The sequence below is a fragment of the Balaenoptera physalus genome (assembly GCF_965194825.1).
Source record: "Balaenoptera physalus genome assembly, chromosome: 11".
In the NCBI taxonomy this organism is placed as follows: domain Eukaryota; kingdom Metazoa; phylum Chordata; class Mammalia; order Artiodactyla; family Balaenopteridae; genus Balaenoptera; species Balaenoptera physalus.
In genome coordinates, this window is record NC_138896.1 from 34539437 (window position 1) to 34683615 (window position 144179).

The 144179-nt window shown below is 47.3% G+C and overlaps 2 long non-coding RNA genes across 2 annotated transcripts; both read right to left on the reverse strand.

Annotated features, from left to right (window-relative positions):
* Window positions 1–14046: 14046 nt before the first annotated feature.
* LOC309638334 lies at window positions 14047–116861 on the reverse strand. Its single transcript, XR_014251083.1, has 2 exons — window positions 113787–116861; window positions 14047–15301 (listed from the first exon to the last, which is right to left on the reverse strand). It is a non-coding gene; the product is annotated as an uncharacterized lncRNA (long non-coding RNA).
* A 20904-nt stretch (window positions 116862–137765) lies between these two features.
* LOC309638331 lies at window positions 137766–140505 on the reverse strand. The gene is made up of 2 exons (XR_014251080.1): window positions 139824–140505; window positions 137766–138108 (listed from the first exon to the last, which is right to left on the reverse strand). It is a non-coding gene; the product is annotated as an uncharacterized lncRNA (long non-coding RNA).
* Between the last annotated feature and the right edge of the window lie 3674 nt (window positions 140506–144179).

A 144179-nucleotide genomic window follows, 5' to 3' on the forward strand; every position in this document is an offset into this window, starting at 1 on the left:
CGAGACAGGCCACATTCTGGGCCACAGAAATGACCTCAAAATTTTTTAAAAAATTGAAATCATGCAGAGAGTGTTCTTGAAACTAAAAGTCAAAGCAGAAAGATGAAATGAAAATCTCTAAACACTTGGAGCAGCTAAGTAATCCATGGTTCAAAGAGGAAAACACAAGGCAAAGTATATACATATATATAAAAAATACATACGTTAAAAAATAATATGCTATAAAACATATATTATATTTATATCCACTAAAGCAGTATTGAAAAATAAATTTATAGAACTTCAAGTTTATATTAGAAAAGAGGAAAAGTCTCAAGTCAATAATCTAAGCTCTTACCCTTAAGAACCTAGAAAAAGAACAAAATAAACACAATGCCAGTAGAAATAATAAAGATAAGAGCAGAAAACAATGCAATTGGAAACAGAAAAGCAATAGAGAAAACCAGTAACGGAAAAGTTGTTGTTTTTAAAGATTAATAAAGTTGACAAACTTCTAGCAAAATTAACAAAGAAAAAAAAGAGAGAAAACTCAAATTTCTAACATCGGGAATGAAGCAGTAGCTATCACCACCGATCTCACAGACATCAAAAGGATAATATGAGGACACTGCAAACAATTCTACACACGTAAATTTGACAATTTAGGTGAAATGGACCAATTCCCCGCAAAGAACAAACTACCACAACTTACCCAATGTAAAAGAGATCATTTGAGTAGCCCTATCACTGTAAAGGAAATTAAAATTGTAAGTTAAACACTCCCGAAAAAAGAACTCTCCAGGCCCAGATGGTTTTAGTGGCGAATTCTACCGAACATTTAAAGGAGAATTAATACCAATTCTACAACAATCTTTTCCAGAAAATAGAAGAGAAGGGAACACTTTTTAATTCATTTTAGGAGTCAACGCAGGCAAACCTTGTTTTATTGAACTTCGTTTTATTGCTCTTTGCATATATTGCATTTTTCACAGATTGAAGGGTTTGTGGCAACCTGCGCTGAGCAAGTCTATCAGCACCATTTTTCCAAAAGCATTTGCTCACTCGCGTCTCTGTGTCACATTTTGGTAATTCTCGCAATATTTCAAACCCTCCGATAGCAAAAAGATTATAAGTCATTGAAGGCTCAAATGATGGTTAGCATTTTTTAGCAATAACGTATTTTAAAATTAAGGTATGCACATTGTATTTTTAAGGCATAATGCTATTGCACATTTAATAGTGTAAACATAACTTTTATATGCACCGGGAAACCAAAATAATTGTGTGACTCGCTTTATTGTGATATTTGCTTTGTTGCAGTGGTCTGGAACCGAACCCAGAATATCTCCAAAGTACACCTGTATTACCTTGATACTAACACCAGACGACGATAGTACAAAAAAAGAAAACTAAAGACCAGAATCCCTCATGAATGTAGATGCAAACATTCTTAACAAACTATCAGCAAATAGAATTCAGCAATATATAAAAAACCAACCTCAAAAGGTCACATACTATACGATTTCACTTATATAACATTTCCAGAATGACAAAATTATAGAGATGGAGAACAAATTAGTGGTTGCCAAGGGTTAGGGATGTGGTAATTGTGGTGTGTGAGGGGGTGTAACTATGGCATGGAGAGCATGGGGGAGAGTTTTGTGGCAGTGGAATAGTTCTATATCTTGACTGAGGTGAAGGTTACACAAATCTACACGTGTGATACAATGGCATACAACTATATCCACATTGTTCCAATGTTTCCTGGTTTTGATACTGTATTATAGTAACATTAAGATTTAACCATTAGGGGAAACTGGGAGAAGGGTACATGGTACTCTGTACTGTCTTCGCAACTTCTTATGGATCTATGATTATTTGAAAACAAAGAGTTTAAAAACCACTTTGTCCATATCTCAGACAACAGACTCAAGATGCTAGGCTTTGCTCTACCTCTGGCTAGGTCCCCACGCCCACACTACTGCTGTGTCAGTTTCCTAGGGAGCATCAGTTCCCACAACACGTTTCCTCAAGTCTTAATATTTGCAGCTATTCCTTCCAGTAAACAAATTATAACCCTGTACCAAGGTACCAGTGAAGCCATCATTTGGTCCTTAGCTTCTAAACTCAATGTCTTTTCTGTCTCTCTTTGGTCTCTGCTTCACCATTTGGGAAATCAGAAGCAGAAAGGTGGTAGAGAAGGTTCTCTTGGTAGCACCAGGTCTTGTTTGCTGGGCATCTTTGGTCCCTCTCCCAGAGACAGCCCTGATCTGAAGCCAGAGTTAAGAAGGCTGGGCTTGGAGTCTCAGCTGTGAGTTCGATGGTGAAGAAAAGCCAACATTGCTGGCTGGAGAGAACATACTGGGAGCGCAAAGTGCCAAAGCTGGACTGGGGATGGGCCTGAGGCAGACAGGAGCCCAGGAACACCAGGTGCAGATCAGAACCCAGTCACTTCTGGAATGAATCTTCTTATCAGGGCCTTACTTGGTCTAAAAATGGAACACTGAAAGTGGCAGCCTCCTACAAGGCAGTCTCATTTATTTCTAACAAATATCCTGGAAACTTTTACACGTATGCCATGTTATACAAGGTAACAGAATGCTTGCCTAGACCCATGTGCACTTGAGTCTTCCAACCCATGTGCACTAAGTAACCAGGGTAGAGTCAATAGTTTAATTAAGTGACCAAGGTCAAAATTGATCACACGAAGAAACTATTCATGAGGATTTGGGACAGTGTAGACAAAGGTTTCTTTCCACTTCAACCAATGCATTCACTCTGACCGTGTCAGAGTGTTCTTGGAGAGAAGGGAAAAACGAATTCACAGTGGGTCCACAAAGGCTGACCTTTGGAATCTTTATTCCACTGAAGGTTGATTCATGCCAGTACTCCATTTGAACCATCATGGCGTATTTCCACTAAAATAGCTTCTTAGAAGTCAAGCTCATCATATGCCAAGATACCTCTCTGATATCCTAATTCAGTCTAAGGCTTTTATTTTGTTTGTTTGTTTGTTTTTTGTTGTTTTTTTTTACTCTTATACCTCAAAGCTTGTCTGTGCACTGGAATTCTGTTGTCAATCACCCTCCAACCCTCAGAGCCTAGCACTGCACTCCTGGGCAGAGGCAGGAGGGACACATGTATGGCCAACTTTATTTTTGCCCAAACTGGGCAGTGGAGCAGCCCATCCAAGCCACCCCTGGGTGACTTGGTCTTCTTTTACCAGCAGGTGGACTCTTGTCCACAATCTCATTACAAGTTAGACTCAGCTCAGTAACTGGTATTCAAGATCTTCATTTCCTCACCTCAATAGAAGCTTAAGACTCAACTTGCGATGCTGAGTCCCTCCTCTCTCTAAGCACAGGAAATGAGCTTGCACTGAGCCTGGAGGACCAAACTTAAAAGTCTGCCAGCAGAGCACCAGGGCATTGAAGCCACGAGGCAGCCGAAGCCAGTTTGAAACAAGGCATTTTTCCAGGCTCAATAATGAAATTCCAACTCCCAAGAATAGGGTTAAAACACTAGCATCTTAGGAGTTCCCCCAGAAATATCCAGTATATTATTGGAGGCATCACAACTCTGAAACATCAACTCCTTTACAGCATTTTCAGCATGTCTACCCTTTCTGATCTCAAAATTTTGTGAGACTGGGCAAATTCAGCACTTGTACATGAAACACACTCCAGAGTTCATGAAGAATGCTCACACATGCCACACTCATTTGATTCCCAACCAATCCTGTGAGGTAGGCAGAACAGGGCTGTAAGTATAAGAACAATGCCCATTGCAGAATGCAAAACGTTACTGTCTTACAGCAAACACAGTTCTTTTCACCCCGTCCTCCAAGATTAAACCCCTTTATTTATTTCTTAAGGAGATATGCTTAAATGCTAAACCAAGAGCTATCCGTATTGATCCCAGATTCAAGGAGTTTTGTTTATATATTGTTCTCATTTAATGAGAGAATCATGAAAATCACTTATAAGTGGATTTATTTCTCATTATTTCTTTTCAATAAACATCACCAAATAACTTAATTCATCATTAAGACTTTCTAAGTGATCAAATTGTGCCCAGTAATTTGGGTTTCAAAAATATCTGGCTTCTTTTTTGTAGTTTTAGAGTCAATAGAAATCAGAAAAAAGTCGAAAGGAAAAATGCTTAAATACAAAATCCAGAGCCCAGTAGGTAGAAATAAACATAAGTAAAATCACTCCAGGCGACTGCTTAGTGCTCCTGGCACTTCTACTTAATCCCAGGAAGTACAAGGACACAGAACTTCTCCTACACTCAACACTTACTTTTCAGCAGTCTTCAGAATAGTCATAAAAGACACAGGGTGAAGGGGGGAGGCTGGTTAAAAAAATGTTCTTCAATTCCTTTGTTAACTTCTGAGTAGGAAAAAAATCTTTAATAGCCATAATGTTGTAAGCAGAAATGCCAAGTTCCTGTTCAATTGCACATGCAGGTAATTATCATTCAATGAAAAGTGTGCTAACTAGGTATTAGGTGCTGTTCTAGACATTTCAAAGTCTGACTTAAAATAGTTCCTTTGGAATGAATAATTCATGATTAAAATTTCAAAATTTCAAATGGACAATTCATGATTGAAAAATTGAAAGTGTACAGTGGAAAATCTTGCTGACATTGAGTTTCCCATCCCAGAGGACACTAGCATTAACAGGATCTTTTGTACAGATGTGGAAGGTTGGGAGCAAATATAAAACATATTCTTATCCACCCACCCCCTTTTTACAAAATAATAGTTATTTTACAGATGAAAGGTTAACTACCACTCTAACTTTTATCCTCTACTTACTGTATCTTCATGATTTCAAAGTGCTTAAAGGAATTCCTCCTTCTTTTATGACTGTATAGTATTTCACTGTATGGATGTACCACATTTTAACCAGTCCCCTATACATAGCATTGTTTTAATTTTTTTTTTTTTTTGCTATTATAAACAAAACTGTGATAAATTGCCTCTTACTTGCATCATTTTGGAACATACATGTCTTTAAGATAAATTTTCAGAAGTGGAATTGCATTTGCATGCTTGTAATTTTGATAGACATTGCCAACTTGCCTTCCTCACCAAGTGTGTTGATATCAAGTTGTCAATCTTTTGCTGATTGTTGGCATTCCAGAATGCTCTGGTATGGAGGAAGTCCATGACCAACTTTATCATACAGTCTAACACATGGTGGCACATTTCATCACACAGCTAAGAATTCTCACATCCTCGAGAGCAGTCCACAGAAAACTGAGCAGAATGACCAAACAGAAAGAATTAATGTAGGATGTGGCTCCCATCTTCAGAACAGAGACCCAGAAGGATGGCATGTGATATTCTGACTAGAAATTGTAGCTACGTCTCTGACTCAGTCCAACTGTCTATATATTTTAGTAATGCTTTAGCAGAGACATAAGTATGCCCCTTAAACATTGTCTGGAAATTGGTATTACATTTGCTTTCAAAGACCATTCATAAATGGCAGAGGACTTCGGCTCCTTCCTCTCAGTATGTAAATGTGCCTCACCTTTATTTTGTCTGCAGAAGATAACGGACTTGTTTAACCCAAATACTCAATTGGTATGCAGTTGCTCCAACATCAGGAGCAACTCTAAAGCTTCCATCCACATAGCAGTAAAATGCTCCTTAAATTGGGATGATGAACTTCAACATGCATGTCTTAAGGCCAAAAATCTTAAGCAGACTTTCCTGTCTTTCAATTCCTCTGTTTTCTTTTGAAACAAGGATGTCGTGGCAATATCTAGCAAAAACTATGTCAGCTTTTTCTTTCAGAGTAATATTGGTCTCTTTTTATTGAAAAGATCAGGAGCTCACATATAGCTGATTTGCTTCGTTGTGCAGCAGAAACTAACACAACATTGTAAAGCAATTATACTCCAATAAAGATGCAAAAAAAATAAAAAAGAAAGAAAAGATCGGGAGCTCTATAACAGATGCTGGACCATGTTCAACTATTGCAGAGGAATCCACATTTTCGGGTGTAAGAAAAGCTTAATGGTGAAACCACAAACAAATGCAATAGCATTCTCATTTAAGAAGTGACATCATTCAAGTTGTAGTTCTTGTATCTGCCTTCACTGCAGGGACACCTGGGTTCCAGACTCGGTTGGTACAGCTTGTGTATCTTCTACATCACTAATAAGTCATTTTTCTAAGAAGTCTGATTGTGGGGTATAGATGTGCTTTGAGAATCTTGTACTTTTCCATGTGTTATGGACATATTCCTGCAGCATTTTAGGGATGTGAGCACAGCTATTGTCTCCATGGTGAACCAAGGCTGGGAACAAAGAGTTTAAATGGTGTTGCTTGAGCTCTGACCTAATATACTGATTCATTCAGTTGAGTCTGTCAAATGATCTGTCTCTCCACTGCTAGCCAATGGGGCTAGGCATGCAATCTTGAATTAATCTGGTTTTAGGTTGACTGGCCAGGTCACTTTCACCTGGGACAGTTTCAGAGGTGGTAACAAATCTAATCTTTCTGGGACAATATAGTTTTGTTTATTCTTTAGTCACTTAAGTTTTAGTTTGTTTTTTAATGTATCCTCTCCATCCCTTTCCTCAAGGCACCTGGCTCCTCTGTCTAGAAGCAAACATCATCAATTTTTTAGTGAATCCTTCCAGAAACATTCTGTGCATATACAAGCAAGTACACCCCTAACCCAAAGCACATTCAACAGTATTTTAGTAATCTTTTATCAATTCCCTCAAATGTCTGTCATTAGTACACTCCTTTGGAGCATACTGGCAATAGCCAACTAGATTATAACATTTACTTTAAAAGCTATATGTTACATCAACAGTTTTCCTCTAAGGACACTTAGGCTCCTTCCTAGGATTTTGGCAGTTCCTATGTTATCAGGAGCCCACTTATAAAACATCTCCTAGGTGGTGTCTCCTGAGGATACTTAAAATATTTTTATTATGAAAACTCTTAATCATATACAAAAGTAGAAAGTTTTATTATTAACCTGTATCCAATCTTGTTTCTACTATCCTTCACTGGATTATTTAAAAGCAAATCCCATATCATAATGTATCTCAGGATGACCTTTTCAAAAATGAGTAAGAATACCCATTTCAGAGGGTACAATTTACTAATATCTTTCCCAAGGCTAAAATCTTACCATGGCCAGTCCCACGATAACTATGTCCCCTTTTCCATGTCACTATCACTATCACTCCATGGTCACTATCATAACCCTGTCCTGTTCAGCAGTTCATTGTTGAGATTTTTTCCCTAGAATACAGCCAGGAGGGACTCAGCAAAAGGGTTAGAAAGGATGAAGGTGGTACAGAGGACCAAGAACCAGCCCACACAAAGTGTTCATAGATGTCCTTTTCTCCATACAGACTTTTAGAGAGGGTCCCCTTCTTCCCCAGTTGCCAGACCTACAAGCTGGTCATATCAGGCCTCCTGACTAATCATGCTTTCCAACTCGTATAGCCACATAGGAGATCTTTGCTCTTTTAGATTTTTAAAAATGGACTATTAAAAACAGAAGCTGGCTCATAAGAGTCCCCGGGAATCTTTCCACTGAAGATACTAGGTAGGAAAGATAGGGAATAGTGAATACAGACAAGATCAAGACTAGAGATTTAAACACACACACGCAAAGGCTTGAGCTAGACAGGTTGGGAAAGGTGATGCTTAAATCTATGGCAGGAGTACAGAGATATGTGTTTGGCTAAATGTGAGCACGGGCAGAATGGGTCAGGGGCTGACCCTGAAGCCTGAACCAGCATGTTGCAACAATAGCACTAGAAACCAGCACACACTCATATAATGCCTAAGCACTCACACGGATATTTTAACAGAAGAGGTTTGTGCTGGTTGAGTGAGACTTGACAAACGAGATAGCTGTACAATTGAGTTCCTCGCTTTTTATTATTATTTCTGGGAAGGTATACCCCGGAATGGAAATTGGTTCTATCTGGAGGGCAAATGTTTCAAGAAATATATTAGGTAGGTTAACTCTTACAGATCTATCCAAAGCCTAAGAAGTCACCTTAGGGAAAAGAAGAGAGTATTCTAGACTCCAGGGCATAACTAAAAAAAAAAAATAAAGGAAATTAGTCTTGAAGAAAGAAATAGTCAGAAAGAAATAGTCTTGAAGACATTGTCTTGCACAAAAAAAAAGAATTTCTTTAAAAAAATTATTTATTTTTATACAATTTTTATTTTTTTCTAATTTATCTTTTTGGCCATGCCCTGTGGCTTGTGGGATCTTAGTTCCCCGACCAGGGATTGAACCCAGGCCCCCCAGCAGTGGAAGCACCAAGTCCTAACCACTGGACCGCCAGGGAATTCCTTATTTTATACTTTCTTTAAATTAAAAAAATTTTTTCCATTTACAATTATTATAAAATATTGGCTCTATTCTCTATGTTGTACGATACATCCTGAGCCTATCTTACACCCAGTAGTTTGTACCTCCCACTCCCCCACCCTTATATTGTCCCTCCTGCCAAGCTGGTAACCACTAGTTTGTTCTCTGTATCTGTGAGTCTGCTTCTTTTATGTTATATTTACTAGTTTGTTGTATTTTTTAGATTCCACATGTAAGTGATATCATACAGCATTTATCTTTCTCTGTCTGACTTATTTCACTTAGCATAATGTCCTCCAAGTCCATCCATGCTTCTGCAAATGGCAAGATTTCATTCCTTTTTTAAAATGGCTGAGTAGTATTACATTGTTTATATACACTACATCTTCCTTATCCAGTCATCTGTTGATGGACACAGATTGTTTTCATGTCTTGGCAACTGTAAATAATGCTGTTATGAACACTGGGGTGCATGTGCCTTTTTGAATTGGTGATTTGGTTTCTTCAGATATATACCCAGCAGTAGAATTGCTGGATTATATGGTAGTTCTGTTTTTAGTTTTTTGAGAAACCTCTATACTGTTTTGCACAGCAGATGCACCACTCTACATTCCCACCAACAGTGAACAAGAGTTCCTTTTTCTCCACATCCTTGCCAACATTTGTTATTTGTAGACTTCTTGATGGTGGCCATTGTGATAGATGTGAGGTGATATCTCACTGTGGTTTTGATATGAAGAAAGCATTTCTGAAAGGAAATCTGGAAGCCAGAATGGTCTAGGATTCAGAGCAGGAACCCATCCAAGGGAGCTGGGTCCAGCAAGACAGACGTCCAGGTGGAAGAAAATGGGAGTATCTGACTCACAGAGGGTCAGAGAAAGGTAGTCTGAAAAAACATGCTCTCCTTTTCTTAAAAACAGTGTGTTCACTAATAACTCTGTAATAATAACTGTAAGAATTACTATAATTTTGTAGATCTTAAACCAAAGGAGGTTGCTTCCAGGTATGGAAATGTAGAGTTGAATTAAATCCTCATTTATCTGCCACTTCTTGGAAAATGTCAGATTCTGCATTCTTGGTCATTGGAGCCTAGTAAACAACTTAAATTGGGGGGTGGATGGCTCAAGGGTAGGTTTAAAACAGAAATTAGAGCTTGTTGGTGATTCAGAGATCAATGTGTCTCCAACAGGGCTATAGTATTTACTGGTTGTACCAAGCACTGCCTAAAGTGGGAAGGCCAGACAAATATTTATTCATGGAAGAAATAATAATTATGAAAATGAATTATGATCTTGTTGGCACAGCACAAACCATTCTGGCCAAAGGTATTCTATGACCTTGGCTTCAATATTACATGAGCGAATTCTTCAACCTTGAAGTGTTTGAGAACTAAGTGTGAGTATTTGTGTAAATTACCCATTCTTCATCTTATTTGTTTAAATGTGTTGCTCTTTTTAGTTTTGAATTTTGATAGCAGGGACATCCCCAGCACCACAGCTGAATCAATCTGGAGTTTTTACCTGCCTCTTTCTCTAAGGAAAAACATCCTCCAACAGGCTCACATACAGTTCCAGTCTCAGGTCGTTTGATGTTTTAGAAGGTGGTTTTATGGGAGGTTCCAGGACTACTAGCTGATGCCCATCATCTTCAAAATAATAAGCATAGTTCTCCCACCTCCATGGTACTAGGTTCAAGGTTTGGGACATCTCTAGTTACTAGAGATCATTTTCATCAAGCTGTTTTCTGTTGACAGATACCTTAAAGTTCCTCCAAACCTTTCCCAAGAACAATCCTTAACTGCTTTAATCATCTATGTGGAGGCTGGTGACATTGGTGACACTGTCAGATTCCAGGGAGGAGGGGTAGTAAGTAGTCCTCTTACATATGTTTTTCTACCTGAGCTTGGGCAGTTTCTGTGGCAAATTTAACCTTCTTAGTTGAAAAGATGCACTTTGCATCAGCCTCATGAATACATCATGTTCCCTCATCAACCTCCCTAGTGAGATTGGGGGAAAGTGACCACAGCTGCCATATTCAGTTAACCAGGCAGACAGTGTTCCAAATTTTCAAATGTTCCAATTTTATCAACAATATATAGAGGTGACGACAGACACCAGGTCAGCTTCCTTCTCTTTAATCATTGTAGACAGAACCCATTTACACTGTAAACACACAAATGTAGATATTTCATTAGGTCAACATGGTTCTTTAGTTGCGGGCACTGACATTTTCTGAAGACTGGCATTTTTGAGAAATTTTTGTCTAATAATCCTAGTCTATTTCTTTAATAACACCTCTTGAGGTCACCCCAGTGGCCTTTGGTATATGATGTGGATTCAGAAATGACCACTGACTTGGGGGACCAGAAATAAATCTTGATCTTCCTCCATCAGGCCTCAAGATCTGGGTACACCCAGAGTCCAAACAAGATGTGACATCCTACCAATTGACACGGACATTATGATTTTCAGAATTTTCAATTTATGGTCACTCAGCCAGAGTTAACTGACTTAAACTTTGTGATGAAGCTTTGGTTGCACATAATAAAATATTTCAGCGTGGCAATATAGTTTCTCTTTGCTGCCCTGTCAACTGGCCTTTTAAAAAGTGTGAACCTTTGAAGAGTAATCTATAGATCAACCTAAGTGTCCTAAGGCGGTATTGAATTTTTGTAATCAAGCTCTCTACATTTTGGTTATTTTAAAAATCATTTCGGAAACATTAATCAATGTATTCAATAGGGTGCCAAAATACCTCAGTTTTCAGGGAAAAAAAGCAACAATTTAAAATAAGCCTTGTCACAAAGCACAGGGAGATCAGCTCGGTGCTTTATGACCACCTAGAGGGGTGGGATAGGGAGGGTGGGAGGGAGATGCAAGAGGGAGGAGATATGGGGATATATGTATATGTATAGCTGATTCACTTTGTTATAAAGCAGAAACTAACACACCATTGTAAAGCAATTATACTCCCATAAAGATGTTAAAAAAAACCTCAAAAATAATAAAATAAGGCTTGTAAACAGGAAGACATTGAAATTTATTCCTACAAAAGTGAGAGAAGAACTGAGCCTATCAGAATGGCTATAATAAAAAATAGTGACAGCACCAAATGCTGGTGAGGATGTGGAGAAACAGAATCAACGCATACATTGCTGGTGGGAATAAGAACTCAGTGCACAAGATTTAGTTCTTTAACTTTTTTATTTTGAAATGATTATAGAGTCACAGGAAGTTGCAACAAATGGGCAGAGATGTTCCATACACCTATCCTCCTTCAATGGTAGCAACTTTTTTTTTTACATTTAAAAAAATTTTATTTTATGTTGGAGTATAGTTGACTTACAATGTTGTGTTAGTTTCAGATGTACAGCAAAGTGCTTCAGTTATACATATATATATATCTATTCTTTTTCAGATTCTTTTTCCATATAGTTTATTACAGGATACTGAGTAGACTTTCCTGTGCTATACAGGAGGTCCTTGTTGGTTATCTATTTTATATATAGTAGTGTATATATGTTAATCAAAAAATTCCTAATTTATCCTCAGTGGTAACATCTTACATAACCACAGTACACCATCAAAACCAGGAAATTGACATTGGTACAGTCTACAGCGCTTATTCACATTTCTCTAGTTTTACATGTGTTCATTTAGGCACGTGTGTAGTTTTATGCAACTTTATTACATGCGTAGCTTCATGAAACAACCATCATAGTCAAGATACAGGACTATTCCATCACCACAAGGCTGCCTTGTGTCCCTTCTTTGTAACCACACCGGCTCTCTCACCCCCATTCTTAACCCCTAGTAAGCACTATAATTTTGTTATTTCAAGAATATTATTAACCATTTTACAATGTACAATCTTTTGAAATTGACTTTTCACTCAGTATAATTCCCTTGAGACTTATTTAAGTTCTTGAGTGTATCAATAGTTTGCTCCTTTTTTATTACTGAGTGCAGTCAGCCCTCTGTATCCAAAGGTTCTGCATACTGAAGTCAGAAATATTAGAAAAGAAAAAATTCCAGAAAGTTCCAGAGAGCAAAACTTGAATTTGCCACATGCCAACAACTATTTATATAGCATTTACTTTGCATTAAGCATTATAAATCATCTAGAGACGATTTAAAATATATGGGAGGATGTGCATAGGTTATAGGCAGATACTATATATGCCATGTTATATGAGACATTTTATATGAGACATCCTCTGATTTTGGTATTCCAAGCCGGGGGATGGTTCTAGAACCAATGCCTCTCGGATACCGAGGGACGACTCTAGTAGTACCAACTGTACTGCACTGACTCGTTACCCATTAAAGGACATCTGTATTGTTTTCAGTATTGGCAAATTTGAATAAAACTGCTACAAACATTTGTGAACAGGCTTTTGCGTGAACTTAATTTTCATTTCTTTGAGATAAATTCCCGAGATAACAATGATTGGGTGATACAGTAACTGCATTTTAGTTGTAAAAGACATTGTCCAGCTAATTTCTACAGTGGCTGTACCACTTTACAGCCCTTCCAGAAATATAGGAAAATCTAGTTTCTCTTCATCCAAATGCATCCAGCATTTAGTGGTATTACTATTTTTAATTTCAGTCATTCTGATAGGTGTGTAGTGATATCTCATTGTGGGTTTAATTTGTATGCATCTAAGGGCTGATGATGTTGTATGTCTCTTCATGTGCTTATTTACCATCTGTGTATCCTCTTCTGTGAAATGTCTGTTCATGAATGCTGCCCATTTTCTAACTGGACTGACGTTTTTCTTCTACTGTTGAGTACTGAGAGTTACTTATACATTTTACATACAACAACTTCGTTGAATATGTGGTTTGCACATATTTTCTCCTGGTCTGTAGCTCATCTTTTCATCCTCTAAAGAGGGTCTTTGGCAGAGTAAAGGTTTTAAATTTTGTTGTGGTACAGTTTATCATTTTTTTCCTTTTATGGTTCATGCTTTTGGTGTCAAGTCTGAGAACTTTTCATCTACCCCTAGGTCTCAAAGATTTCTCATTTTTTTTCTAAAAGTTTTATGGTTTTATGTTTTACATTTAAGGCCATGATACATTTTGAGTTAATTTCTGTATAAGGCATGAAGTTTAGATCAATGTTCATTTTATTTTTGCCTGTGAATGTCAGTTGCTCCAACACCATTTATTGAAAAGGGCATCCTCTTTTATTAAATTCCTTTTGCACCTTGTCAAAACTCAGTTGGGCATATTTGTGTGGACCTATTTCTAAGTTCTCTGTTCTGTTTCATTGGTCCATGTGTCTAGAAACCACCAAAACCACACTATCTTGATTACTGCAGCTGTATAGTAAGCCTTACCATCAGGTAGAGTGATTCCTCCCAATTATTTTGTTTTTTCAAAATTGTTTTAGGGCTTCCTGGCGGCTCAGTGGTTGAGAGTCTGCCTGCCAATGCAGGGGACACGGGTTCGAGCCCTGGTCTGGGAAGATCCCACATGCCGCGGAGCAAATGGGGCCGTGAGCCACAACTACTGAGCCTGCGCGTCTGGAGCCTGTGCTCCGCAACGAGAGGCCGCGATAGTGAGAGGCCCGCGCACCGCGATGAAGAGTGGCCCCCGCTTGCCGCAACTAGAGAAAGTCCTCGCACAAAAACGAAGACTCAACACAGCCAAAAAAAAAAAAAAAAAAAAAAAAAAAAAAAAATCAGGTACTTATTAAAAAAAAAAAAATTGTTTTAGCTATTCTAGGTCCTTTCCTTTCCATGTAAATTTTAGAATAATCTTGTGTATGTTTACAAAACACCTTGCTGGGAATTTGATAGGAATTGTATTAAACCTATAGATCCATTTGGAGAAAACTGACATCTTTACCATGTTGACTCTTCCAATCCACAAATAGAGTATCTCTCTCCATTTACTTAGGTCTTTGATTTTTATCATTTGCATTTTGTAATTTTTCAGCATACAAATCCTATACCTGTTTTGTTGGATTTATACCTAAATATTCAATTTTCTTTGGAGCAATTATATATGGCATTGTGTTTTTTAATTTTGGTTTCCACATGCTTGTTGTTTGTAAATAAAAATGCAATTGATTTTTGTGTGTCCTCCTTGTAACCTGCAACCTTGTCAAACTCAATTATTCTAGGAATTTTTTTAAACTTCCTTTGTATTGTCTATATAGACAATCATGTCACCTGCAGATAGGAATGATTTTATTTTTTCCATTCCAATGTCTATGTATTTCATTTCTTTTTCAAGATTTAATTTTAAAGTTCTACAATTGTCTCCAGTTATAAGATAAATAAATACTAAGGGTGTAATGTACAACATGATAAATATAATTAATACTGCTGTCTGTGATGAGAATAAATCCTAAGAGTTCTCATCACAAGACAAAAAAATTTTCTATTTCTTTAATTTTGTACCTATATGAGATTATGGATGTTCACTAAACTTATTGTGATAATCATTTCATGAGGTATATAACTCAAATCATTATGCTATACATCTTAAACTTATACAGTGCTGTATGTCAATTATGTCTCAATAAAATTGGGAGAAAAAAAAAAAGAGAGAGCCAGAGGTACTGCTAAACATTCTACAATTCATAGAGCAGTTCCCGCCCCACTCCAGCAAGGAAGTATCCAGTCTAAACTGTTATTAGTGGAGGATGAAAAATCCTGATTTAACCTCTAAAAATCATCAATATGACAGGGTATATATGAGAACTCTTGGTACTTTCTGCTCAGTTTTGCTGTGAACTTAAAACTGCTCTAAAATATAACATTTATTAATTAAAAAAAATAAGTTCTATAATTGTGACTGGGCATAGGTGAACTTGTTTGAAGAATCATTGGATGAAACTCCTGTTTTTTTTTTTTTAATAAATTTATTTACTTATTTATTTTTTGGCTGTGTTGGGTCTTCGTTTCTGTGCGAGGGCTTTCTCTAGTTGCGGCGAGCGGGGGGCCACTCTTCATCGCGGTGTGCGGGCCTCTCACTATCGCGGCCTCTCTTGTTGCGGAGCACAGGCTCCAGACGCGCAGGCTCAGTAGTTGTGGCTCACGGGCCCAGTTGCTCCGCGGCACGTGGGATCTTCCCAGACCAGGGCTCGAACCCGTGTCCCCTGAATTGGCAGGCGGACTCTCAACCACTGCACCACCAGGGAAGCCCGAAACTCCTGTTTTTAAATGGACACATTTATATCCTATATCAGGTACTGAAATTGGTAAGACCTACAGTTCTGAAGCATTTAAATTTAGTGAAACATTCAAAAGTATCAGAGACAATTTATTTAACCAATTTTGTCTTGGAGAAATATTTGTTGAAGACAGGTACTGGATAGAGGTAAAAATAATAGAGTACATTTTAAAATATTTGGGTTGGTATTTATGCATTTTAATTTCAAAAAATAAAATTTAGAATATCCTACATTTAGCAGGTGTGCTCTGACTTTACCTGGTACTTCAGCACCTATAAAAAGTTTATTTTCACAATTAAGACTATTATGACCAACAGAAGAGTCAATTGACCTATCCATTCCAAGTTTATTTTCATAATATGCAACTTTGGGTTGCAAGCTAACTATTGGAAATAATATCATATTGAAATAAATAAAAATTTCAGAAAAATACAGTGACAGAAAATGGTTAAGAAGTTGGTTAATAACTGAATATATACCAATGACAATGATTCTCCTTGTTATTTTAAAATGTTTAATTGTCAATATAAAGTTTTATTCTGCTTTCACATAAGAGGATTTTTTTTTTAAGAAAAAATATCATTAAAAAATGTTTAAATAGAACCAGATTAGGGCTACCAAAGGTCAACATTGGTCAATACATGTTTCAAAAAGTTATAGAATTTTAACTATTTTTAACATGTCCTTTTACTCCAAAAATAGTGTCCTGGTTTGGATATTAAATTACAATGGTTATGTTCGGTATAACTTAACTGAACGCACAGATATAGTCAGCATTATGATATTCTAAGATAGAACTTCTGATATAGGTACAAGGATAAGGAATTATCTGGTAAGAGGCCCCTAGAACACTAAAAGTGGGATGGATAACCAGAGTAACCATAATTAGGGCAAAGTAGGGGGCACACCTAAGAGGGGGCAGGACTGGGGACGGTGCTCTTTGAAAGTTAAAAGCACCTCTGCACTTACATCAGAGAGAGGTATGCTATAGTAACACTATAACTCTGCCTGCTATGGAATATAGCATGCTTGTGGAGAATTGAAACACAAGATCGTAAATCCAAAGGGACTGGGAAACAAGCTTATTGGATTGGGTGAAGATGCTGGGCGTTCCATCAATTTGCTTCTGGGCTTCGATCTCTAATAGCAGCACTGTGTATGAACAACGTCCCCAGTGCAACACCAGTGAAGAAAAATCCGATGCCGCACCAGCTCCCAGGATGCCCCACGATTATCAGCAGGTGTATGTGAAGATATGGACCACAAGCATCAACCCGGAGTGTTCTTTGAGGATTTAATCTAAGACTCCTCTGCCCCTGTGTCCAGCCCAAGCAAAGACAGGAAAGATCCCACACTCACACTGAAGGTGCTAATTTAGAAAAAACAGAGGCAGGGCTGTTGAAACGAAGTAAAGAAACCTGTTTCCCTATTGTTATTCTAGTTGGTAGACTGGGGAGGTGCATTAGATTCCTAGGGCTGCTGTAACGAAACACCCCAAACTAGGTGGCTTAAAACAAGAGAAATATATCCTCTCACAGTTCTGGAGGCCAGAAGTCCAAAGTCAAGGTGCTGACAGGGCTGTGCTCTCTCTGAAGCCTCCGGGGGAGGAAGGTCCCTTTCTTGCCTCTTCCAGCTTCTGGAAGCCCCTGCCATTCCTTAGCTTGTAGCCAATCTCTGCCTCTGACTTTACATGGCTTTCCTCCCTCTGTGTCTCTTTTCTTCTTCTTGTAAGGACACCAGTCATATTGGATTAAGGGCCCACCCTGCTCCAGTATAACCTATTCTTAACTTACATCTTAGTTATATCTACAAAGACACTATTTCCAAATAAGGTCACATTCACAGGCATCAGTGGTTAGAACTTCAGCATAACTTTTGGGGACATAATTCAATCAAAATTTTTGACTGGAGGTTTAACAATTCCAGTCAAGATTCTTGAAGAAACTCCTTGTCAGTGAAGGAAAAATGTGTTATATTCAGGTTATGGGTACCTTTAGGAATCTTAGAGAAATGGGCATGTAAACTCAAGACAAAGAGAAATTTGAAATATCAAAAAAGTTCGGTGATTTGTGCTAGCCAGAAAAATTGCAGTAAATGATATCTTCAGATTTCTTAGAGAACACTTCCATAAAATAGAGTTTCTTATTTTGAGAAGCGATTTTGATTTATATGATTACTGTCAGGAATGGATATGATCAAAGCCCAGTTAAGATAAAATGACACTATGTACTCACATATGTCATTTGCAATGCTTAATTCTATTACTGACCCCAAAGAAAATTTAAATGCAAGCCCAGTCATATCTGGTCTATACTGGTCTTCAGGAATTTTCCCTAGCAAACATGAAGTAGTTCACATAAATATGCTGACATCTTTCAACAGCTGGAAAGACTCACTCTGGATGTTAACACAGCAGGGAACAATCGGAACTGGGAGAAGAGTAAGTGATTGACATGCTGACACACGGCGGTAAGAATTGCAGTGGGGAACAATTACATTGCTTAAAGAACACTTCACAATTGGATAGGAAGAGAATTATGTCAGCGCTGAAAGATTTCACAGCTGTACTCCAAAACAAACCTGGAAATGCACATTATAGGTACAGGAAACAGAAGAGCCTATTATTTTGTCTTCTTTTAGATAAGCGGTAAAGTGCTGGGAGGTGGCAGAAAAGATAATTCTAAAGGGCTAAATTGCTAAATTCCTGTCAGTACCTGGGTCCTGCTAGCTGTCATTTCCAAATGTAGGACTACCTATCCAAAAAAACAAGGTTAGGCTTTGTGTAGAATGTTAGAATGAACCCAGTCTGAGAATTCTTTCCCTACACCCAGAACAATTATTTTACTGTATTGATTTAAGGCTCAGAAAGTTTCAATTTGTAGTAAGACTTTTGGCATATGACTGAAGGAACAATAAAAAAAAATCTGACATTGGAACACTCGGTGCGCAAAACAAATTTAATCCCTTGATTTAAGAGCGCTCCTAGGGTAAGTAATGGTGGTAAGCAGAACAGAGTAACCTAACGTACTACTTCACTTCTCTCCCCTGCATTTAGACGGAGCATAAGGTGCAAGCACATCTTGTTTGGGTTCTTAAGCTCTGGTTCAACTTCCTGACCAACCTTCCCACACCCTGCTGTGTGATACTGCGCTGGGAACGCTGCAAATCGCATTTCTCCTTTGCCAGCTGGTTCTTTCTTAGGTTCTGCCACTAGGGGGCACTAGAGGGAGACCGGAAGGCTGGCACTGTGCCAGGGGCTTGTTCAATATTTTGGGTCTGGTTCCTATGACTGTCATTCCAGCCACTGTTGTTCATCCCAACCGGCAGTCCTTGGTTCCAGTTCTTTCTATACCCCCAGAACCAGCCTCGCCATAGTCTCTCGGAACTCCCTAGTATCTGTTAACCAATTCTTTATATTAAATTCTTTCTGTTAACAAACTGCTGCTGAGTCTCTTTTCCCGACTAGACCTTGACTGAAGGGCGTCTATATCTTAACACAATTTCGCTATATACTGTTTCCTTAACCATTGTATTTGATGTGTCTGTAGTGTAGCTATAGCTTACTGCCAAGTGTAGCTATAAAACTTTGATGTATGCATATGTGTATGGAGCTTACAGGCAACATCACGTGAGCTACTTAGCCTGTGCCTCAGACCCCTCACAGTAAATAATGCTCTAGAGTGCTCAAATTCTGCCTGACCTGAAAAATTCGTCATTAGCTGAATCATTACATTATTACATTCCCTGCATTGATGGCACAGCAACTTTAGATCATGGTTTTGAAGAACGTTTAGACTATCTTCGATTACTTGGGTATCCATTCCAAAGCTTAATGAATTACTATCTTGGGATAGCTGAAGTTAAATATTTGAGACACAGGGGAAATGGACACATTAATCTGTACTGGAGAAAAGCCTCCAAGATAAAAGAAAATGCACTTTATTAACCAACAACCAGGGCGGATCGTTCCTTGGAGGAGCATGGTGCTGTGGGAGATTTGCTCTTCATTTTGCTGCAGCCAGACCGTTCTGTGATTTAACCCAGAAAGGAAAACCAGATACTCACAATATAGGAAGTTTTGAACCAAGAACATCTTAGGAGCCTCTTGTAATGGCTGTAAGATGCAGATTTAACAGCAGTACTTTTTCACATGCATAAATGTGAAATAGCCAGTGATCCCTCTGGGTAGAAAGTTTTTACTCACAGAAGGAACTCATGCTATCTCTGAGAGCTTTAATAAAAACAAACTTATAAACTTGGACAATAAATCACAAACAAACTTTGATGGAGTACATATGACAACCATGAACAGATTCTTAGAGATTGCATGGCTTCCAAATTGAAGAGGCAACAGTCCTGAAAAAAGCAGTGGGAACCCAGATGTTAAGGAGGTCTTATACACAAAGCAGATGCTGCACTCAAAAAATTTCATGTTTAAAAAAGAAAAAGGGTAATTGTGGCCATCAGCTGTGAGAATTTCATGTTGTTTGAAGCAGTAGGTTTCGTGCCATTAGTGTTCCAAAGGAGTTCAAGTGCACAGAAAGGTTTGTCTACAGCAACCTGAAACCACTGGGTATTTTACCCCAAACCTAGAGATGCATGTAGGGGTACCAGACTTTGCAGTACTTAAAGAAATATATCTACATAGTATAATTAATCCTTATTTCCTCCTCTTTGACTTCTGGCCCAATAATTTCTACTCAGCAACAATAGATGCATCCATGACCTTGGGCCCCATTTTCCACCATGGGACCCAGGCCACCTCTCTGATTAATATTTCCACGGTCAAGGGTAAGAGAGCAGGTGTGACTAGCAAGGATTAAGCGAAAGGACTCCTGCACTCTTATAAACTCTCTTGATGCCGGACTCCCTTGCTCACCAAGGCTTTTCTAGATCACACCCATCATCACCTCACATACCAGAAACCTCCCTCGTCTTTCCATTCCCTCCTCTGTCTCCTCCACAGGGAGAACGGAAAATCGCTCCACACAATCCTATGTGTCCAATGCATACTTCACAGCCCTTGTTGCCAGCTTCCATGCATTACCGTCACCTGTATGCTTTGAAAGAAGCTCTCATCTTGCAAAAAGCTTAGAACCTGTCCTGGAATCTCTCCATCCTGCCAGGGAGACGTCCATAATCACTTCCATATCCTTGTTGATGACTTTTCCAGTATCCTGGCTTCCTGGTGCCCTGGCTCTTCAACGGCCCTCCTTGCTGCCACATTGCAGGCCATAATGACTTGGACATTGACAGGTTCCCTCTACACCTCCAAGACTGCAAACCCCGAGCTCCTCCTCTGACCCCCAATCCTTCTCCTTCTACTGAATCTCAACTCCAAACTGAGCCACTCCCGGCCTCTGATTTACCCTCACTGCAACTCAGCCCTTTCCAAAGTATCCTTCCAGCTGCAGGAGGTCCTTCCTCCTCTTGTACCTACCACTCACCTCCCTCAGCCATTTCACTTTTGACACCATGGCAATTCTCTCACCCTTTTAGAGATTTGGCCCCTCATTTGCCAAACCTGACCATCAAGGACAACCATCAACCTCTGGATACCTCCCTGGCTGGGGACCCCAACATCTAACGTTTCTGAGCATTACACATTCATCTTCTTTTAGCCTGAGGACCGCAATTTTAATGCTAGTGTCTGATCTTTTTAAACCCTCTGTCACGAGGCTCCAGCCATTATGTTGAGCTACAAATTTGCTTTGGGCACTTATGGTTGGCCTACTAACCTATTCCTTGCCCTTCTTTCCCCACACCTGCATCAACTGTCTTCAAGCCCAGAATCTCCCCACCCACATTTCCCTGCCCTCAATTCAACCCAACTCTGCAGACAGAGCTAGTTCAAATAAACTCAGATCTCTCCAAGGCAGTGGTTTTAAGTTTCCCAGTTAACAGCCTTAATTTCCTGGCCCTCCAACTTAGAGGTCTGTGAACTCCCCTTCACCCTCCTCCTTGTCTACAAGAAGAAGAGCCCTTCTTTCATGCCAACTTTGGTCCCAGGCTCCTCTTTAGAACACACATCCATGGCTTCCCTCTATCTCAGAACAATGTGACAAGGGCAGGGGCTACTCTGCTGTCCTCCACTCACTGACTTTACAGACAAATACAACATGGGTAATAATATGACTCCACACCTACGTGGCTATGGTCAGTGTGGGCCCCTTATGCACACATGTTATTTTACGATGACCAGAGAATGAAATCATCCCGCCTGCCCTACCCCACTCACCTTCTGGAAACAACCAGGAGAAGGAGGCTGCCCTCGGGAAGGGTCCTTCCTTGCCCTTCAGTGGCAGATCATCAGGAGCTACATTGTCACCTGGGGCTGAGATCACTTCCCCCCACGTCCCCCTCCCCTCCCCCGCCTCATCCTGTGCATCAAATGTTGGCAGGAAAGCAAGCTTCTACTGCCAGCCCCAGAAAGCATTAGAGGTCGTCACATGCTGTCTTGGTTCCTCTTAGCGTGTTGGCTGCCTGGTCTCCTCTTCTCATATCACAGGAGCTGCCCTGGAGCCTGGGTCCCTGGCAGGGACCTTGACCTCTGGACAACTCCTGACCCCTGAAAGTCATTGGATAGAGCGGGGCTTGGCAAACATTTTAGGCTTCGAGGACCAGAGGCAAAATAGAGGAAATTTTGTAGGAATTCACATAACAAGGAAAAATGACCACCTCACCCTGCCTTGTCTGCCTGGGGTGGGCCATCGTGTAGGTGGGCGTGCTCTGTGCCCGGTTGTCATCCACTGGAGACCTTCTCAGGAGGAGACACACAGGTCCAAGCGGGAGGGGCCTGGTGGTTCTGGTGGGAGGGGCTCTGGGTGTCACTGGGCAGAGAGTGGAATTGACCACAGCAGCTGCCCGGTTCCACCCACCAGACCACATCGCCTTGGATTTACTTCTTAGAGCGAATTGCTGCCCACTTGTCCCCTTTCTTCATGTCACATGGGCAACACCAATGTCTAAGACCCTTGGCAGGAGGCCTGCATCTCTGGTGCCAGCCCCAGACCTCACCATGTGCCTTGGTTCTTCTCAGACCATAGGGGTTGGATGGCTACCACTCCCTACATCACCAGGACACATCAGGGCCTCAGCTCTGTGGCCCGGAGTCTAATTTCTGGGGCACCCACTGAAGCCTTTAAAGAATAGTTACTGCATTACTTGGCTTTTGTCACAGATATTATTTGACTGCCCAGGCCCCATTCCCAACTCCACCATCTCAGACCCTTGGCAGGGGGCCTGAGCCTGTGGTGAAAGCCTGGGAGCTGTAAGAAAGTGGTCCCCACATTGCCTTGGTTCTTTTTAGAATGGACTGGCTGCCTGACCCCCTGCTCACCCCACCTCCCTCACATCACAGAATCACACCAATGCCTAGGACTCTTGGCAAGGGACCCAGATGGCTGCTGCCAGCCCCCAAAGCCATTGGAGCATCACTGCAGTGTAAGTGGCTATTGAGCACTTGAAGGGAGCCTGGTTCAGATTGAGAAGGACTGTTAATTTACACACCAGCTTTCACAGCCTTAGTCCTAAAAGGAGAATGTAAAACACCTCATTAATATTGTTATATTGATTACATGTTGACAGGACAATATTTTGGATATACTGGGCTAAATAAAACATATTACAATTAATTTCCCCTGTTTCTTTTTGCTTTTTAAAATTCAGCCGCCAGACAATGTAAAACCCACATGTGCCTCATTCGGGCAAGGCTGCAGGAGAGGACCGTCCCTGTGTTGCCTTGATACTTTTCCCACATCGCCGTGGCCACACCTGGGGATTCCAGCTTGGCAGGGCTTCTGGTGCCAGCCCCACAGTGTCTGTGCTGCTAGGATCTAGATTGCCAGGTTTAGCAGATAAAAGCGCAGGATGCTCAGTTTAATTTGCATTTCAGATAAACACCAAATAATCTTTTATTATAAGTATGTTCTACGTCGTTCTTCGTTGCTTATCTCAAATTCAGATTTGGCATCTTGTATTCTATCTGTCAACTCTGAGTCGGGCTCCACATTTCCTCCATGTCCGTCTCCGGGCCACACAAATGACAGCCCTCAGCCAGGGGCCAGGACTGCTGGTGTCAGACACAAATGCCCTTACGAAGTAGTCACTGCATTGCCTCTGAAAATCTCAGAGTATCCTGGCTGCCCTGGCCCCAGTGCCCACAGGCCCCTGGGGCCACACCAGTACCTGGGACCCTTCGCATGGCCTGAGCCTCCAGGGCCTACCCCAGAAGCTATTAAAATGTTTTTGCGCTGCCTTGGTTTACTTAAAGTGTATTGTCTGGTTTGACAGACCTCACTTCGCTGGGTCAACACTAAAGCATTAGACGTTGGCAGTGGTAGTCAGTACACTGACTTGGTTCTTCTAGGAGAGCATGGCCTCCACTTTGTCCACATGCCCTGTGTCACCAGGGCCACTTGAATGTCTCAGCCCTGTGGTAAGGAGCCTGGACCACTGGTACCAGCGGCAGAAGCCACTGGACCCTGGTCTTGGCACGGCCTGTGTAGTTTTCAGTGTGTATTGTGGGTCAGACTTCACATCTCCCACCGCACAGTGGTGTGAGCCCATAAGCCATTGAAAAGTGGCCACCATCTTGCCCTGGTTCTCCTTATGGTGGACCGGCTTCTCTTCCTTTACACTGCTAGGTTCACAGTGATTTACACCCCCGACAGGTGGCCCAAGTCTCCCTGGATCTCCAGGTACGTGGTCCCTGCAGTGCCCTCCTTCACCCTTGGTGAGGATAGTGGGCCAAGGACCAGCCTGCAGAAGGGGCTGCCTACAGGCCTCTGCAGGCTCCCACTTGCTTCTGGCTGAACACTTCTTTTCTTCCCGCTCCTCACTTCTCTATCAGTAGACAGTGGACTGATTCCAGCCGGCTCCCCCATAGGACAGAGTCAGTGAAGACCTTCTGGGCTCCCAAGGTAGGTCCTGTGCCTGGCTGGCCATGATCGAATGCTGGTCAGTCTTTTAAGCCTTGGCATGCCCTGCTTCTTTGTTTTTATGTCTCACTCCTGGTTGTTGTTTCTGTTGCTTTGTTTTTCAGCCTCACTTCTAATTTCTCCTTTGAATAAGCAGTGTTTGGTGTTACATAAGAGAGGGCACGGGGAGCGCAGCTGTTCCAGGTAGGAGGTTAGAACACCTGTTTTGACCATAGTAGCTCTGCTGCTGAGGTCCTGTGCAAATCTGGAAAAGTTTAGCCTCAGTTTTCTTCCCTCAAGTGAGAGGGGGTGTCTGTTGGTGCCTTCGCAAGAATGAAAATGATGATTTGAGTTCTCCGGAGATGTTAGAATGTTATTTTATGTATTCTGCTGTATCCACTTTTTGCCTTATGGGTCTGTTGTAGAAACAAGGACAGCCCCCCAGGGACGCAGATGTGTGCTAGGAGGTAGAGGAAGCCCACCCACACATTTAAGACATCTTTAAAAATTCTGATGAATTGGGAGATTGGGATTGGCACATATACACTAATATGTAAAAAATGGATAACTAATAAGAACCTGCTCTATAAATAAAAAATTAAATTAAATTAAAAAATATTCTGTTTATAATTTCTTTTGGAATAGAAGTCCGAGTGGTGCCCTTCGCCTGACTTTCTCATACCTGGCACAGATTCCCACCTACCCTGATGCCTTTGTTTTCAACCCTGCTCTGAGTCTCCTTGTCCCAAATCTCAGCTGCGACCTAAAAATTTTTTCTGTTTACCATCAACACTGAAGCCAACACTTTCAAGCGGCGGGAACCCCTCAGGCTTGGCTGTAACCTTTAGCAGACCTTGGAAGTTCTGTTTTGGCCCGAAGAGTCTGGCCGCACCACCAGATTCCTTGAAAGCATTTAATAACGGTGTTTTGTATGTTATCACTGGGACTTGGTGCTGTGAACTCAAAAGATCAGGGCCTGCGGTGGAGAGAAGCTGGGTTTCAGGGGCAGGTAGGGAAGGGAGGGTTCTGACCTTCTTCGAGCTGACCCCTGGGTGCTATGCCCTAGCCCTCCACTCTCTGAGTTGCTGACAGCAGTCTGCCCTCATGAGCAGAGAGCCTTGCTCTCGGTACCTGTGGTCTAGTGGGAGCATCCCCCAAGAGTATTTCAGTTTTAATACGGGGAGAAATCTCATCCTTACACAGAATGAACCCGCACACCAGAACGCCTGGTGCTGTGGAAAATTGGGGTCATGGATGTAGGGTCATATGGTTGTTGTGCCAGCCCTGGGGGAAAGGGTCGTCAGGTAGAGGATGATGAGATTGCCAAGATGACAATGGGTGCTGGGTGCCGGCTGCCATAGTACTGATGTCTCATGGCCAGCCTGGGCTCCATAGCAAGGAGGTCTGGAGCTTTCCGAGATCCTCTGTTGGTAAAAGCTAGAACCAAGTATTCATCTGGGGCCACAGAGGATGTCAGCTGTCCTCTGTCCCTCCCCCCTTCCTTTTTTTCTCAGAGCCAAGTAGAATAGAACCAGCTTGAGAGGAGGAAGATGGACATCCAGGAGACTTCAGCTGGAGCCCCAGTGTGAGCTCCAGCAGCTCGGGTTTCCCTTTGGTCTCTAGAGTTCTGTGTTTCAGCGTGATGGACTGTCTCTCTCCAACCATGGGTCCTACAGCCCTGGAGCTTGAGTCTTTGAGTGCTGGACTAGTTGGAATACAGACATGAGAATTCCCCCCCTTGAGTAGCTCTCCTTTCTGGGAGGATTCTGAAATTGAATGTGTTCATCATTGGTAATGCAATTAATACCACTTGGCACAGATAGGGACCAGGGGATGCCAACACCAGATAAGTAAGCCTGCATGGGAGAATGCTTCTAGCTCTGGGATTCTATGGGCTTAATCCTGTTATTATTGCTAATACATGTAATTTAAAATCTCAGTGATGTATATCTATAATGAGGATTTAGTTTGTCTTTTCTAAATATATGGGTCACACATATATAGCGTACAACAGTTTACAAAACAGGGTTGTAGTAACCTCAACAAAACCCTTCGAGCCATTTTACAGCTGAAAAAACTAGCTCTCAACTCCAAGTTCCCAACTCCTGCCCCCAGAGCCAATGGGTGGTGGGGCAGTCCGTGTCCGGAGGGTTTGCCTGAGCCCTGGGTGGAGACCTTTCCTGGGCTCTGCTCTGACCAGTTAACTCTGTGATCCTGAGCAAGGAATCATGTCCCATTCCTACCTAACTACCCCCTTTCCTCCCCAACTTATCGCATAAACACGAGGTGACAACTGCCTTTCCATGGACAGTACCCGGGACTCTATGACGCTCCGGTCATTCCCTTCTGTCTCTTCCTGGAGTGTAGGTCCCCAGAGCCACAGAAACTCTTGACTGTGAGCGAATAAACTGTCATATATTTGAAAAACTGGGGATCTGGGAACCATGTTATTTTTCAGTGTTTTGAGTTAAATTGTAATGGCCTTAAGGGTATTGTTATGGACTGAATGTCCGTGTCTCCCCAAAGTTCATATGCTGAAACCCTATGAGTTCAGAGAAGTTGTGCTCAAGGCCTCTCAGCAAGTAAATGACAAAACCAGAATTCCAATGCAGACCTCTAGGACCCCGAAGTCAGATCTTCCCTGCTGAGGCAGAGTGAAAACAAAGCATGGATTCTTATATCAGACAGGCCCCGGTTCCACCATGTGCCAGCCATGGGACTTTGGGCAAGCGACTTTTATGTGCTTTAGTTTTGTCATCTGTAAAATGAGGATTAAATGAGATGATGCTTAAAAAGCTCCGAGCACAGTTCCGGGTTAAGGTAGGTGGGCAATAAATCAATGGTGTTGTTTTCTTGTTTCTACACCTTCATTATGATTCTGGGTACCTGTAGCTTTGGTCAGCTTTGTGTTATTTGGAAATCTAGATGTCCTCACTTGTGACAAGGACAGCTCTCTCTTTCCTCACTGTTCTTCCCCAGTCTTTCCCATCTCAGCAAATGGAGTGAACTGTATGCCCTCCAAATTCCTATGTTGAAGTCCTACCTTCACTGTGATTGTATTTGGAGATATGGTCTTTAGGAGGTAAATGAGGTTGTGTGAGTTCCTAAGAGTGGGCCCTAATCCAATAGGATTGCTGTCCTTCATAGAAGAGGAAGAGACACCAAAGCTCTTTCTCTGTCATGTGAGAGCACATTGAGAAGGTGGTACCTGCAAACCAGGAAGAACTCTCACCAGAAGCCATCCTACTGGATCTTGATCTGGGGCTTCCCAACCTCCAGAACCATGAGCACATAAATCCCTGTGGTTTAAGACACCCAGTGCATGGTATTTTATTATGGCAGCCCGAGCCAGCTAATACGACCACCACATGAAGAGTTACACAAGCCAGAGACCTGGGTGTTGTTCTAGATACTTCTAGTTTCCTCATGGTCCCACATCTTCCAATAATGTATTAGATCAATGCTACTTCCAAGACATTTCTCAAATCTTATTTCTTTTGTTTCATTAAGCATCTTTACAGATTTTTTCAAACACCTATGAGTAAAGAAAAAATATAAGAAAACCAATATATCCATTATCTGGACCTAGAGATCGTCATACTGAGTGAAGTAAGTCAGAGAAAGAGAAATATTATGTGATATTGCTTATATGCAGAATGGAAAAAAATGATACAAATGAATTTATTTACAAAACAGAAACAGACTCACAGACTGAGAGAAAGATCTTATGGTTACCAGGGGGGACGGGTTGGGGGGAGGGATAGTTAGGAAGTTTGGAATTGACATGTACACACTGCTATATTTAAAATGGATAACCAACAAGGACCTACTGTATAGCACAGGGAACTCTGCCCAATATTATGTAACAACCTAAATGGGAAAAGAATTTGAAAAAGAATAGGTACATGTATATGTATGACTGAATCACTTTGCTGTATGCGTGAAACTAACACAACATTCTTAATCAGCTATAATCCAATATAAGATAAAAAGTTTAAAAAAATGTATCCATCATCAGCTTCAACAGTTATCAACATGTGGTGAATCTTACTTAATCTCTTACTTTACCCACTCCCCCATTCCAGATTATTTTGAAATGAACCCCAGGCATCCTATAATTTTACCTATAAATATTTCAGCATGTTTCTGTAAAAGATAAGGACTCCTTTTAAAAGATATAACTATCTTACCATCAAGTCTCCTAATATTTTTAACAATTCCTTAAAATAATAAAATATGCAGCTGGTATTTATATTTTCACGACTGACTTGGGAAAAAAATATTTTTATAGTTTGTTTGAATCAGGATTCAAGTAAGAGCCACACATTGTGATTGGCTGACATGTCTCTTAAATCTCTTTTACTTTGTATGTTCTCTTACATCTTTTCATCTCTATCCAATTTTTTAAATAAATAATTTGGGTCACTTGTCCTGGAGAGCCTCACGTAGTCTGAATTTTGCTGATTATCTCCTTAAGGTATAGTTTAACAAGTTCCTGTATCCTCTGTATTTTCCATAAATAGGTGTGTGCGGAGAGAAAGGTAGAGAATGTCCTTCGGTATCCTCACTTCAAGTTGTTCTCACCTTTGCAGGGGGGTGAAGAATTAGACACACCTTTATACCTTTTAGGATAGAGGAACGTTTATATTTTTGGTCTATCTATTTATCCTTAGCTAGTGGGTTACTGTTAAGTTTCACTTACAAAATACTTTAACTCCCACCTCTCACCACTTACTGGCTGTTGTCTGTGGGCATATTGATTTATTGGTGAAATCCGACTTTTAATTTCTTTTCATCTCCATGCATTTCCTTCACCCTAGTCTCAATCATTGTTTTCTCTCCTGTGAACAGTTGCAATGGTCTCTGGACAAGTCCCCTTGCAGCTCCTAGGCTCCCTTGCAGTCCAGGTTTTGGCTGGCAGCCAGCCAGACCCTTTTCAAACAGCCATATCATGACCTGTCCTGGCTCCTCACCGCACCCAAAGTACCTGCACACGCCCTCAGGGAGTGAGACAAAGAAGGATGTTTGGGATTATCCTGGTGTCTCAGTTTGCGCTTCCCCCAAATCCACTGCTGAGATGAGGATTTGAGTGCAAATTATTTATTCGTGAAGCAAACTTCAGGAGGAGACTAGGGGAGTACCAATAAGGGGTCTGTTATCAAGTCAGCAACCCCAAGGGGTGAGTGGGACTTACTCCTATGGGTGGCTCTGGGAACCAGCGCCTCAGAGTTACCCTACCTGGGGGGTGAGGGAGCTGGGGTGCTTAGCCCCCAATTCCCCTTGGTCATGGGCTGACCGCTGCTCCTGGGTGGTGTTTATTCCCAGAAATTTCTGACCTGCCAACAGGTGGCAAAGTGGACTCCGGCAGGCAGAAAAGCCCTCAGACAAAGGGTATGCTAATGGGGTAAAGTCAAGGGATACGGGCAGAGCGCAGACAGCACCTGGCAAGCCTGGGGGCACCTCTTACTCCACAGAACCTGGCACTGGGCACTGCAAGAAGTACTCCGATACCGTCCCTTCCCCGTATCACAGACAGACATCCTGACAGAGGCCAGACAGGCGGCCATGGGAAGGAGTAATCCCATTGCAAGCAGCAAAGACACCTTGTATTCTGTAAATGAGTCTTCTGTGCTTACAGGTGATTGTGTCCGGGAAGTCCACTTCTCACGGCCACTTACTCTGGGCGACTTCCGGGCAGGTGAGGGTGTCTGCTAAACGACAGAGAGGGGGCGTTGGGCAAGTGATGACAACCTTCAACCTCTCAGAGCACTTGCACATCTACGACGTGTTCCCACCGTACAACTGCTCTGTGAGGTGGGTGGGAAGAGATTATCGCCCTCATTTTAGGGAAGAGGAAGCAGCACAGATGGGAGAAGGGTCTTTGTTATGGTCCATCCGGAGCGCTAAGGGGTGGGTCTGACCCTAAGCTCCGGCTTCTTTCTTAGAGCTGAATATCTGCATGGGGGGAGCTATTTTGTCAGAAGTTTCGGGTACAGAAGTTAGGGGAGTCAAGATCGGGGTGAGAATTCTGTGGCAGCTTTTCCAAAGTGGCAAGGCAGGCGATGTTCTCAAGAGCAGCCACAAGGTGGCAGAGGGACCGCACTCAGCTCCATGTCTCTGGTCTCCTTGGGGGCTGGGTGAAGGGGACCAAGGATGAAAGCTTGCTGAACATTCCTTGAGACCCCTGGTGACTCCTGGAGGGTTGGCAGGGAACAAAGGAGAAAATGCAGGGGGAAACGAGAAGGTAGGAATTCTGCCCATTACTGTGTGACTTTGGGTAAGTCACTTGCCCTCTCTGGGCTTCAGGCACCTCTCCTATAAAATGGGGAGTTTGGACTTAAAGAGGAATATCACAGTCTTTTCCAGTTCTGGCCTTGAAGGAGATATGACCATGGAGACACCTTTGGGAGCTGAGGTCATCCTTGGCCTGGAGGCTGCGGAGACAGTCATAGGTAGTTGCAGGATGACCGGGACAACAGGCCTGAGGGTGACTTCAGAGCAGTGTGAGGAAGGGACAGGAAGGAGAATGTTGGGAAGATACAGAACAGAATGTGGGAGCAATGAATCAGACCCTAGCAGTAGGGGTCGTGTCTGTTCATCTCCCTGGGCATAATTCTTAGGTAAAAGCTTCAGCTAAGTCACCTTTTCTTTGGGCATTCCTCCCCCCTTCCCTGCCCCCACTGCACACTCTACACACTTCATACCCCATTAGCCTGTTTTCTTTCCTTCATAGCTGCTATCCCTTTCTGAAATTATTTACTGATTTATGTGTTTATTTCTGTCCCTTCTCTGGAATTTAAGCTCTGTGAGATCAGGGGCTTTGTCTTCTGGTTTATTCTGGATCCTTAGTGTCTAGAACAGTTCCTGGAATACAGTAGTTGCTCAATAAATAACTGTTAATGAATGCCTGTCTACATAAATTGAAGTAGACAATACCCTGAACTGGGAGCCAGAGACCTGGGGGTCTATCCGTTTCTGCCACAGCCATGCTGGGCTTCAGTTTCCTCATTCTAAAAATGAGGTCTTTGAGTTCCAGGATCAAGTGTCTTAGAGACTTAGGGACAGGAGTTATTTTCTTCCAAATTCTCAAGTCCTAGGATTCAATCAGTTCAGTCAATCACCCATCGTAGTTGCTTTCCCCTTAAGGAAAGCTGATGGAGAGAGACCTTGGCAGACAAACGCTGATTCACTCAACGAAAGTTTCTAGGTCTCTATTTGTGTGAGGCTCCACTCCAGGTGCTGAAAGTACAGTGGAGACCAGACAGAGGTGCACACTGGCCTCACAGGGCTCTCACATTCTAGTGGGAAAAGGCAAGAAATCCTGGGTCTTCTCCCTTCGCTCCTGAAGGCAGAAAAGGCCAAGTTCTAGAGATAGAAAATGATCTAGGCTCAGAGACATCCAAAAAAGAGACCTCTCCTATTAGGAAGATGGGCCTGTGAGAGTAGGGCCTCCAGAAATTGCTTATGGACCCAGCTCTAGGAAAAATAACGGAGTGAGTGAAGCTGTGTTTCAGCCCTGTTCTGGGCCTGGTGGCCGGGAAAACCCAACCAGGTCTGGCCTTGGTGTGCCCAGCCTGGAAGCCTGCCCTACCCCACCTGCCCATCCCATCAGAGCACACCAACCCCACGTCCCCTTTCTTCTGTGCCTGCTTTCTCTTGAGAACTGAAAGTGAGTCGCTGGATAAAGCAGTCAAGGCATTAAGGACTGTGTATGAATTACCTCCCAAAATAAAAAGTTGAATTTAATTACCACATGAACCCTAAAGAGGTGACTCTAATGGTAGAATTTCAGGCCCCTTGACAGGTTAGACTTGGGGAGAAAGATACAAAATCTTGCTTCCTGTAGTCAATTGCCTGCAGTGACCCCAACTTCCCCTCTCCTGGGGAACATACAGGTCTCAAAGCTTCTCTAGAACTTTGTTATTCAAAGTGCAGTCAGAGGCCATTGCATCAGCACCACCCAGGAGCCGCTTAGAAATACAGGACCTCAGGCTCCTCCCGGCCCCGCACCACCAGACTCTGCAATTTAACAGGATCCCCATGTGACTGCACACACCCATGGGTCTGAGAAGCGCGGGGTTGGACTATCTCTTTTCCCGCCTCCGCCAAGAACGAGAACGATGTCCCGGGCAGCCCCAGCGCCACCCCTGCCTGTTTCTGCGTTCCAGTTCCAGGGCCAAACTGTTTACTCATTAGGAGGCAGAAGAAGAGACACTGGGCTGCCTGGATACAGAAGAAGGCCGCCACTCCTTAGCGTACTAAGCCATGGCAGCTCCCTGAAGGAGCCTCCCTTGTGAGACAGGGTGGGTTGGCTGATGGCTGAGCCCTCCTTAGAGTTAGGAATTCCCTTTGCATTCAGTCTGGCATATATTCACAAAGGAAATCAGCCCATGAAACAGCATTTCCACTAAAAAACCTCTGCAATACATGTGCGGGATCTCTTTCCTTTATCCCTTTCAGAGCCACACTGCATCCTTCTGCAGGAAGGCTAAATTCCGATACAGATTTCTCTAGATGGTTGCAGGCCAGGCCACTCATGTCTTAAGGAGTCATAGTTCTGGGTTCTAATGGCTTGGCCATTAACCAGCTGTACATCTTTGGGCAAACCCCTTTCCTTCTCTGGTCTTAGTTTCTGTATTTCTCAGGGACATTCAGACCCTAACAGTTTATGATTCTTTGGCTCCACAGGCTGGTTATAGAATCCAGACTTGAACAGATTAGGAACTAAACTGGACTTGGGGATTTCTCGTAATTCTGGGTCTCTGCCATCATTAGCCCTTCTCCAGCAAAATCTCCATCTGTGTCCTTCTCCAGAATGTTTCCCTTGCCTGGTTTTCTTCCCTTCCCCCACCTCAGATCTCCCCTGTGTCTTTGTACACGTTGGTCCATTTGTCCTAAATGCCCACCCTTCCTTGTTCTGCTGAGTTCATTTCTTCTCCACTCCGTCCATCCTTGAAGACTTGGAGTCAATCCTCTCAAACCCTGCCACTGCTTTATCAACTAAATTTATGTAATATTCTAAATCCTTCACTGTCATTTCAATGATCTTCACAGCATCTTCAACAGGAATAGATTCCATCTCCAGAAACCACTTTCTTTGCTCATTCATAAGAAGCAACTCCTTATCTGTTAAAAGTTTTATCCTGAGATTGCAGCAATTCAGTCACATCTTCAGGCTCCACTTCTAATTCTAGTTCTCTCGCTGCATCCACCGCATCTGCAGTTACTTCCTCCACTGAAGTCTTGAACCCATCAAAGTCATCCATGAGGGTTGGAATCAACTTCTTTCAAACTCCTGTTAATATTGATATTTTGACCTCTTCCCATGAATCACAAATGTTCTTAATGGCATCTAGAATGATGAGTCTTTTCCAGAAGGATTTCAATTTACTTTGCCCAGATTCATCAGAGAAGTCACCATCTATGGCAGCTATAGGCTTATGAAATGTATTTCTTAAAGAATAAGACTTGAAAGTCAAAATGACTCCTTGATCCATGGCCTGCAGGTGTTGTGTTAGCCAGCATGAAAACAACATGAATCTTGCTGTATATCTCCATTAGAGCTCCTGGGTGACCAAGTGTATTGTGCAAGAGCAGTAATATTTTGAAAGGAATCTTTTTCTGAGCAGTAGGTCTCAACAGTGGGCTTAAAATATTCAGCAAATTATGTTGTAAACAGATGTGCTGTCTCCCAAGGTTGTTGTTCCATTTATAGAACACAGGCAGAGTAGATTCAGCATAATTCTGTACGGGCCGTAGGATTTTTGGAATGGGAAATGAGAATTGGCTTCAACTTAAAGTCACTGGCTGCATTAGCCCCTAACAAGAAAACCAGCCTGTCCTTTGAAGTTTTAAAGCCAGAATTGACTTCTCCTCTCTAGCTATGAAAGTCCTGGATGACATCTTTTTCCATTAGAAGGCTGTTTCATCTACATTGAAAATCTGTTGTTTAGTGAAGCCACCTTCATGAATTATCTCAGCTAGATCTTCTGGATAACTTGCTGCGCTTCTACATCAGCACTTGCTACTTCACCTTGCACTTTTATGTTACAGAGTTGGCTTATTTCCTTAAGTCTCATGAACCAACTTTTACTAGCTTCAAACTTTTCTTCTGTAGCTTCTTCCCCTCTCTCAGCCTTCATATCATTGAAAAGAGTTAGGGCCTTGATCTGGATCAGGCTTTGGCTTGAGGGAATGTTGTGCCTGGTTTGGTCTTCTATCCAGACCACTAAAGCTTTCTCCATATCAGCAATAAGGCTGTTTCACTGTCTTACCATTTGTGTGTTTACTTTTAATTTCCTTCAGCTTTTCCTTTACATTCACATCTTGGCTAACTGGTGCAAGAGGCCTAGCTTTTGGCCTATCTTTGCTTTTGACATGCCTTCCTTACTAAGTTTAATCATCTTTAGCTTCTGATTTAAAGTGAGAAATGTGCTACTCTTCCTTTCAGTTGAACAGTTAAAGGCCATTGTAGGGTTATTAATTGACCTAATTTAGATGTTGTTTTGTCTTAGGGAATAGGGAGGCCCAAGGAGAGGGAGAGCGACGGGGGAATGGCTGGTCGGTGGAGAAGTAGGAACACACCATGACATTTATCAAGTAAGCTTGCCTTCTTATAGGAGTATAGTTTGTGGAAACTGAGGCACAAAGAGGTTCAGTGACTTGCCCAAGGTCACAGAGCCAGTAGGTGGTGAGCTGGGAGTGGAAGCCAGGCCCCTGGCCCCCAACTTCAAGCTCTAAACCTAGACTATACCACCCTGATCTCCAAGAGCCTGTCTGGCTCAGAGAACTAACTCTAGGCTACACAGTCCCTAAGTATCGATAGTTTTCTTAGCACCTGGCTCGACTTCCCCGGGTTAACTCACACATTCATGCATCCTTTCCTTTATTCATGCATTCATTCAACAAACAATCGTCTCTGGTGCACAGGGCACTGCTCTGGCTACTGAGTATAGACATGCCCTCAAGGGGATGGTATCTTAGTAAGGTAGACAGACAGTAATACATACATTATACATCTATAGGGTATATACATGTTTTATTCAATAAAAAATATACTATGTCAGGATGTGACATGTGCCGTAAGAAGATAAGGCAGCTACAGGAGGTGGTGTGTGATGGTGGTGGCCAGAAAAGACCTGTCTGGGGATGTAATATTTGAGCAGAGACTGCATGAAGCAAAGCAAGGCGGGGGGGCCCTGGAGATCCAGGAGAGAGCCTTGCAGGTAGAGGGGATGCTAAGTACAAAGGCCCAGGGGCAGGCGTGTGTGGAGTGCACGACCCGGATTGACTCGGCGAGGCTGGCGAGTGTCGGGCCAGACTGTGGTTAGAAGGGGAGGGAGAAGCCGGTGGGAGGGCTGTTCCCTCATGAGGGGGCAGGTGAGGTAGGGGGCCAGAAGGAGATGAGTGATGGAGAAGGCCTCTCGGTGAGCGAGGAAAGAGCTGAGACCGAGAAGAAGGAGAAGGCAGCCCTCAGTTGACTCCTGGAAGGTTGGCTGTGTTAGGAAATAGAGTCCACTTTTGGATGGATGGGAAGGCAGACTGAGTGATGCTGGGGCCGGGACAGAGAGCTCAGCCCAAGGAGGAGGTCAGCGTGCCCGGGAGGGAGGGGGAGAGGCTGGAGCCACAGATACTTGAGATGGAAAAGCCCCACTAGGTCAGAGTGGATCCCTTGGGGCTCGTGGAGGAGACGTGGTGGCAGGAGAAACCCCGCCTGCTCATTTCATGCTCCGGCTGAGAGCCCGAGCTGGAGATGGGAGCCAGTTGAAATTAGACGAGAATTTATTTAAGGCTTTCAAACTTTTCGGCACTCAGTGGGGCCTCGAGAGAACCACACATCCTCTCCTCCACGGCGGGCCCCGGAGCCACGGCAGCGACACAGCAGGCCCCTGGGCCACCCCTGTGTACCGCGGGGTCGGGGGGAGGGCAGGCTGCCCCCATCCCTCCTCTCACCCCGGAAGGCCTCTGGCTGGAGCGTCCTGGGTTGGGTGGTGGGCTGCATTCCCCATTCCCCTGCCTGGTGCTCAGGCAAACAGATGTGGAGGGCGCGGCCGGCCAGTGTTTCCTCCTCCATCCTGGGCTCTAGGGGAGGGCTGCACGCCAATGGTGGAGGGTGCCCAGGGGACAAGGACCCTCCCTGCATTCCTTAACTGAGCCCGTCACCGCGGGCTGGGGCCTTAAGAGCCTTCTCCTGGACACCTTTAAAAGTATCACTTTTTCTAGGTATTGTTGCCTCAGAGATTTCTCCAAGCTTCATCCAGTGCACCCAGAAACCACTTTGCAACACCTGTGTGGTGTGGGGGAATAAAAAAATCGTACTGACACAGTGTTGTGCATTGTTATGAGCACGGACTCGGGGGCCAGACTGCCTGGGTTCAAATCTGAGCTCCATCACTTACCAGCTGGGTGACCTTGGACCAGTTACTTAACCTCTCTGCCTCAACCTCTACATCTGTGAAGTGTGGATAACAATAATACCCATCCAAGAGAGTGGTTGTGAGGATAAATGTATTAGGATATCAAAGGGCTCAGGTAGGTGCCTAGCATATAGAGAGGAGTCGAGAAGTGTTAGTTATTATTTTGTTCTGTGTTTTGAACAATCAGTTTGTCCAGGTGATCCTGATGAAAGCTGGGGACCACTGTTCTGCTGACTAACTAGCTATTGTGACAGTAAAGCTCCTGTCCCCAGCCTACTCAGGGAAGGGTCTTGGAAAGCATTCATGTGGATATTCCATCTTTTTGTTGTTTATTTGTTCATATAGTCATTTTTCATATATTCATTCACTCTTTCATTCATTTGTTCATTCATTCATTCATTCGACATCTTTCCAGAGCCCCGGAGCCAGGCGGGAATGCAGAGATGACTGGTCCATGGTCATTGCCCTTCAGCACTCACACTCACACATACATGGGGAGACTCCTGTCCACACACACTCACCTTCATTCATCCCTGACCTTGAGGAAGCAGCTCTCAGCCCAGCGGGGAAGGCAGCCACACAAACATCCAGTTACTGTATGATGCGCAAAGTGATGATGGAGGTGTACAAGCCGTCATGGAGAGGTGAGGACGATAAACTCTGCTGGTGGGGAAAAGAGACTGGCAGGATCAGGGAAAGTGTCACCAAGCAGGTAATTTTTGAAACCCAAACAGAAGGTCAGGATTGTGGAGGACATTTATTGACATGAGAACCATGGTGGTTAATTAAAGGGGGTGGGCTCTAGAGCCAGAAGACCTGGATGGACTTGCCACTTCCTGGCTCTGTGTCTCTGTTTTCTCATCTGTAAAATGAGAATAAACTGTAGTACCTCCCGTATAGGTTCTATGAGCTTATTTATGTAAAGCATTTAGCATGTAAAGCATGACTAACACAGAGTCCATCTGGGGCTTGTTTGGTGACTCAAAGGTGTCTCAATGTTGCCGTCAGGAACCGGGTACCTTCTGTCTTTCTGTTCCTTTGAGGCTTTTACCTCAACATTACAAGATGGCTGCTGCATCTCCAGATGTCACATCTGCATTCCAGGCAGGAAGAAGCCTAAAGCCAACAGGTGGCATGCCTACCGAGTTTGTCCTTTTCGCACAAGCTTTCCCAGGAGAGCCACCCAACAACTTCCAATTAATCTCTTTGTCCAGAAGAGGTCCATGGCTACCCTTAGTCCCACAGTGAATGGAAGGGTGAGCTAGATGAACTCTAGGATTCCAGGATGCCAAAATTCCACCCCAGACCCAGATAGGGCAGTTCAGGCAGCATTAGGAAAATGTGAGCTCCTTGAAGCTACTAATTCAGCTAGGATTCCCAGGGCCTAACCCAGCATCTCCCATAGTAGGTACATGAATAATATTTTTTGGATGAATGAACTAGCTTATAAGCTCTTCAAAGTCAGGGATCGTATCTTCTTTATTTTTATATCCCTGGCAAGTGCCGGGGATATTAGATCAATATATGACTGTGTTATCCTGCTAGCACCATGAGACCAGGGACTGTCCCTTATTAATCCTGGTTCGGTGGTTCAGTGCCTGGTCTGGTGCCTGGCCCACAGCAGGATACACAACAGGGTTTGTTGAATGGTTTAGCCCTCTGGCTGACCAAGAACTCTGGTCTCCTGCCTCAGGAGACTTCCTTGATCTTGTGGTGCTGTTCTCCATCAGAAGTGGAAAACTAGGTACCTCACCTTTTTATTAAGGGATCAGAAGACTTTCCTGTGTAATGAATCTGCTCCTTCCCGGCTAGGATTGTCAGTAGCTGCAAATTGGAAGGTGATTAGTGGGAAGTCTGCCACTGGCTGTCTCTGGCTCTACCCTGGGAAATTTCTCCCTCACCTAGAACAGGAGGGGGCTGGGTCCTGCCGGGATGCCTCGCCCCAGGGACACTTTGCTGTGCCCTTCGTGGACTTCAGAGCCTGAGGTAAGAAGATGGGAGCACAGAGGCCACTGGGTCAGGAATGTCCTTTCTGGGAGGCCGTCCAAGGAGCTGTTCTGGCCATGATGCCTCAGTTGGGGCATATCTGATGCGCTCAGAGGTGTCCTAGGAGAAAGCCCCAGAGACCCCTTGCTCCTTGAGAGTCCACGTCATTCCCCTGTCTGTCACTGCTTATCACCCCTTCTCCCATCTACTTTTTAATCTGGCCTCCAGAAAAGGGAAAGTTAGCTTTCTGGACAGAACTGACCTAGGAAAGGGGTTTCCATGTCAAGCAGTATTGGTCAGACCCAGCAAATATTGCAGGGTCCATCGTCCATCCAACCACTCCTGGAGCCACCACACACAGCATCCCTGGAGGTCTGCAGAACAGGAAGAGCCTTCATGCTACTGGGAATCAGGGGAACGTGCCAGGAGTGGTCCAGCCAGCCCTTTCTCATGTCCCTCCATCCCCAAGGTGAAAGATGTTTTTGTTCCTTTGCAGAATATTCACTACTCATGTGCATCGTGAATCTGGTGTTTTCTGTCCATTCACAAACCCCACCCACAACACTGTAGAGATTTTTGCCCCGACTAGCAAGTAAATGCCTTGAAGGTAAGGGCTATTTTGTGTTCATTCTGCAGCCTCGTTGCTTAGTGAGCTCTCAGCAAGTGTTAAACAAATGAAGGCATGAACATAAGATGATGGAGCCCCCAGGAACCATTTAGACTCAACCGCTTGCTTTGCAAGGAAGAGTCAATAGGGTCCCAGCTTGTCAAATAAAGGTCCAGTGTCCCCAGAAGTCGACTGAGAGAAGCAGATTTTTGTATCTGTGTTGAGTCAGGCTCACCGCTCAGTTATTGTGCAAAGTGAAGGCACACTTGGCAACACACTTGAACATATGTACCTTCTGAAATTAAAAGGAAAATAAATGATGATCCCATTCATTTTGGAGAACTCTTCCTCATTAGCTGGCTTAGTATTCACAGCTTGCATGTTAGGTATCAATATCCCCATTTGTCGATAAAGAAACTGGGGCTCAAATAAGTTACATGATTTACCCAAGGTCACAGTGAGTTAAGAAGAAGACCTGGGACTCAGACCGAGACCATCTGCCTCCATACCTTTCAGGCAGCCCCTGGTGGGGTATTCTGTGCAGGGCATGGTGCCAGTTACAGAGAACTTTGAGACCTGGTCCTTGCAATCTAATAGTCCTCATATGAACAGAATTGACTCAGTAAAAGGGTTTCCACATCAAGAGATGTTGGTCAGACCCAGGGAATGTTCCAAGGGTCTATCATTAGAACACCGCTCATGGAGCCACTGCCTTCACTGGGGAGGAAACCAAATAACTAGCTCTCATATTGGTGCTTCCTATTGGTGCTGTAACAAATTACTACAAACCTGGTGACTTATAATAACACAAATCTATCATCTTACAGTCCTGGAGGGCAGAAGTCTGAAATCAAGGTGTCAGCAAGGCTGTGTTCCTTCTGGAGGCTCTGGGGAGAACCTGTTTCCTTGCCTTTTTTTTTTTTAAATAAATAAACTTATTTATTTATTTATTGGCTGCGTTGGGTCTTTGTTGCTGCACACGGGCTTTCTCCAGGTGCAGCGAGCGGGGGCTACTCTTCATTGTGGTGCACGGGCTCTAGGCACGCGGGCTTCAGTAGCTGTGGCGCACAGGCTCTAGAGCGCAGGCTCAGTAAGTGTGACGCACGGGCTTAGTTGCTCCGCGGCATGTGGGATCTTCCCGGACCAGGACTCAAACTCGTGTCCCCTGCATTGGCAGGTGGATTCTTAACCACTGCACCACCAGGGAAGTCCCTTGCCTTTTTACCTTCTAGCCCTGGCTCCTGGCCCCTTCCTCACGTCACCCCGACCTCTGCTTCTGTTGTTACATCTCCTTGTCTGACTCTGACCCTCCTGCCTCCGTATGATAAGGACTCTTATGATTACCTTGAGCCCCCGGGGTAGTCCAGGATGATCTCTCATCTCAAGATCCTCAGCTTAATCACATCTGCAAAGTCCCTTTTGCCATGTAAGGTAACATATTCATGGGTTCTGGGGATCAGGATATGGACATCTTGGGGAACGTTATCCAGCCTACCCAGTGTCAAACTGCAGCACTGAGTGGGCAGCTTATGAACCTTATCGTGTTTCTTTCCTACAACCACCATGTGAGAGAGTGACGATGCGGATAAATCTGCTTCAAAGATGAGGAACTGACTGGATAAGTGTGAAGCCGTTAGTGGCGGAGTTGGGTTCCTCCAACACCAGCGCCTGTGCTCTTAGAAATCAGAATAGAGTGAGCCTGGCGAGGGGTGCTGTGATTTGGAGAGGATAAGCACGCTGTGTGTGCGGGGCTGGAGGGTGACAGGCCAAGCCACCGGGAAGTTTAGGACAGCACACGACGGACCCGCAAAATGAGGAAGTTCCTGCAGGTGATTTGGTTTGTGGGAGATAGCTCAGGGCCACTGTGAAGGAGCCCCAGGCTGCTGGGGACAGGGCTGGGGACCGGGTGGCAGGTGCTGGTTTTTGGCAGGTCTCTGCTCCGGCCTGTCCTGCAGGCTCCACTCCACAGGCTGGGGATCCCCAGGAATGAAAGGCTGAATGAACTCACACTGAGTTCCTGAGACTCTGCCTGAGGCCTGCCTGCTTGACGTGACTTTTCTCCAAGATCGGTACCCGCTGCCCCAGAGGCAGGCCTGTCCTCCGTTCCCTGCGTGACCACCTCCCGTGATATCTCAGAGGAATCAGCTCTTTGACTTGGGAACTGGCCAAGCTGGAGAGAGCCAGGCAGGGAGTGGCTGTCAGTCCTGAGCTGCAAAAGAGAATCTGAGGGTCTGTCTGTCCTGTGACCCGCTGGCCACTGCGGACGCCTCCCTCACAAGATGAAAGGACGCGGACTCAGGTTGGGACTGTCTGCAGGACTGGGTCACGGGCACTGCTTGTTGCCACGGCCAAGGGCACACTCGCTTCTTTGTCAGGCTGTCCTGGGTGGGGACCCCAGCTCCACACGCAGGCACTTCCCACAGCCGCCCGGAGCCTGTTTCTTCATTGGCAAATGCCTTCCTCATAACAATGCCCCCTCACAGAGCTGTTGGAAGTTAAATGGAATAGAATTCGAGATGCCTGGAATTCAGTAAGCATCCCTTTCTCTTGGGGAGTTCTTCCCAGGGTTCACCCTTGATGCTGTTTGGTGGTTTGGGTTTCTCTCTCCCTCTCTGCCCTCCCTTCCTTCCACCTCTCCTTCCTTCCCTCTTTCTGCCTTCCTCCCTCTCTCCCTTCAGTCTTTCTTTTTTAGGGAAAATAAAAAACAGCAGGTCAGTAAATTTATCTCAAGATCCCTAAGGAGCTTGAAACTCACTACCCGGTGCTTATCTTCTGCCTATTAGTGGATGTGACCTCCTTTACCCACCCCTGGACAAACACTGGATGCATCGATGTTCTTTCCACTCCTCCAAAAGTGTGAAGCCCCGAACTGGACATAGAATGTCAAAGGAACCAAGGGCGTGGGTCTTTTTCAGCCCCAGAAGCATCATCTAGCACATTTCTAGAGATCTGATAAATCCTGGTGAAGGGAGGGAGGGAGGAAGGAAGGATGGAAGGAGGGAAGAAAGGAGGGAACGAAGAAGGAGGAAAAGCACAGCGTGTTGTGCGTGTGTGGAAACCCTGCAGCCCCTTCTGTGTGCGGGGCACGTGACGGACCCCACTATGCCGCTCACTTACTTAACAAACATTCATGGAGCACCTGGTAATGTGCTGGGCACTATGGGTGAAACAAAGATAAATAATAGACGGGGCATGGCCTCCAGGTGCCTTCAGTCTAGCCGGGAAGTGAAGGTCTGAACACAAGTAATTTTAACTCAGGGAAAGGGAAGAAGGCAGCAGCCCCAAGAGAGAAGCGTGGCTGTGAGCCCCAGGGCTCCAGGCTAGCAACTTGGCACTTTTTCATTACTGGTTGGTTTTGCAGGAATGGCCGTAAAGGGAGAAGTGGGTAGGAGAGCCACATCTGCATTTACCACCCCTCCTGTGGCCCCCCTCTTGGGAAGGGACGGGCTGCAGCATTCAACATCCGCTCAGCGAGTACTGACGGGGAGGGAGAGCCTCCAGAAGCAGGCCTGGCTCATCTGGAGACGACAAGCTCCCTCAACAGCCCCCGCACGGTGCCCAGGCTGTCTGCTTCCTCCTTCCTTTGTGCCTGTGCTGTTTCTGTGCTGGTAACACTCATGGGTACACATTTATTCAGAGGTGTGCATACACACGCGCGCGCACACACACACACACACACACACACGCCAGAGCACGTGCACACACCCTGCCATTACTACCATCTGGGATGTTGCAACTGCAGCCTGCGCACAGTCTCCTTGGGGCTGCCTCTTCTTCCTGCACCGCGGGCTGTTTCTCCACCCTCTCCCTCTGAGGACCTCACACCTCCACACCTCACCTTCCTGACTTCCCGTCCTGTCCTTTCAGGCCTCCACGCTGCGACAGCCTGCGTGTCTCTTCTTCTGTTTCCCTTCGTCTCTGTTTTTCCTTTCTCTGCCTGTTCCATCTGTCACTGCTTCTCTCTCCACTCCAGTGATGTGTGTGTGTGTGTGTGTGTGTGTGTGTGAAAGAGGGAGAGAGGGAGACCATTCCCTTTCAGAGTTTTTCTCCTTGATTTAGCTATAGTTTCCTTCTAAAGAATCACAAATGCAGCAGAGCTGATTTCAACTGCTGCGGGGAAGGATGATGCAGAAATCTCGCCAGGATGAGACCAAGATGTTTGAATGAGGCCATGAAACCAGCCCAAGTGCATGTCTTCTCCAGCACGCCTGCTGCCCCTGCTCCCCAAGTTGGCTGGCTTCTGGTTCCTAGGGGCACATCTTAGTGTCACAGGGAGGAAAGACAGACCAGCTCTGGGGAATGATAATGCCTCTTGGTGCAGATGGGACTGGTACTTCCCTGTCCTTGAGGGTTTCACAAATCAACGTGGAGGATGAAGGTTAGCCAAGAGGCTGACTGTACTCTGAGCCCTGGAGGGGTGGCCCGAGGGTGCGAGAGGGAAAACAGGCGATCTTCATTTCTCCAGGCCCTGTGTCTGCACGGTCACTGAAATCACCTCCGTAAATTCAATTCCCACTACATCTCTAAGAAATCTGGGTGGATCCTTGCAGGACTAGAAATGAGCACACCAGGGCTCCGAGAGGCTAAATAGCACCCAGAGGCCATACAGCTAGTGGGTCATCTGTGGACCCAATTCTAGGTCTGCCCGACTCTTTCACCACTCAAAGCACATGTGGTTTCTTGGAAAAAGAGATGCTATGACTCAGGATCTAGGCACCGACTTTGCATGTTGGAAAATCCCCTAAATAAATGCATCCTCTTCGTTGGATCCAGGGGCTTGGGGAGGCCAAAGATGCTCGGGCTTTAGCTTGTCTCCCCGAGGTTATGGGTTTGGAAACCAGATCCTGAAGCTTGTCCTCTCTTAAGGAAACTCTCTGCATTAAGCTTCAGACTTTCTAATCAGAATATGCGTGGTATATACACAAAGGTATCAAGGTTTTGAATTTATGCAAATGTATATCAGATGCTGTTTTACCTTTCTCTTACACATTGACGGCCTTGTCTGCAAGCTCTTGGTAAGGAAGCCTGCTTGACCTGGGTGCAGGTAAAACAACTGGGAGCAGCCCTCAATCCGTGTAGTGTGGGGATTGGTAGGTAAATATCCCAGCTTTCTCACCTCTCTGGAAGACAACTGAGGCACAAGCTACGTCTCCCAGAGGCCCCCACTGGGGGTGAGCCCAGGGGTCCCCAGCAGCGGCCTGCTCTTTAAATTTATTTATTTATTTATTTATGGCTGTGTTGGGTCTTCGTTTCTGTGCGAGGGCTTTCTCTAGTTGTGGCAAGTGGGGGCCACTCTTCATCACGGTGTGCGGGCCTCTCATTATCGTGGCCTCTCTTGTTGCAGAGCACAGGCTCCAGACGCGCAGGCTCAGTAGTTGTGGCTCACGGGCTTAGTTGCTCCGCGGCATGTGGGATCTTCCCAGACCAGGGCTTGAACCCTTGTCTCCTGCATTGGCAGGCAGATTCTCAACCACTGTGCCACCAGGGAAGCCCCAGTGGCCTGCTCTTTGCAGTGACTTGTATTGGCTTCCTCTCTCCCTTGTCTCCCTCTCCCACTCCACTCTGGATTCTCCTGGGGTCACCCTATATAATCCTCAGATCGTGGAATCAAGTTCTATTTCTGGGCACCTCAGCCCAGGACAGCCCCATTGAGGAGCAAGGGAGCCAGAATTCAAACCCAGGTCTGGCTGAGTCCAAAGCCCACACAACTAATCTTTATACCACAACTGCTCTGTGACCAAGGAAGCCACACCCATGTATGTGTTTACTTTCTGTTACTGGTAGACTTCCATTACATTGAATCTACTCTTTCTCTGAGGATTCAGAAGGCACTTAGTGAAGATGCTAGAAACTCTCATTTCCCTTTTGTAGCTTGGGTCCTTCTGGGTATTGGTAAATGAGCAAGCTCGCCAGCTAACCGAGTTTAACCAAGTCTCTCTGCTAACCTAACCAGACTCACCTTCCAGGGTAGAGAAGGAAACTCCTCTGCTCTCCTGGCCTTGCTCAGTTGTAGATGGCCCAGGAGGGCACACCTGCCTGCTCCAGGCATGTTGAGCAGCTTTATTAGTTTCACAGGAGATGGAAGTGAAACAATACAGAGAAAAGAACTTAGTGCTCTCTGCTTCTCTTGTAGAGGAGACAAGTTCCAGAGAAAGAATAGGTCAGGGCCTGGGTTTCTGCTAAGTTCTTTTTGTTAGCATTTATGCCTGGGGGACTTTTAGACCTTGAGGTCAGCTTATAATGTTTGCCATTTGTGTGATATCTTTATTTTTCTTTTAAATCAAAATTTGCTGTTATATCAACTGGCTTTGAAAGATGGGTTTTTGCTGTTTGTTTGTTTCTTATTAGAAACTATAGAGGAAGGTGTAGTTCCAGGGGGTGTGGACGTGGAAAGCATCATTCTCCTGACTGCTGGGACTGTGTAGGGGTTACAATTCTTAATCGTCCATTTGTCCAAGTCCTCCCCACAAAACCCTGTGGGAAATTACATCTTGAGATGGGAATAAGCCAACTGGACTTCACTGGGAGACCAAGGAAGGAACAGGCAGTTGTTAGAAGCTGAGTGAGGAACAAACGATCCAGAGAGCAGTGAGGGGGCAGACGACATGTGAAGAAACCCACCACCAAGGTCAAGGTCCCGTCTCCCTTATGTGAAGGCCTCCATGGAGTGTCACTGAGGTCCTCCTGGATGGGAAAAATGAAGATAAATGGAGAGCGGGAGGGAGGGAAGAGGAGTCACTTTTCTGAGACTTAAAGTCCAAGGTTAACTGTCCAACTCACCAACTAACTTCCTCCAGCCTGTTAACTAGTATTGAAGATCCCCTTAGCCTATATCTATATCCTATATCCATAACTACATCTATATCTATATCTATCTTATATGTCATAGTATGTCCCCTTCAGGTCAGAGCAGAATTTTATTCATCCGGCCACTGTTGTCAGGCACCGACACATATATCCACTGGTTGTCTTACACAATAACACTTCTCTTCTGGTGTTTGGCAGTTGACAGAGGCCTTCTAATTTGAGCCCCCGAGAGCTCTAGGAAGTAGGGAGAGATGAGTCTGGATCATTCCCATTTACTTGCCGCTCTTGATTTCAACAGAGACCTCTCCTTGGGACATCATCGTCTCTGGTCCAGCATGCAGCTTCACTTGGAGCAGTGAGGGGGCAAGGAAGCACCCACTTGGCCAACCAGATCAGCTGGGACATCAGTCCTGGACATTAGTGGACATTATTCTCAGTTTACATATGAGGAAATAGGTATTGAGAAAGGGAGGTGGCTTGCCAGGTTTCCCACTATTCGCACTGGCACAAATCATCAGGTACTTGGTTTGAGTTCTTCCCATTCCATTCTCTCCACTTATTAGCTCCTATTACATGTTATGCTAAGCACTGAGGATATTAAAACCAGACAATTGTCTTCTCTTCCTCATGCTTATGGTGTGGAAGGAAGATGGACAATTAAATAAGCAGTAACAATGTGATGTGGTGAGTCTTACAATCAAGGAAGCACAGGTAGAATGAGGACTTTGTATCTAGTCTGGGAGTCTGTGATCCAGGAAGGCTTCCTGGAAGAAATGACACTTAAGCTAAAACCTAAAGAATAAGTAGGAATTATCCAGGAGAATTGGGATGAGATGATGGAGTTGGGAGAAAAATGGTCCAGGCAGGGGGAACAGCATGGGAAATATCCTGGCAATGAAATAGAGCATGACACATTTAAGGAATTGAAAATAGTACAATATGGTTGGAAAATACAAGCATGTTGGTTGGGGTAGGTGGGGCTAGTGAGACATGCACAGGAGACTCAACTTCATGTACAGATTTAAGATTTTTGAGGGCAAGGACCATGTCTTTTGCTCCTCTGTGAGTTGAACAGCTCAGGGCTGAATATTAATGCTTGATGTTAATATTTGCTTGAATGAATTTATGAGGGCAAAACACCACAGACATCCATACAAACTCCTAAAACTGCTCATCTTTAATTATATGGGTTAGGTATTAACTGAAATACAATTTCCTAAAATCACCATGACATTTGAGGTCAGCTCACGTTTTCATCAATGTTGGCTTCCTTGAGGCTGGGGAAAATATCTTCCTGTCTCTCTGAGAGTCTTGCCCTTTACCCAGCATTTCTTCCAGCTTCTGGGTGGGTGAATGGACCCCTAGCCTTTCTTGTCAGGCTTTGCTTGGCTATCCCTCAGGGTCCCATGTAGGATCATCCCAGGTGGCTGGAAGCCTCTGGCTCAATGGCTAAAGGCTCAATGAACATTTGGAAATTTAACCTGAAGAAGTGGTTACACAGAGAGGTCAAGGCCAAAGGTGATATCAGAAAAGGAGCTGATATCAGGAGTAGAATTCATATTAACAACTTGTAATCCTTACAGCCGTGGACCCATCCTTTGCTGGGACACTTGAAAAGACACATCCACGTGCACCCACATGCAAACACCAGTGAATACAGGGTGGGTCTCCTTGTCTTAAGTCTCACGATGGGATGATGCTTTCTTTTCCTCCCTTGCTACTTTACTGCACATTTTCAGTCATTTTCCCTAATGAGACTATCATGCAGAACTAATCCAAACATCGGCTTAATTAATCAACATTTGGCAGTCTATAACTACATGCTCCGGTCCAAATTACTTGTGACAACTTTCTTTATACAAAACCAGAACATCTACAGGGAGGCAGTGGCTCCGTCAGTGGCTCTGGCTGGAGAGCAAAAGGCTCTTCAATTTCTCTCTTATATTTTAATAAAGTTGCAATAAACCTTTAGTCTCCAGGTGTGACAGGGAGCATCTTGCTGCCAGAAAATGTCCTTATTTTATTTTTAACTCAATAAAGAAAACATAAAGTGCCCTATGGTCTAGATGTGCTCTCCCCAAGAGCTGCCCCTGGAAGGAGGGTGAGTTCATGCTCCAAAGATGCCTTCAGGTCCCGTGCTCAGACCAACAGGGTTCTCGGGGGCTGGTGCTCTGGCCAAGAAAGTAAATGTAGCCAGTTGTCTCTTTCTGGAGGCTCTGATTTTCTTTCAGAGATTGACCTCATAAATGGAAGAAAAATCAGGATAAGATGATAATCTTTTCTATTTATTTGCTACTTCACGGTTCACAGAATACTTTCATGCATCTGGTTGCATTTGATCTTACAATATCCCTGAGATGTAGGTGAGGGAGGAATTCATTCCTTCATGTGTCTTCACTCAACGGCAATATTGCTTAAGTACTTACTTGGTGCTAGGAACTAGGCTATACATTAGAGACTCAGGGCTGAGCAAGATAGATGTGGTCCTACTGTGCTGCACATCTTTTTTTTTTTTTTTTTTTTTCCCTGCTGCACCACCTGGCATGCAGTATCCTAGTTCCCCGACCAGGGATCGAACCCGCGCTCCCTGCTGTGGAGGTGCAGAGTCTTAACCACTGGACCGCCAGGGGATTCCCTGTGCTGGACATCTTAATTTACCTCTCTAGTCCACTATCGATCCTCCGCCACTCTGTCCTGTGGCCTGCAGTCTCCCCTGTGTGGACTGTGTCACCTGGACTGCCTGCCCTCTCCCTTCTGGTTGGGTTTGGTCAATGGGAGGTGGGAGACAGGAGGTGAGAGGAGATGGAGGCTGAGACATTCATTCTCCTCGTTTCCTTCCTGCTGGGCTGTAGGCTGGCAGGATCTGCAGTCCTCTGCCCAAGGCCGCAGCTCCCACTTCTAAGTATAACCACATCTATCCAGATTCTAGTAACCTCTTTCTCCTCTTACCTCTTCAAGCCTAGGAGGGGTCCCAAAACCACTCTCAGGTTTGATGATTTACTGGATGAACGCAGAGAACTCACTGAAAGCTGCTATGCTTTTTTTTTTTTAAAGTCTTTATTGAATTTGTTACAATATTGCTTCTGTTTCATGTTTTGGTTTTTTGGCCCTGAGGCATGTGGGATCTTAGCTCCCCCACTAGGGATCGAACCCACACCCCCTGCATTGGAAAGCGAAGTCTTAACCACTGGACCGCCAGGGAAGTCCCAGAAAGCTGCTATGCTTAAGGTTATGGTTTATTAAAGGAAAGGATACAGATTTAAATTAGCCAAGGGAAGAAGCACAGAGGGCAGAGTCCAGGAAAGGTACCAAATGTGGAGCTCCCACTATCCTCTCCCTGTGTACCCATAGACAGCATTACTTTTCTGCCATGGATACGTGATGACACACTTGGAATAATGCCAACCAGGAAAGTGCACCCAAGACTACGGGGTCCAGAATTTTTACTGGGGCTCAATTACATACTGCCTGTGAGGCTGACCTTTAGTTTTCAGACCTTTCTGGAGATAGATCTGATACCACATGGTCCAGAGTCCCCATCATAATTCACACTCTTAGACTGTCCAGTGGCCGAACCCCAGCAAACAAAGATACGGCTCTCACACGTGACATTCCAAGGGCCTAGAGATCCCCTCCCAGTAGCTGAGGGCAAAGGCCAGACCTCTCCTTGGGTAAATTTAATTCTTCACTGCACACTAGCCCTTGTGGAGGACCTCAGTGTACCTGTTGACTGCCCTCCAGGCCTATGGAAAGCCTTGTTCAGACTGTGAACTTCATAGCCTGGCTGGCCTGCATCAGTTTCTTAGATGATAGATGAAGGCTCTAGAGGTATTTAATCCAATTTTTAAAAACATACTTGTTGTTTTGCTTTATTATAAAATTAACAAATGCACATAGTAAATTTTTCTAACAATACAGAAATGAATAACATAAAAATTTCCCCATCATATAACATAACCCAGAAGTATATATAAAACAGAAAGTTCCCCATAATTCAAGAAATAACTGTTCTTAAAAATTTGGTTTAAATTTTTCCATTTTTTCTATGCATATTTTAACATATAAATATGTAATTACTTTGAACAAAAATGATATACTATACATAGCGTCTGTAACTTTCTTTTTCTCCTTAACAGTGTATCATAGATATGACATGGAAATGTCACCACATATAAATGAACCTCATTTTTTTCAGTGGCTGAATAGTATGCCAGTGTGAATGTACCACAATTTATTTAACAAATCCCTTATTGATAGGCATGATTCTGCCCATTTTTTTCTAGTGCAAACAATGCTGCAATGAACATCCTTGTACATATATAATTGGGCCCTGTGCTAAAATTTCTGTAGGGCAAATTCTTAAAAGAGAAATTCCTGGATTAAAGGATATGTACATTTTGCAATTTAATAGATCTTGCCAATGCTTGCTGAAATGCTGATCCAATTTATACTCGTATTAAGGATATATGGGAGTGCTGAACTCCTGTTCCCCTTGCCAACTGGTAGTTATTAACCCTTTACATAAATCCAAACTTTTAAATATTTAAAGTGAAACCAGCATTACGCTCTTCTTACTCCTGAGCTGGATGGCTGCCCATTTCCCATCAATGTCCCCACTGAGGGGGGGACAGCTCTCTTGGCCCCTGCCCCAACCTGTGAAGATTGGGTGGTAGGGAATGTAGGTGGCCCTGGAAAGCTGAACTCTGGAGTAAAACAGTCAAATGGGGACTTATTCAATATTTTGTTCATGTATACACTTGATTTGAGATTGAACTTACTCCCCCAAGCATGCCTAATGCCCCATGATTTTTCCCTAAGTTAGATGTGTTAGTTTTCTATTGCTGTGTAACATATCACTACAAATTTCATACCTTAAAACAACATGAATTTATTATCTCATAGTCTCTGTAGGTCGGAAGTCCAGGCACGGTGCCATAGCTGGGTTCTCTGTTTAGGATCTCACCAGGCTGAGATCAAGGGGTGGGGCAAGGCTGCAATCCCATCTGACGCTCGGGTTCCTCTGAGGCTCATTCAGATCGTTGGCAGAATTGAGTTCCTTGAGTGCCCTCTTATGACTGACATCCTGTGTCCTTGCTGGCTGTCAGCTGCGGGTCATGCTCAGCTTTTAGAGGCCACCCTCAGGTCCTGGCCATGTGGGCCTCTCACAACATGCCAGTTTCCTTCTTCAAAGCCAGTGGGACAGTCTCTCCCCAGCCTGACACCACAGTCTTAAAGTAACAGTTACTGTGGGTGTGAGTGTCTGATCACTTTTGTTGTATAATGTAACCTTATCACCTGAGTGATTACCTCATGGTATTCCCAAGTCTGGCCCACCCCCAGGGGGAGGGGATTATACAAGCACACACAATAAGGGGTGGGAATCTTGGAGGGCATTTTGGATTTTTGCCTACAGAAGTCCCCTACCTACAAACCTTCAAGTCGCGAACTTTCAAAGATACTAACGTGCATTCCATCAACGTCAGGCATGAGTGAAATTGCAGCTTGCCCTCCATCTCCTATTGCTGACGATCCTTCAGCTCTACCATCTCCCACCTCCTCTCTCTCCTCCAGTCAGTAACTCTTCTTGCCTGTTCACTCGATGCCAGCCCCGTATGCCAGCTGTTGTACTGTACTACTGTAAATTTCAAGGTACTGTATTGTAAGATTAAAAATGTTTATTTTTTGTGTTTGTTTGTTTTTTATGTACTTTTTGAGTGAAAAGTATTATAAACCTATTATAGTACAGTACTATATAGCCGATTGTGTTAGTTGGGTACCTAGGCTAACTTTGCTGGATTTAGGAATTCACTCTCGGAACGGAACTTGTTCGTATGTTGTAGGGGACTTACTGTATCACCTTAGCTAACACATGGACGGATTCTGTGTGCACTGGGCTTCAGAAGATGGGCTAGGGAGAGCTATAATCCCAGGTGCACTGTCCTTTGGCAGGATAATTATAGTCCTCTTCTATTTTTGTCTTTTATGTGGTTACAGTGGAAAGTTCCCGATGGGGCATGCAATAGCACCATTTGGGGTATCTGCTGGCTCTTACATCCCCTTTTCTGCCTTGTCCCTTCACTTAAAGGGATGGACCCAGATGGCCATGATTATTCTACCCAACTGGGGTGAGTGTCAGACCTAAGATAGAGCAATCAGTTTCCCTCCTGAAAATTTAGAACTAAGATTGAGGATATGCATTAGTTAGTGGTTGGAGGTACTGAAGCTGGGAGGATTGGAGCTTGGGATGGGAGGGGGCAGGGGAAGCAACTTTATGCCATCTGCACAGAGAAGAACAAATTCAATCAGAGGAGAAAAATTAAAAACTGAAGGTGATATGTGAAAATAAGTAATGATGGTGTGACCAGTGGTATGGTTTGCTCAGGACCAAGGGAGCTCCCAGGACATAGGAGTGTCAGTGCCAAGGTCAGAAAAGTCCCAGGCAAACCAGGATGAGTTGGTCATCCTAGAGAAGAGAAACTTGTGACCCCAGAGAGGGACAGAGGGGCTTCCCTGAATCGTGATGCCGGTCAGTGCCTGCTTTCAATCCTGGGAGAAGCCTGGAAGAATTTCTTGCCCTGAATCTCAGGGACCACCCCATAACCAACCAATCTCTTTTTGTTTAACTGGCCTGGAAGTTTAACTTCCAGGAAGACCATGCTTCCCAGTCTCCCTTGTCATTAGAGTGGGCTCTTGTGACTGGATTCTTGCCAATGAGGTGAGCAGATGGGATGTGTCATTTCCAGTCCCAGGCAGTTAACACTGCATGTGCGAGCTCCAAGCACCCTCTTTTCCACCGTGTGGCTGCAAGTGGACAAATGTGGGATGGTGGTATTAAAGGAGGAACAGCCCACTCCTGATTGTGGTTGCAGGAGAGCCGCCAGGGAGGGCTCCTGGACCTTCAGGGGGTTTTGTGTGAGAGAGATATCAAGATTTTGTGCTAAGCCACTGAGACTTTAGGGCTTATTGGTCTCCACGGAAGAGTCTTCTGACTAACACAGTGGGTTTCTTTTACTCTTCAACTAAAAAAGCTTTTACTAGGACAGCTCGGGTCACCAGGAACTTCCTGAGAGTATCTTCAGTTTCAGAATGCCTGGAAAGGTTCTTAATTGCTCACTTATAGAACGATCAGAGATGCTAATCAGTTCACACCCAGGGGCAGGATTTGGGAGTCAAGGTGCAGGGCAGGAACTGAAGGATGGCAGCTGACTTTGCTAAGGTTCCTACTTCCCTGTGAGCTGGCTCTAGCTCATCAACAGATAATAAGGGTGAGGAGTCAGGCAGGAAACTCCTATGCCCAGAGCAGGGCAGTCAGCAAGGCGCCTCCACTGCACTTGGGTCAAATGAAGAAACCAGAGTCCAGGACGTAAGGACAGGGCCAGGCAAATGTGGACACCTGAGAACCAGACCAGCCTGGCAGCTGGAATCCTAGACACTATCTACTTGTTACCACCTGCTTAGGGAAGGAGGACCTTGGTTTCCAATAATAATGCTTCCAGCAGACTAATTCCTAGAAACACACAAGTTACTAGAACTGACTCAAGAAGAAATAAATAATCTTAATAGACCACTAACAAAGAAAGAGATTAAATCAGTCATTTAAAAAAACTTCCAATGAAGAAAAGTCCAGGCCCAGATGCTTCATTGGTAAATTCTACCAAACATTTAAAGAAAAATAAACACTGATCGTTCTCAAACTCTTCCAGAAAATCAGAGAGGAGGAACACGTCCTAACTCATCCTGTGAGGCCGGTAGTTCCCTGATACTAAAGGCAGAGTGAGCTGATGTCTCATTGGTGGGAAGCACACACCCACAGCCTGCCGAGGCAATAGTGGACGGTTGACCAACATAGCTGACCTGACACAAATGGAGACTTTGGGTGGGGCGGGCATCTGGGACAATTAGCTCCAGCTCCTCCTGAGTCCCCTGCCAAGTGCCCTGTCTTTATTGCAGAATGTCCCCTACAACTCTCTCCTGCCTCTCTTGATCACTCAACCTACTACCTCACCTACTCACCTGACAGGCGTCCTTCCCAGGCTGGGCCGACATTCCTCCGTGTCACTGTTCCATCTTCCCCTTCCTCTCTCAGACCAGCCCTTCTCGCGCTGTGCACATGAATCACCCAGGGGCTTGTTCAAATGCAGACGATGTAGTCACTCTGGAGTAGGGTCTGAGACTCTGCGTTTCTAACAACCTCCCATGAGATGTGCAATCTTCCAGTCCTAGAGTAAGATTTTGAGTAGCGAGGATCTAGAACACCCAACCAGGCAACACAAACCCAGTTCACACGGCTGCCTCAGGAAATTCTGGGAAGTCACCACCCGCTAGGGACCCTGGAAAGCCAGACTGTTCCTCCTGTTCCAAGGGGGAATCGGGAGCCCCTGTCTTTACCAGGACGGATAGGACACTGCTTACCAGCAGGTGGGTGGAGACAGAAAGAAGGACCTGCTGGGCCAGAGGGGACTCAGAGCCAGAGGAAGGCAGGCTAGAGGCAGAGGGGCTGCAGTGGGGCCTCTGGCCTCTGGGAGGCTCTAGCAGCCGCTAAGGGCTGCCAGGTTAACAACTGGTGTGCAGGGCCTTCTACACTCTGGGAAGCATCTCCACCTTTCATCCTCTCATGAGACATTGTAACTCTGATTTTACAGATGAAGAAACGATGGTCCTCAGTAGCAGGTGACTTGGTCTAGGTGGCAGGAGTCATGGATCCAACAGGGCCGCCCAGAAACCACATTACTGTCACCTGAGTCAGCTTAGAAGCTGGGTGGGGGACATTGAGGACCACTGCATTGTCAATGTCTCCTCTCTGAACAAGGAAAAGGACTGGAAGATGAAAGGAGTTGGTTGGGGGGAGGGTCTGCTGACACCCTGGTACCAGGAGAAGGTGACCTGAGTGACAGGATGATGGGAGGTCACAGCAGAACTGTTGCTTCAGTTCCTCCTTTGCCCTTCTAGCGTGAACCGACATATGAATGGGAGGGATTAAAAAATGTCGCTGCCCCTAATCATGCACTTGGAGGAATTATGACGCTAAAGGCAATCAGAGGAGACCATCATTGTCCCCACTGAATGTACCTAAGGCATGAGGGATGCTCAAAGTTCATCCCTGGGTCCAGCATGTACACACACACGTACACATACACACATATGCACAAACAGACACACACACCACAAGCTCTCCCACAACAGCCCTGTATCCTACACCCCCATTCCTCACCCTCACCCCTCAACAGACACAGATGGACAAATGAATAGGGACCTGGTGGCCCACGAGACCATGGATGCCGGTGGCAAGCCAATATCTCACCCAAAGAAAAAAGAGAGCTCTTCAGTTGTCAGATCACCTTCCAGCCAAACCAGATCATGCAAGCTCTAGGCTTGGGTCCAGAGCCCCTGCACTCTCCAGCTGTGTGCCACTGGGTGAGGCTTTTTGACGCCCCCAAGAGTCAGTTTCCTCATCTGGAATATGGGCAAGATCGTCCCTGCAGAGTGGATGAGTCTTGGCTGAGGTATCACACGAGAAAATTCTCGGGAAACTATAAAGTATGGTACTAACATGAAAAGCCAGCAGCAACAATTGCAAGATGCAGACATCATTCATGGGAACAAACACCCAGAATCCTGAGGGAGGCACAACATATGCCCGGCTGTGCCCGTTAGTGGACGCTCCTTAGAAGACGACCCCTTCCTGGCATCCTAGCCTGGCCGCTTGACGCGGGCGAGCATGTAATCCCTGCTCCATGAGGCCCGTCCTCACTGCAGCTTCTCTCCCTGGACGCAACCTTGGGCAGGTGTTGTCACACTCCTCTCAGGGATTACACTAATTGTATGTTATCTCCTTGGCCAGGATGCTGGCTCTTCAGCCCATGTGGGTCCCACTCTCTGCTTCCCAGACTGGCTGCCCCTCTTGAACACCCAGTCTGTTGTTAAGTTGTTACCAAAGCCCCAGGGGTGCTGTCCTGAGAAAGGGACAAAACAGCTACTGTAAATCCTGCTGTAGTGCTCACGGGCTGCCTTGGACTCACTCAGCAAAGGTGCATTGAGCATCTGCTACTTGTCAAGCTCTGTACTGGGCTCCAGGAGGCAGAGTGGAAAGACACAGTTCCGGCTCTCAAGGAGCTCCCAAGCTGGAGAGGCAGGTAGATGCAATGCCCAGTGCTATAATAAGGAAGCATCAGAGTGGGTGGCAGTGCCACCAGGGGGGCGCTTCACAGAGGAGGCGATGCTGGAGTACAGACCTGAAGGGTGAAGAGGACTTGGTCGGATGTAAAAGGACTCTAGGGGCAAGGAGGGAACTTCCAGGCAGAGGGAATAGCATATATAAAGGCAAGGGGGCGCGAGGGACCACGACACCTTGAGGGAACGGCAGAAGCTTGGTGTGGTGGAGCACCAGGACCCTTGGGGCACAGACGTCCTTTTTTTACAATTTTATTTATTATTTATTTATTTTTGGCTGCATTGTGTCTCTGTTGCTGCGCGGGGGCTTTAGTTGCGGCGAGCGGGAGCTACTCTTCATTGCGGCGCACGGGCTTCTCATGGCAGTGGCTTTACTTGTTGCGGAGCACAGGTTCTAGGTGCACGGGCTTCAGTAGTTGTGGCGCACGGGCTTAGTTGTTCTGTGGCATGTGGGATCTTCCCGGACCAGGGCTCGAACCTGTGTCCCCTGCATTGGCAGGCGGATTCTTAACCACTGCGCCACCAGGGAAGCCTGGGCACCGATGTTCTAATGCTCACGTGCTCAGCTGTACGTGTGTCTGTCCTGTTCCCCAACCAGACGGGAAACTCCTTGAAAGCAGAGACTGTATATTTGCTTCAATTCTATGTGATTCAATAAACATTTATTGAGAATACGTTGTATGCAGAGCACTGAGTTGTTTCCTAGGAGAGGTCAAAGACTAGGTCAAGGGTAGGCTCCTGCCCTAAAGGGGCTCCCCGTCTGGGGCGGGGCGGAGACCAACTCAGCCACCTGGACCACAAAGCAAGGCAGAATGTACAGCAGCCTGGGTGGAAGCACCCAGAGTTTAGAGCGTCTGAAGGTGGGGCAGGAAGGAGATGGATGCCAGCCAGGGAAGGTTTATGGAGGAGGTGGCATGGAGCTGGCTCTTAAACGTTAGCAGGAAAGATGGTGGGAAGGTTTTTAACTTTATAAGTGGAAAGTCTGGCATATGTGAAGTCCCAAGATTTGAAAAATGCAGGTCAGTTCTGGAATAATGATGAGACTCTTGTAGTAGAGACAGTAGGCGTATGGGTTGTGAGCGTGGGGAGGTAGCTAGGAGGAAACTAACAACAGATAGCCCTATATAATGTTTGTGGTGGTCCAGTCTCTTATGTATTATATATATTTGCATAGTTTACATATATTAACTTATATAGACTTCATAGTAGCACCATGAAGTAGATGTTATTATATTCCCTAAGAAATCTGGGGCACAGAGAGGCAGATTAACTTGCCTGAGGTCACACAGCTAGTAAGCCTCAGAGTGGGGGTTTGAATTCAGCCGTTTTAGCTCCAGAGTTCATGCTCTGCACACTACACTCCTCACATGGTGATGATAAAATGTGACAGATACTACTAAGTGCCTGTCCACTGCCATTCTTTTCCTCTTTGCTGGCAGAGCTCTGAGTTTGTTTGGGTATCTTCCCCTCCCTACAAGACTCTAGGGTAAATCTAATTAGTGTAAATCAATGATGGTAATCCCATTGCCCTGGCCAGTCACTGGTTCAGAGACGGGCATGTAACCTAACCCTGACCAATGAGAGAAGAGAATTCTGCTGGGGGACTTTGGGGAAAAGGTTCTTCACTAACAAAAGAAGACACCCAAGAGGAAATGACTTATCTTCTAGGGAGTGATGTTATCATGTCTAGAAGTGACCCCTTGAACTGTAGCAGTCATTTTACAAGCAGTAGGGGAGCTAATCCTACATGCAAGAGAGTGGATTGGAAAGATGCAGAGAATCTCAAAGAACCTGTATCGAACCACAGAACATATCAACTTTGGCAATCCCTCTACTCTGGGCATCTGGTGGTGTGACATCATCAATCTTCCTGGCTAAAGGCAGTTGAGGTGAGGGTTTCTGTTACTTTCAGCCCAAAGCATCCTCTGATATTTAAGGAGCTAGGCTGTGAAGGGGTTTCTAGTACTGTGTCTTATATCCAGGTAGTGGCAACTGGAGAGAGAGGAACTTTCAGGATCCTTACAAGTCACAGATCACAGGCAGACGCTCCAGTCCAGCCCTAGATAGGGCTCTCCACCCCCAAACAAAAGCAGATTTAAGGGTGGCAGAGGGGAGCTGGGAGCTAGCAGTTCTGGGTTCTACATGTGGCTCCACACTCAGTTTGCTGTGTGACTGTGGGAAGCCATCCCCCTCTCTGAGTCTCACCTTCATTATCTGTGAAATGAACGGGTTGGACTAGGTGTTCTTTTAGGGTCCTTCCAGCTCTCTGATTCTCTGATGAGTTGTCATCTGTCTAAACCCATTAAGCTGCTTTACTAAAAAAATAAAATGGGGGATGGTGGAGGCTAAAGTTGGGGGTGGTGGATGGGCAATTTATTCCAGTGACTGCCTTTGAGTCACCAAGACTGGCTGAGAAAAGTGTTTTCTGCACAGAAATGGAGCAGGAGAATTTGGAATTGTCCATTTTCACAGAGATCAGGGAGAGAGGCAATGGGGAGAGGATGACGTCTGAGGCAACTGCTTGCCAGGCTTGTGCAGCGCATCGGCTCTGAGGACCACAGAGAGAACACTGTCACCTTCATTACAGGGCAGGGGTAGGAGTGGGGAGGGCAGACCCTCAAGAGCCAGCTGCTGCGGCTCTTTGAATCCTCTGGTTAAAGTATCTTTGGAGATGGAACAGCATCACCAACTCTGTGCAGATAGAAATACTGGATTGCTTTAGGCTGTAACATCTGCGTTACGTTCAAATCCAAAGCAACCATTAAGGCTACATTTTAAGATGTAATATTTATTCAGAGTTCCTTCTTATCTTTCTTTTGTTCCCCTGCCCTTATCTATCTTTGGACTTAGTTTCCTGATTTATGGTTGCTTGGGCCACCCCTCACCCATTCCCACCCCTACTACTCTGGATATCCCCCCAGGCCTGTCCTTCCTGAATATGCTCTGAAATTGCCTTTTCTTCTTTTAAATCCCAATCCACCCATACGTCTGTTTTCCAAGCGGATTGCTCTCAGATTAGTGTTACAAAGGCAATCTGATTTAACAAATTCACACTGACTTGTGAATGACTGCTGGGTTTTTACTAAAACTACCTTTTTCTCCCTTTCCTTTCTTTTCCAAGAAGAAGTCTATTACATTGAATTAATTTCTTTTTTTTTTTCTTGGCTGTGCCACACGGGTTGCAGAATCTTAGTTCCCAGACCAGGGATTGAACCCAGGCCCTGGCAGTGAAAACGCCGAGTCCTAACCACTGGACCAGCAGGGAATTCCTTGAGTTAATTTCTAAGTGTCAAAAATGTGGGTACCATAACAAAAGTGAAGAGACTGTTTTCTGGCAGGGAAAAGAAATTTTGCAGAAGGTGGGCTTTGGAACATGTATTTAACTTTTGCTTTTATGTGCCTATTTTTTGGTTAACTTCAAAAACATCCCACACAGTCAGCAGAGAAACTTGGCTTCTAGAAGCTATAAGTCCAGTATGCTTAACCTGAGAATGTTAAAAATATCCTCAAGTTGACGTACACACTGGTCTAGAGGTGAAAGAAAATGGGATTGGGTGACTGTGATATATCACAAGGGAAAAGGAAATGAAAACGTGGGAGATCCAGCTTGTCTAGGCTAAACAGAGATTTGGACAGATCCCAGAGAATATGACGATAGTCAATATAGACCAAGCGAGCATGACTGGCTAGCCACTGTTCTAATGTTTTAACTCATTAATCTTCTCAAACAAATGAATGAGGTAGGCACTATTATCATTCCCGTTGTACAGATGAGAAAACTGAACCACAGAGAGTTAAGAACTTTCTCAAGGTCACACCATACCAGAGCCAGGCTTTGAACCCAGGCGTTGTGGCTCCAGAGCCACACTCAGGACTGAGCTCTCTTCAAACCTGTGATATGAATGGAATGTGCCCCTCACATCTCTACCCTCATGCTGGCTCAGGGTGGTCTAGGGGTCCACCTTCATCTAAACCTTTTCTTGCCTTCCCATCAAAATGGCCTGTCCCATGCTCTATCCATCCTGTCTCATGAAATGAAAATGTAATTAACCAATGTGAAGATGTAAAAGGTGAGTGTTGTCCTTTAGCTATTAAACAAACATTTTCTGCTTGCTCTCTCCATGTCTAGCACAGTGCTAAATACTATGCGGAATAAAAAGATCAACGCTATATGGTCCCTCCCTCAAGGAGCTCACAGTCAAGTTCAAAAGATCAATATAAATAACTCTAATGCTGGATAGCAAGGGATGTGAGCCACAGGATAGGTACAAAAACAAGGAAGAGGAAGAGGTTATAGCCTGGGGGTCTGCTCTGGAGGGGGATGAGGTAGCTTTGAGCTTGACTTTGAAGCCTGAGCTGAAGGAAAGAGCGGCCCCGCTGGCAGAAACAGCATGAGCAAAGGCCAAGAGACAGAAAGGCATGAGCAGATTGGAGGAAAGGGAAATGACCTGCTAGGCTGATGTACTGGGAACAGCCAGCAGGGAGTAGCAGTTGAGTTTTGTCTTAAACAAGGTTTGGGTACAGACTAGAGACTGAGGGAGTTGGTTTTTACCTTCTAGGAGCCGTATGTGCAATTGTGCAGTGATGTTCTGATGACAGCACTTTAAATCCCTGATTCTGCAACTGGGTCCCCCGACTACCCAGGGAGCAACCCGCAGTTGTGCTGGAGGACTAAAGCAACACGGTGACCACTGTACCTCTTCTTGGAGCAACATTTTCATCTGGTGGAGAGTATTTCAAAACTTGTTTTAAAATGAAAAAAAAGTATGAGTAAATTATGGCATAGAATGCAACATTTGCTGTCTTTTCCCAGCTAAAACAGAAGCCTTCATATAGACCATCTGGGGCTGCATTTGGAAGTGACAGTCAAACTATTTAACAACCAGTATAAGCAGCGGCCAGTCAGAACTGAAGGATCTTGAACGACCCCAGCAACATCAGAAGTGAACCCTCCGATTGCTGGGTTATGTGGGGGACAGGAGCCCGAAAGGGAGGGGCTGGGGCAACAGCAAGAAAAGGCACTCAGGGGCTCAGGACATATCCATTTACTGCCTGGTAGGGGAGTATGTCAGTATTTCAACAACCAGCTGGAGATCTGTCCTGGTTGCCCTCCTAGCGTCCCCAGGGAGCCTGCTGGCTTTCATCTTCCATTAAGTAAACATTGCAGGAAACTTGGGGGAGCAATGCTTTGACCTAAGGGGTGATTCCATGTAGGAGTTAGGGATCTGAGGTGTTCCAGGGGGTAGTATGGCCCTGGGTGCCCCCTAAATCATAGTGTCTGGGTGACCATCTCCTTAACCCTTGCCAATGGCCTGCCCTGCATGGTCTATCCAGTGCTAATACAGCCAAGGGAGTTTCCACAACACAGTCTTCCTGTAAGAGAGCAAAGCCCACTGTGCCATCAGCTTGCCCAGTTTTACCTATAAGTATTTTTCTCACAAGTGCTTTGGAGGAAAAAAAAAAATCATCCAGAGTCTTAGCAATATATCAAGGTTACTTGAATGCATTTGAAATATAATGAGTAGGTAGCCAAAAAAGACATGCCTCATAAGAATCTTTTGAAGGAAGAAATAAAACAAATGGTCCTGCCTTTGTATCTTGCCTCTCGGAGGCAGCAATGATTCCCTTGGTGCTCTCCCCAAATCACAAACTCAGGTATAAATTACAATTAGTAATTAGGTTCTCGCACGGGATGTGCCATAGTTAATGCTAAGCAGGCAAAACTCCCACCTTTGGCTTGGCTCCTTCAGGCAGTTTCCGTCTCCCCAGGCTTGGCAGGGAGGCAGAGACACCTAACCGTTCCCACCTGGCACAGCCCACTTCCTTAGACTACATAGGGAAATACTTCATTCTTTCCTCCCAGCCCATCTTGCAGCCAGATTTGGTCAGGTGACCTAGTTCTGGCCAATGAGATACAAGGAACAGTCTGCTGGAGATTCTGGGAAAATCTTTGCTCTCTCCTAAAATGGGAAAGATGATGAGAGGGTGCTTTTGCCTCCTCCTTCTTCACTGCTTAGGACACTGTCCTGTGACGTGAAAATGTGATGATAGGAACTGTGGAATCCACCTTGCCAGTATGAGCAGAGATGTGGTGGACACACTGAAGGTGACAGGATTGATGGATGGGAACAGCCTGGGTACTTCTTAATGTGGACAAGCTCCTTGCTCGACCCCAGGAACCACCTACTTCTGGAAGTTTTATCACAAAAGGAGTAAACTCCTGTTTTTACCCCACTTTTAGTCATGTGCTGTTACTTGTAGCCAAGCATCCTATATTAGTCAGGATAAACTAGACTTTGATTCACAAATCTTGTAGGTTAAGCACAACAGGTTTATTTCCTTCTCATTCTCTTTTAAGGCCATTGAGAGTTGGAACAGCCCTCCTGTGTCTTGTGACTGTGTCAGTGCAGCCCCCAGGTCACTGAGCAGAGGAAGAGAGAATTGTAGAATCACACGGGCTGTGTTAAAGGCCAGGCCTGGAAGTGGCTTACATCACTTCTGCCAAATCCCACAGACCCACCCAATCTAACTTCATGGGGGTGCTAAGAAATGGGTACATACAGCATTGTCTCCACCACATTTCCTAATTCATACACTATCTTGTCTATCTTTCTTCAGTCAGAAAGTCATTCATTTACTCAACAGATATTTATTGAACCTCCTTGTGGCAGGTGTGCCACAGGGAATATAAAAGACAGGTGACAGTCTTACACATCATCACATTCCTGGTCCTCAGAGCATCCAGCACATAGGAGACACTAAATAAAACAGTAGGTAAAGATAATATATTAAAATATGCACATATATTAATGTTAAATTATACTAATTATATTAGAACATCTACATATGTTAATGTATACTAATTCACAATCATTCCTGTCCTCAAAATGCTTAGTGTTTAGCTGAGAGCCAGATGAGTAGATAAGCTGAAGTACCAGGTGGTGGGCACACTCACAGAGGCAGCAGTACAGAGGTGGGCGTGGGGCTCAGAGGCACACAGGCTGGCTTGGTCTGCAGAAATCAGGGAAGGCTTCAGAGAGGAAGTGGCATGAGGCCAGGGTCTGAAAGGATGGAGAAGAATTTGCCAAACAGGGAAAGATGGGGAAGTGGGAAGTCTGGAAGCCCCGAAGGAGCATGGGTAAATGCAGGGCATTGTGAAAAGGCCTGGCTGGTAGGAGCATGGTCAAGAGTGCCTGTGTGCATCTTGAGGTCAGGGAAAGGGTGTTGGAGGGGCAGTTTTTAGGGTTGGAGGCAGAGGATCTAAAGCTCTAAGGCAGGGGTTCTCCATCCTGGCTGCAACTTGGAATGGCGTGGGTAACTTTAAAAAATGCCAATGCTTGGGCTCTCCCCCAATCCACTAAGATTCTCCCTGGGCCAAGGCCTGGGAATCAGTACTTTTTAAAAGGCCCCAGGTGATTGTACTGGGCAGTCAGGGCTGAGCGCCACTGTCCAGAGGTAGGGTGGGGACAGGTTTGCTTGTCTTGCTCAGAAATGGAACCGCAGCCCTGTAGGAAGGTGCCTCTCTCCCCTCCCTCACTGGGCTCAGACTCCTGAAAGGAAAGTCTTCTAACATAAGGCAGGGGGAGAAGAGAGCTGCCAAAATGTTCCTTTGTCAGTATTTTTTTCCTTTGTTCATTGTTCCTTTTCTGCCAGGGCGGTCCGCTTCTCCCTTGACCTTTGGCACCCTGGGGCCTGAGACCAGCTGTGCTGACAGCTGGCAGGAAATTTCTCAGCCTCTGGAGGCTCCAGAGACAGGGCTGATGCCAACCTCTGTTCCTGATTACTTACCAGGTATAAGGAGGCCCATCTCCACCCAGAAGTGCTCCTAGGCCTCGCTCAGTGCACAACTTCCTCCTCCAGACAGCACGTCCCGCCTTGTGCCCCAGAGCCCCTCAGACCAGTTGCTGGCAGAACGCATGCCTGTAAGATTGACTAATACTGCACACCCTGCATTTGGTTTTTATTCAACAGGTATATCCTGGTTCTCCCATTTGTCAGACCCTGCCACCCTGGGACAACGTCCCTTTTCTCCTTCTGCCGAAGCTTCCCTGGGCGATTTGCCTTCTCTCATCACTCTGAACATGTTCCAGGAGGCAGACTCATTTTACTACCAGCCTACAGTGAATTTGCTGCAGGAACAGTTGTGGAGCGCGTTCAAAAGCCAAGGAGGAGTTTTGTCTGCATTTGCTGTCGGGGGTGGCACACAGCAGTATCTCAGCATCTGGGGCCTCCCCTGGAATTTAGTCACTGGTCTTGCCTGTGGCAGGGAGGGGGCAAAGCTTTAGTTCTGAGGTACTGCCACTGATTCTGCCCTCTTGGGTTGCACCTCTTTCTCAGTTTGGGTTTCCAGGTTTTGAATGGTCTTTGTTCCTGCATTCATCCATTCACTCATTCATTCAACACATATACTGAGTGCCTACCTCCTATGTGTCTGCCCAGTGCTATGAGCTGGGCATGCAGAGGCAAATGGGTCGGATACTCAAGGAATTTACAGTCTAGTGGGGGCTGTGACATGGTGAAACCAGCACTAACTACCTGTGTGCAGTTTGGTTACCTTACATCTTGAGTGAAGGTCACCCCCAATGGAAACTAGAACAGTGGCTTTTCAAACTGGGTTCTTTGGAGCTTCTGCAGTCACTGCAGAAGACAAGGGACTGCGGAGTGAGTGGGCTTTGGTCCTCTCCTTCTTCAACTCTGATGGGTTCTCTTGTATCTATTTTATACACTGAAGTTTTGTATGAGGTCTTGTGATGGTTAAGATTATGTATCAACTTGGCTGGACCACAGTGCCCTGATATTTGCTCAAACGTTCTGCATGTTTCTGTGAGAGGATTTTTTGGATGAGATTAACATTGAAATTGGTAGACTTTGAGTAAAGCAGATAATGTGGGTGGGCCTCATCCAATCAGTTGAAGGCCTTACTAGAACAAAGACTGACCTTCCCCAAGCACCAAAGCAAGAAGGAATTTAGCCAACAGAAGGCCTTCAAACTTGAATTGAATCTCCATCCTGAGGGCCTACCCTGCAGATTTTGGAAATGCCAGCTTCCATAATCAGGTGAGCCAGTTCCTTAAAACAAATCTTTCTCCCTCCCTCTCTCTCTCTCTTTCTCTCTCTTCCACTAGTTTGTGATGCCAGGTGTCCTTTTCCTGGCTCTAACCCACTGACCTGCCTCAGCTGTGGTATCCTCCCTGGTTCCACCTGTCTCCCTGGTTTCGGCCTTGGTTTTCTGGGTCCTGACTTAATAGCAACTGCAATTTAAATGTGTCTAGTGATTTACTGTTTTCAAAGTGTGTTGCAGACGTGATCTCATTTAAGTTTCATACTACCTTTTTACAGATGAGAATGTTGAAGTTAGGATGCTTTAAATGGCTTGCCCAAGGTCACACAGTTAGTAAAGAGCAGACACAGGGGTTAAATGTCTTTGGACTCAAAAATCCCAGGTACTGCCCTCTATACCATGCTGTCAGCCATTTAATCTGTTATACGAGAGAACACAAGGCATTTAATATTTTTCCAGCAGAAGGGAGTTGGAGATTCCACCCCCAGGGAGAATGACTTGCTCCCTGATTTCCAGAATGAGCAGGTGAAAGACCCTTGCAGTAGTGAAAGGTGACCTCAGGCGAACTGCAGCAGCTGCTTTTCAAGCTGGCACCCTCTGGAGTTGGCCATGTTTTCTGGCTCTCGCTGGCAGAGTGTCCATGATTCATGGCAATGTGGGGACTTTACGAGCCTGTGATAAAACAGTAATCATCAGCTGTGAGGTTGACACAAGATTATGGAGCTGCACAGTTGAATTGAGTTACTGCACTTTCCCGGGGGCTGTTCATGCGAGGGCAGAGTTGACCTAAGAGGTATCAGTGGGTGTAGGGCTCAGGGTGGAACCTCACCCAGATACTTTTCCTGGAACGGGAATGGGGGTGGGGGGCGGCCAGGGTTGACCAGATCCTGCCTCTGACTCTCTGACTCTGCTCGTGACTTCAGGAGCCGTGTGTGTTGCTGCTGTGTGCGTGTGAGCGTGCAGAGGGGACCTCAGGCGCAGAGGGTTGAGTTAGCCATCCTCCTCAGTTCACGGAGACACTGCCTTGCTCTCACAGGCCACATCCAACCTGTTGGCAAATCCTTCAAACCACACCCAGACTCAGTGGGCTCCCTTCTCACCAGCCACTCTGCTACCACTGGTCAGAGCCGCTTCATCACTCTTTGCTTTACCTCCTATCAGGCCTCTCCACTCACTCCTCACTCCCACAGTCTACTCTCAACACAACAGCAAAAGTGATCCTGTTAAAAGTTCAGTCTCCTTTCTGCTCAAAATCCTGCCATGGCTCCCCATTTCCCTGAGAAGGAAAACCAAAGTCCTCACAGTGGCCTGTAGGGCCTGGCGTGATAGGGTCCCCGTCACTTCTTGGCCCTCCTCTCCCGGCACTCGTCCCCTCCACTCACCCGTGGCCACGGTGGCCTCCTTGCTGTTCTCAAACACATTAAGCCCACCGCCCCGCTTCCAGGGCTCTGCACAGTCTGTTCCCTCCGCTTAAATGCTCTTCCCCCAGATTTCCATGGGGCTTGTCCTGCACCTCCTGTGCTCCATGAGGCTGACCCTGCCTACTTCACTTAAAGTTGAGACACCCTCTCCACTCCACCCCATCTCCCTTACACTGTCTAATTTTTCTCTTTTCCCATGGTTATTTTTCAGCTTCTAACACACTAGAAAATGTATTTATTATAGTAATTATTATCTATCTCCCTAATAGAATGTAATCTCCAAGAAAGCAGGGATCATTTTTGTTTGGCCACTGATATATATCAAGTGTAAAGTAGGTGCTCAATTAATGTTTGTGGAATGAATTAACAGGGGCTGTGTTTTTCTGTCAGATCAGGGACTCTTCAAGGGCTGGAACTGTATCGTCTCCATTAGATTGGAAGCCCCCGTAAGGCAGAGAGAGTGTCTTCCCCACGAAGAATCTCCTTACTCCATTATACTTACTTCCTTTGGCCCTGCCCTAGATCTAAGACTTTGCAAACCGCAGTCAGAGAGTGGGGTGAAGGGAGGCAAGGCTCCTGCAGGTGGGGTGTGGAGGTCCAGCCGTGAACACTGGATCCCTGGGCACTTCTCCTTGTTGAGATGATGCTCTCCACCAGCCTGCGGGCCTAATGTGCTAGGTGTGTGGCTCATGTGTCCCTCACCCCTCTGACCTCTCTTGACTTCCAGGTGGGCCAGGTCTAAAGCCTGGATCCCTGCTTAGTTTCTCTCCCCTGGTTTTCTGTAGTCCTATCTAGCAACCAGCACATTCTCAGAGAAGTCTTCCATCCCAGTCAGTGACTGGGGACTCCAATTCCTGTCTACCCCATCCACCCTGCCCTTCTTCCTCCCTAACCCTGGCTGGGTCCTACTTCCTTCCACTCTGTTCACCCAAAGGTCAACGCCTCCCGTGGCCAGCTCTCAAACACTGCCTGCAAATCGCTTGATGTGGGAATTGATGTCCCTCGGCTGCCTCATCCTTGCCAGTCCCTGGTGTCGAACCCATCTGAACCCAAGGAGGCCATGTGGCACGGTGGAAGGAGAGCACTGAAGGGCTGGCTATGGAAATGCACCTCCCAGATCTCTGGCTGTGGGGAGCATGCACGACCCAGGGCTCCTGCCTGAAATCACCGTGTTCCCATCTGGTGTCTGAGCACGGCAGGCCTACTCCCGAGATGTGGGACCCCTCTGATGGGTCACTTCGGCTCAAGGACTCTGGCAGCCTTGCTGGACCCTTTCATGACTGTACTGCAGCCTAAGATGCTCCCACGCAACCTTCCTTCCTGGCTGCTCTGGTTCACTCCAGGGTCAGACCTGCACCTGGGCCGGGTCGGGCGGCTCTCCCAGCCTCCCCCAGCGTTCTCTGCGTGCTTCCCGTTACAGGCACTGCCCTTCATAAATCTCGTGCACATTTAGTCCCATCTTGGAGTCTGCCTCTTGGAGGACCCAGTCTAACAACCATTGGAGCCAGGCAGACCTGGTCTCAAATTGTGACTCCTCAGAGCTGTAGCTTCTGCACCTATAAACTGAAGCAAATAACCCCAACCGCACGAGCTGATGGTGGGAGGACTAACCGTGATCTGGGCTGGGTCCTCTTGACCCTAGTGGCCTGTCTGGTCCTGGCTCCTTCACCACTTGGGGTTCTTATTCACCCCGGGCCAGAGTCTATGGAATCCCAGCCATGCAGGTCCTGAGGACAGTGAATCTCCCCCAGGCCCCTGAGCTTTGGCTGTGGCGTCCACTCAGGACCGCAGCCCATCAGCTCGTTGCCGCATAAGCAGAAGCAGCACGTTTGCCCACATTGCTGCCCCACCCCCTCCCACTAATGGGTGTTTTAGAGGAGCTTTTCCACTCGAAGGCTTTTTTTTTTAAATCCTAAAAAGGGAAATTGCTTGCTTAATTTAATTTGTTTAATATTCCTGTTAAAAAATGAGGTTCAATTAAGATACCCAGAAAAACCATAATGGTCATTTAACAGAAGAATGGAATTTGAGTTCCACAAATACATTTTTTTTCCCTTCTTCAGTTTTTTTTTTTTTAATGCAAATCCAGCTAAGTGAATTACTGATCTTTATTAGATGCTTTAATTGCAGGTTGTTAATGGAAATATTACCGAAATTAAACTCAAGTGTGTTCACCAAGGAAAAAGCTTTATGTGTCTCTTTTTAAAATAACCAAATTTCAAGACTTTGTGGATACGGTCAATTGAAAAAGCAGCTGAGAAATTAGCCCCTTAATTGTGATAGAGTGACAGGCTTTCTATGTAAAGCTGGTTTCTCTGAGGCTTGTGGGGAAGAGATGCCACCCTCATAAGACAAAGACTTCGCATATATGGACCAAGTCTGCACGCATGCGTGGGCGGGGCCCAAACCTTCAGGGTGAGTCAGCTCTACAAACATCTCCGCAAGCCCTCTATGCATAAGGGCACAAATGCAACCCAAACACATATACTCTGTAAACTCTGCTGACTTTGTAGATTCCCTAGGTGAAAATTCAGAATCTCTCCACGCATTTATGCATCAAAACCTCCCTGCCTTTCCTCTCCTTGAACACACCTTGACATGTCACATATGCAAGAGCGGGCTTTGGTGAAGCCATCCAGGCGCTTTCAGGGGTTTCCTCTGCATTCAGGGATGCCCACTTCCCAAGGGATTGGTGAGGGTGTGCTCCATAGCCCTTTTCCTTTCTGCTTCCCTCTGGGAGTCTCTTTCAAAGTGGCAACTCACACAGCCCAATAGCTATCTGGGAAACAACGACTTTACTCCAGGGTGAGGCCTCTTAGGAAATGAACTAAGCACCATATACTACTGGGTCTCCTATCTGAAGCCAGCTTGACTCACTTGCCGTGAACTTGGGTCTTTTTTTCGCTCTGACTAGCTGACCAGCTCACTCTTCACCCTGTCCCTAGGGGCCGTCCTGCCCTTTCAAATTGGGCTTCAAGTATGATTTGTAAATTTCTAAGGCAAACTACCTTGGACGAGGCTGCCTGAGTGGCTGTTACAGAAGATGCTTGTATTAGGTTGGCCGAAATGTTTGTTTGGGTTTTTTCGGTAAGGAGTTAGAGAAAAACCCGAACGAACTTTTTGGCCAACCCAATAGTCTGAGCTTTTTCAAGCCAGTAGGCCTGGCCTGAAATGCCTGTGCCCCCTCTTACTGTCAGTGTGGCCTTGGGAAGATCGTTAACCTCCCTGAACCCCGGTTTCCTTAGCTCTAAGGGGGGGATGATTACAACTCTCCATCTCTCTGAGTTCTCTCCCTCAGCTCGTAAATCTGCTCAGTGCTCTCCTTTCCAAAAAGTATTCTTCTTTGACCCAATACTCTACCCTCTTTCTTTCCTTTCCCTCTTTTTCCTAAAAGTTTAGTCTGCCTTCCTGTGCCCATGTCCTCACTTCCCACTCTCTCCTCATCAGTCAGTGTTCTAGGTAACAGAACGCACTCTAGCTAGTTTAAGCAGAAAAGAAATAAATGAAGGGGTCCCAAGGACCTTCCAGAAGCTCTGGGAAGGCCAGAGAAGACCTGGATCCTGCACACGGGGAGCAGTACCCACAGCCCACCACTGTCTACACTGGAGGCTCTGCTAAGCCCAGCTGCCGTGCCCCTGATGATTGATTCTGGAAGCTGAAAAGTCTGGAACTGCCGACCCCAAAGCCACCCTCACGTGAAAATGGATTCCATGTAACACCTGTTTCCACCCCTTGTTCCCTCCTTCATGCAACGATGTGACTGATTGGTGGAGCCTGGGTCACATGACTGTACCCCAGCTGCAAGGGAGGCTGGGAAAGAGAGGCTTCTGGCCCACGGGTGAGAAATTGACCACTCACAGGAAGGACGTTCAGGGGATGCTGGCAGGCAAGACAAACACTCGCCACATGCTCCCCCGCTGGAGGCCCCTGGGTCTCCAGCCTCTTCTGTCGCTCCACTGAAGTGCTCTGGGGAGACCTCCATGCTGGGCATCTCCTCTCTGTCCCTCCATATCCACTGTCTACCCTCCTCCAGAGGCTGACCTGGAGGACCTGCATCTGTCCATTGCCTCACTTGCCTACAGTTGGGTGTTTCCAACAGGGAGCCTTGGTTGCAGACTGAAAGAGGAAGTGAGGTCAGGGAATATCTCCCCAGCTCCTTATCTGTGGGGTCTCAACAGGCTTACTGTGGCCCTTTGCCCACTTCACAAGCCTGTCAGATAGCCCTCTCCACTCAGCCCTCCCCACCTTCAGGTTTGTTAACCTCTCTCTCTTCTTGGTCCCCCTGCTCAGGGTGGTACCCACTCATGCTGTTCCCTATTATGCCTCCCAGGGCCCAGCATCCTCCTTGAGGCTCTCCCTACATCACGCCCACTGTTGTCAAAACCCTTTATTAAACTGTCCTGAAGTCACCAAACTTAAGAGTGCCATCTGTCTCCTGCCAGGACCCTGTAAAACCGCCACAGTGACCTCCACTTTGCCAAGGCCAGTGGACGCTTTTCAGTCTTGATCTTCCTCAACCTCTTGTATGCCTTTGACGTTGGGGCTGCTTCTTCCTTGATACCCTCTGTTCCCTTGGAGTCCATCTTTCTGGCTGCGTCTGCTTAGTCTCCTTCTGAGTGTCTCCTCTTCTGTCCATCTCCTGAGCATGGCTGTTCCCCGGGGGTTCTGTTTATGGATTTTTCCCTCTTTTCTCTTGACATGATCTCCATAGTTGAGCTCACCCACTCTCTTGGTTTTAACCCCATCTCTTTGCTGATGTCTCCCAGTGTTATACCTCAGTATTTCACCTGAGTTTGATTCCAGGTCTCTACTGGAAGCATCCATCTGGATGTCACTTTAAGAATCATCAACTCAAAAAAGCCCATACTGATTCATCATCCGCTCTCACTGTTCAGTCACCCAAGTCAGCAGCCATCAGGCTCTTCCTTCTTGCGCCCTGGGATTTTCCATCTCTTTCCCTTCTTAATCGTTTCTGGACCCAATCCTCTCTTCTCCAACCCTACTACCTGTGCCTTGATCTGAGACCTCATCATATCCTGGGTGAAATATAGCAGTCTCCTCCTTCCCAGCCTCGTAGGCTTCCATCTTACCCAGTGAAAGCCACTGTCCTCCTTTTAGCCAAGGTTATGTTTGTAAAATGTGAACTGACTATGTTAGACTCTGCTGCAAGCCCTTCAGTCTTCTGAAGGATTGAGTACAAGCTCCTTAGCCAGGCCCACAAAGCCTTTTATGGCTTCATTCCTGCCTACCTCTTCAGCCTCATCACATGCCACTCCCTGTCTCCAAGGGCATGCTCTAATAAATCGATTGGTTTATAATTTCAAACACAAAATGTCCTGTTCCCTATGACCTTGCTTATGTGATTTCCTCTAACCCGGGGTGCCGTTCCCCCTTTCTTCCCCTATCACCTCCTCAGCCTTCAAGGCTTGACTCCTGTGTCCTTTCCTCCCAGGCTGATGTTCCAAGTGTGGGGACCATGCATTCTGATTTTTTTCTTTGTGTCTATCACTCCCACCAGACTATAATCTTCCTAATGGCAAGGATCGTCCCTTAATCGTTTCTCACACTTTGTGTCTGGCACATAAATGTTTATCGATCTGAATTGAGTGAGTCAAAAGTATTGGATCAGCTGGGTCACAGAGTCTCTAAAAGCCCCAGTACCCTGAAGTTCTTGGGGACAGGATCTACAAGGAGACTTTTCTGCTCATACCCAAAGGTTTCCCAGAGGGGGTCCTGGGAAAATCAAAGAACCCCAAAGCCCCTCCCCTCCAATGAAGAGCTCTTAGGGCTGCAGACAGTAGCACACACCTCTTAGAAAAGAGTCAAGTTCTTACCACTGACCTGGAAATTCACTCCAGCCAGAGTTAGACCTGCTGACACTGCCCATCTTCTTGGTGCTCTGTCTCTCTAGGAATGTTCTTAGTTTTTCTCCTTGGAAGTTTTACATGTTTTCAAGGTTGGAGGAGGCCATAAAGCATTAAGATCCAGAGCAAGGGCTTAGGAGTCAGGCCCAGCTTAAAATCTTCTTACCAGCATTGTGACCTTGGCAGTTCCCTGAAGCCCCTGAGCGGTTTCCTCATCTCTAAGATGGGGGTGATGATGATAATACCCAGATCATGGGTTGGTTGTAAGGATTAAATGAGACTGAGATGGACGTCATGCACTTAGCTCATAGCCTGGCATAGAGGCTCTCACGAAGGCTTAGTCCAAATCTTGCCTCTGAGAAATCGCTGGTGACTCAGAACCAGCCCACAAATAGTTTCCCTCCTCTGAAGGGTGTGATTTGAGTCCCAAACACTCATCCTGGCATTTAACCATTCACCACTTCTGCGTGTACATCACCCCCACGTGCTAACCATGTCTATCTATGTTGTCTGTCTTGTCTCCCCCACTAGATTTTAAACCACTAGAGGACAAAGATCAGGAAGCAAATGCAGGCACACCTCAGAGATGCTGCGGGTTCAGTTCCAGACCACCACAATAAAGCAAATACTTCAATAAAGAGAGTCACGCCAATTTTTTAGTTCCCCAGTGCCTATAAAAGTTATGATTATACTATACTGTAGTCTATTGAGTGTGCAATAGCGCTGTGTCTAAAAAACAATGTATGTGCCTTAATTGAAAAATACTTCATTGCTAAAAAGTGCCAACCATCATCTGACAATGCAAGGTTGCCACAAATATTCAATTTGTAAAAAACTGAACATCTGCTAAGTGCAATAAATCAAAGCACAATAAAACGAGGTATGCCTGTACTTTATTGAGACATTGCATGTACGAAGGTGGGTGCCTCCCCTTCTCTCCTTTAATCAAACATCTTTCGGTACCCAGTTCAAGGCTGGGGTGGGCAGGGCTGCTTATTGAGGAGACCTGAGCATCTTGAACTGGGTCGGGGAGGGAGGTGTAGGGGAAGGAGGAGGGACACCCTACAGTGTCCATTTGTGGGGATGTTAACTCATCCTCTTCCGTTAACGCTGGGTAAGCAGGGTGGCCTCCTACTTCTGGCATCTGAAAAATGATGCCCTGATAGAGCCCAGCTCCCAGAGAGGAGGCGCCAGCAGCTAACCGTTTATCCCAGAATGGTGCCGAGAAAATGCTGGCAGTTTAATGAGTTGGGATCCAGGGAGCTAAAGATAGGTAGGTCCTCTTTGGAGAAAACCGGAACCTGGGGAGGCCTCCACCAACACCTGCCTGTGGGTGCAGGCACGGGCCCCTGTGTGTTTCTGCCGTACTAGGTCCTAACTCGAGCTGGAGGGGGACACTTAATCAGCCTCCCTCATTGGAACGGGTGTTCCCCCACCCCTACCCAGGCTGGTAAAATCCGAGCCTGGAGGAAAGCGGGGGTCTGTTTCAGCAGAAGAGATGGGAGGAGGGGTCAACACCTGCCCACGTGGCCACATGGACTTGTGCTCCCACTGTCCCTGGGCCAGAGGCAGTGCCCTCCTATTCTTCCTGACGCCCCTTTCTGGCTTGGACCCGGGGGGACAGGGCGGAGCTTGGCAACTCAACCTCCTCCACATCCTCCCGAAGCTTAGGGCTCCTCCTGCTCTGGGTGGTGGGTCATCAGAGCCCCCATTCCCCCAACAGTCACAGCTGCGCTTGTCACGCCGGCGGCGGACAGAGCCTCCCACGCACCTTAACTGGATGTGAAAAGTTAATTCAGGTATAAACGTGAAGACTTAATGAGAGGAGAGCGCTGTGGATTAATTATGCCCCTTTTTGCCAAGGTAACGGCAGGCTCCCCTGCAGCCCGCCCCCGCCACCCCTTGGCCCTGGCCCTTCCCCCCCGCGCCTTCTTTGGTAAAAGGCCGGCATGTGTTTTCCCTGCCTAAGTGGTGATAGTGACCGAGGACAGCGACAGGACTGGGGCAGAAGAAGCGAGTATTAATTATGGCATTTGGGAGAAGAAATCTGCAGGGTAGGTGTACAAGGATGTATGCATGTGCTGTACTCTGGCAGCCAGGGAGTCAGGCCCCTCCCCTGTAGCTCTGCAAACCTTCCGGTCTTCTTCTTTGACCTCAGCTGTGCGCCGAGGGGATTTAAAGAGCTCTAAGACATGCTCCTACCCTCAAGATGCTGAAGAACAATTGCGACTTGTTAATATCATCATCATTAACTTACTGAGCATATCCTATGGCAAGGCACTGTACTAAAGGCATGCTGGATTATTTAATTGCATCTTATTAGTAATCCTAGGGAGGAGGTTTTCTCGTCCCCATTTTACAGCTGAGGAAATAGAGGCCCGAAGAGGTAATAGTAAACTGTCCATGGTTGCACAGCTAGAAATGAGCGAAACTGGGCTTTGATCCCTGTTCTTTCTGATTCTGAGCTGTTGTGCTGCCCCCCCCCATTAGCTGCCCTTTAGAAAGGCACAGCCCTAGGGATGGAAATAACCAGCCCCACATCTTAGACAGGAGTGTGTAATTCTGCACCGCAAATGGCATGTGATGCTTGGAAATTCTAAGTAGGAAGATTGCAGCAGGCTCGGGTGGGCAGGAAGCACGTCCTGCTTTGAGGTAGTTTATTAAAAATCTTGGAGCTGGCTTCCTTATTTCCCCACCTCCAGGGTCAGCGAAGTTTTCCTCCTCACCCTCTCCATCATGAGCCCATCCTAGGAATTCACATTTCTTCTGTGATAGAAGAAAGTGGTCCAGGCAGTTCCCAGCACCTGCGGAAGGAGTCGCCAACCAATAAGCTGTTTTCCCACCCAGGTGGGGTGCCCCATCATAGGTGACATGACCGTCATGCCATGAGTGAGCAGAAATGACCTCCATGCCCTCTGTCCCCCTCCCAGAACTGACGGAACAGAGATAAGGCCCACGAGACTGACTGGCTCTGCAGGCTGTGTCGGGGGGACCAAGCTTCTGTGTCTGTTAGAATAGGAATTCTCCAGGGGCTGTCAAATCAAAGGAATTTTCTCTCCACAGCTGCATTTGTGTGCTTTGCTTTTATCCAAAGAGCATCCAGGGCTGGCTGCCGCTGGTCAGACACTGCATGGATGTTTCAAGGGCAGCTGCCACAGTCACCAAAGTGACCTTCTAAACTGAAGAGCCACAGACTGCACAGGGAGGTGGGGGGAGGGCAGCTGGTGGGGGTCAGGGGCTCAGAGAGGTCCAGAGACAAGCTCAAGGTCACAGAGTAAATCAGGAAGAGCAAACCCCCAAATCTGCATTTCTGGGTTCCCAGGGCAGGCCTTGCTCCTCAGAGCTCCTGCTGACCTCCACACTTGCCCTCCTTGGGTGTGACTTCAGCCCAAAGAGCCTGAGAGCAGGACGGGGGAGCAGGGGGCCTCCCCTGCGACAGTGAATGTGTCCAGTACTGATCACCTAGGCTTGCTGAGTGCTTACTAGGTGCCCAGCGCTGGGCAAAGTGAATGCTCTCTCTTAGTCCACACAACAACTTCGTGGGTAGATTACTGACATCATCTCCATTTTAAAGATGTGGAAATGGAGGCTTAGAAAGATAGGCTGACTTGCTCAAGACGACCCAGCTAGTAAGCGGCAGGACCTATACTGGGAATGTGAGGAGAAGAGGGTGCATGTGGGAAGGGGTAGCTCAGGTTTCATCCAAAAAATATTTCTGGGGCAGCCACTGTGTGCCAGGCAGCCCACTGATCCACTGGGGACACAGCAGTGTACAAGACAGACGGGGTCCCAGCCTCTTGGTGTCCACAGTTTAATGGGGCGGTTGAGTGTGTCTCCCACGAGACCCACATGCATTTTGTCCAGCTCCGAGTTCCCACAGCACCGGTTCTGCGCTCGGCTGCAAGACAGGCTGACCTGGGGAGTTACTGGAATCAGCAATGCCAAGACCTCACTCCAGACCAATGGAACCCGACCTCTGGGGAGGAGTCCGGGCGTCTGTATGTTCCACAAACTCTCCGGGTGATTGTAACTGACCACAGGTGAAGGACCGCCACTGAAAAGCAACTATGACAGCACTTGGACAAAGCCAGCCCGGAACATGTGTCTTAAAGAAAAGAATCTGGGGAGAGTGGTGACCATCAAGAGTTCGCCTTGGAGGAGCAGTGCCCCTCCGGGGGGCAGGAGTGGAAGGCAGAAAGCACTGCTGGGGGAACCCCAGACACACGCCCTCAAGGCTGACGCAGATGACAGAATAGTGGTGGTAGAGTGACAGGTTAATAGGAATTATATCAAGGTTCCTGGCTGTCATCTGCCTGGCAAGATTTTATTTATTTATTCCAATTTCTAAAGAGGGGATTTTTGCTAGAGTGCCTTGAGATTTAGGTGTAAAATTTAAAGCACTAATTAAAATACATAAAACATGGCATGGAGCAATTAGAGTGGCAGGAAGTGGCACGGAGAAACCTCATCAGCCCTGAGTGTTTGTGAAGTGGGAAGAGTCCAATTTCCTGGGCAGTAAATGCCTTGTCCCAAATATTGAAGGTCAAGAGTAAAGGTGCAGGGCTTCCCTGGTGGCGCAGTGGTTGAGAATCTGCTTGACAATGCAGGGGACAAGGGTTCGAGCCCTGGTCCAGGAAGATCCCACATGCTGTGGAGCAACTAGGCCCGTGAGCCACAACTACCGAGCCTGTGCTCCGCAACAAGAGAGGCCGCGATAATGAGAGGCCCGCGCACCGCGATGAAGAGTGGCCCCCACTCGCCGCAACTGGAGAAAGCCCTCGCACAGAAACGAAGACCCAACACAGCCAAAAATAAATCAATAAATTAATTAAATTTATTAAAAAAAAAAAAGAGTAAAGGGACAGTGGGTGTCAGAGCCCTCACCCCGTCCTCTGCCTCCAAGTTGGATGTTAATAGATGGTCTATTACCACATGGAGCCCCTGTCTGAGGGGAAACACATCCCTGCCTTCAGGGACCCCCAGTCTAAGGGTGTTACTGAACCAAACTCGGGTCTGCGTGGGGCTCCACGCAGGGATTGAAGGCTCTAGGCCACCTTCAATAACAGTAAAGTGAGAATAATAATACCTACTGGAGCAGACATTAGCAGCTAATATTGCTTGAGCGCTTCCCATGTGCCACGTGCTATGTGCTTCACATCACAGTGACCCTGTACTGCTGATGCTATCATTATCCTCTTTTTAAGATGAGGAAACTAAGACTTAGGGAGATTTTGGGGAGGGGGGGAGCACTTTCCAAGGTCACCAGCCAGTGAGTACCATCGCTGGCAAGTGGCATCTCAGAGGTGTGTGGACACTGCGCTTTTATGGGGAACTTTTCCAAGGAGGCTGGTTTGCAGAGAGGGGGGCGGAGCAGATGCACAGAGAGAAACCAAGAGATGAGAAAGAGAAAGGTTTCTGGGTGCCTTTCCAGGCCTCTTGAGACCGCCCCTCTCTACCTGATGGAGGATCCAAGCTCTTCAGCCATGTCTTTGTAATAAAACCCCTCTACTTAAGCTAACTTGGTGGGTTTCTGATGCTTACAGCGAATTATTCCTTAACATACTTGCCCTGACTTCCCTGTAAAGTTTTCAGGATCAAATCAGATCATGTATTTGAAAGGGCTCAGTGACCTGGAAGAAACTGCAGCAATTAGGAAATATCTGGAAAACAGTTCTAAGCTTAAATATAATCAATGGATTGCTGCAAGGAGAACTCGGAGGCAGGAGGACTTACTGCGGGGAGAGTTTAATTAAAGGAGCTCTACAGAGGCAGTGGTTGTACACAGAGATTTGCGGAAGGTGTATGATCTGGATGGCAAGAGAGAGAAGGAAGACCTTTCAGGCAGGGGAAACAGCATGAGTAACTGTGTGAAGAAGGTGTGCGTATGGGGGTTGGGGGGATGGTGGGATGGCAAGGGGGCTACTGGGGCTGCTGTCTAGCAGGGATAAATTGGGGAACTCCTGTGAGTGGATGTTTTCTGTATATGCTGGGCACTAGGAAGCCTTTGGAGGTTAAAGACAAAAGGAATCTGATGGATTGGTTGGAGGTGGGAAGGGAGAGACTAATAAAGGAGCCAGTGTAGTTTCGGGGAGTCTGGAAAAGCATCCAGAAAGAGAGCTTTCATGAATGAAGAGTAACCAGGATTAAGTCACAGGTTGGACGTGAGTCACTCATTCATTCACTCAACAAGCTTTGATGAGCACCTACTATGCTGACACTGTTCCAAGCAGAGGTGATTTGGCGGGAATGAAAAAGGTGTGGCTCGTGCCTTCTCGAAGCTTGCAGTCTGGTTAGGGGGATGGACATTCATACAACAATGATACTAATCATTACGAGATTACAAACGGTGAGGAGAACCTGCTACAGGGGCTTGACCAAACTGGGAAGAGGATGGAGGTGCAACAGGGAAGGCTTCCCAGAGAAAGTGAGGCTTTCCCTGAGATGCAAAGCCTGAGTAGTTTTCTAGGTGGAGAGTAAGTGGAGAGACACTCCAAGTTGTGAGAACAAAGGCCCCGAAGTGGTTGGAACACAGAGAGAGCAAGGGTTGGGGAGAGCCTTGGTGAGGGAAGGGGCTGGGAAGGCAGGTGGGGCCTTCCAGGCCTTATGAAAGATTTTGGTCTTTATCCTAAAAGCAGTAGGAAGCCACGGGAGCCTGTGAGCAGGGAGGAACATGATTGGATTTGTGATTTTTGAAGTTCTCTCTGCATGAAATGTGGAAAACAGACAGGAGGGGATCAAAAGAGAGTTCTGGGAAGCTGGTTAAGAGGCTTTGGCTGTAAGCATTGGAAACCAACCCTGATTATCTCAGGCACAAACAGGCTGATTGGAACTAGTTAGGGGACTCACAGAATCGAGGAGAGGCTCTGGGGACCTTGGTGATGGGTTTGGGTTTAAGCCCCCAAGGCTCTATTTCCCCTTCTCGTCCTGTCCTCAGGGCTTTCACATGCAGGGGACATGGCTGACAGCTGGTTGGGGATCAAATCTTTACATTTACTACCAGGAAAAAGAGAAAAGTCAGGAAAGGCTCTGATTGGGTGACTTGCGTGCATCGGGGTCTAATTGCTGCGACTTGGAGACGCACTGGAGCAGGAGTCCTGGGGTTGACAGCCCTACAAAAAGCAGGTGGAGTCTGGGAAGAGCAAATCCCTAAAGGAAGTGGTGAAGGGCAGAGGGATCTGCTGCCAGAAAACGGCGGAACGGAGGTGGTACGGACTGAAGGGGAAATAGATGCTTACTGCAGATGCTATGGCAATTATCTGGATGCGGAAAAGCCCCAAGCATAGTTTTATCTTTGAAGGCGGATGGGAAGTAAAGGAAGGGAACTTGGAATTTTTAAGTTACCATGTGCCAAATAGTTAGGTCATTTTCCTTGTCTTCTCAAGAGCCCCGTGATCTAAGACATTTCACAGATGGGAAAACTGAGGCTCAAGAGAGGTAGGGCTGCTTGCCTGAGATCACACAGGCATTTGGTGACACAGCTGAGTTGATCCCAGGACTTTTGGGTTGATCCACCCATACTTTCTTATATCCCATATGTAGTCTTCCTGGGAAGTGAGTTTGGGAGAAGAAGATAACATTGGGCGTCGACCCTGACTTTTTAATCATGGGGAGGCCAAACAAAGAGATCAACTTTGGAGACAGCTTGAAATCCAGGCTGCCAGAGAAAGCGAGGGGTTCAGGCCAGATGTGGAGGTGAGAGGGCATCCCTGCAGACCCCAAGGCACATGGGTCTCCCTTTAACATGGGTGTCTGTGGGCCTTCTCTCTCAGTTCTCTTCCCTTCCCCCTGGGATGTGCATACCTGACTGGTCCATCCTTTGCTGATCTTCTAATTAACGAAGAGCCAATTGTTTGATTTATTTTTTCAAATTCATATTTTAGGAAAGGAAGCAGATGATTTTGCACGGGTTTGTCTGATTGCTGGATTAGCAGGCGCCTTCCGATTTCTTAATCCTTATTTAATTTCTAGATCAACCTGGTTCAGCTCACCACAGCCTGCACCTAGGAAATTCAGGAGAAAAGCTGCGTTTTCAGGAGTTAAGCACTGGCATTGTATTTATTCTTCAATGTGACCAGATGGTGCCTGCGTCTGTAATGAGAGGGACAGGCTCACAGAAAAGTGAGCTGCCAGGTACAGAACTCAAAAAGCAGAGTCTGAATCTTGGAAATAATGCCTTGGAGAGATGAGTGGGGCATGGGCTCAGGAATGGAGCCAGGAAGAGAGTGAGTGGATTAAGTGCCCCGAGACCTGGGAGCAGCCCCAAGTTGCAGCAGAAACTCACATCACATCCAGGGTCCAGGCAGGAAACAAATGTCACATTCAAATTGGGTAATGTGAAAGAGAGTTTAATAAAGGGTCCATTTAGAGGTGAGGACAGAGTGCAGAGAAACCACAAGGGATGATGCAGTATCCGGGGCTAGTGACAGCAGGGTCCCCCCCACTCCTAGATCTGAAGGGTCAGCGGGCGGTCACAGTCACCGGGACCCAGAGGCAGAGCTAGCCGTGTGGAGGAGATGGCCTGCCAGGAACTGTGACCCCACTGGGCGGAGCGTAGGGAATGAGCATCCCGATCTCATTTCCTCCCTCCCCTGATGTCTTGCTGGTGTTCTTCACTGACCAGACCCAACTGGAAGCCAGAGGCGGGGGGCCCATTGAAGGGTCCCACATAGAGCAGCCTCTTGGGGTGCACACAGGGGAGGTAGGTGGGGAGCAGAAACAGAGGGGCAACAGAAGATGCCCAGCACGGCTGTGTGCCGTCATCCTCTTGGCCTCTCTTTGTCTACACTTGGTTCTAGACTGTGAGGAGCGATGGATGGCTGGGCTGAGCAACTACATCAGCCCCAGTCTCTGCTGTCTGAGTCTGGCCTCCCTGTTTCCTGCCCTTTCCTGGTCAGCCACGTCTTCATGGCCTTTCCTTCTTTCCTTACCTTCATCAAAGCTTATTTGTGTCTTGGGGCTTATTAAGTAAGCGGAACTAGTCTGACAGATTGAACCTGGTTTAAATGTGTTTCTCCTTCATGTTCATACAGAGAAGAAGCAACGCGCAGCCTCTCAGACCTGCCTCAGACCTCAGAGGAGTTTGGACGAAACTCCTCTGGGGATGGGGAGAATCCAATGTTTCAGGTGTACCAGGCCTGCCCCATCTTGGCTCTCATCTCTTCCAGGATCTGGACATGCTACTCCCTCACTCTTGACTCTTTCACAGTTTAGTGGATTCTTGTCCTTCCCTGCCCCTTTCTTCCATGAAGCCTTCCCTGATTACCCCACCTGCATCACTTGCCTCTGCTCTGCAGCCCCTCATCATTCACAGGTTCAGGTTGTTCCCAGATATGGCTCCGGCAGTGTGGGTTCTAGGCCCCCTGGACCGTGATGACTCCCAAGGACAGTCTCTTGGGAATCTCCCCCAGCTCTCCCTCTACTATCTGTACCAGCTCAGCCAACGTCTCTGGGAAACGTGTGTAGTTGGGGAAAGGCAGGATGCTCTGTAGAATCATCTACCCACACTCCAGAGAAACACTGCTGAGAAGTAAAGTGCAATATATACCCATGGCTCTGGGAACAGAGAGAGAGCATTGAACCAGGGTCCTGTTCTTCAGATTTTGGAAACTGAGGTTGTTAGACTTGGAAGGAAGCAAAGAAATCACGTAGCCCCATGCTTTGCACTAATTTTTAGCTACAGTATCTTTTATTTACCACAAACATAACCTTTTATTTCCCACAAACCTTCCAATAGATAACAGATAAACAGCAGCTGCTTTGATTGAAGAGGTGTAGGGATTGGGGCTCCACTCACAGAGCCTTGGATGGTCCTGAGGCCCGAGAATCAAGGACTCCACATGACACAGGACAAAACCCTGAGCTTGTCCAACCCCGTGTGAACACTGAGGCTGCAGAGGGGTGCCTCACTTGAGCCGGTTACTGGCAAAGGAGAGGCTGGACTTCCCAGGCTGATGTCCTTTCCCTCTCAACGTCCTCACAAGTCACTGCCCCAGGGTCAAGATTGTCTCCCTCAGTCATTATTGGCTGGCCCTCTTCCCTGCCCATCAGACATGCCCCGAGAAGCCAGGTCTGTGGGGTGCAGAGCACAGCCCGTGAAGCTGGGCCAGGCCGGTGGGCAGTGCTGGATACCTGGCATCTCTTGACTTACCCCAGCCCATTAAACCCCCAACTGCCAAGCAATCCAGTTGCCAGGTGCCCCAGGGCTTTGGGGTCACAAAGGGCCTGGACCAGTTCCTCTCCCGTCCTTAGATGGGCACCTTCCTCCCTCCCTCCTCCCAGGAGTTTCATGGTGACCTGGCTGCTTGCTTGGGCCCCTCTGCTCTCCCGCTGCTCCCGTGTGAAGTTCCATTAGCATGCGGGGCCCGTGCTGGCTGGCTCCTCATATTATTTGCACAGGTTAAGTATTCCTGATAAGGCTTCTCAAATCAGATGGCTGAAATGAACTTAATTAGAACTCGGAATATACTCGAGGTAGAGATAAAAGGCAGCGCATCCAGGTCTCTGAAGCAACAAACTGGGGGTGGGGAAAGGAGCATGGGAGAGAAAAAAGGAGCATGGGAGAGAACCTGGTCCCACGGCACGATGAAACCCTTTCTTGCGCAGAAAAGGAGGAGACCGGAGCTGCGCTGTGCTCTTCACACAACCTTCTTCCCTCAGCAGACTCGGCCTCAGACCGTCTCCCTACAACGTGGGTGGAGAGTCCCTATACTTGGGGCACAAGCAGCCCAGGTGTGAGGGGAGGGGCTGGGCTGCATGGCAGGAGGAGGAAAGGGAATTCGATCTTTACTAAAATTCGGAAGGACCAACAATCTCCGTCTCCTTCCAGCGCTCATGATTTCCTCCAGTTTGGGGGAGGGAGCGCGTCATTAGACGTGGCGGACTTACATGGGGATGAGAGGGTGGGGCAAGGAATTCTCTTGAATTCTTTCAGATTCTCAAGTTAGGTCTATCCTGTCACCCTCTGACCCCTACACTTCCTGGAGCCCGAGTCCCCTGTAGTTGCACGTTTAGCTGGCACAGCTAAGGATGCCCTGCCATTACCACTCTAGCAGGGGCGGGTGGTTGCTGCACATGCCACGGCTCCAGTGTGGGGCAGGCTGGAAGCATCTAGGAGGGAAGGGCAGAGGCAGCTCCCGGCCTATGACCCATGAAAGCTGGGGGATTAACTCCCCGTCTTCCTTGCCCCTCGGTGGAATGACCCACAGGTGTGTTCACTCAGAGCCCAGGAGGTCCCCAGTGGCTGAGCCCCGGCAGCACACAGCTGCCTCCCTGCCCTGGTGCTTCCTGGGATCATGACCCAAATTAACCACTTGCATTCCAATCCTTGTTCCAGAATTTTCTTTGGAAGACCCAATCAAAGGTGCTTAGGATAAACTATCTTCAAAGATTGGAATGCTGTAATTATCTCTCCCTCCTCATCTTTCCCTTCAGTCTGCACTGGAAAGCCAGGGCTCCTTCACTCCCCCATCTACACCCTGACCAGTGCGGGGCATCTTCTGCTGCCACTAGCTGTCAGCTCATCACCAACTCACCCTGGTTGTCTTCTCCCTTTAGCTTTCATCCATAGACTGGGAAGTGGCCTCAACTCATGTCCACTTGTCCACACAACGCACAGCACTGGGAGCGAGGGTCTATAGGCGTGCAGGCGTGTGTCTGTCCCTTACCGCTCACCCCCACTCTCCTCCTGCAGCCCGGAGCCCTGCCCCCGAGAACTCCAGTCTCGCTGATCTGTCTGTCCCTTAGAGTCTTTATCCACTTTGTTCTCTGAGGTGGTTAAAGGTATAGTTTGTCTCCCTCCTTCTGGAGGGGAAGACACCCGAGGTTGACTCGAATTGGGATTCATTTTGTAGCTTATGCCAGGCCTGGGCCCCTTTGCCCTCAGATCCCTTTCTCTCTCTTCCCCTGCTCTGCTCTATAGGGTGGGCTCACCACTGCAGACTGTGTTTCTCAGGTTCTCCTGTCAGCTTGGCTGGCTTCTGGGTTCACCAGTAGGAGGCCCTTGCGGGGATTGGAGGGCAGCAGGAAGGGAGAAGCCAGAGTGTCCCTCCCCCTTGGGTGGTTTCCATCAGGGCCTGCCTTTCCTCAGGTTCTAGCTCCCTCTCAATAGGCTACAGATGTTCCTGGAGGCTCCACCCCTAGGGTCTGGTTCCACCACCTCCTCCTCCATCTCCAGCCCTCGTGACTTCTTGCTGTCACTAGTTTCTGGGTTGTCTTTCTCTCATCAGCTTCCGGGCTCCCCCCCACATCTGGGCAACCAACTTCCTGCATTAAATTCCCTCTGGTTCAGATCCTGAGTGGTTTCTGTTTACCAGATTGGACCTGACTGATTCCCATCCCATTGCCATAAAACCCCCTTGGGTGCAGATCTGTAAAACGGGGGTAAATATTAGAACGCATCTCAAAGAGTGAGTTGGGAGATTATATGAGTCATACATGTAAAGAACAGAGCACCATCTGGCACATGGTAGGTGTTTAATAATGTTCTCTATGCATAGCTATTATTATTATTATTATTATTATTAGTGAACTGTGACTTGTCCTGTTTAAACTGTGTGTGTGTGTGTGTGTGTGTGTGTACAGTGGGGAGAGGACATTCATTTCTGTGTGTACCCCTTCATGAAAATATGTGTCTGCAGGTCTCAGAACCCATGTAGCATGCTCTCATTGAAAATGCCTCTGGTCACCTTACTATCCCCTTGTACAACCACCTTGACCTTTGCAAGCTTGTAAAATCAATGAGCATGGAGGGGTCTGTGGGCAGATGGTGGGTGCCAGCCTCAGCTCACTGGAGTTGGCACATCAGGGATGCAGCCTGTGGAGCTGGAAGGACAAGGCCCTCTGCAGGCTGGAGGGACAGGGAGAGGACTGTGGGCCAAGGAGGACCTTTTGCCAGGCTCAGCATAAGTTACCATGTGGGACCAAACCTCCTGGCCCCTCAGCATCGGCATCCCTGGGCCAGGCCTGGTGGGCACCATTCAGGGGACTGAGTCTGCGGATGTTGGCAAGGGGCCTCCTGCTCCTCAGTGACCTGCGGAAACATGTAGAATTTAGAGGTCATGGGCATTAGAGAGCCATTTCCATCATAGGACAGAGGAGGAACCTGTGGCTCAGAGCGGGGGAGTTACTTCCCCAAAGTCTCAGAGCTAGAGGTAGAACCCAGATCTCACGATTCCATTCTTTGGGCAGGAATAGCCTCCTCCAATTTTCCAATAAAAACGGATGTCTCAGTAAGGACCACCATCCCTTACCTTTTTAGGGCTTTACAGTTTATAACACCTATCTAATTTGTGAGGGGGCTACTATTTTTCAAATATGAAATCAATGTGTTTTAATTTCCTCACTGAATTGCATTCTCATGCAGCCTTCCTCCTCCAAGGCTGAGCTGTGAGTCTGTCATCCCCATAAAGGAGAGGGTGGGTTTGCTTTGAACAAGACTCCATGGTCTCCAGGGCTCTGGAGAATCTAGTGGGCTTTGTATCGTGGCTCACGCACTGTGACCCTGGGCAGATGACTTCTCTATGCTGGGCCCTTTTCATCTGCACCGAGGGGCTGTACCAGTGCCTCCTTCGTAGATCAACTGTGAGGTAGACAGGGTCTGGTGCACAGTACGTGCACACATCAGCATGTTAGCAAGCCTGGAGGACACAGCCACAGGGCTTTACACAGGGGGTGCCCATCACACAGCATGGGGAGCCCATTCATTCCTGTCCTGGGGGTCTTTGGGGGACAAAGGAGCTGGAGATGGGTGGATGGGCAATAAGACCCACATCTGATCTTTCTCCAGGCTGAATTCCCCAAGGAGAAAGGTATGCGGTTAAGTGGCAGAGATATCGAGAGCAGAGGGGATTCTGCTTCCCTTCTCATTTGGGACTTGAGAAGGTCATCACCTCCCAGGCTGCTCCTGCCCTGATGACCAGTGGCTGCACTGAGGTCAACCAGGTCCTGTGGAGGGAGGGCATGAGTTTGGGTCTCCAAGTACCCCCTGGTTCCTGTGTGCCTGAGGTGGAGCCCAGATGCTTCTGCTTGCCCTGACGTTATACGAGTCTGATTGGGGAGTTTCTCAGAGGGTTCAGACAAGGCTGCAGGGCAGGATCTCAGAGGGTCCTCAGCACCATCAAGAGGCAAAATGGGACCAGTTCTATTCAGAATGCTAGGACAGCCCAGCCCTGATGGAGGCGAGAAAGGGCAGAAGCCTAACAGCCTTGCCCGTCGGCAGGGGAGGGCCTGCTGAACACTTAGGGTAGAACACACCATCCCATCTTGCTGGGCACCAACCCTCGCAACCGAGGACTGGCTCCAGGCCAGATGTGCCCTTCTCTCCCAGCGCCATGCAGGCCTCTGCCCACCCACGTAGGTGCCATCCTGGAGGGCAGATAGAAAACTGAGAAATCAGCACTTTGTCCACAAGAAACAGGGTGCCTCCTTTAAAAGACTGTTTAAATTATTGAATCAGACCTAGATTACTATATTGGGCGAAAACTTAGTTTCTCCCCTTCCTCATCACCCACAGACCGGGAGCATGGGGGAGAGCTCCAATCAGCTGATAGAATATAAAGAAAAGGGGATTCTCACACATCTGAAAACTCTGTGAGTACGTCTGTGACCTTGCCTCATGCATATTATCTTGTCTGATTCCCCATTTGTGCTGGAGAATGGCCATCACTAGGGGTCAGCTTAGAGTGGCCATATGGTCTGGAATGGCAGAGGCCATGATGTGCCCAGAATCGTCTTTATTATTGCCGTTTCCACTGCCAGAGGCTCCAGAAGCCTTTGGCTCCTCCTGCCAGCACGTCCCTCTGTGCTGGGTTCTCAGCTGGGCTGAGTTTGGAGAGTAACGGAAGGTAGCTGCAGCATAACTGGGGGAAACAGCTCAGGCTTTGGAACCACCCAGAACAGACCTGGGTTGAAATCCAGCCTTACTATTTACCAGCCATATGACCCTGGGGAAGCAACCTGGACTCTCTCAACTATAAAATGGAGACAATAATAACATCAAGTTTGCAGCCCGGATGTGAGAATTAGGGGTGTAGTTAGAGCACTAACACCATGCCCTGGACATAATAGGTGCTCGATAAATGGTAGCAAATTTAAGAATGAATGAATGAATGAACGGCTACTTGCAGAGATAAGCATACATGCATGTGTTCTACGCTGAATGGCAGTATAATGTAGCATCTAAGCGTTAAGGCTAAAGGCAGATGGCCCAGGTTCAAATCCTGCCTTGGTCGCTTACTTGCTATATAACTATGGAAATTTTACTTAACCTCCCTAGACCTCGGCTCCTTCATGTGTACCATGGAAAGGAAGAGAATGATACCCATCGAATGGGGTTGCTATGGATTAAATGAGTTAATGTATACAAGCCTCTTACAGCAGCAGTACTTGGCACAAATTAAGTGCTGCATAAAACTCACCGTTATGACGATGTGCTAATGGATGCCATTCCACCCCATCCCTATGCCCAGCACTGCTCTAGGCCCTGGGGAGGATATATGAGAAGCATAGGACATGACATCTGGCCTCAAGGAGCTTGAGAGGAGGCCAGCTGCGCATCCTGAAGCCAGCAACTCAGGCCTGCATATGGGCAAGAGTGACAGAAAGTTAGCAAGGCCCACTGGAAGTGTTGACAGCACATGCCACGGTGGGCAGAGGAGCCGGCGGAAGGAGGCTGGAAGCACGGAGCGACGCTTCCAGGGACGTGACGCCTGAGTGCGCTTGAAGGACGCGCCTGGTGTGCTAGTCAGTCTTCGTCCACCCAGTGTCTCATCACTGTTTGCCACCACAGAGGCACCTAACAGTTAAGCCAGTGACGGTGTAAGAGACAAGGGCTGCCTGGGAGTCCAGAAACCCGGGGCCTTTTTCTCTGCTTCATCTTTCAAAGAACAGAAGACTTGGGGCAATCACTTGCCTCTCTGAGGCTCAGTTTCCTTAAACATAAAATGGGAATAGGGACTTCCTTGGCGGTCCAGTGGTTAGGACTCCACGCTTCCACTGCGGGGGCCCTGGGTTTGATCCCTGATCAGGGAACTAAGATCCCACATGCCACGCGGTGCAGTCAAAAAAAAAAAAAAAAAAGGGAATAATAGCACCTGTCCTTTCAGCTTCATAGGGTTGGATCCAGGCTAAAACACACTAAGAAGGAAGGACCCAAGAGGTTGCTACACTCTTGGCATGGTTTAGCCAATGTATTAACCACCAGTCCTTAGAACCATTGGGAGGAGAACTCAGGGTAGACTCTCTGAAGGAGAAACTAGGGTTCTTTCACCCCTGCCTTGGGGAGGGGACAGTCATATCATCACACAGGCTTGGAGGTCTCCTATACTTTTGAGTTTTAATTTCCCCAAAGCCTTGACATTAACCGTGGGGCAAGTAGCTGGAGGTTTGTATCTTTCCTCCACTTCAGTTGTCTGCCCCCCAGTGTCAGGGTTGGTGAGGACAGAAGCACCAAGCTTGAAGCTCCTTAGGGGAAAAAGATACCGGAATCCAACCAGGCTTGTTTGTTGGGTGGTGAACTTTCTCCTTTGATCCCACGAGACGCTGGCCTAGGGGGTCCTGGTCCCATCTGCTCCCCCCTCCTCATGCCCATCCACCTCTGCTCACCACCTCCACCCCATTTTCCACTCTGCTCATCCCTCAACACAGAAATCAAACTTAATCACCTTCCATCCGGCTTCCTCACTGCAATAAATAGTTATGGAATGCTCCCGAGGAAGAAAAAAAAGATCCAGCATTTAAAATATTGAGCCACTCAGAAATCATTATTCATGAGGTTTTGGTGCATGCATTAGACTTTTCCCTCGAAGCTGAGGGCCGCCTGTTGGAACGAACTTAACCACTACTTGGCCTTTCTTTCCCAGTTTCCATTTTTCTTTCACTTGTTTTCCTCTCTGCATTTATGATTCCTTAACATATTCATACTGAAACATTAAAAATGCTCAACGGGACACGGACAGGGCTATGCTGAGCTCATCAACAGAAGGAGCCTACAGATGGGAGGAAGGACTTTGAGATGGACTGTCCTGCAGAATGTGTGCAGGCGTGGAGGAGGGTGTGCCGTCTGAGGAGACCCAGACCTGCCACGGGGAGGACCAATGTGAGGGGAGACACAGCCCTGCTTTTAGACGACTTCCTTCCTGGCTGATTGGAGATTCCATTCTCATCTGGGAGACAGTGTTATCAACCTCAATGACTTTCTAAGAGGGAAATGTGTTTGAGAGTTCCATTTTCAGTGGGAAACTGTACTCATTCATTCATCCAACAGTATTTATCTAAAACATGGTGCACTTCAGTAAATAATTTTTGAGGCCGTCTAGATTCCAGTACTATACAAAGTTTGGGGGATAGAAAGGGGCACAGGAATAATTCCTGCTCTTAAGCAGCTCATGAGCATGTAGACTTTTCAGCAATTCTTATTTAGTATAATTCCAGAGCTTTAGAGCAAAACTCGCCTGCAGGTCACCTGGTCCTATCCCCACCTCCCAGTATAAAGGTGCCTGGGCAGAGACCCAGACCTTCTGGGAGGAGCAATCTAAAACCTGATGAATTGACTTGATCCCCACTCTTTTTTTTTTAACTTTTTATTTTATACTGGAGTATAGTTGATTAACAATGTTGTGATCGTTTCAGGACAGCAAAGTGATTCAGTTATACACATACATGTATCTATTCTTTTTCAAGTTCTTTTCCTGTTTAGGTTGTTACATAATGTTGGGCAGAGTTCCCCGTGCTATACAGTAGGTCCTTGTTGGTTATCCATTTTAAGTATAGCAGTGTGTACATGTCAATCCCAAACTCCCTAACTATCCCTTTCCCCCTCCCTTCCCCCCTGGTTCATTCTCTAAGTCTGTGAGTCTGTTTCTGCTTTGTAAGTAACTTCATTTGTATCATTTCTTTTTAGATTCCGCTTATAATGGATATCATACGATATTTCTCTTTCTCTGTCTGACTTACTTCACTCAGTATGACAATCTCTAGGTCCATCCATGGTGCTGCAGCTGGCATTATTTCATTCTTTTTAATGGCTGAGTAATATTCCATCGTATATATGTGCCACATCTTCTTTATCCATTCCTCTGTCAATGGACAGTTAGATCCCCACTCTTAAGAGATTTCTGTTTATATCTCATCACTTTCCTCCATCCCTCTTGCTGCAAAAGTATCCTCTTTTCATTTGGGGGAGCTATGGCGGGGCCTTTTCCCCATCCTCCCCTTATCCGCCCTCCTGACCTGAGCAGCACACAGCCCAGACTTCTCTGTGGTGACAGAGAAAAAGCCCTGAAGAAGGTGACCAGATGATTGGTTTCTAGGTGTCCAGAATCAAGATCTGTGAGATATTCATTTCACTGGGCAAAGCTGTGTCACACACTGGAGAGATGGAGGTGAGGGGTGGTGGAAAACCAGCAGCACCCTTTGGGGATTGGAGCACTTTGAGGGTCAGGGTGAAGTGGTCACTTCTCTGAGACCTGGGATGTGAGAATAATGCTTATGGAAATAGCTATCTTTAGATCTGATAGAGACCTTAGGGATTGTTAAGTTAGATACAGGCCAAACTGCTATCATAGAGGCTCAAATCATAGTGGCTGACAGAAGAGGGGAGTTTATGTCTCTCTCTATCTTTTTTTTTTTTTCCTGGTTTTCAATTTATTTATTTAAATTTTTATTGGAGTATCGTTGATTTACAATGTTGTGTTAGTTTCCGGTGTCTCTCTTTTGAGATGGGCTAGAGGCAGGTGGATGGTGCGGACCATCCAGAGACCTAGGCTATGGGTGCAGCTCTCTACCCTCTACCCAGGCTGCCCATCCAAGAGGACTGCTCCTGGGATGGCCAATCTCCAGTCTGTGGGAAGAGTTGGGAAGAAGCGAAAGCAGGCCTCTTCTTTGTTTAAGGATATGCTCTGAAGGTTGCTTTGGCTCATATCCTAAGGCCTGAACTTAGTCACGTGACCATTTCTACCTGCAGGGGAGTCTGGGAAATGTAGTCTGTAGCTAGGTAGCTAGAGGCTCCTCTAAAACTTGGGTGATACTAAAACCAAGAAGAGGAGAAGGGACACTGGGGCATAATTCACAGTCTCTGTCACAGATGAAGGAAACATGGCAGACAGGGATGAAGTCTCCACTGCAGATAGTCTTATTTCTCCCAAGTACTTCAGCTGCCTTTCTGTTACCAGGGAACAGCAGGATTAGAAGAAAAAGCCCTCAGGGCCAGCAGCTCAGAGGCAGAGAGAGGAGATTTTAAATTGCTTTGATGCTGCTTAGGAGTGGGGCGGGGTCCTGCAGAAGCCAGGGCTGAGGCCCTAACACCACCAGGGCTGGTGTCTGTGGCCTGGACCACAGCCGCAGGAGAGGAGCACTGCACCACAGTATGGCACAGAGCAGCCAGGGTACCTGCAGCTGGCCTTCCAGGATTCTTGCTGATTGGCACTGCCCTGGCCCAGCAGATGCTGTTGGTGCCGCACCTGTGTCCCCTTAGCATGCACCTTTCCACACCATTTCCATATGTAATGATGGCCTCTTTCTGCAAACATGTGTGGACACTGCCTGAGGACCTTCTCCACCAGAGCATGCTTGGGCCCTCCTGCAGGGCAGAAGTGCCAGGAAGTCACCCTGGGGAGTAGCCTCCACCCCATAGTGAATGGCAGTTGGTACATAAATACCCAACTCTGAGGCGTGTCCTACACAGTCTCCCAAAGCTCCCCAGTGGGATCGGCGCCCAGTTGCCCACAGTAGTAACTTGCTCCCGATATTAGCTTTCTTCTTTTCTTATTTCCTCTCTTCTTTGTGGGTACTTTCTGGGGTCACCTCCCCAATGAACTACTTGTCCTGACATCATTATCTCACAGTCTGCTTCTGGAGAAGTCAGTCCAAGACACCTGAGGGGATTGGCTGTCCTGCTCTATCCAAGTAGAGAGAAGATCATACAACCAAGGTGGGGGAGTGGTCCCAAACCTGGAGAGATAAGAAGTTACATCTTATTGTCACTAGATTCCCAGCACCTGACATGGTACCACATACGGGAAGGGTGGGTGGATGCCCAGAAATTATTCCACTGATTGAATGAATAAACTCAAGCGCATTCTGTCATCAACTTGCTGTGTGACCTTGGGCAAGTCACTTTACCTCTCTGAGCCACACTTTCACCATCTGCAAAGAGGGGATGATTACCTATTTTAGAAGAAGGAATGAGACAACAGCTGTGAACGAGCCTTGTGATTCTAACGCCCTCTGAATTGTAAGAGGTGAGAGATTAGAGAACTGCCTCTTATCCTTAGGGCTCCTTTTCAAAACACCCAACTAGGAACATCTTAGTGGCTAAAAAAGCAGCATCAATTTTCTAATTGAAATTCTTTTATTCAACAAAGTGAATAATCTTAGTGGAAGGAATATACATTATATTTTCTGTAGGATTCATTAAAGTTGTTTTCATTTTGAATTAAAAACACACAGTTTCTGAATATTTAGTCTGAGATGGCCCTGTGCAAAAAGAAAGGTTCTTCACCAATCTTATAATTTGAAAACCAAGAAAATGGACCAAGGAAGGCTGTGCCTTTCCCAGGCCCACTGGCTGGTTAGAAAAATCCATTCATTCTGCAAGACCTTCATGGGCAGGGGCTCTGGCCAGGCACTGTGCTGGGTGTGGGTGTGCTTTGGTCAGCCCAAATGGACATGACCTTGCTGACATGGAGCTGTCAGTCTCATGGGGCTGGGACATGAATGGAATAGTCGCACTATGACAGAAAAAGGTGTGTTTCTCTAAGAATTAAAGCAGTGGCGCTAGTGGAAGTGGGTGATGGAGAGAGAAAGAACCCAGAGAAAGGCTGCTTGAGCTGAGGTCTGAGACATTATCTGGGAGAAAAAAACGAAGGAGAGCCTCTCAGAGGAGACAACATATGCAAAGGTCCTGTGGTCCGAGGTGGTACATGATGGCTTTGAGGAGGTGAAAGGAGGACCTTATGACCACAGCGTGGAGAGTGAGATGTGGAGTGGAGAGAAACGGGGCTGCAAAGGTGGACAGGGAGAGGCCACCAGGTCTAACATGCATGTGAGTCAAGAGTGGAATCCAAGTCTTTCTCATTTTTTCTTCATAATATCCAAGATTATATTATGAAAAAAAGTTAAACATACAGATAAAATGCACAGTGGAGGCCACATACCCACCACTTTGACTCTACTCTAGCATTTTGCTCTATTTGTTTTTTTCACATATCTTTCCACTTATTCATCCCTTATCCATCTTTTTTTTTGATAACTGTTAATATTTTATTATATATGCCTTAGTTTTTTCTAATGGAAAAAAATAAAACTTCACAGATAAAATTCTATTTGAGCCCTAACCCCAGTCACAGTCTCCTTCTACTTTAGCCAGTGGGGAGACCCAGTATGAGATCAGAGGGAGGGAGGAGAGAGAGGATGGTATTGCCTTATCCATCTTTTAATCCACCTTATTTTTATGCACTTCAAAGTGGCAGACATCAGCTCGAAACACTTCAGCCTGCATATCATATCACTGACACATGTATACAGCTGAGTAACCCAAATCCTTATCAAGATACAAAACATTCCATCACTCCAGAAATTTCCTTTGTTCCCCTTCAGTTAATCCCTGCCTCAAACTCCTAGGCAACCACTGTTCTGATATTTTACATCATACATTAATTTTGCCTATTCTAGAACATCATATAAATGGAATCATTCAATATAACCCTTTTTTAGCAATGCTTCTTTCACTCAGCATATTTTTGAGATTCATTCATGTTGTTGCATGAATCAACAGTTAATTCCTTTTTATTGTTGAATAGCATCCAGAGTATGTACGTTTTACAACTTGGTTATCCGCTCTATTGTTAATAAACATTTGGGCTGCTTCCAGTTTTGAGTGATTATGAATAACAGTGCTATGAGTGTTTCTGTACAAGTCTTTTTGAGGATATGTGTTTTCATTTATCCTGGGTAAATTCCTAGGAGAGAAATTGTTGGGTCGTAGGGTTTGATGTATGTTTCATTTTACAAGAGACTTGTAGACCTCTCCCAAAGAGGCTGTACATTCTGCACTCCCACCCACGTGTAAGAGAGTTCCGGTTGCTCCACATCCTCATCAGCACTTCGTGTTGTTAGTCTCTTTAATGGTTTAATCAGTGGGTGTGTAATGATGATTCATTATGGCTTTAATTCGTATTTCTCCCGTGGTTAACGATGCTGAGCACTTTTTCCATGTGCTCATTGGTCATTGCGTTGCCTTTTGCTGAACTGTTTGTTAAAATCTTTTGCCTCTTTTTTAAAAAGGAGATTGTTTATCTCCTAATTATTGAGTTTTAGTTCTTTGTATACATCCTGAATATACGTCCTTTGTCAAATACAACAATATTTATTCAAGAAATATTTATGTGCCACCACTACATGCCAGGCAGTGTGCTGGACTAGACAGCGTGGGGTCTGCCTCATGGAAAGCCACAGTCTGGGTCTCCGGACTACCAAGTCCAGTGCTCTTCCTACTAAACTCAGCTTTTACTTCAGGGGACAACTCTGGATTCCATATGTCCCCAGGATCCTGAGCTAGCAGGAAGGGCCTCAAACTGGGCATCAGATGACCTGGTTTTGAAACCCATCTCTGCCACTTACTTGCTGTGTGACTGGGGGCAAGTCACCTAACTTCTCCGAGCCTCAGGTTACTCACCTAGAAGAACAGAATTTCAGAAACCCCTGCCTCTTGGATTTACTGTGAAGATTAAAGGAGGAAAAAACACCAGACATTCAGTAGGTCCTCAGCCATCGTCAGTTTCCTTTCTTTCCCTTCCTTGGGGACAAGAGACTGTCCTATCTCTAAGGTGACTACAGCAAGGTGTGTTTTGTCCTTGCAGGGCTCCAATGGAGAAAAAGTATTTAGTTTAAAAATGATATGTTATGGAGAGTTCCCTTGTGGCCTAGTGGTTAGGATTTCGGGCTTTCACTGACATGGCCTGGGTTCAATCCCTGGTCCAGGAACTGAAATCCTGCAAGCTGCGCAGTGCGACCAGAAAAAAAAAAAAAAAAAAAAAGAGAGAGATGTTATGATGGTGCTAACGAAGTGGTGAGAACTTATTCTCTCCGGGGCTGCGCTCAATGGCCCCTGCTTTCCAGAACTGATGAGGTTTCCTGAGTTAGCTAATGGAGTGTGTTTTTAATGAGCTTCCTGATTTTCCTCCATCACCAAAGGGCTGAGGGAGAAGCACAGTGGTCTGAGGTCTGAGAGTGAGAAGACTCAGTTCTGGCCTGGCTGGGTCGCTAACTAGCCCTGTGCCCCTGGGCAAGTTCTCTCACCCACCTCCCGCACACCCTTCCTTGTAAAATGAGGGGGTGAGACAAGGGGATTTCTAAGGTCTCTTCCAGCCCAAATATTCTGTGCTTGCAAGTTTCTTTTGTCCCTGACAGATGCTGGACCACAGCTGGAAGACACATTTTCAAACAGAATTGGCCATCCGGTCAGCAAGCATGAACTAAGCGTTTTTGTATGTTCTTATGTTTTGAGGAGGTCCAAGGGAAGTCCGAGATGCTACATCACAACTCAAAGAGTCTCAATCACACCTACATTTTAAAAAAGGAAAAGTGTCAATAGGAAAGATATTAGTCCTTAAAAAAGCAAAAGCAAAACAGCTGCACGTCCAGTTACTTAGATATCTCTGTGCTCATTCTCCTTCAACCAGCTTCTTAACCATTGAGAACTGATGATTCTTTTGATTTATCCAATTGATTAAAACATTGGGGCTGTTTCAACTTCCCCTTTTACTTCTGCCTAATTAGAAAACATATCTCTTTTGACTGACACACGTTCCCTGTGAGGGTTTTTGGAAGCTTTTTTCCAAGAGTCTATATGGGTGAGATGAAAGCCGCACCTCTTCTCTAACTTATTAAGTCAGCAAATCCAAAGCTTCATGGGAAAGATTTGCGCAAACTGTGGTTGAACAGGAAGCAGACACGTGGGAGCAACAGGAAATGGGCTGTCAGTGCTAAGAGGGGCCAGGCTGCGGAGCCCTTCAGTCACCAGCTACGTAGGTCAGTCCTAGGATGCCACTTTCTGCAGTGCCTCAGAGCTGCCAGGATACCTGGGGCGCATTGCTTAACCTCTCTGGGCCTCAGTTTCCTCATCTGTAAAATGGAGGTGGTGACAGCGCCAACCCTACCCAGACTGTTTGAGACCTTAGTGGGCGGTGAGTGTGAACCACTCAGTGTAGGGTCCTGTATGTCGCAGGCTCCATGTCCCCGTTAACCATTTGGATTACCATTCACGCCTCACAGGGTAGGGAACTGTCTTGGAAACCACAGACACAGGGAGGTCCCCAGCTTCTGACTACCTGGACCTTGGCAAGGGTCCCCCCCCTGCTTAGACACACAAGAGCCAGCCTCAGGAGACTTCTTTCAGTCCTTTTCTCTTGGGATGCTTCTCTTCTGGATTTTCCCGGAGACAATTTCCCTAACACCTTTTCCTTCTGAAGCTCCTGGTCTCTGTTTATATGTAAATTGGACGTCTGAGTTCATGAGGCCACAGAGTTTGTTGGATCTGGCTTTTATATTTCAAAGGAGGCAGAAGAAATACCACCAAGGAGAGGGATGCAGTTTTCTACCCAGAATAAATCTTCCTCTTGCCAGCCCCCCACTGTGTCCCATTAGAAGGTTCTAGGAGCAGGGGCAGAGAATTTTCTGTTCCAAAGGGTCTCCCCAAGACTGTTTCCCAGGGGGCTCGTGTAATAGGGCCCTTGTCATCTTCCATCAACTCCTCTCAAGGGCTGGCACTTTCTACCTCTTTAAGCTTTTTTATACCTGCAGCCAATGCTTCAAAACAACAGGGGCAGGGTACAGGCCCAACTGGGTGCCCATTCCCATAACACTGCCCTTCTCTTCCTCCTGCAGGTCTTGCAGGCTCCCAGACCAGTGCTATCCTGAGCTAGAGCGGGCAGTGGAAGAGGAAAGCCTGATAACTGATAATACAATATAACAGCAGGTTGGATGTCAGGCCATTGGCCAACTTGCTTCACCTGCATTATCTCATTTAATTCTCAAAAACCCTTGGAGGAGGTGTCATTATTAGTCAGGTTGCCCGATCTGGAAGCTGACGCTCAGAAGGGATAACCGATTTGCCTGAGGCATGCCCAGTGTTAGCGGGCAGCTAGAACTGGAGCCAGGCGTTCTGACTCCCCAGAGCAGCCTGCCATCCTCTGCTGTGGGGGTGACCCTCAGGGGGGTGACAAAACTGGGATTTGACCCCCAATCTGTGTGACTTCTAAGCCCTGCTTCCACTGAAGACCGACTCACTTTAAGTATCACACAACGAGTTTTCAAATATAAATAAGATGCAGCAAAACGTAGAGAACATCATCTCTCTTCTGGATGCAATTTAATGTACCTTAGGGATTCCAGGAAGCATACTGGGTTCATTCAGGAATGCAAGACCATCGCAGATGTGTTGATTACACAGAAGATGGGCAGAGCTAGTGATCAGCTAAGGCTTTTGGGAAGGGGAACCAGGTAAGGGAAATGCTCCCTGCACTGTCCCAGTTTATCTGCTTATGAAAATGGTGATGGATTTCAGAATCAGAGTTGGGCGAAACTCGTAGAGAACTTTTTGGATGCGAGGACAGTTTGATCCCAGCTACCAGAGAGGCAAATAATAACAAATGATAATAGCTACCACTGGATTTATATGCTAAGCAGTTTTTAGATACACATACACAGTTAACATAGTATCTCATTAAAGCTTATAAACCTGTGAGTTGGGCATTTCCCCTGTTTTACGGACGAGGAGATGGCCTCCCAGAAACGTTAAGTAGCCCAAGGTTACACAAATGGGAATTGCAGGGTTTGCACCCAGGAAGGAAGCCTGGCTCCAGAATATGTGTTTCAATCATGCTTTGTGTTCTGTAGCTATTTACTGAGCCCCTGATGGGTGCCTGGCAGGATGCGAGGTGCCTTGCAAGCGGGGACTCAGTCGATGTTCACACCCCTGTTATGTGGGGCCTGTCCGCACTGGTCGAAGGTCACACTGTAAGTCAGCTCTTACTCCTACCTTCAGGAATATTGGCCAACACTGATAATTAAACAAGTTCACTCGTGGGTATCTCATCAGAAGGGAGGAAGATGAATGCCACAGGAAAGGAAAAAGCAAAACACTCAGGCTTCAGAGGAAGGAGTGAGCCTTCATCCGATTGGAGGTGGGCGCGTTTTGCAGAGCCGGCTTCAGAAGCAGGTGCTACTGGAGAGAAAATGGCCATCTCTCCACTCCGGGCCTTTGCACATGTTCTTGCCATCAACATTCTCCTCCTCCGTCCCCACTCCACTTCCCCTGGCCAATACCAACTCATCTCCTCCCGTCTCCACTTAAGGATTTCTTCCTTGGGGACTTGACTGAACCCCTGGGTCAGGATAACTACTCCTTCCATAAGTCCCCAGGCCCTACAGATCTCCTCCATACCAGACATCACATGGGGATTGTCCTGGCTTCTTACCTGAGGGCTTACAAGCTCCACGGGGCAGGGGATCCCCAGCTTGCCCTGCTCGATACTCAGCTCCCAGTAGAGGGTCAGGCACTCAGCACTAACTGAGAGACTGCAGTGCTCCAACATGTCCCTCTCGACCAGCAGGATGAGCTCTGAGCCTAAAGCTTGGGGCTGCAAGAAGGCCTGGGGTTGGACCATGTGTGGTTGAGAGTGGAGCCTCCAGGGAAAAGAAAAGGCTCCTCTGTTCCAGTGAGTCCCTGGAGCATGTGTAACGGCAGTGGCGCGTCAGAAATGCAGACCCCCCCAGGTCCACCCCAGCCTTGCTAATCCAAATTAACAACATCCCCAAGTAATTCTTTGTGTAAAGCTGAAAATGTGAGCAGCACTGGTGTCAGGAACGGTAAACAGGATGCTTGAGGCTGCTCTGCAGCTCTAAGGAGCTGGCTGGCTCCACAGGTGTAGTGTGCAAGGGTCAAGTTCAGGAAGGTCCTCTCCAAGAATTCTGTACCCTAAATCCCGGGGGTCAGTGTCCAGGGGTGGAAAAGTCGGAACCCACACCCAGAATTGCATGTGGTCCAGTGACAAAGGTTGTTTGCCTCCTTCTCCTCCTCTACTTACCTGGGTCTGGACAGCCCTGGCCTCCCTGGTTAGGGGTAGCCAGGCGTGCGAGGGTTAATCCACGGGGTCTGAAGTCACTTTCCCGGGAGAATCAGAGCTCAGTACACATGCCTGCATCATGTGTAACCTTAGAGTCTGGCCATACATAGTATTCTTTTTTTCACACGCCAAACACCCAGCAGAACACAGTTCTCTACTCCAGGCCCTCTCCACTTACACTAGACTTATTATTATTTAAATTTCATTCATTAGTGGTTCTATATTTAATTTTTTAAATCGAATGAATTATTAGTCTATTAATAAATGATAAAGTTAACAGCTCTTAATGAGCATTCAAAATAGATAAATTATTTCATTCTGTAACACCATACCAATATTTACCCATGAAACAGAAAGGTTGTCCCAATAAGAAGCTCTACTCTTTTGACCTGGTTCTCTTTACTGTTAGCTAATATGAATTAATTAATTTATTATGTGGCATAAATAAGAAAGGGAAGGGGAAATGGAGTTTACTTATGTGCTGCAAACACATATGTGTCTCTTCTGGGCTCCCTCCCATTTGCCAAAACCAGGGGAGGTGAGGAATAGTCCAGGAGGGTTGCCATTGGCTCCATGGCTCCATAAGCTGGTCAAATAAATTGTCCATCCCTCTCTTTCCAGATGTTTTGCTACAAGTGTTGCTAGCGGAGCCTCTTGTAGAACCAGAAAAAGTATGGTTGGTGGGGGGCAGGGAGCTACAAGCTGAATAAGAAAAGCATCCATGAGAACACTGTGACTTTTATTACACAGAGAGTATAAAAGGCATGTAAATACAAATATTTTATTCTGCAATTTGAACTTTAAATTTCATTGCCATACCCCATGTGCTTCGCTATGCAGACTGGCGTCTGCTAAGAATGAGATTCTGGAATTGCCTTTCCAGCTGGTGTAATTCTGAGAGGTTCTGGTATAGTGTTTTGGAGCTACCCCTCACACCAAAAGCTAATAGATGTGTGTCCATACTGTGTGTGTGTGTGTGCGATGTGTGTGTGTGTTAGGTGCGTGTGTGTGTTAGGTGTGTGTTATGTAAACACGTGTAGTGAAGATGTACAGATATCTGTGCACATGTATGCACTCATCCAGTCATTTAACCACTTATTAAAATGCCTACTAAGAGCTGTTGTAGGTGCTGAGGATTCGGCAATGTACCAAAACAGACATAATCTCTGTCTTCGTGGAGCTTAGCTTCTCATGGGGGAGAAAGAAAATATCTGAACAAAGAAACAAATATTAATCAATAAAGAAAACCACAGCAAGGTGAGAGATGAGAGTGGTCAGGGTGCTTCCCGGGATAAGGGTTAGAGGAAAGGCCTCTCTGAGGGGTAACATCTAAGCAGAGACCAGAGTGACAGGAGGGAGCCAGGCGTGTGGGGATCTGCAGGGACAGCAGTCCAGGTGGAGGGCCTGGCACAGGCAAAGGTGAGGACACAGGGACTTACCTGGAGTGTGCGTGTGGGACACTAAAGAGGCCGGTGTGGAGAACAGTGGAGAACAGAGGGAATCTTGCGTACTGGATAATAAACTCCTTAAACCAGGGAGCATGGAACCACCATCCATGGGGAGGTAGGACTGCAGAGCCTACCCAGCCCAGCCCCCATTTTCTGGTCAAGTTAGAGACAGAACTGGGATTTTTTTTTTTTTAAAGCTATTTTATTTATTTATTTATTTATTTATTTATTTATTTAGGGCTGTGTTGGGTCTTCGCATCTGTGCGAGGGCTTTCTCTAGTTGCGGCAAGCGGGGGCCACTCCTCATCGCGGTGCGCGGGCCTCTCACTGTCGCGGCCTCTCTTGTTGCGGAGCACAGGCTCCAGACGCGCAGGCTCAGTAGTTGTGGCTCACGGGCTTAGTTGCTCCGTGGCATGTGGGATCTTCCCAGACCAGGGCTCGAACCCATGTCCCCTGCATTGGCAGGCAGATTCTCAACCACTGTGCCACCAGGGGAGCCCATGGATTTTTGATTTATGTGTTCCAACCACCAGTCTGCTGCATCCCATCCCACAGCCTCTGTTCTTCTGTTTCACTCACCTTGCCCAGTAGAGGCCTGAGTGGAAAACAAAATAGAGCTGCTCCCTATTTGAGTGCTGACTGATCTTGGCTCTCACTCCCTGATTCAGCCCAACTCAGGACCGGGGTCCCCTCTGGCATTTCCTTAACCTTCTCTCTTCATCTCCGATCTTTCAGAACACGACTGACCAGCCCTGTGTCCCGCAGACTGAGATGGAATGGTGGTATGTTTCAGCATCAGTGCCTCAGACTCTTTATGTCTACAAACTGCTTCAGGAGACTTAATGATGGTCTCACCAGGGAGGGAGGTGGCGAGACCGCTGGAACAGCCTCAGGGCGGATGCGGAGGAGATGGCAGGGTTTATGGTGGGAAAGTCTGAGGCCTAGGAGCAACGGAGCGTTTTCCTGGAAGGCAGTGATGCGCGCAGGCTCTGATTCGTGACGAAGGGTCTCACGTGCCAGTGGGGGTCCCAGCTCACCTCAGCTCAGCTCTGCTCCCAGGGGTCAAGGAAGCTTGACACCTTCTATGTTTGGAGACCTGCTGTATCTGTTAGTATGAGGTTTGGTTGCATGCCAGAAAACCCAAATACTGAGTAGGCTGCTGGTCTAAGTAAATTAGGGCTTGCTTTTCTCTTATGTGAAAGAAGACACAGGGGTCAGCAATCCAGACCTATCAAGAGGGCTCCTTGGTGCTATTAATGTCTCAGCTTCTATTCATCTTTCTATTCCTCAAGGTCACCTCATAACCTAAGGGGGCTGCTAGAATTCTAGCCATCATATAGGAGTTCCAGGCAGGAAGCAGGAGGAATTGGGGAGGGCAAAGGAGAACCTATCAGCCGAGGAATCCCCCTGTTAACATTTATCTATTTCATTTCTTCTAGCTTTATTGAGGTAAAATTGACAAAATGGCAATATATTTAAAGTGTACAAAGTGATGATTTGATACACATACACATTATGAAATGATTCCCACAATCAAGTTAATTAGCATATCCATCACCTTACATAATTACCTGTTCTGTTTTGTTTTGGTTTTTGTATCTTTGTTTTTTGTTTTTGTGAGAATGCTTAAGATCTCTTCTCTTAGCAAATTGCAGGTATATGGTACAGTATTATTAACTATAATTACCACGCTGTACATTAGATCCTCAGAAGTTATTCATCTTCTAACTGAAACTTTGTACCCTTTTACCAACCTCTCTCTGTTTCCCTACCCCCCAGCCCCTGCAAACCACCATTCTACTCTCTGTATCTGTGAGTTTGACTTTTCCTTTTTCTTTTTTGAGATTTACATATAAGTGATACCATGCAGTATTGGTCTTTCTCTGTCTGGCTTATTTCACTTAACATAATGCCCTTTGGTTTCATCCATGTTGTTGCAAATGGCAGAATTTCCTTATTTTTTATGGCTGCATAATATTCCATTGTATATTTTATACCACATTTTCTTTATCCATTTATCTGTTCACAGATGCTTAGTTTGTTTCCATAGCTCGGCTGTTGTGAATAAGGCTGTAAGAAACATGGGGGTGCAGATATCTCTTTAAGATAGTGATTTCATTTCCTTTGGATATGTACACAGCAGTGGGATTGCTAGATCCATCACGTGGTAGTTCTATTTGTAATTTTTTGAGGAGTCTCTGTACCATTTGCCATAAAGGCTGTGCCAGTGTACCTTTGCACCAACACTGCACAAGGGCTCCCTTTTCTCCACACGAGAAACCCCTTTGAAAACCTTTTCCAAAAGCCCCACCCAATGACTTCCCCTTATATTTTATTAGCCATCCCGATCTGCAAGGAAGTCTGAGAACTGTCAGTTTGTCTGTCTGTTTGCTTAAGTGGCGTATTTCCACTCTAAATAAATTATGATTCTGATAGAGGAAGCACAGAATATTTGGTATTAAATCTCTGTCCCTTATGCAAAGGCACAAATCAGCTCGGGCATCTGTCCCAGGTCCAATGACTTGGGTGGAGGATGGCAGAGAACAGGGGGTCCCTTGAGGTCTGGGCTGTTTGGATAGAAGAAAGGAACACCTGTTCTTAGGTCTCTTGCATTCCAGATAGAATTAGTGTCAGAAGGCTTACGGAGGGTAGGGAAGAGGGATATAGATGGAGGTCATTCTTGGGGTCATTTCAGGGTGGTCCCCCCTCAGCCTTGGATTTCTGTAACATCTTCATATGAATGCTTCGATCCCTGGAAAAGTTTTCATGCTTCCCTTTTTTATAAAATATGGACAATAGTATGGTTCATAAGGCCACAGGGAAAAATAACAGAGGAAATTAATACAAATCCCTTAGCAAAATACCTGGCACATTGTAAGTACTCAAATATAGTAGCAGCTAATTATTATTATTATTATTGGTGAGCCACGGTCTAGTGCATGTCTATGCATGTGCACAGGTGCTACAGAGACACGTGTGTGTGGATGTGCATGTGTACATGATTGCCCATGAAGGAGATGGAAGGAAAGACAGAATGAGAGACTGACGGGCTGTGGGGCTGTGCGTGCCTGTAGCTTTGATACCTTGCATACGTGCACTGCTCTGTCTCCCAGTAGGGTGGAACAGGGCACAGCCGGGTAGGGATAGGTTGGCCTCTCACAGCATTGAGTTTCCATGGGAGGTGCTTTAACACTAAAAATTCCGCAGTCCAATTTTGAGGGTAACAGGCAGAGAGAAGCTGGGTTGCCAAGCAACCAGCCATTAACAGGAAATTAGCCACTCATCTCTGAATGTCCTGTCCCACTTCTATTCCATTCTCTCCCTGTTCTGCCAAACAGAAATACACACACAGGCACATATACAGACATACAGACATACGGACACACACATAGAGCAATATAACTGAGTGCCACTGGAAACATCTAGAGAGAGAATCCACATTGCTGGGCTCACACCAGCTTGAGCAGGCAGGTCAGAGAACCCTCCAGCCCTGCTGTTCTCTACTCTCCTCCAGAGGCTTCCTCCCCCTGCCCATCCCCTTCCACTCATAGATCAGTCCTGCTTATCTGCTGGGCCCCGACGTCCGTGTTTGTGTATGTGCCTTCTGTCTCCTGGTCGGACTGGGAGCTTCATGAGGCTGGGAACTCCCTGCGAGCAGTGGTAGCCAGACTCTCAAATCTAACCCTAACCTGAGCTCTCTAATCTTATTCAAACTTTATCCTGAACCCCAACGTCAGACCTGATTTTTGGCCCAGTTTTCTTGCTGCAGTACTGAGTTGGGCTGCACCTGCTGTCAGAGGGGAGGGGCCATCTCAACACCTACTCAGGGTGTGTGAGTCTCCGATGACCCACGCTGGGGAAGGAGAGAAGGGCAGAACAGTCTTGCTCATCTCCCAGCGACGGCAAGTACAGACGAGTGTCTGGGGTCTTAGGCCAGGGGCTGCTTCTGTCTCAACCCCGACCCAACAGAAAAGGATGAAGCAGGGGCCCTCTTAAGGTAGCTCCCTTCTCTGAAACGTGCCTTTCCCTGGATCCATCCTGCCTTGTCCTCACAGATACAAAGATACCTGGAGAGAAAGCCCAGTACACAGGGTCATCGTCCCCAGTCAGAGCAATATTTCTAGAAAGTTGACCTTGAATCCTGAGGATGGTTCTCAAACTATCCCTCCCCTCCACAGTCCACTGACATGGACAACTGATATTCAATTAGTAATGCCAGTTGAACCAAACACTGATAGACTCTACTGTGATTCCCCACCCCCAACCCCCAGAAGGAGGTCATGGCTCTGGGAAAGAAGCCGGCATGTAACTAGTAGACTCCAGTTGTTACGTGCCCAAATAGAGTCATATGAAATGCTATGGAGACCCGAGAAAGGAGTGATTCAATCTGTAGACGTTGGGTGGGAATAAAGAGAGGAATCAAGGAACAGGTGACATTTCAACAGGGCTTTGGAGTATGAATAGAAGTTTGCCAGAGAGAAATGTTTGGGAGAGGGTGGGCAAGAAGGAGCTCCAAGCAGAGGTAACAGCCTGGACACAGGGCCTGAGTATTTGTAAAAATAATCACCTTTCAGAATTCAAGGAAGTGTCTTGCTGCGTCTTGTAAGTTAACATTTACAGAACGCTGGGGTGACGAAGAGGAGCTTTGGGCCCCAGCTCTGCCCCTGACCGGCTGTGCACCCTCAGCCAAGTTATGTCACCAGTTGGGGCTTCAGTTTCCTCATCTGTAAAATAAGGGGTTTGGGTGATCTCTGAGGTTCTTTCTAACTCTGATGACCCACGCTTTTGTGTGTCTAGTGTTCCTCTGATCAAAGGAGAGAAGGAGGCTCAGGTGGGCATGTGCAGGGGCTGGTGGGGAGCTGGACCTGCAGGCCAGGAGGCCTTCCTCCTCACGTCTTCCTCCTCCCCTCCCCGCCCCTCTGGGACTGACTCCAATACTTCCCAGGGGTCACCACGCAGCGCAGACCACGCTGAGAGTTGCAGTGACCTTTGCAGAAAATTGCTCAATTCAGAAGATTTAACTGTATTTAAAATCAATGTGGGAGGCTTTTGAGCAGGGACTGGCAGGTCTCCTGTTGTAGGACTGGCGGAGAAGTGTCCTGGAGACAAACAGGTAGTTCTGAGGCCACCCCTGCCTGAGGAACACTGAGCTGGGAGAGCAGACTTAAGACTGAGCAGTGACGTTTTATTTCTCTGAAGCACTGGCCTGTACGTAGCATTATTAACACTCAGGAGAGGAAGGCGACGAGCTGGGTGGAGGCAGGGCTTGTCTGCATCTCCAGGGTCTCCAGCCTCCCGTATATCAGCCCAGCTTATGTATCAGCAGAGCGGAGCGCTGCCTCGGTGCCTCTCCTGTCCCAGCAGTGTGTTCCTTCTCTTGATTGCAGGGATGTCCCAGAAAGATGCGAAATGTCATATCATTCACATAGGAGGGGGTTAGCCTGACAGACTCTTGGGAGGCCACTATAAAGGAAAGAGCAAGGAGGTGCCCGAAAGAGAGATGAGAGACCCCCAAAGATGGGCTGATGCCATAAGACCTCTGGGCAGCCCTCCCACCGCCAGGCAACCAGCCTCGTGGTACCCGCTGACCTTGTCTCAGCCTCCCAAGATCACAACTTTCAATGCCCTTCAAGGCCTCAGGGACGGGGACACTCCTGCAGCGACAGGAGCAGGGAGAGGAGCCCCTGACCTGCTGCCCTGTCCCCCAGGGTGGTCAACTGCTTCCGGGGCCCGAGGCTTTGAATCTTCAAAGCCTTTCCTTTAATGGGAAAGAAATGTAATTTATTTGTCAAATCAAAGGCTCTTTAGCTGTGCAGAGGATGCTCAGCCCAGCACCCTTGCCTTGGGCAGAGCAGGGGCCTGATGACTTGCCATGGGTGTGCTTGTGCATATTTAATTTAATTTGTACTTGTGGAGCGCTGGGCTGGCTGCCTATGCAGAAGCCTGTGCGCTCGAGTGCTCTCTTTTGTGGGCACTTCTGTCTGCAGGGAGACAGGCGTGCGTGTGTGTGTGTTTGTCCACATGCTGATGGACTCCAGCCTGTGTTCACATCTCATGTGCAGGCCTGGCTGGCTGCTTCTGGGTGGTACGCGCCTGTGTGAAGATGCAAAGGGGATGCAGGGGTTGGATGAGATCCATTGAAGGTCTGTGCGTGGGAGCATGTCTTGCAAAGTGCCCAGACCACACCAGGATCTCAGAGAAGCTGTTGAAGGCTGGGACCGCAGGACACAGAGGGCAAGAAAGGCCCAGGTCTATGGCCATCCAGCTTCACCAGTCTTGGGGCACTTCAAGAGACCAGGGTGTCTCTCTGCCCTCGAGCTGGCAAAGGATTTCCCACTGCAGCCCCTTATCCCCTGACCATGAAATGTGCAAGCAGTTCCAGCCTCCTTTCTGCACTTGAGCAGTGGCTGGTAGCTGGCTGGGGAGGAAGGAAGCGGGTGTGGATATGGGGGCTTCCTGGGCACCTGGGCAGAGGAGAGGCTGAGGGAAATGGGGGCCTTACCCAAGAGGGGAGCAGACAGCAGTGGTTGGAGCCCTTGCATTCTCTTCCCACCTGACTTGGAGACCTGATCTGAAGACAGATCTTAGCCGGAGGGTCTGGGGATGTGGAGCGCAGAGATGAGGTGGACTGAAGGGCCAGATGTAAAGGAATGAGTCTCATCACCCAGAAGGGAGTTGCGTTCTCAGTTTTTATGGGGCCCTTGAAGAGAAGAGTCAGGTTTTTCTACTCGGACCTGACTGGTAACCCAGCACTTGTTTAAAGGTCAAGGGAAGGTGATGATAAATTTGAAAGGATGCGTGGGGTGACGTTGGGGAGGGGCTGCTCCATCTCAGGACAGAAGAGGTAGAAGGGGATTAATCCCTGTAAAAGGTGGGGTGGAGTGGGGGGAAGCCGAGGGGTCGCCCATCTCTTCGGCCTCTCTTCTCCCTCCCTCCTGAGGATCCGCTTCCTTGGGCCCTTCCTCTCCCCGGTTTCTCCTTCCAGACTCTCCTCAGCCCAGCTGGCCAGCCTCTCTCCTGGCTCTGTGGTCCTCGAGGGATGCTGACCGCCATGAGGGACACTGTCTTGCTCCAATCTCTGTGATCCTCCAAAAGGTTCTGCTGCTTCCCTCCCTCGGGAAGGGCAGGGAGGTGCTACGTGCTGCATGCAGGTTCCCTCCGTGCCTCCCAGCTTCCCCTTTCAGGGAACCAGCAAGCTTTCAGGATTGTTGAAGAGCAGCCTGTAATTAACATTCTGGGCTGGTCTGTGGGCAGGTACCACAGGACTCGGGGAACTGGGGGAGATCACCTGGACGGCATTTCCTTCCTCTCTCCCCAGTTTGTGTGGGTTCGCGTGTGTACATCTTTTCTGCATCTGTCTGTTTCCCCTGTTATTTATCTCCCTTCTCTCCTCCCATCTCTTGGCCCCAGACTCTTGTCTCCTTCCTGCTCTTCTGGACTCCAGCTGCCTCTCAGGCTTTCACTGTTATGTGTTTTTTCACTTCCTGTTTCTCCTCCTGGTATCTGCCTGCCTCTCTCTCTCCGAGTGTTCTGATCTTGCCTTCAGTTCCTCTCCCTTTAGGTCTCTCCCTCTGTAGGCCTGTCTCTATCGCTCCCTCTCCCCACACCTCACACCCTCCCTTTCTGACTGTAAATGTTCAAATAAGTGAAAAAGCCCGAGCCCCGTGTGCCTGGCAGCAGAAAGTAACTTTGCAACCCCAGAAGTGTGGCAGAGACTGTGTACGACAAAAGATTCTCCATTACTGCCTCTCAGTGCTGGGTTTACTGCGCTAAAAAAGGAGGAATTCCAGGCAGGAGAGGAAGAGGGGCCTTCGTGAAGCTGTGGCAGGCAGCAGTGGGTGTGGAAGGGCTCTGACCATTTTATCAGCCCCGAGACACTCCACGGGTTATTTCACCTCTCTCCTTGCCTGAGTCTAGGTCCCAAACCTCTCCATCTGGGTCCCCCATGCATGTTGATGCTTACGCCCACTGGGCCCGCCCCCTACACACTTAGACCATCACAATCCCCACAGATCCCCCGGCCATGGCTCGGTCAGTCATGGACAGGTGTCAGGGAGACCCCCTCTCAGGCTCCAAATTTCCTTCTGATCTCAATGAGAACCTGGCGCCCAGGAACCAACCTTCCCGAAAGTACAATGTCACCTTTCGTGTTTACAGAGACCACCTCTGTGAGGTATGAGAAAAGCTGGTATGGATCTTAGGATTGGAAGTGCAGAGTCCAAATCCAGCGCCCCCCACCTTGAGACGTTGGGCAAGTTATTTAATCTCTCTGACCCTCAGTTTCTTCACGCGTTAGATGTGGGCTTAATCGTATCTGTCTTGCAGATAATAATAAGGATAACAATATCTATCTAATGGGTAACACGTATCTCAAGGATCCACTTATTAGGAACAAGTGTGGTTGGAGATCTGACAGGACATGAACTCAGTGGGCGAATGTTTGAAACAAGTAACATAATTTGGATGTACGCCCATTTCACAGTCTCACCCTTGAGTTCATCCAGGAGGTCCAGGTGGATTTCAACTGGTCCTGATGGTCTAGTTATATCCATTTCTGAATGAAATGCAGAATTTGCGCAGCATGCAGAGCAGGTGCTATCAGTGCCCTCCACGTCCCATCAGCCCTTAACATTTTCCTGCGCTGGCCCAGATGCCAAGAGTCAGCACCTGCGCCTGGGCCTGAGGGTCTCTCTGGAGTCTGCTGGGGCAGGACAGAGGTGCTGGGAATTAAGGCCCCTGGGAGCAGCCCTCCATGGCCGCCCAAAGCTGGTGGATAAACACCCCAGCTCCCTTGCCCTCTGGGTGCAAACTCTGAAGATCAGTGCCACCCTGTGACCCGAGGTCCCCGCAGGACTGAGCTCCAACTTCCTCAGTGTTAACCAACTTGACAACACATCCCACATTGGTTCTCGCCTTCTCTGTCTCTACCAGCACTTCCTTCACCTCTCAACTAAACTACATGTGCCCGCATCCTTGCCTCGGGTGTCTGCTTCTGCAGGAAACCAAACCAAGATGGCATGGCATCACGCTAAGCCTTTGGGTCTTAGGGTCAGAGCCCTGGGCTCTCAATTCAACATAGGTTTAACTTAGCTGAGGGTTCTTGCCTCTTTACCAGTTTTGATCCTAATTTTCCCACCCTCGAAATGGGGCTACTAAAGATTCCTTTCCTACCCATCCTAGAGGCTGATGTGGAGATCAAATGAGAGGATGCAAATGAAAGAAAATGGTAAACCATAAAGCCATGTAAAGAGTTACCCTCATCATGAGGATTTCTTCTTGTCCGTGTAATCTCAGCATCGAGGGCTATTTGGGGGTGGGGGTCTCCAGGCCATCCTCTCTGGCACAGGGTCTGCTGAGCCCATCTGCCGGCCTCTTTCATCCTGGGAGTGCCTTCTGCACTGTGATCCCTCATATTCTCCCCCTGCGTCCCTGACTTTGAAGTATTTAAAGGAGCTCTTGTTACTGGCTTTGGAATTCCTCACGAGGGGCTTCTCACATTGTTTTCCTGGACATGTGACTTCAAGTTTTGCATCTGACTTTTCCCTGTGATTAATAATTAATAATAAAATGTAAATATGTGAATGGATTATGTACATGTAACTGATGTTTTCCCCTTGGCATGACCTCTTTTTCTTGCTAGTTAGCCATGCAGAGGGTTTTTTCCCCCTTCTTTCTAGAAACTAGTCTTTTTGATCCTTAGCACACATTTTTGCAAGCTTTCAGGGAGGCTTCTCTTTATTTTTTTTTTTCAATAGCATATAGGTTTCTTATGCTTTAAAATGTTTTTTTTACCTTTCTTTTAACCATTTCTTTCGATTTTTCGCCTTTAACACATGGTCTCATTTCTTGTTTTTCTATGAGATATGATTGGCGGCATGATGGGTATTTTGGGCTTTCCCACCAGGGGGCTGAACCTCAAGGTGCTGGGGTCTGAAGGAGCCAGAGCTTCACCCGCAAGTGCTTTGTTCCTATCTTCCCTCCAGAAGAACCCTGCCCCCTTCCCGCCACCGAATGCAGCAAGCCCTGTGCATGTGGGTGATGGGCACCCCTAATCTCCATCACCACTGGGGACTGGCTTGGCGATGCCACTTTATCACTCGCACCAGCTGCCTGCACTTGCACACCTCGCCCTTAATTAATTACACCCTGTGCGCAAGGAGCCACCTCCCTCCCAAGGACAGCCTTCAAGCCCCATCAGATGAGGAAGCAAAACCCTTTCATCTCTCCTGATGGCTCCTCTCTTTCTGCATCATTTTTTTTCTTTCCTGCCAACTGTGGCTCCTCAGCATGTTGGTTTGTGCTCCTGGTCCAAAGCCATCCCATGGGGCTTGGACTGTGCAATGAATTCAAGCTCCAGGAAGCAGGTTGTAGGGGCCCATCATGTGGGGCAGGAAGCAGAGGCTCGGGAGGTGGGGTTGGTCTTAGGAGGCCCCAGAAGCCGGTGATCCAAAATAGTCAGAGGGTATTTCAGGGCATGGGAGCACGAGATGATGTACAAGTCTGGGTTGGAGGGAGCGGTGGTCTCCAGAGATCAGAGATGGGCTTTCGGTAGGGTTGTGGTGACCTATGCAGAATTTGTACGTGTGGTGCCAGGGTCTGCTATTGTGTCATAGAAAGTGAGAGGCTCTGCAAACAGAGGCACAGACAGCAATGGGGTCTGCAAACCACAACGCAGACAGCGACACGACAGTGATAAGTCTCAGCGGAGAGCAGCACAGAGCGATTGGCTCCGCATCCGTGGCACCCACAGTGCAGACACCATAACTCCAATCGTGACGGACTCTGCAAACAGGGCAAGGAGGGGCGCTGCCAACAACGCCTGTGATGGTGACAGACTCTGGATATCCAGAGACAGTGGCATCAACACTGAGGGGCTCAGCAAACAGAGGAGCTGGAGGAATGGGCTAAGTCAACACCGTGACACCAACAGAGACCGTGACAAGTACTGCTAACAGCAACAGGAACAGCGCCTGCCTCTCCCAATAACGCTGAGCTCTGCAAATAAAACCAAACTCCACGAATAACAAACAGTGCCGCGCTCTGCGAATGGTGACACAGGGGGTGACAAGCTCTGCAAACAGCTCCAAGCTCTGCAACTAATGACGCACGGTGCCAGGCTCTGCAAACAGCCAGTGTAGCAGCAACTAGGGTGTGGCCAGCAGGTTGGAGGTCATGGCCGGTTATTTCAGACACAGGCCCTGAGAGGACCCATTCTCCTCTCACCTTCTCCGGCATTCCCTGCCTCGCCCGCACTCCCTCCACTTTAATTTGAGCTCTCCTTTAATTTGAACACCCTTCCTTGGCTCTCACTTCCTCTTCTCTGTCAGTTCCCTTTCTTTTGGGGCTAAGCCTCTCGAATGAAGAACCATGGCCCCGTGCCTTCTGGAACCCGCTCCTCTCAGTGGTGACCTCCTCATAGAAAGTCGCTCCCGCCACTCAGGCGCATCAGCTTATGCTCTGGCTCCCCGTGTTTCTGTGGCTGAGCTGCCCGCCGCTCCTCAGATTGTCACTCGTTACACATGGAACATGTCTCGGAAGAGGGACGCCTGGAAGAGGGACGGGGAGGGAACAATGACCCACAGATCGTATAAGCCCCATATGCGTCTTCTCTGCTTCACACGTCACTGTAACCCTGTGAGGAGGGGGATACGAGGAAACAGAAGATTTAAGGGAGATAAATGAGATCATGCCTGTGAAGAGGACACAGGTCTTTCTTTGGGGTCAGCACCTCACTCCCTCCTTATGAGGGGGTGTCTCAGCGGTGGCAGAGCCCTGCCAGGCCAGTGGTTAGGACTCTGCGCTTTCACTGCTGAGGGCACAGGTTCAATCTCTGGTTGGGGAACTAAGATCCGGCAAGTCGCGTGGTGCAGCCAAAAAAAAAAAAAAAGTTTGCAGCATGAGCATCGCCTGGATCTTCGTTAGAAATGGAGATTCTCAAGCCCCTCCTGGACCCACTGAGTCAGGAACAGCAGGGTTTCGGCAGCTGTCTGTTGAACACAACCTCTAAGCACCACTGATGTACCTTAAAGTACGAGAGCCCCTGGCTTAACACCTGTGAAGCACTTAGAATAACACCTGGGACATAGTAAGTGTTTAATAAATGTGAACAGCTTATTATTATTATTATTATTAGCCGGGGCATTCATTATCCCCAGCTCTGGGAGGGGAAGTTTGGCCCAGCTCTGGAGGAGAAAAGGCTGAGCACCATTTTCATGTTCAATAAATGTCCTGGGTTGCTGTGGACTGGTCTGTTTTGGTTTGTCCAACTGTAGAATTTCCAGCTCCCAGAACAGTGCTTGGGACACAGCCTGAAACTGACAATTATTATTATTATTATTTTTAAAAATTATTTATTTATTTATTTATTATTTATTTATGGCTGTGCTGGGTCTTCGTTTCTGTGCGAGAGCTTTCTCCAGTTGCGGCAAGCAGGGGCCACTCTTCATCGTGGTGCGCGGGCCTCTCACTATCGTGGCCTCTCTTGTTGCGGAGCACAGGCTCCAGATGCGCAGGCTCAGTAGTTGTGGCTCACGGGCCCAGTTGCTCCGTGGCATGTGGGATCTTCCCAGACCAGGGCTCGAACCCGTGTCCCCTGCATTGGCAGGCAGATTCTCAACCACTGTGCCACCAGGGAAGCCCGAAACTGACAATCATTTACTGTATGAACGTGGTGTTCACCTTCTCACTCTGTCTCATCTGTTCGTCTGGCCTCGAGAAGAGGAGAGGACATCAGGGCTGAGGAGTGGACTTGAACCCCACACGAAACACCCGTCTCTCGGGAGCATTTTCTGCCTACCTAGGGCTTGGTTTCCATGCCGCCTTGTTTCTGTGAGTTAATTATAGACTGTGGCGTGTGTGTGATTGTGTGTGTGGCAGGGGTATTACCAGGTCCTTGTGTTTACATCACAATGTATCAATAAGAAAAAGACAGACAATTTAAGAGAAAAAAATGGATAAAAACCTTGCTCCCGTCTCAAAAAAGGATAGCTGCATGGCCAAAAAACATGAAAAGGAGTTCAACATCATTGGTCTGTAGGGAAATACATACTAAAACCACAATGTGATGCCACCACACATCTGGATAAGGAAAAGATGGGAAATCCTGGGAGGAAGATGTGGAGTAATTGAACTCTCATACATACATGGCGAGTGTGAGAATCAATGGATAAAGCCACTTTGGACAGCTGTTTGGAAATTTTGGTATTTCCACTCCTGGGTATAATATACGTGACAGAAATACATCCATATACTCTTCCGAAAGACATGTAGTAGAAAGTTCATAGAAGCACTGTTTTTCATGGACCCCAACTGGAAACGACCCAAACAAAACTTTGTGAAGAGTGGAATGAATAGATCAAGTGTAGTATATTCACACAGTGGAATACTACACAGCAATGAGAATTAACAATCTATAATTACACTCAATAGCCTGGAAGAATCTGATGAACATAGTCCTAGGGGAAAGAAACCAGACATGAGAGAATATGTACATACATTTGATTGCACTTATCCAAAGTTCAGTAACAGACAAAACTAAAGTAGTGGTTACCCTTGGGAAAGCAGTAACCAGAAGGCAGCCTCAGGGGGCTTCTGAGGCGCTGATAGGATATGTTGGTTGGAATGCTGGTCACAGAGCTATGTTCAGTTTGTGAAAACTCATTGTAATGTACAGTTCTTATGAGTACACTTCTCCACATGATTATTTCCACAAAAAGTTAAACAACGTAAACGATCATGGAATGTCAGGTGGTTTGTGTATTTTACAGTTCCTGAGGGGGCAGCCCTCTAGAGGGGAAAGGCAGTCCAGAATCTAAGACCTGGACCCTGAGCGCAGGCCACTTAAGCATTCCAGAAATTTGTGTCCTTATCAGTAGATGACAAGGGAATCCAGACTTAAGGAAATTGCCCAAAGTTCATATGCGGTGGCTGGCACAGCCAGTGCCCTTTCCTTGGCCACATGCATGAAGGTAACCGAGGCCTGGGCCACCTGATTTTAGAATCCATGAGATGATGTGTGCAGAGGGGCCTGTACAAGGTGGCACATCAGGGCCGTGCGGACTGCCATTGCCCGCATTCTCTGAGCCAGAGATACATCCATGTATTTCTCCATTACCTCCCACCTTCATGCTCATTCTTTCCCATGACACACTCTCGTTCTTTCTTGAAAGTGATTACAATTCCTAAATGAACACACAAAAATAAATCTCTTCATTAACCAGAGAAAAAAAATATACCACCTGAGTGGAACTTGCACCAGACTGCAGTAGAAGCACAGCATCATATTCCGGACTACTTACCCCTGTCTCTGCAGATGGATGTGTTCAGCACAGTGGTTGGGTGATGAGGTAGGGTGAAGGGAAGCTGCCTTGTTTAGGGCAGTTTTTCCAAAGGTGTTCTTCAGAATGCTAGTCCCATGAAATGTTAAGTGGGGTCATGAGGTGACAATTCCATCCTCAAATGTATTTGGGGAACTGCTAGGTGAAATGTTATAAGGTGCATGTTTTTGCTGCAGGACTTCTCAGAGCCTTTACTATGCTAGTGGGCATAATGAATCACCAAGATGGGGATCAAGTAGATAGCATTTCTCTAACTTATTTGATTTCTCACCCCTTTTTGATTGGAAGGGCACCTTGTGAAAAGTGTTCCCTGGCACCCACAATGAAAAACATTGACACAGACACAACCTCGGTCCAAGAGTTAGGGGATCTAGCTTACAGATTCATCTTAGTTTTCAAACAGTAGGATACCTTGGGCAAGTCCCTGTTTTCTTGGAGCCTCAGTTAATTGGAAGGAAAGGCCTTGAAAACCAAGGATATGGGTTTGCTAGAGAGAGGGGAGTGGTGCTCTAACCATTATCTTACCACTTTTTTAACTTTTTTGCATTTAATACTGTGGCATTAGGCAATGGACTTGATTATTTATGTATGGGGCAAATGCTGTTGACAAGTAACCCCAATAGCTGTTACCTTCATTTCTTGCTAAAAGAATCCTGATTTTTCCCATGTGGCATTGAGCACTGTGATAGGGTGAATCCCATTCTTTTCTGTTTAAAAGTGGTCATGTGAGGATGTGATGGTTGGAGCTGTGGCAGCCATATTTTGAGCATAAGACAACAAGGATGAAAACCAGAAAGCTGAGGAGGCATAGAGTTAGGAGGGAAAGAGCCTGGGTCCTTGATGTCATCATTGAACTGCTGAACTAATATTTAAACTACATTCCTCTAACTTCTTGTCAAATAAACAATAAGTGCCTGCATAGTTTTAGTTACCATCAGTTTGATTTGCTTTTACTTGTACTCATACCTAAACTTACTGATAATATTTATGTCTTTTTACCTTTTATTATTCTATTTTCTCAGTTGTAAGTGGTCCTCAGTTGTAAGATGCATTCATGATTAATTTATTAGTAAAGATGAGATCGGAGGCTCTGGTGTAATAACAGACAAAACCCTGAAATCTTAGTGACTTCACCAAACAGTAGCTATTCCTCACTCCATCATAGTCTAATATGAGTTAGGTAACCTCACCTCAACTAGTAGCTATATTATCTGGAATACATGGTATATTAGGTTAAGCTAGGTTGCCATAACAGTCCCTGAAATTTCAGTGGCTTAATACATAAAGGTTTATTTTTGTTTCATGTGAAGTCTACTCTTGGGCCATTGGCTCTCAGGAGCAGTTCTCTTCCAAGGGGTGACTCAGGGATCCAGGCTGCATCTTACAGATACAGACTCCAGAATAGGTGATTTCCTGGTTGTTGAAGCCAGAAAATAGAGTGTTGAGGGTCATGCACCAACCCTTAAATATTTTGGCCTGGAAGTGACATCACTTCTCTTTACAGTGCATTGTCCCAACTTAACTTCAAGGGAAGCTGGGAGATGCAGAGATGCATATGGGTATTTGGTGAGTGTTAATCGTCCCTGGCACAGTGTAATAACAGCTTGTTGAATAACCTTGTCTCTGCCTGAGAGCCTGAAATATGTTCAGTGGAGGCTGGGGGCAGGGAGAGGGGGAGAGTGATGCTTCCCTGATCCCACTGAATCCAGCTTCCAGAGGCCAGGCCAGGCACTAGTTTAAACGTAGCACAAGGAAAGAGCCAGCTTAAGACCCAGAAGTCTGGTTCTAGTCTTTGTGTTCCTATCAGCTTTGGGCAATCCACTTTCCTATGGGCTTGTCTAATCTGAAAAATAAGGATTTTGACCCTGTTCTAGTCACTATGGATGTGTAATGTCATCCTAAAACAACAAACATTTACTATTGCTCATGGTTTCCCTGGGTCAGGATTGCAGGAGTGGCTGGCTGGGTGCTTCTGCCTCAGGCTCTCTTATCCAGTCATTGGAAGGCTTGACTGGGCTGTGGATCCGTTTCCGTGACAGCTCACTCACGCAGCTGGCAACGTGGTGCTGGCTGCTGGCCTGAGGTCTCAGTCCCTCTCCACATGGGCCTCTCCACAGGTCTGCTTGGGCTTCTGCTTGGCCTGCGGCTGGCTTCCCCCAGACCAAATGATCCCACCCACCACAATGGAAGCTTCATGCCTTTAAGACCTGGCTTCGGAAGTCATACATGAACACTCCACCACATTCTGTGTGTCACACAGGCCCACCTTGACTCAGTTGTCAGAGGGGACTACACTAGGGGTGGATACCAGGAGGTGAAATAGTGGAGAACCATCAGGAAAGCTGGCTTCCCAAATCCTACCTCTAAATTCTGACATTCTTTGTCTATGATGCAGCAATACCCCTCCCTGCAAGGAAAGTGCAGATAAGACCAGACCCTCCCGAGGTCTCCTAAAATGCCCCTGGCGCTCTAGGATGAGACAGTTTCTGGAACAGAAACTTTAAGAGTAAACACATTTTCTACTTAATTCTTTCAAGAACTCTGAAACTGATGCTATATTTATCATCCCCATTTCACAGATTGGGACACTGAGGCCCAGAGAGGTTGAACTTGACTAAGGTCATGGTCAGCATATGCTGAGTCAGATTTCACACCCAGAGCCTGTGTTATCAATACCTCCTGGAGCCAGGCTCAGCCCCAGAGGAGTGGACAGTTCCCCTGCCTCTTCCCCCCTCCCCCCACCCACCCCCCCACCGCCCCGCCGCCCCCAGCCTTGAGCCCAAGTTCCCCTCTGTAGCCTGGAGGTAGGGCACTAATGTCGCCTCTCTGGGGAAGCACTTGGCAGTGTCCAAGCAGCTGCCCTTCCACACTCCACATAGCGTCCACTTCTTCGTGCAGGGCTCCCACCCCGTCTGGAAGGACTTGCACCCCAAGAACTTGCTTGGAAACTGGAAGTCCCTTCAACCTTTTAATATTTCTCATGCACGTTGAGCTAATGGTGTTAGTGCCAGAACAAAACAGTGTGTCCCTGATTAGGGGAGTGACAATGGAGTCTGATAAGTCAGAACAAGGAGTGATTTCGTTGTGAGCTGACACATTAGGGCTTAGCTGTATAACTGCCTTTTTCCTTAACTGCCAGCAGCAAGTAAAAAAGCTCCTGACCACAGGTTTATTAAATGTTGTGGACTTAGATAAGATGATTTAAAGTTCATGCTTCTGTTCCTGATCTGCCTATTGCCAAGAAGCCTGATCAAAGACTTAACCCATCTCAGCAATTCGCCTGCCTTTGAATGAGATGAATGAGCAACTTCTCAGGCTTTGGGCTCTGAGGACAAGAGGGGGACCCATGAGCCTGAGCAGCATCCAAAGGCGCTGCCATTCCCTGGGGGTGGGGGGAGGTGGGGACCAGGAGAAACTCCGGATGCCCTGATTCGGTGCGTGTCCCCGGAGGGCTTGGTGTGATCAGTCTTGGGTGTGTCTGTGTGTGTGTTTACCACGAGTGGGGTATGGGACACCATACGTGTGGGACCATGTACCCGGGGGTGGCGTGTGTAACGGTGGGCAGCCGGGAAGGTCATGGTTGAGAGTACAGGCCCCGAAGACTCGCTAGACTATTGGCTCTACATGTACAGCTGAGAACCTCAGTGGGTTTCCTCATCTGTGAAATCAAGTTGATAACAACAAGGGCACCTACCTGCAAGGTTCTTGTGAGGATTAAATGGGGTAACACCTGCAGAGCCCTTTGAACACTGCCTAACATACTGTAAGCACTTACAATGACGCCTACTTTTATTTCCTGTGTTTTGGGTGTGCGTCTGTGTGGACTCCCGTTTGGGATACGTGTGTTTACGTGCATCTGTGTTCAGTGTGTGTGTGTGTGTACATAAGGGTATCCCCATGGAGGTATGCATGGAAGCTCTGGAGTTAAAGACAATGAACTCCCCCTTCCCAGGCAGAATGTGGAACCCACACCTTTCAGTTGAAGAGCCCACCTGGCCCTGGGGGGCTAAGGAAAGTTCTCCCACCGCTGCAGAGGCCTCCTTTGCCAGGGGCTGGGGAGGGGAGGACAGGCGACTGGATGACCTGAAAGTTGGAGGCAGAGAATCAAAGTCTTTCCGTCAGTGAAATTAAACTCATATAGCTTAATGGAGCTCCAAGGAGCCAGCGTTAACTCTGGCTGATTTTACTCTAATTTTTGTACATTAGCAAACTGGGAGGGTTTGCTAGTTCATCACACTGCAAGCCCCTCTCCACCTACCACCCGTCCCCCGCCACCGGCTCTGTGCCGTCAGTGCTCCCCGGGGCCTGGGCACTTCAGGGACGCAGAGTCAGCCAAGCATAATGCTGCTGGGACTGCCCTGGGCCACCCGCCTGGCTGCCGTGTCTGACTTATGGCCCTATGAGCAAGCTGGCAATTCAGCCCCATGAAAGGATTCAGGCTACATTTCGCAGATAAGTGGTATGGCTTAATCAGAGCCCTGGGGTCAGCCTTTCCCCTTTGGGGTTACAGTTGAGTGTGCCAGGGCGTGGCTTCATGGAAGGGAACACTTCCTGACAGTCCCAGTAACACTCACCCGGCAGGGACGGTGTCAGGAGTGTTCCCATGTCCCCACTTCTGCAACTGCTTCACGCCCCTCACAGCAATTCAGCCATGGCTTCTGCCATGTATCCAGCTGTCTTTATCCTCTACACCTGGGAGTGACACACTGACCCTCGTCTACCTGTGAGAACCTATCCTCCCAGCAGTGGGGTTGGAGCATCACATATCCTGGGCCCCTTATAACTGATGTCCGACTTTTGAGATGAGGCACGCAGCTGGGAAAGCCAAGAAGGGTGATGTCAACTGGGCCGTGACCCTGGCAGCTTGGTATACCGGAAGGGACCTGGCCTGGGGCGGGAGCTGGGGGTGAGGCCCTATTTCTTCACCTGCAGATGGAAGGGCTTCAACTAGATCAGTGGTTCAGAGACTTTGGAGAGCACAACATTCACCCAGAGAACGTGTTACAGGTTCACCCCCAGACGCTGACGTTCTAGTTCAGAAGGTGTGGGCTGGGCTGGGCTCTCGTCTGTAGTGGGCATCTCAGGTGATTTCATGCATGTGTCCTATAGATGGTGACTAAGGTCCCTCCCTGCCCTTACACTCAGGGGCCTTCCAGCCTTTGGTGGACCAGAGCACAAGGGCCATCTCTCGCTTGGGGATGTGTGAGGGCGGTGGTTTTTACTGTGCTACTGAAGGCAGATGACGTCACGTGCCGCATCCCCTCCCAGGGTGTGCAGTTCTGGGAAGATTAAACAGCTACAGATCTGCCCCTTCCTGTCGAAAGCACGTCAGGGTGGACAGCTGACCCTCCAGGAGCTCAGGCAAAAACTTTGGCACAATCTCAACTCACCTTTTTTTACATCCCACACCCAGTCTGTCAGGAAATCCTGCCAGCTCCACTTTAATGTGACGGCATCCCACTGCCTGTGGCTGCCCGACTGTCTATTTTTTGGACAACAGCTTCCTAACTGGTCTCCCTTTCTGGTCAATTGCCCACACAGCAGCCAGAGGGATCCTTTTAAAGCATGTCACTCATCTGTGCAAAATCTTCCAGGGGCTTCATACCACACCCCAAATAAAATCCCGAGTCTTTATCTTGCTTACATCAGCTGGCCCCCACTACCTGCCCGACCTCGTCTCCTACCACTCTCCTCTTTACTCCCTCTGTTCCAGTCACGGCCTCCTCGGTCTCCTCGCTGTTCCTTGAATACACCGAACCTGCTCCCACCTCAGGGCCTTTGCACTTGCTGTTCCCTCTGCCTGGAATGCTCTATCCCCGTATGTCTGCATGGTTTGCTCCCTTGCTTCATTCAGGTCTATCTCAAATGGCAATCAGAGAGTTCTGGTCTTCTTTGATGAATCTTTGTAAACTAATATCCCCTGCAGGTGTTATTCCCTCAAGCAGCTTTATTTTGTGTGTGTGTGTGTGTGCGTGTGTTTACTGGTTTATTTGCTTAAAGCATCTTACCATCCAGGAGAATGTAAGTTCCTTGAAGGCAGAGAGGTGGATTGTTTTCTTCTCTGTTCCCAAAGCCTAAAACAGCACCCAGCAGGCAGTAGGCTCTCAAAATACTCATGATGAATAAATGAAATGAGTGAGTGGATGGCTGAGTGAAGTGACAGTGCCTCAGGCATAACCCTAAACCTTGTCTGATTTTTTAAACAAGCAAATTAGTCACGAGCTTTGTAATTTCCAATATATTATTAACAAGTTATGAGCAATATACTCACCCTTGGCCTCAGTGATTGGCATGAGCTGGTTGCTGCTGGGTGCTCATGTGACATCAGCGTGGGTAGCTGGGGCCGTGCAAATGCTCAGTCTCTGATTTGAAGGGAGTGCCTGAAATAGCACCTTCCTGTTCAGGACGGATTCATTCTCCCCACACAGCAGGCGTGACTCCCCAGCCCTGACCGGGGCCTGGCGATGTGGGATTCTCCACTTCGACATCCTGCGTTGTGCGGTGGGGAAGTGACACGTTGCCTTCCGAAGGTACCTCGCATTTCAAAGATCTATCATATCTACTGTATTCGTTTGTTAGGGCTACCGTAACAACGTACCACAGACTAGGTGACTTAAATAACAGACAATTCTGGAGGCTGGAAGTCTGAGATCAAGGTGTCAGCAGGGCTGGTATCTTCTAAACCTCTCTCCTTGGCTTATAGATGGCCAGTGTCTCCCTGTGTCTTTACATGGTCTTCCTTCTCTGCGTGTCTGCGTCCTAATTACCTCTTCTTATCAGGCCACCAGTCAGATTGGATTAGGGTCCACCCCAAAGACCTCATTTTAATTAATTACCTCTTATAAGACCCTATTTCCACATACAGTCACGGTCTGAAGTACTGGGGGTTAGGGTTTCAACATACGAAGTTTTTGCGGGAGGGTGCAAATTCAGCTTATAACAACATTGTAACATTTAACTATTTCCTTTTAAATCTTTACAGAAATTTCCTAAACAATCAATTTTAAAGTAAGTTGCTAACATGGGTTTAATAGCTTCTCATGATGCATATGATTGTCATTCCCATTTTACAGAAGAGGGGACTGAGAGGGTAGGTGCCTTGGGCCGAGGCCACACAGTGAGGTTAGCAATGGGACCAGGACTGGACCCCAGCACCGTGTTCTTTCAGTGCCCAGTCACCTCCTGTCCTTGGGATAAAAGGCAGCAAATCGACATGAAGTATTAATTAATGAACCCAGTGCTGCCATTTTCCAACTTGTGCTCTAGAACCCTCTGGAGGAGACAGCTGGCATGGAGGGGTCTTTTGTGCTCTTGAATCTCTAATGAGGCTAATTGCTCTGCCTGGCACGCTGTGTGCCTCTAGTTGGTTTACTACAGAGCGGGGCAGTGAGAGGAAGGTGGGGTAAATAATCAGCAGAGTAACTAAGCTGGCAACCTCCCAAGGGCACGGTTCTGTTCCCAGAGATTCCATCTCCAGCGCTGGAGGGAAGCCGGAGTGCCACCAGGAGGGAGAGGACACTTCAGGAATGGAATCCTCCCACCCGCCCACTACCGTTTCCATCTGGTGAGGGACAACGATTCCACACTAGGGATGAGCACATACCTGCACAGGTGATCCTTTGGAAACCTGAGCTGGGCGAGCAGCAAGTTGCAAGAGGGTGAGGCCAGCAGTCTAAAAGGCTGAATGTACTTCTGCAGGCCTACCTGCTCCTCCTGGGTAGATGGGGCCAACCTTCTGGATGTGTCGTGTCCCTATGGAGTTTTCCCTGACACCAGACGATTCTACCCTCTCCTGACCCCGTTTCCTCCTTCCTTGAATGAGACTGTCATGCCTGGAGCCACAGGAGCCGTCTTGTGTCCATGAGACTCTAAGCAATAGGGATGAGAGCCAGCTCGTGCGGATGGTAGAAAAGGCCTGGGTCTCTGACGACATGATTGAGCAGCTAAGTCAATACCAGCAACACCTATCCCTGGATTACTTGATATTTAAGAAAAAGAATCTCCTTTTAATTTAAGCTATCTGATTGGGTTGCCTGTTAATTGCAGCTGGATGCATTTCTAATGATACATTTGGTGAGTCAAAAACAGGCTGTCTCTAAGGATCAGCCTATAAGAGCCATCGTATCTTCAGGGATTCCCCACCTGGTTATTAAGTGGAATGGATGGAAGTAGCCTCAAAGATGTGGCGTTTGAGCAGGTCCCCATCGGCCACAGGGTTTCTCTCCCTGTCCCTTCCTTTCTGTCAGGTGAGAGGTGGCCCTGGCCCTCAGGAAGCTGAGTATTCTTAGATTCTTGCCATCTTTACCCCACCTTGCCGAGCTCTGCCCTAGACTCAAGGGTTGATCTTTTCCCTCCATGGAAAAAGCGTGGGAAAGATCATTCCCCTGGACTCAACCCTTGGCATCTCTGCATTGTCTCCCATCTCTCCTCAGCATCACTTCTTTCCAGGTCATTCCTGGAAATATTAAACACACAATCAGCCCACCGTACTGTGTGCAAGGGAAGACCCCAAAACAAAATGAACAAGAACCTCAGGAGAGAGAAATCTTGGAGCATGACCTATAGAAACGATTTTTCATACTTTCTAGTAATCCATTTATATCTTCCCGGCCAGTCTCTGAAAGAGAGATTTTAATTCCATTTTGTGGGTGAGGACTTTACCTGGATGCAGTTGGCAAATCATGGGTGCTGAGCAAAGCTTCAGAGCTGGGCTTTGTTGTTCTAACCCTGCTCTTTGGTGACTCTAGGGTCTTTAGTGGGGAAGGAAGTGGGGGAGGCTATGAAGGAGGGGCTTCCTGGAACCCCATCCTGGCTGTAAACTGAGCAGCTCCTTTTATCTGTTTTTATACATTAGGAATGAGGTTTCTGGATGTTGGCTGCACCCAGGGAACTCTCAGCTAAACAATAGTGGTAACTAAAACTGCAGGGCTCTTAACCATTCGTTATAAGCAATTCCACCACCACATGAGTTTGGGGCAATACTCTTATTCTCCCCATTTTTTCTGGAAACCGAGGCTCAGAGAAGTGAGGTATCTTAACCAAAGTAACACAGCTTTCAAGTGGTAAAATGGGGTTCAATTGCAGGTCTCCTGTTCCAAGTCCCCTGGAGGTGATGGCTCCCCTTTGTGGAGCCCCCAGGATATGACAGCCATAGAGATCTTGGACTTGGGAAGCACTGGGCCAGATGGGAGAGGGACAATCTGAAAGGGGGGAGACCCAAGTCCTGCTTTGGGGGAGTCCAGGGACTTCTGAAAGGGTCAAAGAGACCAGAAAATCCCTCAGAAAGAAAGGGATGTTGCATCAGGAAAGGCTGTGCCTGTGGCAGCCCTGTGCAGCTGCTTGCCCGAAACAGAATGCTCGTGGCAGAGGTGGGACAGTCACCCTGACAGCTTCCTGAATGAGGTGAGCCTGGCCAGTTTTTGAAAGAGGGGAGAAAATAGAGAAGAGCATCCGGGGGGTGGAAGGAGGGCTAGGAATAAATATTTCTGCCCAAGAAGAGTTCTGGAGAAGTTTGCCCCTGGCGGGCCACTTGCTCCCGCTGCAGAGTTCTGCTACGTTTGGAGCTCTGCTTCCCCACAGCTCTTCTCCTGGCAGCATGAGAGCTGGCCGTTCATCCCCGGAGCCAGCCCAACCTTAGGCTCAGTGGAGCGAAGACAAAGACAAGCACCAAGCCACCCGTGTCCATCACAGCTGCACGGCCAGCTCCAGCTGGCTGCGGAGGACACCTTGGCAGGGAGTGCAGAGGGCTGGGCAGAAGCTGGGATTATGGCTGGACTCCTAGCTCCCCCATCACTTGGGAACCCTGTCTCCCCCATCAGACTGGGAGCTCCCTGGGGGCAGGGGCTGTGTCTCCCCCATCAGGACAAGGATTCTCTGGGCACAGAGTGGTGGGAAGGGTGGCCTTGTCAGTCTGGGCTCTGTACTGCCTCCACCATGCTGTGGTTTAAGGCAGTGGTCCCCAACCTTTTTTGGCACCAGGGACTGGTTTCATGGAAGACAATTTTTCCACAGACGGGGGATTGTGGGGGGAGGTGGTTCAGAACTAATATGAGCGATGGGGAGCGGCAGATGAAGCTTCGCTTGCTCGCCCGCCCGTGGCTCACATCCTGCCGTGTGGCCCAGTTGTGGGGGGGGGGGGGCGGGGGGGGGCGGGGACCCCTGGTTTAAGGGACTAGCTGCCGGCAGACTGTTTTTGCTCAAGTCTTCTTTCCTAAAAACAGTCTTAGAAAAATCCAACATATTCACCTTCCCTTCCTCGCTCCCACTCTGAATTTCTTGGTGGGACGGGTGGGAACAACATCCTCAGTCTCATGCTCTAATTGGCCTATTAGCATGGGCTACTGCCAGTCAATGAAAGCCAGGGGTCAGCCCAGGTTCAGCCGCAGGGGTTCTGGGTAATGTAGTTCCCTGCCTCTTCCCTGCCTCCACTAGAGGGAAATGGTTTCAAATCTCAAAGTAGCTTCTGTGAGGAGGAAAGCCTTCTCCTTTCTTCAGAATTGGTGGGAGTAGTTAGGAACCATTTTTCTTTATAGCCTGGCACCGTTTTAGTGATTTTCTGAAAGAGCAGGCTGCTTTGATACAGACCTGCAGTGCTGTTTTTGATAAGACTCTGTCCCCTCTCTGCCGGCAGAAGTTGCAGTTTCCCTGTTGGGTGGGGCGGGGACAGGGTGGGCGAGTGGGATTTAAAGTGGCTGCTGCTGCTTTAGTGCTACAAAGGCACACCACAGGGCTTGGTTCCCACATAGCGGTCCAGGATGGTGCTTATTCATTCACAATCAAGTTTTACCAGCCTGCAAAGAAATGAGAAAATAAGAAATATGTAACTTGTTTGTCGTAAAGTTTAATGTATTTAAAGGATCGTCTTTTGGCTTAATTGTTTTTCTACTTTTTGATGTAAAAACGTGTGGGGACATGGTGATGGCTCAGTGGGGAGGGGAAGAGGCCTCCCCTGTGATTGCTTATGTATTTGAGATATTCATAAATGCAGTGTTCATAAGTCAAGATATGCTGTTAGTTATCTGCAAATTCTTAATTATCTTTGCTGAAGAAAGGGAGAGGCGGGGATAATATAGGGAGTCATTCAATAATGGAAGTGAAGCAAGGAAGGGAAATAATGTTTATTGAGGACTAATTCAGAAAGGATAATTGACTTGCCCAGGGTCACCCTGATAGTTAATGTGGGTCTGGGACTAGAATCTGCATCTCCTAATGCCTAGTCTAGTGCTTTTTCAAGGGCACTATATGGGTCATAGTAACACCAGTTATGATGATAGTGAACAACCGCAGAGCACATAGTAAGCCCTTCACATGCAGTATCTCCCTTCGTTCTCACGGCAGCCCTGAGAGTTCGCCTATTTACAGATGGATGATTCAACGCTGTTTTTAGTTCAATTTAAGACACATTCACCAAGTGCCCACTAAGTTCCATCCCAGGTACCGAACTAGGGACCGGAAATTGAACATTAATAAGACAGATGCTGTCCGTAAACACTTCAATGGGGCAACATGCATAACGGGATGATTTCAGTAAAACGTGGCAAGTCCCAGGAGAGATTTATACTTAAGGGGAATGTGAAAGCCCATAGGGGCAGGAGGCCAGACTTCAGAGGTGGGGAGGGGACAGGGAGCTGTTCATGGAGGGCTTCCTGGAGGAGATGCTAGCTGAGCCATGTCTTCCACAGGGAGGAGTTGAGGGCCAGAAGGAGAAGAGGGAGTGGAGATGGGTGAGGGGGGGCTCTGGCATAAGGACTGGCGAGGCCAAGCCCATGCAGTGTGGCAGCAGTACCATGGGCAGAGGCATGGGAAGTAGGAGGACCCAGCAGAGGTGGGGAGGACGGTTAAACAGGCTTGAGTGTCATCCTACGGAGAGTGGGGAGCCATGGAAGGTTTTTAAACAGGGAAGTGACATGATTCCATTCATAAATTACCAGGTGCTCTGTGGAAGCAGAGGAGGAATTAGAAGGAAGGGGCAGTGAGGGCACACTGGGGTCAGGGAGAGCTGACAGGGGCCTTCCCATTCCGGACCAGCAGTGATGAGCCCTGGGACCCTGGGGATGGAGAGGGGGCAGGTTCAGGGATGCTTAGGAAATGGGATCGCAGGAACCGGGGTACTGGTTGGTTGTGGGGAGGAGGGGTTGGCTGGGGGGTCTAGGTTTCTCATCTGGATAACTGGATGGTTGGTAGGGCTGAGATGGGACTTCATAGGAGATTGGGTAGGTGCTCAGGGTGGACATGATGAATTTGAGTAGCTTCTAGAACCCATCACACACACACACACACCCCCCAACTTCTGTAAGTCCAGCTCTGCTTCCTGCTCTACAGCCAGGCATGTGGGTCAGAGAAGGGGCAGATGGGTGTGCCTCTGGGACCTGGGGAGCCCATGAAGAGTGGAGCCCATGGGTTATTACCAGGGACCTAGGTATTTGGGGGAAAAAGGTGGACCTTGCCTCTGCCCTGAGCCCTGGCCCAAAGGACAGTGAAGAGATGTCTGACTCCCACTCCCTCCATGTGGACAGAGTCTCATGAAGGGCCCTAACAAAAGATACTTTTCCTGGCCTTATTTCTCACCTGCGTGGGAGAAAGCGGGGAAGTGGGTCATTTCATGCCTGCGTCAGGCTTTGGGGGCCTTTTTCTCTCTCCTGTGGTGACTCAGTAGAGTGGTATTTGAAATAATCATGACACGTCATTCATTGTTTTTGCCAGCGAATGCGTTGTTTATCCTTGTCCTCTGTGCGGTGCTAGACAAAAAACATACAGAGACTCATGAGACAGGCCCTGCCCTCAAGGATCTCACAGGCCTTCAGGGGAGACAAGCGAGTGACGACCTCTGTGATCAGGTGGGCATTGCTCCTGTAGAGGTACCTTCAGATACTCACTTCATGGGTGTTCTTGAGGTGGATGGGGTCTTGACGTGTGCTAAAAAGTACAGGCTCTGAAACCACATGGCTGTGGTTGGATACCAGCTCCTCTCCGCTCACCAGCTGTGTGACCTTGGGCAAATTACTTAACCTCTCTGGGCCCTTCTCCATCTACAAAATGGGGATAATATAGCCCCCACCTCCTAGGGTCTTTGTGAGGATTAAAGGAGTTAATGCATGAGAAAATCTTTGAACATTGCCTGGCACAGAGTGAGCACTCCACAGTGTTAGCTGATATTATTTGATTATCATCATCTTCTTCATTGCAGACTCAGGAGTCTGCAGTGGAGGAGTTAGCATAGAGGAGAAGCTGCTGGGGGAAGCTTCATAGAGCATCTGACATTTCAGTGGGGCAGGAAAGGTGACATTTTGCTGAGGGGAAAAAAACCAAGCACAGGAAAGCCCACCCAGGCAGAGAGAGCAGGAGCTGGAGCAAAGGCGGAGAAGTGTGAAAATGCAAGGCACGTTTGGGAGAACAGCCAGGTCTCCAGCTCCCGGGAGTGTGGAGGATGTGGGAGAGGGAGGCCCTGGGAGAGCAGGTCGGGCCGACTTGGGAGAGGCTGGAATGTAAAATCATGGAATCTGGGCTTTATCCCAAAAGCAAACAGCGTCTAGGCCAAGTTACTTTAAAAAGTGACATGACCAGATTTGCCTTTGAGAAGGATTGTGGTGGCAGCTGCGTGGAAGATGGGTCAGAGACAGGGGCTGCCCAGCTGGGTTAGGTGAGAGACGGCAAGGGTTCGAGCTCAGGCCGTGCAGGGGATGGCAGGGAAGATGCTTCGGGAGCTGGCCAAGCACTCAGTTACTGTAAGGCTGCAGGGATGGAGGGGAAGCTGGACCCCAGCCCCCCTTAATAACCAGAAAATACGTTAGAAGCCTGAGGTGAGACGACTGGGCCTCGAGGTGCCCCAAGCAAAGGCCTCCGACAGGTGGAACCAGACCCTTGGGATTCCTCCACCCAGCATCCTTGGCTTTAGAGCTGCCCCTTTGCTCGCTATCAGGGAGCTGTGGCCCGTGTCTGGCCCTGTGCAGCGCCCTGGTGTTGGCTTTGGGCCCACGGGACAGGGCACAGGTGTCACTGCAAAGGTGATGGATTTTGGAGGCAAACAGACCTGGTTTCCAAGCCTGGCTTGGCTACTCACACCTAGCTGTGTGACCCTTGCAAGTCTCTTTACTTCTCTGAGCCTTGGTTTCCCTCCTTTGTAAAATGGAGACAAAAGTAGCTACTTCAGAGGGTTATTTTAAAGATGAAATGCATGATGAATAAAAGTGCCTCATGTTGCTCATGGAGCCTGGGACACGCTCAGTAAGTGGTAAGTGTCTGCTGTTCTCACATCCCCAGCAGCACTGACCTTGCGCTCCCCTCACTCCACCCCACCTGCTACCCCACTGTTCAGAACTCCCTCTGCCCTACCCCTTCCTCACCACACCATGTGGGGATCCAGTTTCCAAGATGACTTCTCGCTGGCATGGGGAGAGGGGTCTGCCCTCCCCTGCGCTGGTCTAGATTCCCCTTTTATTTAATCCTCTCCCCTGCCTGAGCCATGTGTGGCCTGCAGTTTACCCTTTGAAGCATCTCATTACCTGGGTAGAGTCAACAGAATCTGTCTGGGCTGGAATCTTTGAAGTTCTTCTTGGAGGCAGAGGGATGGACAAATTGACCCCAAGAACCCCCGACCCTGAGCCTTTGCCTAAATGTCTCACTGCCCTCCCCTCTTCTTTGCTGGCTCTTGGCCGGGCTCTGGAAACAGATTCTGCTGCACATGGTGAGAAAGCCGCTGCTGTGTGCCGCCCTCGTGCTTACTTCCAATCAGCGTACGGGCTGGGGAAGGCGTGGCTGAATGCTCTGCCTCTGCAGCCGGTCTCCTGCTGCTACACAGATCCTCAGAGCTGATTGAAATGTGATGCGTGGGCTTAGGAAGGAGGGAGGGAAAACAGCAGCTCAGACCACAGCCGTCGTCCTGGGTCAGTGCCTGTGCTTCCCTCCCTCTACCTGGCACTCCACCCCCATTCCCACGCTAGGCTGCCAAACCATGCCCGGCCTCTCCACTCGGCCCACATCTGGGAACAAAGCCAGGCAGCCGGGCCTCTTCCTCTCTCTGCACCCTCACCTAACTTGAGCAAAACTGGGCTGTAGGGCAGCCTCCAGAGGCTCAGATCACCGGGAAGGGGAGATTCCTCAAGCATCTTCCTGTTCACGAGGCTCTCTCCAGATCCACACCCCGTGGAGACAGGAGGAAGCTCCTCAGAGGATTCATGATCCTAGCCCCAGCTAGAATTCCATCACCCAGCTTTGTGTGGGTCCCTCAATCTCGTAACTGTCTGCCCCCTCTAGCCAACAGCGCTGGCTGAGCCTGCCACCCAGGAGATATGCTGTGGAAATGGGAAGTCTGGGGTGGGTAGGGATCTTCCGATGGTTTACTCTGTATTACTTCTACTTACTTGATGAAGTAAAGCAAAGGGGAAACCTGCAGGGGAAGGACAAAGCAGTAGGGATGATTTTCTTGGAGGAAGGAGGTTTGCAAGACTGAGAAAGACTTAACAGCCAGTGAGAAGGATGGGCAAGAAACTCAGCATGAGATGTACGAGTTCATTCATTCACTCCCTCACATGATAATTAGATAGTCACCGTGTCCAGGCAATGTTTTAGGGATACAGTGGGGTACAAAGGCTAGCCAGCAGACGTGGTCCCTGAGCTCATGAAGCACTCCCGTTAGGGGAGAATAGACACAAGCAAACTGGCCCTTAGAGTTCGGGATGAATGGGGACAGGTTAGGGAAGTGCAGTGAGCTGTACTATGGGGAAGGTCTATGTGAGTTGGGTGGAACCAGGAAAACCAAAGTCACTTAAGGTATTTATAACTGAAGTACAGTAATTTAATAAAGAAAAAATGGCTGACAGGTGATGGAAGGGGTCAGCAGACTTGGAAATTAACAACAGCAGGAAGCAGCTACCACTCTGGGCTACAGGGGTAAAGGTGGAGGCAGTGTGATGAGATCCCGCTAGGGTCCTGAGTGGAAAGGGGGCACTGCTGCCCAGGTCCCTTCATCAGAGAGGGAGGAAAGAAATGCCCTTCCTTTCCCTTTCTCCTGACCCCCACTTGCCTGCCAGAGGAGCCAGGTGATGGGGGAGGCCTGCGGGGGTCAGCCTCACTCCCCTGCCCCCTGCAACACAGAGCAGACCAGGGCAGGGCAAAGGGGCTCAACTCAAACCAGACTAGGGGGAAGGTCTAGGAAAGTTTCCCACAAGAAGTGGTTTCTAAGCCTGAAATAGGTATAGAGGAAGAGAGGGAAAGATCAGGTAACATGGGAGACTCGATTGGAGGCTCAAAGGTCTAGGGGCTCAAGAGAGCGTGTTGGCTGGAGGAAGTGAGGAGAGTGGCTTCATGGAACGTGGAGATTGGGGGCTGGGGGATCAGGGGAAACATGCTGAGAGAGGCTTTCAGGGGAAATAGGAGTAAGGTCACGAAGGACCTTGAAAGAAAGTCAGGAAGATCAGGCATTAATACAAAAGCCATGGGGGTGTCACCACTGGTTCTGAGCAGTGCCATGACTGGATCTGGGTTTCTGGAAGATTGTTCTGGCTTCAGGGAATATAGAGGGGAGGAGTAGGGCGTGGAGATTAGAGGCAGGCAGATGAGTAAGGAGACCATGGTAGTGATCTCAGCAAGAAAGGATGGTGGAGGGAGGGGCCAGGAGAAATGCAGGATTTCGGGAGTATTTAGGGGAGAGATTGACAGGACTTGGTGAATGACTGGTTAGGAAGGGGAGGGGAGGGGAGGGGTTAAGGGTGACACCCAGGACTGTGGGTTGGACCACTGGGCAAGTGGAAATACTTTCTGTTGAGAGGGAAAGCACAGAATGAAGAGCATCTGGGGGCAGGATGAGCTGATGTGGGTGTGAGATGCTCTAATAGATGCGGCTGCAGTAGAATTGTTTTTTCCTAGATGTGTCTGAGTTTATCTGGCTCTCCATGAGGAGGTCTTCCACTGCAGCCCAGGACTCTAAGAGCCATCTTTTGGGGGTAGACCAAGAGTGTTTTCATCCTAAAGTCTTATGTTCTTTTTCTGTTCCTCCCCAATTTTAGCTCCCTGTGCAGCCTCAGCATTTACTGAGAAACCGGCCTCTGTGAAGCCATAGTTCAGGTTGTGTCTTCCCAATCCATTTCTCATCCAGTTTGAGTTGCACCCAAGCCTCTCAGCACTTCTTTTAATCTCCTGTGTGAGTTGGGATGCTGAAAGTCTCTGACCGTATCCTTTTCATACTTTGCCTCTTGTCAGCCTTTGCTTAGCAATATGCCCGGCATGAGCTAGAATCACGTAGCAAAGTGGGTAAGACCCCACACGTGGAGCGATTACGTACTTGTAGGAGGAGACACACCAGCCTCACTTTTCTCATGTTCCAAATGTGTGTTTTAGACTTGATGATCTAATAATCACCCCCTCTTCTTATAGTCTGTAAGAGCCTGGGTTTGTCCCGGAAGCAAGGAGCTCAACCCCCATGATGAACCATGATTGACCATGGCAAAGCCAAGCTCATTTCACCAATGGTGATTTGCCAATAGTTGAGGGGGTGTGACTCAGTTCTGGCCAATGAGGCATGCATTAGTTTCCTAGGGCTGCCACAACAGACTACCACAAACTGGGTGACTTACAATGACAGAAATTTATTCTCTCACAGTTCTGGAGACTAGAAGTCTAAAATCAAGGTGTCGTCAGGGCCATGTTGTCTTGAAGGCTGTAGGGGAGAATCTGTTCCTTGCCTTTCTCTTAACTTCTGGTGTCACTGGCAATCCCAGGTGTTCCTTGGCTTGGCACGGCATCACTCCAATCTCTGCCTCCATCATGGTGTTCTCCCTGTACTTCTCTGTCTTCACATGGCCATTTCTCCTCTGTGACTTTTTCCTCTTCTTATTAGGATATTAGTCATATTGGATTAGGGGTCCACACTGCTCCAGTATGACCTCATATTAACTCATTATATCTGCAATGACCTTATTTCCAAATCAGGGCGCATCCTGAGGTTCTTTGGCATATCTTTTGGGGGGTAAAAGTCAACCCATAATAAGACATGAGGAATAATCATAATAATAAGACATAAGTCTTTGTAAAAGGTCTTCTCCTTAGTAATGCAGCAGCATCCAGGAGAACACACCATTCTGCCTACCTCCTGTGTTTGACTTCATCACAGGGAGATGTGACGCCAAAAGTTGTGGCCATCTCAGGCCCCCGAGGGGGTACGTGTCTCACTGGAGTTGGCAGTGAAGGATGATGGGAAAGTGACATTGCTGAACCAGTGCTCCAACCCTGAAACCTCTTATCCCTCTACTTCTGATTGAGATAAATGTACAGAAGCCACATTTTATTGGGAGTTCAGTTACTTATAGCCAAACACATCCTTTCTTATCTAGTGACCCCTAATTTCCCTGATCACTTTAGGGAAATGTCAGAGCCATAGGATTTGGAAGCTGGAAGAGATTTTGGCAGTCATCTAGTCCAACCTCTTCATTGACAGAATGAGGAAACTGAGGCTCAGCCGGGAAAGGGACTCCCTCAGGACCACACCGCAGGCAAGGGGCACAGCAGGACCCACACTAGGTCCTCCAGACTCCCCATCCGCCGCTGTGTTTCTCGGGCTCCTTGTATTCATGTAGCACTCTCTCTGTAGGGAAAAGAGGGTGTTGTTTGAAAGGGACTGCCTGCTGGGTGGGCTGCAGCTTAGCTGTTGAGGGAGGAAAGGAACGGTGGGACAAGAGATAAGAAGGATTCCGAGGGGAGCACAGGGGCCCGCCATGCCGCAGAGCTGTGTTCAGCCCCAGGGACACACATTTTTTCTAATCGTATGCTCTGTACAGGGTTTGCTGCTCTGAGTTATGCACCTCAAAAGGACCTTTCATCTCACCCAGGGCTCGATGCTGGCCTGCCTGGCTGATTGTACTGGGCAGTGATTTAGCCTCCAGAGCAATTCAGGGCAAGGAGGTGGGGAAGGCAAATGGCAACACCTGGGACCTTTCCTTTGCTGAGGACTCTGCTCGCCCACTTCCTTCCTTCCCACAAGGCTGTGTGTGGGATGGGGCAGCATGGGTGGTGGGAGGGAGGCAGTGATCCACCCCTCACCTGGTTGGGCTGGGAGTCCGGAAGGGACTGACGTGATCTTGGCAGCTTTCCAAGAATGCAGAGCACGCTAACGTTATTAGCTTGGTTGAATCGAGATCTGTTAAATTCAAAGAACCTAGAACCCCAGAATGTCGGATGGAGGGCACCTGAAGCATCTCCTAGTCAAAGCTGCTCATTTTATAGGGGTGGACACCAAGGCCCCAAAATGGTTCAAAGTGGCTTGCCCTAGAGGCGGAGCTAGTTAGAACGCTACACGTCAGCCGAGTCTCCCCCTTCCTTACTTTCATCTGAAGCAGAGCTGGCTCTTGAGTTCAGTTAACAAGTGTGTTTGAGCCTGGGGTCAGCAGCTTCTGACATGGGCCCCCTGATCCTCCCCTTGAGTGTGGGTTGGACCTAGTAATTGCTTCTAACGAATAGAATATGGCAAAAGAGATCAATGTTGCTTCTGTGGTTAAGTTACAGAAGACGCTGACTTCTACCTTACTAGCTCTTTCTCTCTTTTCCTGGCTCCTCTTCTCATGAACTTGCTCTGATAAAGAGAGTTGGAGAGGCCCTCATGGCAAGAAGCTGAGGGTCACCACCTGCCAATAGCCAGCAAGGGACTGAGGCCCTTGGTCCAACAGCCATGGGAGAACTGAATCTTGCCAATAACCACAGAGTGAACTTAGAAGCAGATCCGTCCCCAGTAGAGCCTTCAGATAAGGCCACGACCCTGGGTGATGTGTCTACAATGGCTCACAAGTCTACAAGGTGAGAGATCATGAAACAGAAGACCCAGTTAAGCAATGCCTGGATTCCTAACCCACAGAAACTGTTGGGAAATGAATATGCATTGTTTTAAGCTGCTAAACTTTGTTATGTAGAAATAGACAACTAAAATAATCCCCTATTCTAGGATAATATTTAGAAATTTGTGCCTAAAACATTCTAGGTAGTGTCAAGAATGAAAAGAAATGGTTAATGTGTATTTACAGATGCTAACACTTTGATGAGCTAAGATATAGCATGTGAAATAACAATTATATTTATTGAGAATTCCCCTGTGCCAGGGATTGTGTTACTCTTTACATATTTTAATTTCTTTAATTTCCTTAATCCTCACAACAACCCTATGAGGCTTATTATTAGCCCCACTTTACAGATGAGAAAATAGAGGTGCAAAGAGGTGAATATCTTGTCCAGGTTCACACAGCTAGTAAGTGCTGGAGCTGGAAATTGAACCCAGGCAGTTTGTTCTCAGAGGGAAACAAGACAGCATTCACTCATTTAGAAAGCACCTGAAGTTGCTGGGCTTATAAAGATATGCTCTGTTGTAAAGGAGCTGGTGGCTCTGTCCCTCACTAGTGGTGGCCTTGAGCAAGTTATATAATCTTGGTATCCTCATCTATAGAGGGGGATGAGGGGAAAAACAACCCACACAGGGTTGAAAGAAGATGCAATGAGTTAGTATTTATAAAACACATGTGATAGTACCTGGGACATAGTGTTATGTTTGTTAAAGATAAATAAATAAATAGCCATGTTAGCAGACAGTGACCCCAGTGTGTAGGAATTGCAGGGACCTGTCTGCTGGGGGTTCAGTGGGAGTGCAGAGGGGGAGATGACCTTCACCTCCCACCTTTTGCACATGTCCATTTAAGTCCTGGGCTCATTGGTGGGCTTCCCATGTAGGCTGTGGCCTCTTCAATACTTCTTATCCCCTCATTAAGATAATCAGCAGTTCTAAGGGAGGTCTTCTCCGGCCAAGGCCCCCAACTCTTAACTGGTGTTTACTTTTCAGCCTAAGCTTCTCAGGATGAGGGGCTTTTGAAAACAATCTTTCCAAGCCCCAGGGTTCCCTTGTCCCTTCAGCTCCCTTCCCTGCAATGCACAAAGTCTCAGAAGTCAAGGGGCCCACTCTCCAGGCTCCCATCCCTCCCACTTTTCTGATAAACTCTGTTGTCCAGACCAGCAATCCCTCTCAGTTCTTGGCCCAAAGTCCAGAAGATGAAATCATTTGCAACAGAGGATATGTAAAGATTCTGAAAATGCTTAATGAACTGTAAGTGCCAAAATGCATGCCACAGATAATGAGAACTGTTGTTGGTCAGGCTGAGGGGATCAGTGCAGAAAGCAGTGGCCAAGGAGGGCTTCAAGGAGGAGATGGGATTCCAGCCAGGCCTTAAAGAGCAGTAAGGGAAGGGAGAATAGGGGGTTGGGGGAGGCATGCAGGGAGCAGTGAGCACTTCTAGGGTGCCATGAAAGGTGTGGTAGATGTCACTGGTGTTTACCCACATTGGGTTTTCCTCTCTTTAGGGCACAGGAGAGGATTACACCCACTGACGCGCCCCCCTGCCCCAACTCCCACACTTGCTGTTATGTGAGGGTCATAAGACTAGATTTGGCCAGTGGGTTATGGGTGGAAGTGATATGTGTCTCTTACATGCTAAAGCATTAATGGATGGTATAAGTGTCTTCAGCACTTTTTCCTCCTGCCATGGCAACTGTGGAAGCCTGTGTCGAGAGGGAGGAGTCACCAGGTTGAAGGAGCTGAGGACGCTGAGCTACCATACGGAGGACAGCTACCCTGGGGGGTTGCCTTGGACCCACAGTGGACTTTGTATGAGTGATGAATAAATCTTTGTCATATTAAGCCACTGAAATTTTGGTGGTGCTTGTTCTTGCAATGACCTGGACTTCCCTGAGGTCCACAGAATGGCGTGTGTTGAGTAGCGGGACAGAAGGTTAGTTAAGGGGGACCAGAGGCGGCCTGGTATGGGGCACCAGAATCACCAGAGGAGACTTTAAACCACGACAAAAACTCCAATTCAGCTGGCCATGGGTATATCGTTTTTAAGCTGTGCAGGTGACCCCGAAGTGCCACCCAGGTGGAGAACCATGTATGTGCCCATCTTCACTCCTAATTAGGATGTCATCTTAAGTAAACTGTTTTCCTCTCCAAGCCCTTGTGCTTTCGGTTGTAAAAGGAGAAGAGTATTATTGGACAGATAGGACCCAATGCTGACATTTCACGTAATACATATGAAAGGTCTTTGTAAACTACAAAGGGCTAGACAAAAGAAAAGTAATTTTATTCTTGATGATATTAAAGTCCTGAAAAGGCAGGAATTCAGACTCCGGCCAGTGGAGTGTTCACTTTGGGACCGTCTGTGGCTGATATTTGCAGTCTTGAGTTGGCTTCTCTGGTGGCTGCCTTGCTCCCTCCAGCCCAGCGTACGCTCAGGTGGGATGGGCAGTAGGGTTCTGAGCGTTCCTAAGCCAGACTGCGGCAACTATGGAGACAGTCCTGCTGGTCTCCTTCCTCTGATGTTGTTTTGATGACTTTATCCACTGATTGGCTTAACCGCCTGGTACCTGTTGTCCTCCAGATAGCAAAGGTCTGACAGCATCTTCCTTCCATTACAAAAATATTAATTTTTATGTTTATCCAAGTTTTACATATAAGTCGAATAGGTTATAATGTAAAGGAATAGTGACCAGCTACACCCTTCCCATCCAAAATCCCTCTCCTCAGGGGGAACCTTTCAACTCTTCAGTTATTTCCTCTGGTATTTACTTCCTCATTATTGGCTCTTCCTTGATTTTTTCCTTTGAGACATTATCTGGGGACTTCCTGATAAGGCGTTTGAGCACTTAGCACTCTGATAGTATTCCTCCTATCGCTCCCAGCAGAATCACTCTCCCCACCAGTCTTTCAATAGAGTTTTATCACAATTCGTGGCTAAAAGTAAGTATTCAATGCTTGCATTAGCATTTGTGATTATAGAAACACTGCTTAGAAAGAGCCATGTATGATAATCGTTTCCTTCCTAAACTAGTTTTAATTTTCTTACGGCTAATAATTGTTTCTATTTTCTTTATTCCTTTATTCACCCTTTTGACTTTGGGGAGGGATCAGAGCTAAGTGAATGTGTCTTTTCAGCCGCGTTCAGCTGGAAACTACAGCAGATTTTGCACACTGTGAAACTGTCAAATTTATATATGTGTCCTTAGATCCTCCCCCTCCACCCAAACTTTAGGAAGAGCAGTCTGGATGTCTGTTGTACCTTTTCACCCTTGTCTTCTAGTTTCTAAGATTGCTAGAAATCTCCTCTCTGTTGTACACAGGAAAAAATGTATATTTTCAGAGTCTAGGGGAGAAGGGTCTGTTTTTTTGTTTTTGTTTTTTCCTTATCTAGGAGCTCCCTGAGGGCAGAGGTTCTACCCTCTCATCAGCCTGAGCTCCCTGAGGGTGGGGCCGTGTCTCATCAGACTGGGGTCACATAGAGGCTGGCAGAGGCGGAGTGTCAGGGTCAGTTACTCCCACACAGGCCAGGTCACCTTGTTACATTTTCTCACTAACCCCTGTCTTCTCTTCATAGCACAGACTCTAACTGTAATTCATCATCTACATAATTATATGTTTAATTAACTAACCCTCCAAGGGCCTCTGTGGAGAAACCCAGTGTCACATGGGGGGAACGGCCAGGGCCGCCCTCCTTCAGGGATGCCATCTCCTAGGTCTGGTTTTCCCGTTTCCCTGGGGAAAGCTTCTCCCGCAGGCCGTCCGAGGCACAGCCGCGACCAGCTCACCGTGATGGGAGGCTGCAGGGTAGCAAGCAGCTGGGAACAGGCCGGGCACCGGGAACTCAGCGCCCTCAGCGCCAGGCAGCCCGGCTTTAACCAGCCCATTCTCCCTCCACAGAGAGGTTTCAGCGCCTCCTCACTGGTCCCTGTGAGGCTTAAAGGAGAGAAGACAGCCGAAAACAACCAGCCCGGAGCCTGGCTCCCCGCAGACCCTCCTGTGAAGTGGCCTTGCTCCCCGCTTCTCTCACGCCTCTGATCTCACGCTCTTTAGCAGACACGCTGCCTCTGATGTCACCGTAATTCCCTGGTTACATGACATGCGTCCTCACGGGGTGGCAAGTCACTCACTGGAGAGGCTCCAAATGAATAATCTATTATTCATGCCATCCACAGTGTCTCTCCACCGATGTCAATAAGAAAGAAAAGCTCTACGTGAAGGAAAAGAGAGGAAAGGGAAGGGGATCGTTGGCAGCAAGCAGGTACTGAGAACTGGAGTCTCTGAAAGGCTCAGGGCAGGACAGAGGCACAGTGTGGCCACTGACCTGGCAGAGCCCTTCCGGGTATCTCTATGGAAGTTGTTTTCTTTGCTTCCTGGAGGCCAAGGTCATCCGTAAAAGGGACGGGGAGGGAAGCAGCTCCTGGGCATTCACGGTACCATGCAGAGTCTCCAGCTCCCAAATGTAGAGCCACTCCTGAAACATGGAGGTGGAGCTGGAGAGGGAGAGATGTAAAGAAGGCGGGAGACACAGCCCCGTCCTCACGGAGCCCCGGTCTGAGGGGAGACACAGCCCTGCCTCAGGGAGCCCCAGTCAGAGGGGGATATGAAGCCCAAATCCCTGCTTGTATAATGAAAGGGGAGATACTCAGGGGCCTAATTCTGAGTACAGCTGAGGTCAGTGAGCAGGACAGAAGGGAAAGCAGAGCCTGTGGTCAAGGCTGAAGACGTCTTGTTCGATGGGCTCAGGCTGGCATTTAGGGGTCCTGTCCCGCAGAGGCCTAGTATACCCCAGGAGAGTCTGTTTTCAGTGACCCCGTGTTAAGCAGAACACAGGCAGAGGTAGAAGCAGGAGCAGGTACCCAGCAAGTTAAGTGACCCAGAGTGGGTACTAAATAAATTAGAGGCGTTATTCTGAGCGAGCGAGGGTCTCAATGTCAGTCAATAACACAGAGGAGCCCTGGAAACGTTAACTCTCCCCTCTGCTCCATTATCCAAGGTCCCATTGCAGGAGCTTCCAGAAAGGTTTATCTCCATTTCAGTACCTGGCTCTTCAGAGTCAGAAATGAAAGTGAAACCGAGGAGCAGAACCTGGGGCTACGGCAGGCGATGCAGCGGTGTGGGGACGGGTGACTCAAAGGAAAGCTAAGCCCAGCTCAACCGCTGACTGAGAAGCTGAAGGATTTTTTTTTAAGAGAAGGAGTTGGGGGAAAATTTCTAATGAATCCTATCCAACCATAAAATCATGTAGAAAATGAATCCTATCTGACAATAAAATAAAAGTGAAACAAATTACTAGATTCTTATATTCATAGGAGAAATTAATTTCATGTTTAGAATACTAATTGCTCGCCAAAGGGTCTGTGGCCACGTGCTGCCTGGACTTAGCCTGAGCCTTATTTTGGAGGGGCTGCAGAGGAAGGGTAGGGGCGGCCTGGCCTGCAGTGCTCTGGCTGGACCCTGCCTTTGCCGCATCTTTCTCCAGTGCCCAGGGCTCAGTTGGTACAATGTTGCTTGGCATGTGTGAATTAGCTCTGATATTTTTTGTTTTCCTCAGACTGGGATGTGCCTGGAAACAGCAGGTGTATCTCCTCCATCACATGTGAGCTACCTCAGGGCAGGGCTGTGTCTCCCCTGTCAGACTGGGGCTCCATGAGGGCAGAGTGGGGTGTCCCCCATCAAACCGGGACTCCCTGAGGCCAGGTCTGTTTCTACCCTCAGACCGAGGTTCCTTGAAAGAAGGGCTGTGTCTCCCCTCAGACTGGGGCTCCCTGAGGGCGGGGTTGTCTGCATTTCAGATTGAAGGCAGAAGATGAATCTCCCATATCAGGCTGAGGGTTCCCCGAAGGAAGGGAGTCTTGAGGAAAACTACCAACTCTTTTCTCTGGAAAATGAACTGATACACAGCAACCTTTTAGGGATTCATAGACCTCATCCAGTGTCTTCATGGCTTACCTGCCAGATGGAGACAAAAAGCCTGGAGTACAGACATGATATAAGAGATAGTTTCTTGCATATTGTAATATGAAGGACACATGATGTTTTCCTTTTGCTTTTTTCACCCTTAATGCCTCATGGTGGGAAATGTGAGTTAATTCCCAGTTACCCACATGCGAGTAATTAATTATAATCTAATTATATATTAGATTATCTGTGAAATGTTAAGAAAGAAGGAAAGAAAGAAAGAAAGAGAGAGAGAGAGAGAGAGAAAGAAAGAGAGAAAGAAAGAAAGAAAGAAAGAAAGAAAGAAAGAAAGAAAGAAAGAAAGAAAGTAAGAAAGAAAGAAAGAAAGGAAAGAAAGAAAAAACAAACAACAAAACCAAAGTCTGTCTGCCCTGTTGTCCCAGAAACTCCTGGGTCACTGCCCCGGCTTGAGTGGCACCTGTTCAGAAGACACTTGGACTTGTCCTGGTGGCCAAGCTCGTGCTGTAATGATTCCTCTTGTTGATCTCCTGGGCCAGCACTGTACCAGCAGCTCTACATACATGTTAGTCCTTATACCTTCTGGGGATGATGATAGGCTTTATTGTGCCCATTTTACAAAGGAGGCAAACAAGACTCCAAAAACTTTACTAACTTACGCAAGCCTTCCCGACAACTAAGTGTTTGAGATGGGATTTGGATCCAGATCTGTTGAACTCTTCTCTCCCACATTAAGCTTCCAAACACCACACACCATTAGGAAAGTCAACCTGCCCCCACTCCACCCCTCACATTGTGCCAGGTGCTGGGCAGACGTGGAAGCTGATCTGACAGGTGTATTCTGTGGACAATCGCCCCTGTCTGACATCACCCCTTGAGGGGTATCTGTGGGGGCTTATCCTGGCTTTGGCCCTACTTCAGTTAAGACTTGCTGTGTGACTTTTGAAAGGTGTCACACCCTCTCTGGGCTCAGTCTCCCAGCTATACAAGGAGACATTTAGACTAATCCAGAGGCCTGGAAGTCCTTTTGGGTGTGACCTGCTGGGACACGGACACCTCTGCGTGTCAGGGTGAGTGGTAGGTGTGATGGAGAAGAGACATCCTTTTCTGTTCACCTTTATGCTTCCCCCATGCATTTCATTCTGATGGTCTTTGCACCCTGAAAATGCAGAGCACATGGGTCTGCGTCTCAGGGAGACAAACCAGGGAGCAAGTGTGAGTGCAGGTGATATGCTGTTAGGATGTTCCCTGAGGCCGAGGACTGTGGATTTGCAGTTCTGGCCCCCAGTGCGTGACATAACGCCTGGCAAGTTGCTCATGTATAATAAACAGTTGATGAACGAATAAATAAATGGATGAATGAATAAATGCAAGTGATCAAGACTCACAGCCCCTCCAGAGGACCTCACTCCTGGTCTGATTCCTCCTTCCACCCTGCCCCATCCCCCACTGCAACCCCCTAATCTGGAAGGAAACAGCCTCTCCTTTTGTCTCAGCTGCTGGCAAACTTTTGCCAACAGTTACGCTCTGTCCCCATTCCCATGCCCATGGCTGTTTCCACTGCTCCCATTTTCCTCATCATCACATTTTGCTCCCACTATCTATCTCCCTCCTTCTCCGATTCATGCATTTCTTAATTATGACGGAGCATTCTCAGACAGACAGAAAGGGTCTCTGGAGAAGGGAGCCCAGGCTGCCGCCTTGGCTCAGGGATCCGGAGGGAGACAGACACCTGAGCAGGTGTAGTGAACCAGGCCTCCGGGACACAGCCCATTGAAGCTGTGACTCCACGACAGAAAGTCTGGGCTAGAGCAGAATTACCTCCCCATTAATGTGTTAGTCTCTCATATACAGACTGAGCGCCGCTATTTTACTTTAAATAATTAGCTGCTGAGAGGACACAGAGTTCTGGGAAAGTCGTTGGGGCTGCAGGTGAGTGTTTAACGTTTTAATTAAAGCCTTTCTGATCAATGTTTACCTCTGCTTCTGATTCTGTCCGGGAAGACAAGAGGGAGGAAGAAGGTAAGATGAGAGCAAGAAGGAGAGGAAGGAAGGGGGAGAGAGGGAGGGAGAGGAAGAGGAAGGGAAGGGCATGCAGTGAGAAAAAGACCAGTAGAAGAGCAGGAAGAAGGAAGCCCTTCTGAAGTCCCCCCATGAGCAAAGCCAAGCCCTCAGGGCACCTCACACTCTCCCAGGCCTGCGGAGCCCTAAACCTGATTTTGAAGAGAATACAAATCCTTCACCCCCTGCGGTGTGCTCCTGTGTTTCTGATTCTTGTCTTTCCCGGCCCGCCCACATCTTCTCGAGTCTCCAGTTCCCACGCCCTCACCTCCCCATCCCGATCACCTCCCATCACCCCATCGTTGGAGACCCCTGTCCCCCAGGCAGCAGGGGTCACATAGGCAGACCACCGGGTGGCCCGTTCCTGAGCGAGGGGCTGCGGCTCTCCCCCTGAGGTGGGCGTCTCCTTGTCTTAAAGACTTGGTTCTCGGCCCTCCACGTGCTGGGTCAGCTGAGCCACAAGTGAAGAGCAGATGTGACTGCTGAAATGGCCATTTGATCACTAGGACAAGTCAGGCTGGAGACTTTATATCCAAAGTGGATTTGGACGGGCTGGGGGCTCTGAGCTGGGAACAGGAGCCTGAGCTCCTGAGCTGCCTTTTTACGACTCTTTTTTGGGGGGGCAATTCAACCATCAGCTCTGTTTAATCGCTAGCTGTGTGTGTGTGTGTGTGTGTGTGTGTGTGTGTGTGTGTGTGTA